General features: G+C 42.9%; 5 protein-coding genes across 6 annotated transcripts; 3 read left to right on the forward strand and 2 right to left on the reverse strand.

The window, feature by feature from the left end:
* Window positions 1-10,156: 10,156 nt before the first annotated feature.
* Window positions 10,157-44,248, forward strand: MYLK3 (myosin light chain kinase 3). The gene is made up of 13 exons (XM_054296109.1): window positions 10,157-10,239; window positions 27,161-27,251; window positions 28,492-28,918; window positions 30,997-31,550; window positions 32,725-32,830; window positions 33,854-33,947; window positions 34,236-34,345; window positions 34,968-35,109; window positions 36,197-36,267; window positions 37,688-37,816; window positions 38,646-38,798; window positions 41,524-41,656; window positions 42,568-44,248. Exons 1-13 carry the CDS (start codon window positions 10,231-10,233, stop codon window positions 42,637-42,639), a joined length of 2,091 nt encoding a protein of 696 aa, XP_054152084.1. The 5' UTR covers window positions 10,157-10,230; the 3' UTR covers window positions 42,640-44,248.
* Window positions 44,249-44,894: 646 nt separating this feature from the next.
* Window positions 44,895-50,477, reverse strand: ORC6 (origin recognition complex subunit 6). Of its 2 annotated transcripts, XM_054296151.1 has the most exons (7): window positions 50,413-50,477; window positions 49,872-50,001; window positions 48,931-49,094; window positions 47,782-47,871; window positions 46,878-46,990; window positions 45,565-45,636; window positions 44,895-45,202 (listed from the first exon to the last, which is right to left on the reverse strand). In XM_054296151.1, exons 1-7 carry the CDS (start codon window positions 50,475-50,477, stop codon window positions 45,036-45,038), a joined length of 801 nt encoding a protein of 266 aa, XP_054152126.1. In that variant the 3' UTR covers window positions 44,895-45,035. The 2 variants fall into 2 exon arrangements, with proteins under 2 accessions (XP_054152126.1, XP_054152127.1); XM_054296152.1 differs by lacking the exon at window positions 47,782-47,871 and having other exon boundaries at window positions 50,413-50,474.
* A 140-nt stretch (window positions 50,478-50,617) lies between these two features.
* Window positions 50,618-74,950, forward strand: VPS35 (VPS35 retromer complex component). The gene is made up of 17 exons (XM_054296149.1): window positions 50,618-50,675; window positions 57,448-57,546; window positions 58,912-59,008; window positions 59,530-59,653; window positions 60,798-60,980; window positions 61,285-61,498; window positions 62,226-62,309; window positions 62,743-62,852; window positions 65,873-65,969; window positions 66,060-66,208; window positions 66,684-66,891; window positions 67,393-67,548; window positions 69,528-69,650; window positions 70,534-70,713; window positions 71,874-72,113; window positions 72,769-72,912; window positions 74,057-74,950. The coding sequence occupies exons 1-17, from the start codon at window positions 50,673-50,675 to the stop codon at window positions 74,234-74,236; spliced, it is 2,391 nt and encodes a 796-aa protein (XP_054152124.1). The 5' UTR covers window positions 50,618-50,672; the 3' UTR covers window positions 74,237-74,950.
* A 1,857-nt stretch (window positions 74,951-76,807) lies between these two features.
* LOC128951013 (histamine H3 receptor-like) lies at window positions 76,808-80,820 on the reverse strand. Its single transcript, XM_054296150.1, has 3 exons — window positions 80,595-80,820; window positions 80,361-80,527; window positions 76,808-78,238 (listed from the first exon to the last, which is right to left on the reverse strand). The coding sequence occupies exons 1-3, from the start codon at window positions 80,818-80,820 to the stop codon at window positions 77,351-77,353; spliced, it is 1,281 nt and encodes a 426-aa protein (XP_054152125.1). The 3' UTR covers window positions 76,808-77,350.
* Window positions 80,821-98,165: 17,345 nt separating this feature from the next.
* On the forward strand, window positions 98,166-110,458 carry SHCBP1 (SHC binding and spindle associated 1). The gene is made up of 13 exons (XM_054269619.1): window positions 98,166-98,697; window positions 99,215-99,403; window positions 99,930-100,045; window positions 100,641-100,849; window positions 101,636-101,728; window positions 102,463-102,696; window positions 102,803-102,968; window positions 104,238-104,358; window positions 107,238-107,369; window positions 108,261-108,379; window positions 109,125-109,211; window positions 109,631-109,772; window positions 110,023-110,458. The coding sequence occupies exons 1-13, from the start codon at window positions 98,166-98,168 to the stop codon at window positions 110,340-110,342; spliced, it is 2,460 nt and encodes an 819-aa protein (XP_054125594.1). The 3' UTR covers window positions 110,343-110,458.
* Window positions 110,459-141,608: the final 31,150 nt, after the last annotated feature.

Genomic DNA, 141,608 nt, shown 5'->3' on the forward strand with positions numbered 1-141,608 from the left:
GAGAGAGATGGTGTGGAAATGTGCTTAAGCCACTAAAACACATTTGTCTTTATTGCAGTAAATGAGAAATTGCCAATACAAGACCTACTTCTGTGCATCATTGAACTTGTGCTTCCCAGAGCTGTAGCCTGTCACAGATACCAGTAGTGAGGACAGATGAGTCAGTTAAGGATAGAGAATTCATTTGCATGGTAAGTTACAAGTCCCAGTGACAAAAGGGAAGTTCTGACTTGAGGGTATGGTCAGGCTGGAATGAGGTGTGCTGTGTTAGGGAGGGACAGGGGGAGCTGCCAAGGCAGTCTCTTTGGTGCTCTGACTGCTTTCCTCCAGGTTCCTGTCTCTTTCTTCTCCTGTACATGGAATTGGTTACTGTCACAGGACCAAAGTTTATGTTGTTGGATGTGACAAAACTGTAAGTTAATTTCTACATTTAGAGTGGTGCCTTTTCTAATCAGTACTTTTGAAAAACAGGTTTGTACCTCTCAAATGTGCAAGGCCATTTATTCTCCTTCATTGGTGGAGGTTCTCCTAAAACAGTGGTTGAGTTCTATTTCTGCATTTCTTCTCTTTGCATTCCCCAGGTCTCTTCTGTCATCCCTTTCCCACATATCCTCATGCTACTTTTCTTCCCCTGATGGCTTCCAGTTTCTCTGAGAAAGCTGTGATGGAAGCAGGTGGCCTTGAAAACACTCTAGGCAGGGAGTGGGTCTTTGCCAGGGGATCTGGCAAAGCAAGAAACCTGACTTTGTCTTCCCACCAACCAGGAACAAACCATTCTTTCCTGTATAGACAGGACATTGCAGCCTCTTCCAAAAGCCCTGCTAACTGTGGTGTGCCAAGACAGATTTCTTGGAACATATTCAGTAACTGAACTGCAAAGTGTCTGCTTTGTTCAAAGGAGGCATCAGCATGATGGATCTCAAGAGCTCTTTCTTTTGTGTGTTAGAGATGATCCGTGGATGAAACACTGACAAATCACTGGAGATTATAATTGTAAATTGCATTTGTTCTCCATCTATGAAAGTAAAATAAAGCCAGTGACAGCTGAATGATGAAAGAGTAAAATTCTGTGTACTGCAGCTCTGACTTGCTTGGAAACGGCATAGTTTCTGAGAAGCAAGAAAAAATATGGTAAGGCTTCAGGAAGTTGCTTATGTGAAGGTTTTCTTGTGACTAGTTTCAGTGTAAGATTTTAGGCTCTGCCTTTGTCATTGTGGTTCAGGCTGACTTCATTTATTTCACTGCATTTTTTGTGGCCTGCAACCTCACATGGAAAAATACTCTTTCAGAAAAAGTGAGTTAGGCTGCAGTTTTTTAATGAAAGAAAGAAGATAAAGTGCAGTACCACTGCACCTCTGTACAAGTTGACTTGTCTGACTGGATAAACTGTTTGTTGTGAACCAAATAGTTTAGGATTGTATTGGGAACTGTCTGTTTGTAAACCACCTTTTAACAAGTTCTGCTTTCTGCCGCTTATCCATTTTTTCCCCTGAAGATCTGTCCTTCCAGTGTTTATAGCTTTGTGTAATAGCATGTCTGACCATCAAGTGGGCTCACAGTTCAAATTTTGCCTTGAGATCTCTCTGCATTTGCCCTGCTCTGCTCCTAGATGGCAGCCTTATTCCAAACAGCTCCCTGGTGTTCAGCATTCTCACCATGGAGACCAGCAAACGGGAGTGTTCAGTTTGCAGTGAGGGCAACCTGAAAGATCGTTTTTCTTTAGAACATCACTCCTACCTAGCAAGGGAAATGAAGATCCTGCTAATGGGAGTTACTGGCTGTCTGCACTGAAACATTGCTTCATCAGTTCTGGAGCTGTGAGGATTGGTGGAGTTGGATAATTTGTCAGGACCAGAGAATTCTGAACTTTAAATTGGCAATCAAATAGAAAATGGTTTAAGGAAACTTGTCACCTCCCCTGGAAGTCCCCTGAAAGCTTTCTTTGGTGAAATTTTACAAACTTCTTTTAATGGTCCAGTTACTTTTGTTCTGATACTGCTATGGTTGAGTAAAAAAAGTTGAAATTGGGACAAAGTATTGGGGAATACTTTGCAAATTATCATTGTCCTGTAGCTGGGCAGGATTTATTGAGAAAGAGACTAAAAATGAGATACTGGCTTTGAATATCAGTTCCCAAAGAAGGTTGGTTTTATATAGTGCTTTTTGATTTTTTTTTCCTTTTGTAGTTTTTCTAGGTTTTGGGATGTGTTAGAGTGAAACAGTGATCATGTAGGCTATTAGCAGCTCTGTGTCTGTTCCTTGTATCTTGGACTGTACTATGAAGGATGTTTAGCATCTCACTGCCTAACAGGACATGGTGCTTGGCTTCTGATAACCTTTAAGGTATTGACAACCTGTGATTTAAGCAGAAAGCTGTGTTAAGGCACAGTTTAGGTTGGGCCTGTTTGAGAGGGATCCCTGTGTGTGCATGCACAGGTGCAGATGTGCTGTAACCTCTGGTGTCTGTGCCAGGGCTTTTGTTTGCTTGGGGAGTGTTCCAAGCAAACCTCCTGGTACTCTGCACCTCCAGGGCTTAGATTTGCATCATGGGCCACTCTTGGGAAGCAGGATGGACAGGGCTCTTACAGGGGAACTGGCCTGGAAGGTTGGTCAGCTGTCACTGGGTGTTTGGTCTGCAGGACCTGGACTCCTTGTGGCTGCTGCTGAGCTCTCAGTTCCAACTGTTCCACCCCACAGCTCTCCTGTGCCTGGCTTTGAGGTTGTTATGGCAATACAGAGAGCCAGTGTTAACAGCCAGTGCCATCAGGTGAGTCTGAAAGCAATTTGTCCTTCAAAGTATTGACTGTGCTGTCAGTGTTTTTGTGGTAGGTTTCTCATTAATTTCACTGTGGGTTCTGGAAAATAACCTCTGGCAAATCTAACTGCAGCATTCCAAGGCATTGCTTTCCCCAGTTATTTGCCTATGCTTTAAGGAGGTTGCCACTTTGGTTGCAGTGGTAGTGGGACAGCTCTAAAAACAATAGAATAATTTTATTTCCTCTTTTTTCAGGTTACCACTTTCAAAACAGGTTACAGAATTTTAAGTCTAGTTGTCCCAATGTTATAAATGATTAAGCAGGTGTTTTGGTTGAGATGAAAATCAGTTTTTCTGCATTATTGCAGATCATGATTTCCACAGATATTGTGAGGTCATAATGAAATGAAAATATCTGTGAATCAATATAATAAAGTATTTGGGTTTTTTTCCCTGCACTTATTTCATAAGGCACTTATTTCTGGCACTGCCAGCTGTTAGTTGGGATGTGCCATCCAAGTAAGAGGCTAGGAATTGATTAGGCAGGAGGCACTGAGACTGGATAAATACCTGTATTTCTTTTTTTCTGCAGAAGAAAACCTAAACCTGCTTTCACCAATGTTGTTTAAAATTTCAAGCCCAGAATATCGTTCTCATGAATCATGTGGTGTCATCATGCAGCATTTCCCCAGGAAAAGGACAGGTACCTCTTCTTCATCTTCCCTTCAGTCCCCCTCATAAGTTGCTTTTTTTGGTGGTTCTTAACTTTGTACATCAAACCTGAGCTCTGCCTTTGGTTTTCTACTAAGTGTTATTTCTCTCAATTATAACTTACTAATTTTGTTAATTACAGTTAAGAATTAAATACTATTTTTAATCCTGGACAGCATTGAGGACCATAAAATGCTGTTAAGAACAGTGAGTGTTCCAGATACCAGGAGCACAAATATTAATAGTCTGGAAGCTTACCAAGTTTCTGTGGTTTGTTTTGTCTTGGAACAAACAACTTATGAATATTTAATGGAAAATACAATGCTAATAAAGAGAAATCTTCAGACTGGGTCAGAGTTGCTTTATTTGGAGAAGTTGTGGAGCAAAAGGGGTGTGGCCATGTGAGCAGGTGTAGTGGTGGGAGGTTGGAGGGGTGGAGTTGGAGTCTCTGCTGTGGAGGTGCTCTGGCCCCAGCTCCTGGTTCTCAGCAACACCAAAGTGTGTCAGGGTCAGTGAACTTGCTGGGGCAAGAGCTGACCCAGGAGTTCTGGTTTTCAGTAAAATGCATAAATGATTTTACTAGCACAGCAGGTGTAGTGTATTGACAGTAGTGTTTATTGCTGGAATTGAATTCTTCAGCAAATAAAGAATTCTGATGTGTTAAGGATATTTTTAAGGAATGGCATACAGCCTATTAACAGCAGAGTTCAGGGATATTTAGATTTAGACTTGTCATAACCTGCATGAGTATGCAGTAGGTGTGAAATCTGTCTGTGAAACCACACAGTGTCCTGGTACAGGTTTGGTTGTACAGACAGTCAGAGGGAAGGCAGGAGTGTAAGGAACTCTGGAAGGGAACAGCTGTTCATTTTGCATGAGCCTCTCAGCTGGGAACCATTAAAACGGGAACGTTGGGGTGTAATTCAGGTGAATGAAGTTAGAATAAAGCTCAATTTGTTTAAGTTCACTGAGGAACTGTGGACTGAGGCTTAAGGTAAAAGTGCCTTTTTTTGTACCTTTCTGAAACAGTGGAGGATAAAAACTGTTTCCTGTCATCTTAGAAAACCAACAAAGATCTGTTCTTTAGGACAGAGCAATTCCAAAGAAGGAAAAGTGGTGCAGTAGGTTAGGAAATGCCTAAGACAGAGCTATCTTGAGTCTTTGCCAAGTACTGATTCAGAGCCTGATCCTGAGATAGTTTTACCTCTGATTGTGTTACAAACAAGAAACTAAATTAGAAACTATAAAAAAAAAGTGGTTTTTAATTGCACAACTAGAATTCCCTGCTAAACTGTGTGGACAAATCTATATTACGATTAGGAGATGAGCATTAGAATTTACTTTTTAAGATTTTTTTATAGTGGCAGGTCTGGACATCCAATGAAAGGTTTTCAAAAAGTTTTCACATTTAAAACAAAGTGAAAACTTTGTTTAGCTGAATGATCACAATTACTATTTCTAACACTTACAAAGAGGAATGTTTTGAAAATAGTACCTCAAAGCAGTGTATAATGGGCTGAGGGGATATTGAGCAAGAAGACTAATTTAGAGAAATACTAATAGCTGCATTCTGAAATACAGCCTGGGTGCTCTGATGGGGAAAAGTGTCCCACAGCGTTAGGATTACTCATGAGTCTGGTCATCTCCAGATCTACTTCTCTTTCATTGTTGCTCACACCCATTTTAAGAAGATTGGGAGTCTCATCCAAAATATTCAGCTTACATTTCTTGGCGCTGAGCGAATTCCAAACGTGGCAGCTGTGGTGCTGTTGCTTCCAAGAGTGGCAGGGCAGGCTCTGGCACACAGTTACTTAGCAACAGGGAAGCTCACGTTTGCTTACAGCTCCTGCGTGTGCATCTAAATGTAGTTGTGGAAAAAAATAAAAGGTTAAAGGACTTTGGAAGGGGAAACAGACACTTGAACAATTTGTACTGTTCAGTGGTTGAGACTGATGGCAATAGTACATAGGACAATTAGTCTCAAAATATTTTGTCTTTTAAAATCTTTATTAGACTGTGAATATGTTGCAAAAATTTGAAATCCAAATGAACAGAACCCTACTCCTACCAACTACAGAAAGATCAAAAATAAAAATACAGGAAATGGTAAAGAGCAGGGGGACATTCTGTTTTGAATGCCTGTATTGCAGATGCATTCTTTGGAAACAAGAGGTTTCATTATTTGAACATTGGGAATCTGAGGAAGTCATAAAAATTATGTTTTGTGAGACTAACAGATGGTTTGAGACTATATTAGATTAATTAATACTGATTGTTGATTGTTGCTTCTCAGTTCACCAGTGCTTTTTTTGCTGATCAAGCTGTGAAATCTTAATGGGTTTTTGACAGCTTGCACTCTGTGACTGCAGCAATACTCAAAAGCACAATGACTTAAAAGGCCACTGTCAGCCTGTTCTTGGGTTGTATTGTGACTGCAGTAATCTCAGTTTCTGGGGTTTCAGGCTTGCAGTTTTCCTTTTTAGCCAGCACTGGAGCTGCAGTGGGGTTTCCTTATATAGCAAAGGCAGGAAGGTGATTGCAGCTCACTCACACATGAGGGGGAGGCAGGGACCAGAGAGAGCATGCCAGGAATGGACAGGGTAGGAGAAAGACAAGCTGGATTTGGCTAGGGAATGGAGAAAGGTCTGATGGTGGGAATTAACAGTGAGTGTGGTCAGGCTGTTGGGGAGAATGACCTGGAAACCTGAAGGATGTCACTGAAGGAGCAGTGCATTGCTTCAGCAGTGGGAGCTGGAGGGGAGCAGGGCAGTTGGAGAACAAGGAGAGTAACTGGAGAGGTGCTGCACTTGCAGAGGAGTAAGGATACTGCTATTCCAGCTGCTCCCAGAGTTGGGCAGTTCCTTTATATCTAGAAATTCAGTGGTTGGAAAAAGGAATTCTCCAGAGGCGGTGTTCTTTTGTTCCTGTGCTTGGTCTTCCCCATCTGTGCCCTGGTTAGGGGACAGTGATTTGAAAGACGGGGGAAAAAAGTCATCAATCCATGCTGCCAAAGTTAAAATCCAGCTAAAATATTTACCTTTGAATTTTATATTCAGTCTAGAGGATTGTATGATTCTGATTTCCACATGTATATTCATGTGCTTCATGTGTACTTTATGGGGTTTACTCATTTAATGATGTCTCTTCTAGTTAATGGACCATTAAATGAGAGGCTGTAATTACCACCTCTGTGGCTGCCTCAGAGTGGACAAGAGGATATGTGTTAATTCTTTATAAAAATGACAGGATGCAGAATAGGAGCTTGATAAAAATCTCTCATCCCATGCAAGTGTCAGCCTGCTCATCCCATGTTGGGAAACGAGCCTGGTCTGCTCCTCTCCCTCCTGAAGCTTTTTAGAAGGCAGGGAGAAGAATGATGTCAGATAATTTTGTTTCCAGTTACCTCCCCATGTTTTAAACTAACAGGCTGTTGAACATGAAATCTGTGCTGCAGCAACTTCTACCTTTTGTAAAGGTAAAATGAGCAAAGTTTGTTTTTCCTTTTGCTGTTCATTCCTTCAGTAGTGGAGACTAGAAGGTTCCAGATGCTGTCAGGTTGACCTATGTACCAAGGCTTGGGATTTCACAGAAGGAGGAGATTGCTACCCAAAAATTGGCCCCCACCCTTACAGAGAAGGCCTCAATCTCTTCTCCTTTGGACCTTTCTTCTGACCACCAAAGCCAGGTTGGCTGTGTAATGTGGTAGCTCTCAATGCAAAATCCTCTACATCACCCACCCATGTTTGCCAGGAGACAAAGTACGTACAGAGTCACTTTATCTCTTAATTTGGTTTTTTATGGTGGTTGTAGCTATTTTCAAGTCTTCCCTTGGTAAGTTGCCTTTTGTGAGTTTATTCAGCTGCAGACATTATATGCACTTGCTGTGGCAGCTGGAACAAAAGCAGAATATTGACAGAATTAAAATTTGCTGGCAGCTGTATTTGTGCTTTGCAGGCAGGATTCGTTGTAGTGCAAATCTTTGTGGGCTAATGAAGTTAAAGCAGGGCTTTAGATAGTATTCTTTTCAACAAAAACAGCTTGCCTAAAGCTGTCTCTGCTAGTGTTTTCCTTCTGAAACAATGACAGGGAATGCTGCAGGTTTAAAAATGGAATATAATTTATGAGGCATCAAGCCTTGGGCATGAGTCCTTGTGTAACTGGAATTTAAAATCTGAAATGAATATTAATGAGGTGGGGAGGGTTGCAGACCTGTCCTTTAATACTAATCCATTGTGAGAGGAGCAGCTCTAGCAATGAGCTGACACTGGCACAGAGACAACCAGGCATTGACTGCTCTTAGAAAATGCCTCATCACTCAAAGTCTTCACAGGCTCCTGAATACTTGTCCTGATCAGATACAGAAGGGCACCTGAACATTCCTGGTGTCAGTTCCCTGCTGATCCTGTGTGCATTTCCCTGGGGACACTCCTGTGCTGGCTTTCAGCTCCAGCCCGAGGTGTGGATGGAAGCGTAATGGAAGGGTAAGTCAGCAGGGCACTCTGGACGTGCCTGTGGAAGAGAACTGGGAACCTTCAGGCTGATGTTTAGGGCACAGTTATGGTGACTTAGACTGGGTCACATCAGTGTTAAAAGCTCCCTGCCTCTGATTATTAATCACAACAAAGTTTGTAAATACTTAAGTCATTTCATAACTCTTAAGTGTGTGTAGAAGAAATGTGCCAAGTGACTAAAGCTTCCCCTCATTTTCAGGAAAGAAGGTACTTGTATTAATACTTTGTATTAACCATTTGATCTAAATAATGTTGTTCAGATTATAAATTCCCTGAAAACGGGGTGCTTGTGGACCAGTGCACCTCCTCTTAATTCACAGAGGCTGATGCTGGGGAGATGAGAGAAGTCACCTCAAAAATGCTGAGTCCCTTCATTTTACTCTGTAGTTAGGGCAGGAATTGGCAAATCTGTCAGCAGCTGGCTGGAGAAGCCAGTTAAAATAAACCTCTCTACCTCTTGTCTTGGTCTGTGCTCCAAATGCACTGATGTGCTGCATCCTCTCTAGTTTGAGAGAGGAGTTTTGGGGTGTAAGTATAACAGATTTGAAGAGTTCCTCTAAAAGCTGAAGTACTAACCTTGATCTTGATTTCATTTGTTGGATGTTACATGCATGAGTTTTGGTCAAGTTCTGCATTTATTCTATAGGTAATTGGTGTCTTGTGACACCTTCAAAGCCTATACTCAAAGTGATCGCTTTCCTTGCCTCTAGTTCAAGGGCAAGGCACCAAGATCTGTATTTCCTGATATGTCAAATCCATTAGACTTTACCCAGGTACTGAAGATAACATAGTCCTGTGTCCATTGTCACAGAAATATACATTTAACTTTGTGAAAAGTGGAGTGTTTCCTTGTTGGGGATTGCAAGTTACATAGTTGCTACTAAATCGATGCCTTTTAATACTCACAGAATCACACAGTCCAGAACTGACATTGTGAGATTGGAGATTAAACTGAGGGAAAGAGAAGCTCCAAATTAATTATTTTTCAGAACCTAAATGGAAAAAAAATGCAGTCAGTGAAACTCATAATAATAATTATATTCTTAATATTAATGAATGCAAATACTGCAGGAAGGTGTTGTTTTACACTATGGTTCTGTATTTAGATCTGCTAATGGAAGGTTGCAGGCTGAGCATTGCTCATTCCAGAGTTCTTGCCAAAGTTTCTAAAGGATTCTCTTTGTCATGCAAGCTTTCCCCTGTGGCATGGTGCTTGCATGCTGTACATGCCTCTGCTGCCACATGAAGTAATAGTGTCTCTTTACTAAATCTAGAGTAACTACATGGTTATTTGTGCTATTGGAAGAAGTCACAAATATATAAAAATACTTCTTTCCCTCCCTTGGGTCTAAGGTCATTGTTAAGCCCTGCACCTCTTGAGCAGTTCCAGTATTTGTTCTTTTCTTAGGTACTGGAATGGGGGTCTTTAATTCCCACAATCAGTTACATGGTAGTAAAAAAGCTGAAGGCCATGTTCAAGAGCTTGGTGTCCATGGGGATGGTCTCCCGTTCCTCTGAGAGTGGCTGGGTGCTGTTCCCAGTGCCAGGAATGCTGCTGGAGGTGCTGCCACAAGGCCAGCAGCATCCCTGCCCTGTCCCTGTGGGATGGCTCAGCAGGGGCAGGGCTTTCACCAGTATTCCTGTGCCACTGCATGCACCAAGCTCATGTGTCTTAAAAATCCTGGGGCAGTTTGGACCTAGAATTTATAGTTTACTCCTGCCCTTTAAAAGGCAGGATGGTAACAATAGGTCTTAAAGCTGTGAAAATATTCTATGAGCTAGGAAAGGTTTAACTCTGTTTTACAGGTGGAAAAGCCAAGGCACAGAGATGGAGTTCGGCATTACTCAGGGGTCTGGGAGATGAGACTGGTCTCATCTCTGGAGGTTTAAGTCCAGCATGTGAGGCAGCCTCAGGTTCCTATGTCCCTTTAGCAGTAGTTACACTACTAACATCTCTAGAGCTGTGCTTAAGTCACCCCAGGCAACCCTTGTTCTGTACTTGTTTGTTAAATAGCCTGAAAAACATTCCCTGCCAGGCATGGCCATCTCCTCCCTGGCCTTTGCCCTGCAAGAGTTCCTCACTCACCTGATTCTGGTTTTGTCTGTACTTATATTGGTTTAATTTCATTTTTTAACAGCATATTTGTTACTTTGCTGTACAAACCCAGCTGGAAACACACCACTTGTTGTTGCTGTGAGAGGGGCAGCCAGCTCTGTACCCCCACATCTGGACCTGACATCTCTTAGATCATAATGCTAAAGGTACAGTATCTTGCCTCCATCACTGGCCTGACTGTTTCAGGGCAGGGTGCCTGTGCACACAACACACTCCTGTTGGGATTGAAGCAGTGAAGATGTGGCCCATGCCAGCCCTGCTCCTGCTGCCTGAGGTTCCTGTCCACCTGCTCAAAGGCAGGGCCATAGTGAGAGGCTGTCATTTGTGTGCCCATGCCTGATGGATTCATCTTAATGCTAGATCACTTGCAGCTTGTAATCAGAGATAATTCTATTACAGCTTGTTGGCTGAGTGAAAGAGGAAAACAAAGATTAAAACTGAAAGCAGATTTCCTTCTACTTCTCTAGAACTAATTTCCTTCTTAGGTCATCCAGCATCTTAGTATCTGTTGTGTTTGTGTGTTTGTCCTCCATGGACACAAACTTACAGGTAAGAACTCTATTTTAAAAAAAGCATATCTTACACAGGGCAAAATAAAAAGGAATTCATTGGCTGAGAATCAAATGCATGAGGAGCATCATTTGGGTGCATTGTGGCTGCATATTAAACTGTGTAGGTAGAAATTAAAGATCCTGGATCTAAGGGGTTCATAAATATGCCTACATGGCCTTCATGGCAACATACACTTGTGCAAGTAAGTGAGGTGTTTAGAGACTGAAGGGAATGGCTCTGTGTGCATGTAGAGATAGTGCTTAAGGCATAATAGGTGTGTGAATTCTGAGGGAGGATGAACCCTTCTGAATGGTCATTTTGAGTCCATTCATTGTTCCCTCTATTCCTGTGCTTAAGAAATTGAGCATGCAAGAAATTCCCACGTGTTAGATTTGTGTTGTGTTGAAGGCAATATCCTGCAGCAGTTATCAGTGTCACTGAAAAATAGAATAGCACTTGGATAAATTACAGTCTTGTCACTGCTTGGCTGAAGCCAACATGCTGTCCTTAAGTTACAACTAGAGCAACGTAAAATTGGATTAAAATAAGTGAAGGAACAAAGAAATGCAGAGAAGGGACTGCTCAGTGGCTCCAGAGGTCTGGCTGTCATCTTGTATTGTTTCTGTGCCCTGGAGTATCTGTTATCAGTGATTCAGGAAGTGAACTGCTGGGATATGGATAGAACTTAGTACTGTGATAAGGCAGTGAAATGACTGAAATGCCTGGTGTAGTGTCAGATAAGATGAAATGCCTGGTTTATCACACAAGCAGAATTCTAGCAAGATCCAGGGAGGCTGTGCAGCTTTATTCAGTGAAAGGCTGCAGGCTACCAGGGTGACCACCAGACAAGACAAACAGAATGGGGACTTTGTATCAAGAATCTGCCCTGCACAGATCCCTGCGTTTGAGCGTGGGAGGATTTTGTGTTTCAGATTACATAAAGAGATTTACGGTAAGGGACTCCTTAGTGCTGTATTGTGAGCCTGGTTTGAAACTGAAAACTTTCTGGATGGCACAGAATTGGTTTCTGTGCCTTTTGTAACGTGCTGTGTGTGTTTGACATTCTTGGCCAGCTTGTGCAGCCTGTTGGCTTGCAAAACACCTGCCAGCCTCAAGGAGGTGTTTCTGAAATGATGACTGCAAGCTTTGCCTTTGTGAATAAATTTACTTTTCATGGGAGCCTTGGCACATTCAAACTTTCGTTCTGACTGGAATATTTGTTGTATAGGATGGCACACTGACATTCAGATTATGTGGAGGTTGGTTGTTAGTGCTTTTTGCTTTGCTTGCCATAGCTCTGTGAGTTTTATACAGTGACTCTGTTGGGCAGGATGACCCTGAGGTGATTTCATGAGCAGCCAAGTTCTGCATGAGCCCATCTGACCTGTGGTAGAAGCAGTGCAATCACCTTGAGTGGTGGCACTCAGTGCCTCAGAGGGTGCTCTGGGGTCATCCTGGAAAGCTGTGAGATCAGAACCCCACAGTGCACAGGTCTGAGGAGCAAAGCAGAAGAGAGCTCTCCCCAGAGCTGGAGCCCTGATGGACAGAGCACAGACCCTGTGAGCACAGAGCTGTGGAGACACCACTGGTGAAGGGAGGATGGGAATCTGCTTTTCTACCTTTGTAAGCTACCCATTAAAACCCACTGTGCTTCAAGCTGCCTCTGAGCTTCAGTTTCAGTTGCTACCGTGGCAGAAAGTCTAGGAAAAGTATTTGTTTTCAGCAGCCTGTTTGCATTTACCTACTTTTTGAGCTGCTGAAAAGAGTAGTAGCAGAAAATGTACTTAAGCAACTTTAAAAAGAATTCCATAGGCATATAATAATGTTCAAGAAATTAAAAAAAATTAATTGTAGGAGTTGCATTTTAATTCGAATGCATCAGATTGTTGTGGGTTTTTTGAAACTGTTCTCTTTCAAAATTTTGAAGAAAGGATTTCCTCATGTATTTTGTTCAACAATAGCTGTAATGGCTTTTCTTTAACAGCCTGTATTCATAATCATCTTTGTTTTTTAAAGAGCCAATGATGTAAATGAACTAAATCAACAGTAATAAACTGAATTCTGGCTCAGTTGAAGAACGGACAAAATTTTTACTAATTTCAATAATTAGTATATTGTTCCAAAGCTTTAAATTCCTCTAATGTAACAACATGTAATGGATTTAATAGGCAAGAGTATGATGATTTTTTTTTTAATCATATATTGCATAAGAAACAGGCTCAGTTGACCAGACAGATTTCATATCCTAGTGACTGCATGTTTTGTTGTCTATTTATGGCAACATAGCAGAAAAATGTTTTGGTCTGTTCATTTGAATATGCTGCTCATCTGTTGTTCTTGTTGAAGAGGTAATGATGTGTTTAAGTTGTTCATTTTCAGCTTTTTGTTAAAGGTAATAAACAGCCTGAAATATGTGAGATTTTCTCTTGCTTTTTTTCTGAAGGAGTGCAAATGAAAGATATTTTCAGGACTACAGAAGGTGGCCCTAGAACCATAAAAACAAAAGAGCTAGGTTTTTTTTGACTAGTCATGTCTTGGGGCAAATAAGTCAGTACTGCAGTTATCTGTCTCCATGGCATTCTGTGGCTTGGCTCTGTGCAGATCAGAGTTAGTGTTTTGCAATGAAGACTATAATGAGATTCAGAATATCTTGTTTCTCTGTAATTGATCTGTTGGGTGACTGAATAATTCTTTCATATTCATTACTTCAATTTCCTATTCTGTGAAATTAGTGATAATGGTGCTTCTCTTCTGGAAACACATTGAGGTCCACAGGTAAAAGTTATCTTAGCTTTATTTTGATTTATTGGTTTTCCTTGTCCTCGGTGCACTAACAGTCAAAACCAACTTTGTTTTGGATGTCTCGCATTGGATTACATCACTCTGGCCAGTTTACCAAACTCATTATGTTTATCTCTTGGAAAATCATCCTTTGTTTTGTTCACAAAGCTAGTACTCAAATTCATGGAGCATTGCAAAGGGAAGGATGCTTTTGGAGGCTGGGACTGGCAGAGAACACATAAGGATGAATAGTCTTGGACCACATGTGCAATTCTTAGTAAAGCTGGTGAGAACTGCTCTAATGTGTAAGTTTAATGTTAACCCTAGGGAGAGCTCTCTTTTCCCAGTGTCAGCCTGCAGGTCAGGTTTGAGCCTGTCCCAGCAGGATCTGGTGGGTGTGTGTAAGTTCTGAGGTCAGTGGTTGCAGGGGGAATCTGTTGTTTGTGTGTTTGTGGGCTGGAGCCTCCTGTGCAGTACCTGGGGTACTGTGCTGTGCCTGCTGCTCTCAAACCAGGGGCTGGCTCGGCTGGCTGGGCTCTTGTGGAAGGACTCTAACCCCAGGCAGCTCTGCAACAGTGCCCTGCATGTTCTTACAGATTGATTGGAAATCTGTTATTGCTCAGAGGTTCAGTGGAGGGGGGAGCTGGTGCTCAAGCAATAAGATGAGGCATTTTTTCTCTGAAGTTAATTGGACTCTTAGGAAAGGCAGTGACAGGAGTGCTCTAATGTGTGCCTGAAGATCAAGGCACCTGTACTTCCTTCAGGCTTTTGCTTTCTGGAGCTGAACAGCTTTGATGTTCACCTAGATCAGTCCTTTTAACCTTAGTGCTGCTGCTGTCTTTGTTCTGATTTGCTGGACCTGATTTATTTTCTATCCTCTTTGAGGTCACAGCCACTTAGTGAGATATTTGAAGTCATCTAGTAATTCCCATAAGTTAATCTTGATGCTCCTCTCCTCATTCATGTTTGTTACTGGGGGTAGGTGTCTCACTCTGTGGGGTTTTTCTGGAGGGCTAACATCTTGCTGCTTTTGCTGCTCAGAGATAATTTTCTGAGTCCTGTGTAGAGTTACTTGGAACTCTTCAGATGCTGTTGGTTCACATCCTGAGCTTCCTGTTCTTGCACTGCACAACAATTACCTTTAATTTCTTTAAGCAGTTGTCTCCTGTTTTGTGAGTTGATGCTGGGACTGCAGAGCTGCAGATGGAGATCAGGCCTTGGCACCTTCAGTTCAGGCTCCTGCTCACCTGGGAGTCACTCTTGTCTCTCCCCAGCAGGGCAGCTCTGGGATGCAGGCTCTGGACAGTCCAGGTACTGCAGGGCCCAAAAAGCCCTCCTGATTCTTGGCAGTCTGTGTGCACACTGCTGTGGAGAACTCACAGACACAGACAGACTGAAAGAAATGAATGGAATTGGTAAACCATTCTGAAGGATTGGGATTTTTAGAAAAATACACGATTGACAAATTTCTGAGCATCTCAATTGTTAACACTGTCTCCCCAGGCTTTGTGGGGGCTCAAGAGGAAGATGTCATGTGCTCCAATTTCAATTTTGCACCATAGTGGTCTGCAGTCTAAATATATTCTATTGAGTATCCTTTCAGACAGTTCATATCCCAGAAACTAAAGCAGTAAACTATATATAGTCTGTGACATTACAAACCAGGTTTGTTTTCACCTTCTCCATGGCTGAATTGAGATAGCAGGAGCTAACAGGTCCTCCTGCTGTTGTCTTCTATATTTGTGCTCACCTTTCACTCTCTCATTGCTGTCCTTGTTTTGTTGTTCAGGCTTGAGCAGCCCATGTTCTGCTCACCTACCTTAGGCGTATTTCTGATTTCAGGTGCTGAATGCTTCCCTTCAGAGACCTGATTCCTTCCAGCACTGTCATTGCATGGTCACTGATAAGGTCTGGGGCTGGGCAGAGTTGAAAAGAAATGCCTTTTTCTATCAATAATTCTGTTCTGGATAATTTCTTGGTGGGTTCCTGTTCCCAGTTTCAGCTGAAGTCCCCAGGAAGTGGGGGAAGCTTCAGGGTTCTGGTTAATTCTCAGCACCCCTTTAGGAATCAGCACAGCTTGGTTTGCATCTCCCTTGACCTGTCTTGCTATAAAAAGAAAACAGAAAATTGCCACAGATTTGATGACTGACTGACCTTCTTGTGTCTTGTTCTTTATGCAGAATTATCAGGTTTAGGGCCAGAACACATTGTCACAAGCTACCAAATGTCTGTGGGTCACCCCACTGTGTGAGGCACTTGTCACCTTGGCCAGGAGGGATGGCCTGTCTTTGCAAGGCAGGTAGGAAGCTGCCAGTCATTGCTGTGGGACACTGAGCTTGTTTTGGGGCACTTTTATCTGTTTTATGGTCAGTGCAGAATCCACTCTTCACTGGATTGATTCAGTTTACACAAATTTTATCAAAATTTTTCTGTTTCTCCTTTTGTGGTGAAACAAGAGCATAAGACCCCTGTATTTCAGCATTTTCAGGGATATTATGTAGAGACTCTTGCCAGCTGTAATTTGCTTACCTCTGCAGAACATGACAGCAGTATTTTTCAGCATCCAGCCTCATGTTTTAACTCCTCTCCTAATTTCTTGCACTGAAAAGGTCTTGATGCACTGTTACTGGATTTCTAGCTGGCACTGCCCTACTGCCCATTGGTGGCAAATACTCCTGGTATCAGCTAATATGAAATCCAGACCATTTATATCCTGGGTCTTTTATCAGCACTGTTATTGCTTGCTTTCCTCTGAGTGATTTTGCCTTTGTGGTGCCAGGCCTTGGGGCTGTTTTTGTACTCCAGCACTAATAATCAGTGTGTCTGTTTACACTACAGCTGTCTCTGCAATGCAGCTGGAGATTAATTTGTCACTGGTCTAACAGCAGAATTCCAAAATCAATGATTTATTTGTTTTAATTCAGGAACCTCCTATGAGTGCAGAGAAATGTCTGTGTGGTTGAGGAAAATGAATGCTCTGGTGTCTGTTGGCTGCCGATTTAAGGTAGCAAGGAGGTTCAGAAGCAAAACTCCCTGAGTCCTGATAGAAGCCCTGCAGGGAAGCACTGGAGGGTATTTGCTGTTTTGGGAGTGGAAATGGCTGTACCAAATGTGCTCTGGATTTCTGCTCTTACTAGATACTTGTGCTGAGATACTAACCCCAGATGGGAAGATGGATCTCTGTGCTCAATCATACCACTGGAGCCCTCATTCCAGGCTTCTCATTCACACCCAACTGTTCTTAAGCTATCTGCTTCAGAGAGATAAACTTAAAAAACTGTCTTCTCATTCCTTACTTGATTCCTGTTGTTAATTGCCTTCTGCAATTCCACTAGCATGTGGTATAATGTTCCTTTAGGGAAGCTTTTCTGTAGATTACATGCTTTTGTTTGTTTCCTGTATACTTCTTCCAACCTGATAAAAACCATTTTAAGTTTAGCTGGAGATGTTTTTCACAGCTGAGATGGATGCGGCAATTTCTCTGCTTTTTGCCAAACATTGAAACATTCACCTCAAGGACAGCAAGGGGCTTCTATGTGAGCTTTGATTACTGAGAAGAGTTTGCAAAACCACCACTTTTTGTACACAAACTCTTTTATTCTCAATCTTTTTCAAAGCAATTTGTGTTGAGACTGGTGGTTATTAAGCCTGAAGTGATGGTTATTCCTGTATTTGTGAATGATGTCAAAGCAAAATAGCAGAGATCTAAATCAGCAGGTGAATATAGCACATAACAGACTTCATTATAGGCCAGATAAGTATTTACTTGTTCTAAAATTTTGTTAACATGGTATTTTGGGTTTTAGTGAGGAATAGCAATATCAAAGAGTTTTTACTTAAAATTCTCCTACTGTTAAATTCCTGCAAAGAGCATTATTAGCAAGCAGCAGTGAATGCAGTGCTTGGTGTTTGTTGTGCCACAGCTGGGAGCTGTCAGGTGGGAAGGTGGGTGAGAGAAAAAATCAGGGACTGAGACCCCAGCTTGCACAGACCTGACATGATGGCAGGAACTGTAAACTCCACTGGGAGGAGTTGCATGGGTATGTGGCAGTACCAAGGGATGCTGAGTCCAGTTGGATGGTTTTGAAGGCTGCCTGTGAACACTTCTGTCTCTTAATTCCAGTGCAGTCCAGCATGATTTGAGGTGCTTGTGTGTTTTACCTGTCACAGACCTAAACCACTGCAATGTAAAATTGTGCTGAGGTGGTCATACGGAATGTAAGTGGAGAAGCAAATCAAATAGTACGATGTGTTCTGACAATTATCAGTCATGGTGGGGTGAAAGGTGGAGTTGGAAATGATGGTAACAAATTAACAAGTACAGCTCTGAGAGTGCATTTTTGTTGTATCTTTTCAGACTTGAAGCTAAAAAGATCTGAAGTAGGAAGAGAGCAGAAGTGCAGAAAGTGCAGTTAGGGGATTTGCATCTTCTCAAACAAAAGCATGTTGCTGGCAAAGTAGAGGCTTTTCTGAGGGATTTGATTTGAAGCCAGTCAAATTTCAAGTCAGCAAGAACAATTGTGCTGGTTTTAATGTGTTTTGGAGCAAACTCTGTATTATGTAAGTTTGTTTTTCAAAAAGTTGACTGTCTAGAAATAACCCTTTCTTATGCAACAGGTCTGTTCCTTGTGTGTGTATCCTGAGAGCCCTATCTCATCACTTCAGTAAGGAGAGTTTGCCTTTACTGGTTTTATTCCTGTTGGCATTACTGCACAGCCAGGGTCACTCTCCTGTTGTGGCAGATCCCAGTGACACAGAATTTCTTGTACCTGAGCAAAGTGCATTGACAGTTTTGGCTTTTGGCAGGTGTCAGGTGGGCCTCAGGGCTCTCTGCTGAGCTCCCAGTGGTACTGAGAGAGCATCCAGTAAGTAAGAGGCTTCTTGACTCTGAGGGAAGCTTTTGTGGCTGACCCTTAAAGTCTGCAGGCTTTATGAGGAACTGACTGCATTAGATATAAAACCACTGAAATTCAGGGGAAGCAGGAACAACATGATAACTTTGTTCAGTTTCCAGAGGAGAGGTCTTTGTTGGAGGGTGTGGAGGAGTGGGAGGGTGAATCCTTACCATCACACTGAGGAAACATTCTCAGTTACCACTCTTCTGCTCCATAGTTTAATAGCTGCTTAAAAATAAAGTGAATTGAAAGGATGAAAATTTCAAGTAATGAGCTTTCTAATGTAGTTTCTGTGAGTAACAGACTTGGTGGTGAGGAGTAAGCTCTGAGGTCAAGTGAGTGAATGTGCATAGACAGCAGGTGCCCTGTTGGCATCCTGAGAGGCAGAGTAACCTGGTGGAAGGACTGTGGGCACATGGTAAACAGTGTTATCTAGAAATCTCATCACTTTGATGTAAATGAAATGTCATAATTGATCTGTTCAGCTCTGCTGTCAGCTGCCTGGCTGAGATGCATTACAATAGTGCACATGGTATCAGGTTCAGTAACCTATCCCTGGCTCTGCTGCTGCCTGCAGACATCCTTAGATTCAGTTGTCTGGAAAATAATGAAATGGAAGTGGGGAAGGAAGGCAGGACTTGCAAGGGTATTTCCTAATTGACTGTGTTAGCAGTTTTCTCTCATTCAACACCTAGAAACCCCAAATTTCCATGGTGATTGTTGGGAGTACCTGGCCCCAGAGCCATGTTGTGACAGAGGCAATATTGAGTTGTTGTTGCCAGGGTCACCTGGGGATACCAACAGTGTTCCACAGATCCTTTTACTGGGCAGGTGGATTTCAACCAACAGTGATGCATTAAATGTGGAGTTCTTGGCCTTCCAAAGCAGCTGTGGTCCAGTTCCCAGGGTGAGGATCTGGACTTTCCCCTGGTCCCAGCAGGAAAGCCAGCCATGGGCTGGGTGGATTTATCCAGGCTGATGGGCATATCTTGCCTTTGGAAGTTACTCCTCTGAATTAGAGCCGCTGCCTCCTTTGTGTTTGCTGTTGTTAGATTTGGTCTGTTGCTGCAGCATTACCCTGTGGATATAATAAATTTACCTTTTGTGCCATTCATGAGAAACTAGGTTTAGTATTTCAAAAATTTACCCTAAAAAGGTTCAGTTACCCTTTCATTTGCTGGAGAGAAAAGTGGGAAATGTATGTTAATGAGCTGCAGCAATTAGATGTAGATTAAGTAGGTTTTCATTACAACTTGAAAAAGCTGACATCTGGTTTCTAAATATGTGAAAGATATTTGTAAAAAAATTTACTTTTTTTCTTGCCTGAGCAGTGTTTATCAGATGTAGCCAGACTGCTTTGAGCTTATTTGCTTTGGTTTTCCCTTTTGTGATCTCCTGATTTTTTGCCACATTGCATTTTCCATCTCCTTGGAACTCTATTGCACTGCAAACTTTTCCCAAAGCCTCCAAGTTCTGTATTAACCTTTGGCTTTTTATAGGCCATATAAAAAGTTATTTTTTCACTTTCTTATGTATTATCAGCCATCTCCAGTTTTACAATGTTGTTGGAAGCAATGCAACAATCTAATGAGATGATCTGTTTGAGCAGCTGGTTTTAACCTCTGTGACATTTCTCATTTGGGGTATCAGTCTCTGCTGTCACTTCAGTACATGGTGTAGATTTTTTTTTTTAAGATTTTGTTTTCTGTTCACTCCATCTTTGAGGATTTTTTCCTTCCTTTCAGTCAGACCTAGCAAGGAAGAATTGTAACTAAACTGCCATATGATAGATTTTCTCTGTTGCATCTGAGTTTTTCTCTTGTTTCGCGACATCTCTCTCCCAGCTGGGAATGTGTGTGAGAGGTGTGAGCCAAAGAGGAATAAACTCTTCTCCCCCTTGAGAATAGAAATCTCCGTGGCACCATTGCTTCAAGGTCACTTGCAGTTGTGTTTCTCCAGCATGTGTGTTCTTTTCTCTGCCTTCCTGAGATACCTGATACCTTGGAGGTGTTTTAAAGGGATCAGAAAAGTTCATTTCAGTCCAGCAGACAATGGAATCAAGGCAGTTGCCTGCACACTCAGATCCCAATGCTCATTTTTTGTTACCTGGAAGAAATGAGCAGGAACCCACAGGAGACCAATTGTCATCAGAAACTTTGTTCAGGTTACACCCAGACAATGATGGAGTCTTGTGGATCACCAGTTTGGGCAGTGCCTGAACATAACTGTGCTCTCTGGCATTTGTTGTTCACACAGCACTCTGTAAATTTGGGGGCTGAAGATGAAGCACCCTGAGTTGTGGTATCTAAGTGCAAAATGTCCTTGTAAGCAACAGGTCCTCACAAAGCAAAAGTGACTTTGATAGGCTGTGGCACTTGTCACAATGTGCTTTTTTGTGGTCTCAGGCATTTTAGGATTTTCCCCTTATTTTTGGTAACTATTGAAAGGCTTGGGACTAGCAATGGAAATAAATACTCTCTGCAGGCTGCTCAAGCAAGATCTGAACACTGGGCACTGAATCAATGTTCTGAACAACAATTGCCTGCTTTTGTAATTCAAAGCAAAAGGAATAAAAGGGGTTTTGCCAGTATTTGAGCATATTATCATCCTGAAGGCAAGACAAACTCTTAGACTTGCCAGAGCCATTTTTTTCTGGTTATGTGTTTGTCAGCAGTGCAAAAGGAGAGAGTAGATGAGAAAATGAAGAGAATAAAGAATAGTTGATCTTAACTTTGTGACAGATGTTTAAAACTTTTTACTTTGGTCCAAATGAGGTTTCCTTCTCTGTCCTTCATCCGTCTGTAATTTTGCAGCTGCTTATGGAGGCCCAGTTTGATGTAAGCAGTATAATAGGTTAAACAGCTGTATCAGAGTAGGAGGCAGTTATGGCTGTATCTTCCCTGTTCCTCAGACAACACTAGCAAGGAATGTTTGCTGCATATTTTTAGCAAAAATTCTCCATAGAGCATTCTTTCAAACATCTCTCAGTGCACTGTGTGAGCGGTTGGGTGGTGAAATCTGTTCCATGTGGCTGGAATACACTGCATGTGGCTGAATCCAGAGGAGAAAGGGATGGGATTTTATTTTTTTTTTTTGAAGCCCCACGTTTTGCTTTACACAGCATTTACCACAGTAAGTGAGGAAGATTAAATCAGCAATTACATGAAAAATAACACTAGATAATAACAACTAGGCAGCAATCATGCTTTTTGCTCTCAGTTGTTAAATAACTAAGAGAGTAGCTCAAGGTTTGGCAGGACTCCTGTTTGCCCCCAAGCACAGCCAGTTGTGTTCCTGGTTGTACCTGCATTGTTTCCTGGCCCTGTGCTGTGCCTGGAATAACACACTCTTGGTGGCAGCTTGAGTTCTGTGAGTGCAGCTGGGGATGACTTTCTGTGGCTGAGCTTCCTTGTTGAAGTATCTCCTCTAAGTTGTCTGAATTTAAATACAACACTCTCATGACTCTACCCCTTTGTTCTTGTTCCTAACAGGACAACATTCAGCAGGTACTCTTGATTTAGTGAGTTATGTTGGTTGTTTTTATCTTTGTCATCAAGCATGTTTGTGGCTTGAAAGAATTAATTCTTTGGAGGCATTTGGCTAAAAGCTCTTGATTCTTTATCTGCAGTAGTAGAGTTGCAAGGCATTTATTGCCCATGTCCTAAACCTTCAAGACAGAGCTGAATATTTTACTGTGTTGTATGGGATATCACAAAACTTACACCATTCTATCCCAGACCACTGGGAAAACCCCAGTGACTTTAAAATACCTTTTTGTTTAGAAGAAGTGACATGGCACAAAGTGCCAGGTTTTCTTCTCAAGTCATTGCTTGGTATTCAAACTCTTCTGTGAAGGTGATGAACAGTCCAAGGCTCACAGCTTTGGCTGTGTTTGGTAAAGCTGGTTATTTGCCTCTAAATGTCACAGAAACACCAGGTTGGCTATAATTACATGATGGCCTTGGTAGATGTAACACTTCTTTTAAAGTGTAAATAAAAATTCTCATCTTACAGAAGTGGCAAGGATCCAATATTTTCTTGAGAGGGGAACTTTAATGCTGCTACTACTCTGTGGGAAGGGTTTTAATGTCTAGAATGTTCTGTGTCATACAGGAAATTCACTTTTAAGAGTGACATTTTCTTTCCATATTCACATTACAAGAAATGAGGAAGGGACTGGAGGCAGAGGGGTGCTGGGGATCCCAAAGGCTTTGCTGTGGTTCCATTGTTTCCCTCCCTGCTCAGCACTCAGCAGTGCAGAGGGACCCAGGAGAGCCAGACACAGTCGTGTGACAGGGTCACATCTGGCATGGGACAAACTGCTCTCTCTTGATGCCACAGTTCATCCTCTGTGGCAGAGAGCTGACTCCCCTTCTGTGTGCTGCTGTAAGGGTACATTCATTAATGTTTCTAAAGCATTCAGAGCTGTGGCAGTGGAGCCTGTGCAGTGCGAAGTGACTTTTTCTGTTCTCTGTGACTGTAATTTGTATAGTAAATATGCTGTGATTCAGAAGTGAAAAGCAAATCAATAACAAATCCTTTAAGATTTATGATTTAATAATTTAATTGCCAATAGTTAGACTAATTCTGCTGTGCCTTTGTTATGATTTCTTTTTCTTGGTTCATTTTTATAACCTGGGAGAAAGATTTAATTTTAGAAGTTTCAGTTGACAAAGACATGCTGGTGCTAGATATGTATTTCAGGTCATTGTCATTGTACTCTATTTTTAAATTCAAGTGCCAGCCAGCTGAAAGAGCACCCTGTGTCTATGCTGGGCGTTCTGCATCCGTGCTACAGAGCTGAATTCTTCCAAGCTTCAGCACAAGGCCAGCCAGTTCACTTTTATTTTTTCTCCTGTTTAATGAAGGGAAATGTTCTAGCACCTTTTCATTATCACAGAACTAAAACTGGTCATGAAAACAATCCCCCTCCCTCCAGAGGCCTGCACAGGCATTGGCCATTGTTAAGATGCTTTCCTATCAACAGCCACTCAAGAAAGAATTTTAAATGGTTTTGTGACGTCAAGAAGGCACAAGAAAACACAGTCTGGTGCCAAATTGCCTCCATCATTGAAAGCACCCAGTAAGAAATAGATAACACAGAAATAAATCTTTTGTGCAGTAGCTATCTCACGAAATGCTCTAGTGACTCCAGTAAGTGAGCTTGTCTGGTTTAGGAATAGCTGAAGAAAATGAACTTTCAGAGCCTCATTTTCTAATTTATGATTAATGCAAAGGCAGCCTAATCTGTCAGACTTCCTGCTGTCTGGACACAATGTCTGTGGGGAGCTTGGACCTCGCGCAGGGACACGCCCTGACCCAGTTTCAGCCTCCAAAAGTGAACAGTCTGAGTACGGTGGACAAAAAACTCTATCTCTTGAATGAAAAGATGGACAGACTGCTGCATTTCCAAGAAGACCTGACAGGCAAACTGCAGCAAGTGGACAGAGGCATTGCTGCTGTAGGAAATGGCATTAACAAGCTCACAGCATCCCAGGCAGCTCCTGGTGGCACAGCTGCAGTGCAGGAAGGCCCGAAGGAACCGGACAGCGCTGCCCAGGCTGATGTGCAGAGCATGTACTCAGAAGTGTTGAATTTGATGAAAGCTGCCCAGCTAGATGCCTCCAAGCATAAGGAGAGGCTGGCAAAGATAGAGAAAAGGGTTGATACCCTGGATAAAGTTATTACATTTGTGGGAGAAGTATTAAAAAATTCTAAAGTAGTGGATTTCATTCTCAAAGGCATTGTGCCCTGGAAGAAGGGGAGTCTGCTGGAAATCCCTCTTGAGGTTGGTTTAGTTTTACTGTTCTTCATTTCACTTTATGACATAGCAGGTCTTTAGGCTCTCCTGTCAATCACTTGCATGATGTTTAATTCAAGTTTTCCTTTCTGTATTGCTGGCACAGGTTACTGCTGGGACCTTTGAATTGCAGGGCTCTTAAGGCAGGGAGCAAGCTCAAAACAGTATCTAAGGTTCCTGAAGGGTGCTGGGCAGTCCTGGAATGGCTGTGAGGAGGAGATTGCTACTGGAAAGGAAAATTCAGCTTTTACCAGTGCTGAAAGCTCAGCAGTGTCACCCAAATTAGTGACTGAATTGAGGCCCCAGTGAAAAGTACATACTAGAAGCTTTTGGGTTTTTTGAGACAAGCTTCTATTTCCTTGTTTGTTCACAAATTCGGAACACAGCACCCACTCTTGAGACCTGTGCTGATTTGTAGTCATGTTACTGTGCAGATTTACACATCCTTAGAGATCTTAGTTGTCTTTAGCTACATTTCTGTGATGCAGCCGTGACTTCATTAGCTCCATTGACATCATTCACTCCTGAAATCAAGTAGTTCTTGTGTTTGCAAGTTCCCAGACATCAATTCCCAAGCATTTTTTAATTATTGAGGACAGTGGGTGAGGAACAGGCAAGAGCAGTACTTAGTTGATATGATGTTTGAAAATAGATCAGCCTTGTTTTTGAACAGTTCCAGGCATGTGGAATTAGTTCTAGGTAATGGGAGTTTCCAGTTTTCACTGTGGCTTCTACCCCACCATGGGAAGGGGAGAGAGGAAAACTGCAAGAGCTGGAATATGTTTATTCATTCCAGATCTCCATGTATGTGGAGATGTGATTACAGTAAGAGAATTTAGCTCAAATGACAATGTCCATTGATATCTAATTAAAATATTTTTCACCAAAGCTGTAAAATCCTTTGATGAGGAAGTACATCTAACCCTTTAGAAGAACAGGGCAGTATTTGATGGCAATGTACCTTTCCAAGCTTTCAGTGCTCTCCTGGTCTCCCTTTTTAAGTGCCAGAGGCTGATAAGTGAGCTGGCCTGTTAGGAGACAGGAGAATTTATAAAGTGCTTCCATTAGTGTTGAGAACAATAAATCATGCATTAGTTATCAACCTTAAATTGGGATAGAGATAAAGCTCAGTTCCAGCTTCAGTTCTACAGGTTTTTGGAGAAATGGGAAAGTCTGATATGTTTTGGGTAAAGCTGTGTTATTACAGTCACTGCAAAATGCCTGGAGACAGATACTGTCCTTTGCTTGATTTTGTGGCTAGGCAGGTGCAGATTGAGGTGGAATGACCTGCTGGTGACAAGCTGGTGGACTGGGAGGGGCTGGAGGTCTGTGTCCCAGGCTCCAAGCTGTGCCTTGGCTGGAGAACAGTCAGGGTGTAGTGGGCGAGCACCTCTATGGCAAACTCCCATTTTGCAGTATGACCATCATTGTCCTCCTTCTTTGTTTCTGGTCACGAACACTTTTTGAAATTGGAGCATGAGGTCAGTTATAAAACCTTAAGTCCATCCTTTGATCACAGACTGCTGAGTGATATCTGAACTGTCTCGAGTTAGTGAGGCTGTGGTGAACGTGACCTGGCTGGGAAATGTGCAGAGAGCACAGGTGAACAAATTACCTTGTGCTGAACCATGTGCTAACTTGGGGCTGCATTTTGCAGCCTGTTCTGTGACAGCAGCACAGACCTGTCCAAAGAGCTGCACAGTTACAGGGGGAGCACAGAAAAAGACCTTGCTGCCTGCTTGTTCCTGTTTTCCAGCCTTTGCTGTTTGTCCCAGGGCTCTGCTTATCACGGGCTGGGCTCTGAGTGGGGAGGTCCTGTTTGCATTTCTGGGTGAAGCTGTTTGTGACAGCATTCCAGGCATGCCTTGGGAATGCTTATGGAAGAAGTTTCGAGAGGTTGGAGTCGACAAAGACTATGAATTGAGCTTCCTAGGTTCCAAACCTCTAACTTCTTACTTAAAAACCAGAAAAAAAACCACCAGCATTAAACTGTCACTTACCCAAGGCTTTCTTTGCATGTAGGATTGTGCCAGAATAATGTTCACCCTGGTCATTGTTGCAGGTTTGCTTAGAGCTGTAATAAAAAGGGTAATGATTTTTTCCTACTTTTGCTCTTTGGGTGTTTTGGTTTTTTGGAATGGGAGGTGGGGAGGCTCTGTTCAGTCTGAGGGTTGGTGCATGAAATCCTTAACTGCTTTTACTAACAGGTGAAGGGCTGATGTGCAGCTGTAATCAGTTACCTGCAGAAATACTTTGTGTTGCTTATTTGCTTGTACAAATCAGGATAGGAGGCTAGATCATCACTAGATTTTTAACTGTATGTCAACCACAGGAAATATTATGCCTTTCCCTAATTTTGCTTTTTGCTACACAGAAGTCAGTTGTAATTTGGTTTCACATACATTGCTGTGTGAGGTCTTTAGTGGTCCTGTTACAAAATATCCCTCCTCTCAAATTAATTGGGGGGAAAACACTGCTTAAAGATAAAAATCTACTTCTGTTTTTAATCATTGTAAAGGTGACATGTGAAATATCAAGTGCATACACAAGAGTTGATCTAAAACTAGAGGTTCTTTTTTTTGGTATCCACCTCTTATCAGGTCAAATAATGAATTTTTAGGTCCCTTGAGACAAATATGTTTTGACAAATATATTCAGAAACATTACTTTTAATTCTGTCACCAGCTACAAAGCAACAGAAATACAGCATCATTTCTTTTTTTACTGTCTCATGTTTCACATGTCATACTTTTTAATCAGTGTGAGTAGAGATGACAGGAGGCAAAAACCCTGACAGTGAAAATTTTGGAAAGCAGTGAGCTAATGTATTAATCTGTTATGATGTTTTAAAAGGATGCCTGCCTGCAAAGACAGAGAGAGACTGGAGGAAAGAAGTAAACAGTGCACTGACTAATAATTCACAAGAGGTGCAACTCTCAATTTTTCAGAGTCTGAATGCCTACATAGCTGCAAGAACCTCGTGGGAAATAGACACTCTTGGCTGTAACTGTAATTTCTGTGTTCCCTTGTCATTTTTAGGCCAAGGATAAGTCTGAGGAGAGTGGTGCAAAACCTAAGCATGTGCTTAGTAACAGAGGAACCCAGACTGAAAGCAAGAAGCCTCTGGAAGGTATGTATCACTCCAGGCATGCTGCAAGCTTTGACTCCAGAATGTGCAGCAGACAAATTGGAAATTAATAGCCTGCTATTTCTCACTACCTGAATTACTCAGATGTAACTGAGTAACTTTGCCCCTCAGTACTGGGAGAATGGAATTGTTCTCACCACCTTCACACGATGATTTATCCCCAGGATCATGCACCACCAAAAGCTAGAAGATACAGAAATTAAAAGGAGCACTTTTGTTTAGCTGAAGAGCTGGGTTTTTTTGAGTTGGGTTTCAGTGAACTGAATTCAGAGAGCAGAGCTTGTTTGGAGATACTGTGAAGATAGTGGCCCTATACATAGCAAACCCAACAAGTTCTTTTCCATTAATATCTCTGGAGCAGCCCTCCCTCTTCCCCCTCTCTGAAAAAAGGATGTGTTGACACTAGAATATCTTTTTTTGATCAGCAAGTTTCCCTGGTGTGTCAGGGCCAGATTCCTATTTAGGGTGCATCTGTCAGGGCACTGCCCTGTTGCATCCACTGTCAGTGCCTGTGGAGCTGCAGCAGGGGTGAAGGTGATGTTGAGCAGGCCCTGTCATGCTGCTGTCTTCACAAATTGTCAGTGAATCCTTTGCCTTATGGGCAGTCCCCGTTTTAGCTTCATGGCTTTGGAAGTGACAAAAACAAAGCAAATGGTCACAATTCTGACCCAAAAGCTGCACAGAGTTGTGAGCAAACCTTGCTTGCTGGTGGTCTGGGCATGCTGAATGCTAATAATCACAGCCATTGTCATAGGGAGGTGATGGAGAACCTTTTAATGGAGAACGTTTTGTGCAGACTGCAAGTAGGCTCTGTCTCGTGCCTCAGTGTCCCTTGCAGTCCTCCTGGGTTTGTCCCTACCCCCCTAACTGGGGAGAGGGGTGTGGATCAAGAGGGTCCTGCAGGATCTGCAGTGCCTTAAAATACCTGTTATATTTGCCCACAAAGTGATTTCAGATTTTAGATGCAATGAACTTGAGCCTTGCAGCTTTTTTGTTTGCTTTAAGGAATCCAAGTCCAGCAGGTGAATCTCTGGTTTTAAGCCATGAGCATGAGTAGTATCTCCAGCCTGATGGTGTAAGGATTTTAAACCTTCTGGGAGATTCATGCTATCTTTTCAAGTGTAACTCTGCAGGTTATTTTGAGAGGTGTGTTGCTTTATTCCTCCTCTGTTTCGCCATGACTTTTGCCAAGGATAGTTTATTAATGGATTCTTTTATTCAGAGACAAAAAGTGTGAAAAAGCTGGATGAAAACAAGGGAGCATGTGAGAAGGTGAACACTTCCAGTGCTGTAGCCCACAAAGCTGACTCCAAACCCCAGCTCAAAGACAGGACAGCCCAGCAGCAAGGGGCAGAAAGTGCTGGCAAAACACAGAGCTCTAAGAGCTGTCCGCAGCAAAAGGACATCGATGTCAAAGCTGTGAATCAACACAATGGTCTTCCCTTCGTACATCAAGATCCTGCGGGCAACCAGAATGCTCCTGCTGAAGGCCAGAAGGGGGACAGAGCCCCAGGCCCTGCTGAGTGCCCCAGGCAGCTCGTTCACCAGAAGCCTGGCAAGAGTGAAAGCAAAGCTGCAGCGTCCCGGGAGGCTGCGCCCTCCACGTCCAGGGCCATATCTGACACGGGCTGTGAAGTGACACACACCAGGTAAAATGGCCTTGCTGGTGGCTTTCTGGGGGACCTGGAACCTTTCCATGGGTTACAAGGGAGAAAAGGAAAGCCAGGCCATTAAAGGAGGCAGCTCCTACGTGATGGGAGAGGAGGAGGGACCCTACAGGGGTTAAGGCAGGAGGCTCAGGGGGCCCTGGGTGAAGTTCTGTGCAGCCCAGGGCTCAGGTGGGACAGAGGGGTTTGAGGTGGCAGCACTGACACAGAAAGGTGACCACCACAGAGGAGCTCAGGTAGTTATAAACCACTCACTCAGGTAGTTATAAACCACTCACTCAAACCACTCACTCCCTCCCAGCTCCTTGGTTTCTATAGCCATGGGGGTGAAAGGAATTCGAGATATTTATTAGTGTATGACGAAACCAAAGAATTTGTGTTTGTTCTCCTTAGTGTTTTCAGTGTTTTGGTCACCTAAAGATTGTTCATTTATTCTTCTCTATCAGGCTAATATTTTCCTCATATAGGTGTTTCATATAGGTATAGTCCATTTTCCTTTGGCTTATTTATCTGGGATTTTATTTTAATCCCTTTTATTTAAAATTTAAAAAACCCACATGACAAAAACCAACAAAACCCCACAACCAAAAGGCTCCTCCAACTAAACCTCAACAAATGGAACTTCTGTGGCAGATTTTAACTGCCAGTGCCTCTCTGTCTGGGTGGGTGGCTGTAAAGTGGTTTATATGTGTGTGGGGGGGTGACAGACACTCATCCATACACACCCACAAATGTGTGTATGACTTTGGGTGGGGAATTTCTCCATTGTTCCTGGGTACAAACGTGGTGTCTGAGCCCCAGGTTTGGTTTGGGGATGAGGGAGGCCAGCAGGCAAGTGGAAGGCAGAAGCTGGAGTAAACCCCAGGGGCAGCTGCAGCCCAGCATTGTCATGGTTTGGAGTGAGAAGTCACATGAGGGTGGTAAACACCTCTCTGAAATGGATGCAGCTCTAATGAAGTTTGTAAGCCCACACAGAGGCATCAGAGGAACATTGTGTTCCCCTGCCTGGAGAAGTGCCCGAGAGTCCCACTGAGCTCAGGCCTGTCTAGATAGCAGAGGAAGTGTTTGCTCAGAGCTGCCTTCAGCTGCTCTCCCAGCTCACACCACAGCAGCACCAGGGTGTTAAAGTTGTAGAAAATCAGACATTTCACACTCTTGTTTTAAGAAAGCAGAAACATTTTCTTTTAGAACATCTTTTGTAATGAGGTTGCTCCAGTGGAAGAGGCAATTACCTTTGTGAAAATGAGGTCTGTTCTCTCCCAGACATCAGAAGCTGGCTTCATTTGCCATTGTATAAAATCTCCTTTATAACTTCACAAGTTTCAATTCAGCCTTGGTCAAATCAGACTGCTCATGACAGTTGGAGCTGTAACAGTTGACTCAAACATTATCACTCAAATATCTTTGATGGAGTTTAGGAGCACAGAGAATTGGTTCTGACCTGTAGTCTTTTTAGGCAACACAAGAGGGAAAAAAAAATTGTTAAACTTTTCCAGTAGTTAAAATGCCAAGGAAAATAGTATTGCTGGAGTGAGAGAGTTTATCAAAACTAGATTTTTAAGAGAAGGCTGTGGAAAGAATACTATCCCATCAGAAGACCCAAACCCAGATGGCTGAGTGTGCAGGTCAGCCAGCTGGAAGAGGACACAAGCCATCAGATTTGTAGAGCCATGTGAGCAGGCAGCCATTTAGCTAATCAGCCTGTAATTTGTGCAGGCAATCACTATCTGAGTGGTGTTTTGTTAGACAAACTGTAATAATTGCAAAAAGTGGGTAAGTTTTCAAATGTGGGATTAACTCTCTGCAGGGTGAGACATTTTGTTCAGCTGAAGGGCAGACATGTAGAGAGAGGAGGACACAGAGAAGGAGCCAGCATGATTTTTGGTGCTCTCCCCTTAGTGTTTGTGGATCATTCCCAGCAGGATTGGTACAGTTAGGTTTTATCCATACTATAGAAATGTATGGGTTTGGAAATGCACAGATTTTTCTTCCCCCACAAAGTTACAAAAACCAGGCTGGCCACCTGCATCAATATCAAATGTCTCCTGTTTGCTCTGCAGGATATCCATCAGTGTACATATGACTGACATGAAAGAAAAGACTGAGATGGCCAAGGAGGGAAATGTAAGTGACAGCAGAGGTAAAAGTTCCAAAGTGAAATCCACACCAGCAGACTTGAAAGGAGTCAAACAGCAGCCTGACAAATTAAAACTTCAACAGAGTACTAAAAACATCAGCTCCAAGCCAGATTCAGAAGTTAAAGGGGACAATAAGCAAAATGAACTTGCACCTCAAACAGGGAAGCAAAAGCCATTCCTGAGCAAGCCCAAACCAGGTGAAAAAGCTGAAGAGAAATCAGAATTAAAATGTGAGCCCATAACCTCACAGAATACCTCTGCAAAGGAGCCTGTGAAAGATGCAGGGGTAAAAGTAAAAATCCATCAAGAAACAGCAAAAGCAGAAAAATGCCCAGCAGACACCAAGTCTGAGACGAGGGGATCTGAGACTGCAGGGGGAAGCAGACATGATGCTCAGCAGGGTACAGGACAGGCACCAGAGAAAGCCAAGTCTCTGGCAGCTGGCAGAGCTCTTCCCACTCAAGGAGAAATCATTGGTAAGTTGCTCACAGCTACTCTTGAAACTTGTACATTGAGGATTTTTGCCATTCCTGCCTGTTGTACAGACAGCAAGAGCAGGAGCAGTGCTCAGTAGAACTCTCATGTCTTACACTTCAAGGGCTTTTTGCATTGGGTACCTTTGACTATGTGAATAACAATTCACAGATTCTTTTAATAGTAACTTTCCTTTTAAAGTGTGTTTTCGGGAAAAATAATTTAAAGTAAAATACATGAAGTGTATGTGTGATGAGAAGTACGAGAATTTTGAAAAAATCAATTTTCTTTAGATGCAGCATTTGTTCCTTCAGATAGAGGGTGCAAACCAAGCACACTTCTGCAGCTGTGGAGATCCAGAGCACAGAAAGTACTGCATGAAATGTTTCTTGTTGTGGCCTGCAGTGTTATTGGCCATGGAACTCTTGGTTCCTGGGGGAACACTTGGTTGCTTTGTCTCAGGGAATGCTCTGTCCTGGCAGCACATGTGTGTGTATGTTCCAGAGTGTACAGACATGGGCAGATGACCTGACTGCTCTGGCTTTCTGAACAGGGACTGGAGATGAGTTGGATACATGTTAAATTGCAGCCTGAAATACCTGGAGATTAATTATAAAATTGCTTTCAATGGGGGACATAAAAAATGGGTTTAATGAAGCTTTACCCTGGAAAACCTTGGACATTAAGTGATCACAGTTAACTAATTTAGCTTACCACAAACAGACTAAACTTAGTAGTTGTAATGCTAATAATTGCACCTTTAATTTGGAAACTGTCTGCAAAATTCTTGCTGCTAAGAGGAGCCCAATGATTTTATCAATCACTGTCTTCATTCCTCAGTGCTGTGTATTTTTGCTGGTTTATCTGGCTGTCATGTAACAATTAAAAGATAAGTGTAATTTTTTTCAAACTTCCAGATAGTATTTTCTGGTGGCCCTGCCTGTTAATGCATAAACTAAAATGTTGGTCTCCTGAAGGTGTCCAGTGGGTTAAAAAAACAGAGTGGAGGTTCGGGAGGTGGGATGCAGATCTCAGCTCTGGGACTGTGATCCTTGTCTGTACAAGGGATTTAGCAGTGAAAGCCCCTCACAGCCGTGGGGTGCAATCCCTGGTGTGAGGAGGTGGAGCCGGGCAGTGGGAGTGCAGCAGTGTCAGAGCAGCCTGTGTCCCCTGCAGATGACAGCCCCTCTCCTCCAGCCCCGTTCGAGCACCGCGTCGTGAGCGTCCGGCAAGCCGAGGTGACCGCCAGCTACTCCGTGTGCCGCCACCAGGTGCTGGGGGGGTAAGTGTGCCTGTCCCCGTGCTCTGGGGGCCCTGCAGCTGCCCCAAGGGCTGGGTGGGAGGGACACACCAGCTCTCTGCAGCCACAGGGGGTGGGTTCATCCTGGAGCCCTCTGGGTGATCACAACTGCTCCTGCATCAAGGATGTCCCTTAGATGGATGGTTTCTGCCCCAGCCCCATGTTCAGGTGCCTCACTGCCATCCTGCTGACTGTTCTTTTCATTTGTTTTAATAATCCTGGCCTCAGTGTTGTGGGAAGAACCTGTATCCTTAAGGCACACAAGATTCAGAACATTTGAAAGTCAACAAAGCCCATTAGGCCAGGCAGCTTCCAAATTTTGTTTTTCTGTGCTGAGCTGCACATTAAAGAAAACTAAGGAAGAGTTATAATTATTTTGACCTTATGTTTAGTACTCATAGGAAGTCTGCAGCTGCTTCAGCTTTTGTATTCTGTATCCTTACTTATGTGACAAGAAGGCTTGATTTACACATTGATCCACATACAAATATGGCTTAATAAGTATAAGCAATGTGATGCAACAGCAGGGAAGATGGTGGTGAGGAATCATCCCAAGGGGCATTAACATATCTGCATGACATGGGGGAGAATTTACAGCATGCCAGAAATGCAGGCTGTGGAGTGGCTACAGTTACTGGTCTTATGGTCATTTAAAAAGTTCTGGGATCAGGACAGAAATATCCTTGTTAATAGACCCACTAACATATCCCTGAAGGACAGCAAGGGGGTCCAGTTACAGAAGGGAGCCAGAGCATGGCCAGGCCATCATACCTCAGCAGGACCAGTGGGGTTTAATATTTTAATGTAAGCACTGAACAACTGGCTGGAAAGATAAACCTAATCCTTCATAAGCTGAGAGAAAGAGGAGCTCCATGCTGCTGGCCACCCGACCCCGTTCACTTTGTCCTGGGCTATTTTTGCTTATGATAAGAATAGTTCCAGGAGAGGTTTCTGTGCTGAGCTGCTTTCCCATCTTTCCCATCATCTTTTCCTTGGCATCCACAGGGGGCGTTTTGGGCAGGTCCACAAGTGCACGGAAATATTGACGGGGCTCAACCTGGCAGCCAAAATCATCAAAGTGAAAGGAGCCAAAGAGAAGGTAACCCCACTGCTGGGAGCTCTGCCCCTGCCCTCCCTGCCAGGGCCAGCACCACTGCCCCCAGCTGCCCATGAGGGGCAGCTCATCCCTGGGTACCATCAAATACTGCAAAATCTTGGGCTTGTTGTGACTCTTCATCATCTCCTGTATTCATGATTAAACCCTCAGTCCCCTTGAAATCTGTGCTGTAGCTGTTGTTGGGCTTTATAAATAATAGTTCTGTTTTGGTATGGTGGAATTCAAGGAGTGTATTTTGCTCATTTTTTGTTACTTTGTTATTTTTTTCAGGAGGAAGTAAAAAATGAAATTAACATCATGAACCAGTTAAATCACGTGAATCTGATCCAGCTTTATGATGCTTTTGAAGCAAAAAATAATATCACTTTGATAATGGAATAGTAAGTTTAAAGGATCTCAGGAATTGTCAGATGTCTGGGTTTTCTCAGGTCACTAAAGCAAATAGGGAGGGATAATTCTGAGCTGTTAAGAAGTGAGTGGTTTCCCAGCCTAAGTGAGAGTTAATCTCACTTTCAGAAGGAAAAAACAATGCTTTAAAAGTAATTTCTTCAGGTTAAAAGCTTTTCAGAGCTTTATCTCTGAGTAATTTTCTCTTCTGTGCAGAATTAAGTTCAGTGAAACAGCTTTCAGTTTGAGAAGCTGCATTTAGTAAATTTTGTAGGTTGAAGACTTATTTTCCCATGACTAGTAAGATGAGAGAACAACAGACACTGTAGTACTCCCAGTAGGTTCTCCAGGTCCCATAGGATCCCCAGGTCGTGTGGGTTTGGGTTTGACATGTATGCCCCAAATACTAGTGCCAACTTTCCCATTTCTGAATTTAGATTGATACTTAATTTCAAGAGAAATAAGTCTCTTGAAGTCACTGAGGCTGCTGATACACACTTTATTTTGGATGTTTTGTTAGGACCCTCAACTACAGAGCCTAATTCCCAACGTGGAAATAAATAGGGCTAATGCAAGATTTTAGGGTTTTTAATGCTTTTCTGTGTGAAATTTTAGTCTTGATGGTGGGGAATTATTTGACCGGATCACAGACGAAAATTACCACCTGACAGAGCTGGATGCCATCCTGTTCACCAAGCAGATCTGTGAAGGAGTCCACTACTTGCACCAGCATTACATTCTCCACTTAGATCTGAAGGTCAGTTGTTTGTGCTCTCTGTGCTTTAGTGTCACAGACATGTTTTATGAAAAATCCTTTCCTTAGGATTTTTTCTCCTGAGAAGCTGAGAAGCCTCAGGAACAAAATGTAAACAATGATTATCTGCTGCTGTGGAATGCAACAGGTGCATCTGTGATTGGTCTCATGTGATTGTTTCTAACTAATGGCCAATCACAGTCAGCTGTCTGGGCTGTCACAAGTCTTTGTTATCATTCTTCTTTTTCTATTCTTAGCTGGCCTTCTGATGAAATCCTTTCTTATATCCTTTTAGTATAGTTTTAATATAATACATATAATAAAATAATAAATCAAGCCTTCTGAAACATGGAGTCAACATTCTCATCTCTTCCCTCATCCTAAGACCCCTGTGAACACCACCACACTTTAGTGGTGCTGCTTTAGGCACCACAGAGTTTCTGATCACTGAGGAGTAATTTCTCATTTCATGGACTCATGTCATAAAGGAATAGAATTAATGGCTGCAAGGAATGGAGCCTTAGAGATTGATTAATTTTTTTCCAGTGTCTGTTCAGTAGCTTGCTTGGAATCATCAGGATTCTGGGCTTTTGCCTTTCTTAAATCAGAAGCTTTTCATTCTCTGTAGCATTAAACAATTCCCTTTTATCATGGATTTTAAAAAAACCCAGCCAAAACCTCCTTGGCTGGAAATGCCCACAGTCTTCCCTCTATTTCCCCTACCCTTTTTAACAGTGTACAAATACCTGTTCAATCATCTTCTATAGTTTGTACCTTTTCCCTGCCTGGAACCAACCTGCAGCAAAACTGCAATGTTTTCCTAATAGTCCCTTTATAATGGATATTGTTAAACAGAAATACAAACTGTTTTTTCCCTGCCTGTTTATAGAGCACCTTACACAAATGACATTAAACCAGGCTGGCTCATAGACAGTTCTGCAGCTGGACCCCATCACCCCCCATCTCCACCTTGAATTGGAAAAAAAAAAAGGGTGCATTGTAGCTTTTTATGGAGGGAATTTTATACTATTTTTTTGCTAGATATCTCTCTCAAACATTTAACTCAAAATACCCTCTTCTCTTTTTGTAGCCTGAAAACATCCTATGTGTAAATCACACAGGAAACCAGATTAAAATTATTGACTTTGGATTAGCAAGGAGGTAAGAAAGTTCAGTTATGAATTATATTAAAAAACAAAACCAAATCAAACTCACCAAACCAAACCTCTGACATATTTCTGGTAGTTCTTTGGTGGGGGTTTGTGTTTTGATGGCTCTGTAATAATTCTGTGTGAATGAGTTAAGCATTTTGCTTTTGCAGGCATGAGTTTTCTGCTGTGTGCATTAATTATCTAATTACTTTTTCAAATAACATTTCTCTTCAATAAAGCTTTACTACTGCTCTAATTATCTCAAAATTATTCCCCATATAGAGCTTTTACTCTAGGGACCGTGAAGGCTCCCAGAGACTTCTTGACTGCAGGGTTTCATGGTGCAAGTTCTAATTGTAGAAATTATCTGCTAAACTCTTCAAGTAGTTAAGTTGATTGAAGGTAATAAAAAGAAAAAAAAACATATTTGAGCCATCCCATGTGAAACAGGAAACCCTCAGAAAAATAGGAAATTTTATCCATTCTTTTATTTTGCTTGTATGAATTTAAAGAAAAGCAGTGACAGCATAGTCAAATTGCCCTAGAATAAAAAGGAATTATCTCTACTATTATTAAGACAATAAGAACAATACTATTTCTCTAATTATTTTCTAAATACTTTGAGATTTTTCTTCAGCTAAAAGCTGGTTCATTCATGCATATATATATTTATGTGTTTGTATAGAAGTGTCTGTTCAAGGACTTTGTTTCCATAAAATACTTGTTGAAGAAAAAAAAAAAAAGTACATTGAGTTTGGGGTTTTGTTTGGTTGGTTGGTTAATTGGAAGGGTAGTTTTGCAACAAGATCACCCAGGAAAATGGGATTTCCAGGCAGTGCTGTAGTGGTTTGTTCTGTCAGAACACAGATGTGGCTCCAGCTGCCATCAGTGGCAATTGTTACTGCTTCAGTTTTGTAACCTTTCCCTGTTTAGCAGTAGCAAAAAGAACAGGGTCATTTCCCCCTATATGGGGTCACTGTTGCTTGTTCCCAAGCCCAAATAATCCTCTTCAGTCCCACCTCAGTTATATTGAGTTATATCTGTGGTGCAGATGTTCACCCTGAGCTGTAGCTGGGGACATCCCACTAATCCAGTGCCCTCCAAATCTTGTATAGTCAAAACTTCTTTGTTTGTTTTATGGGTTTTGGACAACATCTGAAAAGCATCCTGTGGTGTCTGGCTACCACTCTTAGGTAAAGCTGCTGCCACTCTCTGGGGGAGCCCTTTGCAGGGTTCAGTGTCCTTGTTCTTCCTAGTGGCTTTGCTCTGGCAGAGGGACAATGATGGAATATTCCCTGAGGTCACCCCAGAGCTGCCCTGGCTGCCAGCACTCAGCTCTGCTTCCCTGCCAGGCTCCCAAAAGCTGTGCCTTGCTGTTCCCTGGGGGATGAGCTCCCAGCTCCTGACTCATGGCTCTTCTCCTGGTACAGGTACAAACCCTGTGAGAAGCTGAAGGTGAATTTTGGGACTCCGGAGTTCCTGGCTCCCGAAGTGGTGAACTACGACTTTGTGTCCTTCCCCACGGACATGTGGAGTGTGGGTGTGATCACATACATGCTGTGAGTGCCCAGGGCCCTGTCAGGTCTTTTTTTTTACTCTGAAAAGTTGCCCAAAATATGTGAGAATTTTAGTTTTGTGTTTTATGAGGACTTGAATTAATTTTAAAATTTGTATTCTAATCATTTTATAGTCTTACACTTGGTGTGTATCTGCTCAGGAGAATTAATATGATCTGTGTTGGGCCATGGGTCTGAGAAATGACCTGCCATGAATAGGGCTGAAACTTTTCCCTGACATCTAGATGGCAACCATGGACAGCTTGTCTGTCCAAAGTCTCTGCCTTCTGATGAGCTTGTTTTGCATCCCAGAATCTTTCACAGACATTTTCTGTGAACTGGATAAATTTCTGGTTAAAATTTGTATGTTAGCCAAAACCCAACTGAATGAAGTAATAAATGATGGAAGCAATAAAGATGGGCTTAGAGACTAACTGTAAAAAGTAATTTATTGTTCAGAATTGTGTTTAATTCAAGCCACATAAGGATATGGCCCCCAGTTTGGGAAAGCTCTTGAGTCCCTCTAGCTTTCCTAGCTGGGAAGGCACTGAAGGATGTCCCTAAATCCTCACTGAATCCACTACTTGGGGACCTATTAATGGTGCTCCCTGACCTGAGTGAACTGCTAGGGGGTAACACTAAATTACAGCACCTAATCTCCCCAAACTATTGCCTTATCCTGGCAGGGACTGAGAATTGGAACCCTCCATAGCTGAGAGCTTTTTCCCTCCATAGGATAACAACAGCTACAAAGCAGAGGAGTCATAGAAGGAAAACCACACCTTGCATATGATAACTGCTCTTCTCCCCCACCCCATCTTTCTTTTTTAAGGCTTAGTGGCCTGTCCCCGTTCCTGGGAGAGACTGATGCTGAGACAATGAATTATGTAGTCAATTGCAGCTGGGATTTTGATGCAGAAGCATTTGAACAGCTCTCAGAGGATGCCAAAGACTTTATTTCCAGACTGCTTGTGAAGGAGAAAAGGTACCTGGGTCTGATTGTGAGCAGTGGCACCAGTGATATTAAATTCTTACCAGCCAGTTGTTTGGATTGCAGCCAACAATGAGAAGTTGCTATGTGACATTTCTGTGTGCTGGCTCTGGGCTTGCTGGGCAGTTCCTCAGTGATTTGGAAGCCCCTGTTGTAAAGGAAAGTGTCTGTGTACCCTGGCTGAGGAAAGTTGGTTTTTACAATAGCATCAGTGCAGGCAAGACACAGGAAATCTGGAAGGATTTGCAGTATAGGAATCTGTCTCAAAAGGTTTTGCTTCTCTGAGCAAAAACTATTTCTATTGTTAGTTTGGACTGTCACAAGCCTTGACAGAAATTGCAAAAATGCCTCTTGAATGCCATGGAGGATAAATGGAAGCTGCAGCTGTGAAAATGTGCATTGTTCTCTTCTAAAGTGGTTTACAGGCTTTTGGGAGATACTAGGGAGCATTTGGGACTTAACTCTGCTTGTGGCTTCTCATTCTTGGCTCCACTGAGATCCAAAGTGATTGCAGATATGAAACAATACAGAGAATGAGGATCATATTGATGTCAGACCATGGCTGGGGGTTGGCTGGGAGAACAGAAATTTTTCTCTTGCTGAGTAGTGATACAAAACTAATCAAATCAGGAAATGATGCATACAGTAAAACAGATTGTGTGTTTGAGGGGAATTCAAAGGAGTGCTTAGAATATTAACAGCTTCCAGATCATTACCTAAATCAGACAAATCAGTTCTACTGCTAATTTTATTTTGAACAATAGGTTGCTATGAAAAACAAACAATTAAGTGAAATTTAGCGTATTGCCAGCAGGAGAGATCTAAGGATTTTTTCTCAGATTGTAATGATGATTTGCTGTGAGACTGTAAACTTTGGAGTCTTCAATTCTTCTGTGCAATGGGATTAAGGTGTCCAGAGGCACCCTCTCAAAGTCTGGTTAGGAGCTGTGAATGAAGTGAGTATGTGAGAGAAGTGTTGTCAGTGAGTGGCAGAGCAGTGATCAGCTGGCCCTGCTGTTCACAAGGTGAGGCAGCCCCTGCTCTCCTGCAGCCCAGGCACCTTTGCCCTGCTGGGACCCTGGCTCTGGCCTTGGGCAGGACCTGCAGCCCCCTCCCTCCCTGACTGCTGAAATCAGGCTGGGCGGGCAGGAATTGTCTTTTCATCAGCTCAGACAGAGCTCAGGAGTTAGACATAGGCTTTTGATTTGAAAAAAGGCAAATGAAACTTTGTTCTCAACAGCTCTACCTTAAGATTTCCTCTATTACCATATACTTCCCAAATCTTCTAGGATAGGCTGTGGCATTTGGACCCATTGTTGGATGTCAGGATATTAAAGTATGCTTAACTTGATCCAAGTTTAGGGTGAATAGACAATAGTGCTTTTTAAATATGATGCACAGAATATGCTTTTTAACTACGAGGCACAGCTAGTGCTGTCAGGACTGACAGATAACACCACAAATGTTACTTTTCTGTTAGCAAAGTTCTGAATTTGCATAACAAAGTGATACATTAACCTAAGCCCAGCTCAAGCGAGGCACGGCCGAGGCAGCAGCAGTCAGTCCTTCATCCCGCTCACCCCTCCTGCTGGAGAGCGCAGGATGCTGGCAGGATCCGGGCACCCGTGTTCGTTCATTCGGGGCAGTTCCTGTATCCCTAACTGGCCTGGCTTAGGGCAAATTTGGGAGAAAACCCCCAAAATGGGGCCCTTCCAGAAAGCAAACCTACACGGCCCCTTCCCCCAGCCGGTTTGGGAAGGATTCCTCAGAGAGAAGTGGAAAGAACCTGTTTATTTAACAGGAACAGCACCCCCCAGCACACAAAATGAACAATACCGGATGGCATCACTCTGTCACCATTTTAAAAAAGATGACAAATTCAGAAAGTCTCTCTTGGGGTGGTTGCTCTGTTGTCAGTCCCTCTGGCACTGGGGTAGCTGCTGCAGCCACAGGGTGCAAAGTCTCGGTGTTTCCCAGGTCCCAGTCCAGAGCAGGTTCGAGTAGGTCCCAGAAAAGGGAAAGGAGAAACAGTCCAGGAAAAAAATTGGACTGTTTAGCTACTAACTAATGAGCAGAAGCGAAAAGCGAGAGCAAAGCAGAAGCAGGAGCAAGAGCAAAGTGAAAAGCCAAGGAAAAAGCAAAAGCAGCACCATGTACTGTCCCTTCTCTGTGTCCTGCCAGTCGTGAGGGAGCAGCTGATAAGAAACAAGAACAAAACTTTCACTCTTCAGAGCCAGTCTTGGAGGCACAGAACATAATATCCAGCATAAACAGAACACACGGATGGGGATACAAGCATCAGAACGTCACCCTAGGACACTAACAAAGTGGAGCCCGGGGCCCTGAGGAGGGGAGCAGAGGGCCGAGCTCTCACGGAGATCTCGGGGAGCAGAGGGCCGGGTGTCACACAGATCTCGGGGAGCAGAGGGCCAGGTCTCACAGAGATCTCGGGGAGCAGAGGGCCGGGCTCTCACGGAGATCTCGGGGAGCAGAGTGCCGGGTCTCACGGGGCTCTCGGGGTCCTGAGGAGGGGAGCAGAGGGCCGGCCGGGCTCTCACGGAGCTCTCGGGGAGCAGAGGGTCGGCTGTCACGGAGATCTCGGGGAGCAGAGGGCCGGGTGTCACGGAGATCTCGGGCAGCAGAGGGCCGGCTCTCACGGGGTTCTCGGGCAGCAGAGGGCCGGCCGGGCTCTCACGGAGCTCTGTCCCTCTGCCCGCAGCTGCCGGATGAGCGCCACGCAGTGCCTGAAGCACCAGTGGCTCTCGGACCTCCCTGCCAAGGCCCAGCAGTGCAAGCTCCGCCTCAAGTCCCAGCTGCTGCTGCAGAGCTACATGGCCCACAGGAAATGGAAGGTAAATAATTCTGCTTCCACAGGGAAATCACACCGCACGCACAGCCATTCCCTCCGGTGTGGTGGCTCACTGGTGCCCACAGGTTCCTTGGCTGTGAGTACCAGTTATGAGGTCTGTTTTTACCTGTAAGTGTTTGGTCCTGCTTCTATTTCTCGTAAGTTTGGTTTCAATTTTCACGCTGATTGGTGTTTAGAAGTTTTTTACATCTTTCTTTCTACATGTTCAGAGGCTTCAGATGCTACTTTATGTTAAAATTTGTCTTTACACTTTTCCATTGCTAGCAGCTGCATTGATCTGTTGTCACTAAGGAGCAGGGATGTAACTTAAGGCAGTTTGTGCCTCCCACTGCAAAATGGGAGTGTGGGAGAGAGGAAACAAACCTAGGCTTAAACCCATCGAGAGAACTCTGCAGGATCTTACTGATAACCACAGGCTCCTTCTGAACTAAGTTTTTATGAAGTGATAGGTAATAATTTGTGTTTGAGTCTCTATTTGATTGTAGATAATTGATCCTAAAAGGTGAACACAGTGATCTTGTTAGAAGGAAGCCTGTGGAATTGTGAGGCAAACTCAGGACCATTTCCTTCTCTTCTGTCACTGGGGAATTGCATTTCCTTGCCAAGGAAATGCAACTTACATTTCTTTCAGTCCTGCACTGCAAGTGCTTGCTGGTAAACTTCTGCACTTGCATTGTAAAGATGACACAATCTAAAGACCTATCCCTGTACAATTTACAATTCATAATAACACTGCAGAACCTCACAGTGCTGTGCAGGAACCACTGCAACCCACACAAGCTTGGGGTCACTACAGAGAAATGGGTTTACCAGGAAGAGAGATCCCTGGCAGCTGCAGAAAAGTTCCTTTGCCTTGGTTTCACTCACACTCAGACTGTTCTGTTCTGTTCACAGAAACACTTTTATGTGGTGGCTGCTGCTAACAGGCTGAAGAGGTTTCAGAGTATGTCTGTCAAGCTTGCATGAGCTTGTGTGAACCTCCTCCACTCCTGGAGATGGACATGAGGCCATGGAAGGAGGACTCAGTGTCTCCAAACATTTCTATCCCTGTTTTATAACTTAAGGTTTTGGGACTGTCTTCCTCAATTATTTTGTGTGTTAGTGCTGTGGTTCCAGAAGAACCTTAAGGAAGAAACACAGGAATTCTAAAAGCAGAAGCTTTTTTTTTTGTTTGCTTTTACAAGTTTTTAGTTGTTCAATAGAGTGGTGGAAAAACATGGCTGTTACTGGGGCTGACTTCTTGCTGAAGGCTTTGACTCTGTAGAGTATTGTTGGTGTGTTTATAGCAGAAAACCCCTGGCAGTTTTCTGGTCTCTCACACCAAGCATGGGATCTCTAAAGACTTTTTCCTGACTGATGTTTGTGAGTTAGCAGCTTTAGAGAACTGCTACACAGTGGCACAAAATGTCCCTCAGGTGTTTGTTACTTAAACGAAAGACACAGACATTGTTTTCTTCTATATTTCTTTCCAAAAGGTAATTTTCCCACAACATGAAGATGCTTCAGTGCAACTCCAGCTTGGGTGGTTTTGGTTTGTTGTTTTGGTTTTTTATTATTCGATTCTCTCCTTTAAAAAATAATCACTGCATAGTTAGTAACTGTGAGGAACCCTGGTTTGAGGTAACTTAAGTCAGTCCATTGCTGCTGTTTCTTAGGGCAAGTTGAATTGATTGAACTTCTGGAAGGAGATGTGTGAAACTGCCATGCATACAAATCACCTAATGATTGTTGGGTCTATGCAAAAAGACCTCATGTTGTACAGAAAAGAGGAGAGTTCCAGAGATTTTATGTTTTTAAAACTTGTAAGTGCTTTTCATTGTCCATGACTGCAGCACTTAAATTGCTAAGTTCTAGTTTGAGGATTTGTTTCTCCTCTCTGGCAATTTTAATGCAGTATGAGAAGCTGGTGTGGTGTGACATGCAAAACAGGTTTCATTTCTGATAGGTTCAGTGACAAGGAAACTAACTGTGTGTTGCCAGACTCTGCCTTTAGTCCAGTTAGGAGGTTGAAGCCCTTTTTTCCCCCCTCATTTAGCTCTTGAACAATAAACTGCTTCTTCACAATATTAACTTATTTTGGATTTTAAACTCTTTTCTTATGCATAGAGTGAGAGCCACTTAGAATCTCTCAGATAAAAGTACAATATTATTTATTAAACCTGTGGTTTCCTGTTCTGGATTTTGCAAAACTCAGTGTGAACTGGATGGGCTCTTAGGAAAAATGGAAACTAGTATTACTAAAAGTAGCTTTCCAGCAAAGGTGCCTGTGAAGTTCCTTTGAACTTTATGGACTTTGACACCCCTTGAATTTGCAGAAGTGTTGGTTGCTAATGATGTTTCTAAGATTGCCTTACTCTGGTCTAGCTATTTTTTCCACTCAAGTGCTTCTCACTTTGCATAGTCCTGACTTTATTTGCAGCATTTCCAGAATTGGGACAGAGAACAATCTTGATAATTTATCACCTTCTATGAAGGCCCACTTTTGTTCATGTTTTCCTTCCACAGTGTTTCTGCATGCTGAATGTCATTGTATTCATTGCTCTGTATATTTCTGAATTAATACTAATAAATTTCATGGAAGTGGAACAAGAATATTCATCAGCATTGGTTTAAGCCCTGCTGCCAAACAAACCTGAAAGTATTTCTGGGTGGGTCCAAAGATACAGGCCAGGCAGAAAACATGCAAGAGAAATGGAACAAAGGCCTCTTCTCTAAGCATAGGACTGTGAGACACAAAAAATCTGTTGCCCACTCAACATCCTTTTCCTCTGGATATCTTCTTTCTTAAGGCACAGACATCTCCATGTTTCTTATTTTGCATTCCAAGTACCTGTGCCAAGATGATGTCATAATACAAAGCTTTTCTTTCCAGTACTTTTGTTGTTTCTTGGAATATTTGGGACCCCTTACAAAAGCACAAGAGATTTCATTCCTATACACAAGAAAATAAATCCAATTCATTGACTGAACAACATTTATTTAAAAACCCAAAAAAACCCTGAAAAATAAGGCTTTATTTTTCTGCTGGCTTTGCAGTTTAACAAGGCACTGTTAGTCCCCTTCCTCTTGTTTCACTGACTGCTTCCAGCCAGGGGCCCAAGGGCCTGTAACTTATAACTTATTTACACTGGAAGTAGCATTAGAATGTTATCTGCTTCTTGCAGCAAGAGAAGGAAGCTATTCTACCCCTAATGCCTGTGAGCAGTCACACACACTTCCTGTAAAATCCCACCACTCCATGGTGTCATTTATTAAAAATAACATTCTTAAATACTTAAAACCTAAATAAAATCAGCTGTCTGCCAGGCAGCCATCATTCACATGCTACTGGATCTCTTGTTAGAGCAGAGGGAGAGTTAAAATCAAGAGCAAGCAGCAGTTACATTACTGGGTGGCATTACAGAGTCACTACTCCTTGTCTCTTGTGCCTTAGCAGCATTTTCCAGGATTTTCTTTTTCCATTCCTCATAGTCCTGATTTGTTTCAGTCTTTGGCTGTTTACATGGCAGTTCCTCATCCTCTTCAGAGCCTGTGAGGAAACAAGAGAGCCCATGAGAGGCCATCATGGGCAGCATGCTGCTGGGGATAGCAGGCAGTGAGCAGATGGACAGACAGCAGGAAGGATAGCACAGCTGTCCCTGTGCTGTCTGATCCTGTGGGTGCTGCTCCCCTCACCTGCAGGGACAGTCACCTGTGTGTCTGCACAGAGCAGCTGTCCTCCATTCCACTGGCACTATCCAGGATAAACCCCTGTGTCCTGCTGCCAGCTCTCTGTGCTCCCACAGAGGTCTGAGAGCACCATGGCCCATCACACAACTCCAACAGGGGCAGCAGGAAAGCTCAGAACCACTCCAGTGAGGTGATTGTCACTCACAGCTAAACACAACTCACCATCCTCCTGCTCACACTGCTGCAGGGTGCTCTGCAAGCTCTCAGGTGTCTCTGCAGCCACTGGAACAGCCTCTAAAAAACAAGTAAGTTGCTTTGATTTGAATGGTGTTTGGGGCTCCAAGGGTGGCTTAAATGTGAATCTTTGACAGCAGTGCCACCTTCCACAAGTACTGTTGTCCAGTCAGAGCAGTTCCCTGGCTCTGACTGATGCTCAAGCTCTACAAGAGGTGCCAGCACTTCAAGTATGGCATGGACTGACTGGCTGCTTTAATTAGCAGGCTGCTAATTAGCAGCAAACTGCTGCTGCATTGGTAACCACAATGATCCACCATGTTCATTGCCCCAAACCACACTGCTACCCTTCCAGGTCACTCAGGCAGGATTACCAATTATTTCTTTCCCTTCTATTCCATTCCCACTATTTTCATAGATACCCACAACAGGCAGGAGGCTGTGCAGGTATACAGATGCACACTCTTCCCTGAATTCTTCTGGAAATTCCCAGCTGTCTTTAGTTGCTTTAGTGTTTGGGTAATGTTTGGGTTTTTACAGGGCACATGCCTATGAGAAAGTAGCAGCTTTTGGGGTAGATTCAGGCAGCATGTTGCAGGAAACATCAGGGTACGAAGATACAGTGAGAGAGGATAACTTTCAGTGGGAAAGTAAAAAATGAAAGCCTAGGAAAAGAAAAAGGAGAAAGAGGAGGCAGCAGAAATACAAGGACATTAGAGCACATACTGTATTTCTCCCCCACAAAAGGGAGCAGAGAGAGCTGCAGGCTCAACAATGGGCAGAAATATTCCTGACATGTGCCCAGTGTATGAGGAGGGGTGGTGCCAGGGAATGGCTGAGTTGGAAGCAGAGCAGCAAGGCTTCTGCTTGTTAATCTTGCAGTGGGGGAAAGGAAAGCACAGGAGTGAGTCAGCCTGAGAAGATGTTTGTGGTAATTTGTGTGCTAGGTTGCCATGTTAACAGGATGCAGAAACCAGGCAAGAGGGAGGAATCCAAGATAGGTCAGGTAGTACGGGAGAAGCAAGGAATAAATTGCAGCAACAGAGACTGGAAAGAGCAGTGAGCATTTGAGAAGAGAGGGAAATATTATTTTTGTCCTTGCCACTTTTTCCCTATTTTTGTTCTTGCTAAGCTATGGCAACTTCTCCAGAAGCAAGGACTGGGAGTGGAACTGGGCTGCAGGAAACACATTGGAATGGAATGGATGGGCAGATTTGGCTGGAGGGGGACAGCTGAAAGTGATCAGCCTGCAATCACCAGTGGAACAGGATGGGGCACTGAGGCCAAAGCCAAAAACTTACTGCTGAGCTGCTGGCTTATCTTCTCCAGCTGACTGCACAGCCGGTCAAATATTGCTTTTTTCACTCCAGATGTAGCCACCATTTTAGTTTTGTCCACTTTTAGCTTCAAACACCTACAAGAGAAAGTTATCTCTGTACAAAGCAACACACCAGCAACTATCACTTAGGTGAGGTGATAATTACTGTACCCACACTGCCTGTGAGAATGAGGAAGGCAGGCCTGACGTTTTGTCCCACCTATCCTTGTGTTACTCAGAAACAAATCTGGTTAAAAACCAGACCCCTGCACTACTCAGTCAATACAGCTCAATTGAAACTCAGGTGAATTCAACTTACATAACATAAGGAATTGTTTTAGGAAAAGGTACAGGGAAACCAGGACAAAATGCCACTATAACAAAAGCTGAATGTGTCAAGAGAGCCCTTGTGAGGAGCTGTGCAACTACACAGCACCTGTACTCTGAATAAGACTGTCACAAGGTGTAATGCTGAGGGAGGAACATCTTTGCATACCAGCAAATTCTTCCCAAGTGCTGGCTGAGTCACACACCTCTCTTGGCTGACATGGGCCTACAGCTCTCAGAGCCATCTCCCAAATGCTGCAGCACCCTCAGGATGGGATGGTGTAGCTTTTGGGGCTTTTCCTTCTTCAGAATGGCTGCTTCTTGGTGCTCAGAAGCCCTTCTTGCACCTTGAGCAGCATTTCACCAGAAGCCATGTAAGTTTTTGCTTTGTGCAGTGCACACTGAAGACTTCACGATGAGGAAAGGCCTGGTTTGCTCCAGCTTTGCAGGAGCAGGGCAGCAGGACATGCTAAGCAAGACCCTGAGTGAATGAGCTGCTGCACTGGCTGGTGTGTCAGCAGGTATTTCATTTCACCAGAAGGTCTCTGGGCTGCACTCACCTGCATGCAGTGCACAGAGCAGCTGTTACAAACAGGGGCTTGGAGAAATCCAGGTCTGCTCGCTGTGCTTCCGAGAGGCTGCACTCGTACCTGGGAACAGCAAGGGACACTTGGGCATTTGCCTCACATGAAGCTCTCAAATCCCTCTCTCACTCAGAACAGGTCTGCTGGGCCACCTGGGCCTCTGCAACCCACTCAAGCAGAAACAGCTGCTACTGGCTGAGAGGAGCAAACAGGTGAGGGAAAGAAGGGGGTTGGGATGGCCTCCTCTTCTGGAATTAGAGATGTTTTAAACTGGGGATCTGGAGCAAGGCAAGTCACTAAAATCTACTTCTTGTGCTCCTGATCCACACAGCACTTTTAGCTCTCCCTAACATCTTAAAATTTACAGTGAGATGCTTTCCATAAATCCATCCTACAATAGAAGGCAGCATTACAGTTTCTTTGTTCTCTGGAATGTTACAGACAGAAAGGCTTATAAATGGAAAATGACAAAGTGGATATGCAGCACTGAAAAATGTCATTTTTTATTGTCCACCTGCCCCAGGCTACTTTTTCCCAGTTTGTATTAAGTGCCACCAAGCAGGCAGAGCCTTTGTGCACTGACCTGACAGCATTAAACATGTGCTATCAAGGGGACAGCACTGAGCTCTTCAGGGACTGCTCTGCTCAAAGCAGATCTTACAGAATGGGAAATTTTAGTTAACTCTGCTGAATCTCCACTGAAGTGTTCTAGCTATTGGTTTTACAGTAGAGTGATGTGTATTTTAAGAGATGTCTATCCCCAAAAGGGAGGATTTATTTCTACTGAGCATTACTTCTGAACTGTGCAATGATCAGCAGTTAAATGGATGACAATGTGATGCTATGGGCAAATACAGAGATTTAGAGTCCTATATTTTTTACACTATTCCCAGCTGAAAAATTCCTAGTTGGACAATCAGTTGCTGAGATTCACAGACTAAATCTTTCTAACAGATATTCTAACAAGTGGCCCAGCTCATGGCTGGATTTTCAGTGCTGAGAACTCACCTCAGTGCTCCAATCAGTAGGAGATATCTGGCCCTTCCAAACATCAAGCTCTTCACACAGCTGAAGAGCTAAGAACCCTGCTTGTGGTTCCCAGTGTGCCCACAAGAGCTTCCTCACCTCTGCAGGATCTCTGAAGCCATGGTCACTGCCTCTGAGCAGCAGAACTGCACAGCCAAGTCTCGCATCCCCAGCCTTTGGTTCACCCCTAGCAAACACTCCAAAGACTTCATGGAGCTCTGGTAGGTGGTCTTGTTCAAACCAGAGAGTTTGACACAATAGCTCTGTCAAGAAGACAAAGACAAGCCCCAAGAATTAGCAAGAATCCTTTCTGACATCTTAATCAGGCAACCAACACAACCATTAAGTTCAGTAGCTACGTTAAACTAATTTGTGCAATGAATAATGTATGTCTTGACTGCACACAGAAAGATTAACCACTCAGGAATGCCACACCTTTTAATGCAGTGATATTTTTAGGCTGTTTCACTGGAAATAAGGTTTGACATTTCCATACATGACATGGCCCCTTCATCACAAGGTAATTAGTGAAAAAACTACCAAAGCCTGGGTTGAAGACATGAGCAACACTTTCATGGAGTCAAGTCCAATTAAATTCTCCTCTGCTGTAAATGGACAACCATGAATAGGTTATACCAGGCATTATTTTGATAGCTCAGTGCTGCTCACCTGGCAGCTTTACAGATGGAGGTTTACAGGTACCCCTATAGTAAGAGATTTCTTGGACCAACTGCTTTCTTCCCATAATAAAAGAGACAGATCTTAAATTTAGCATCCTTGTTGGTAATCTATTTGTTACTACAAGAGTTCAAATTCAGTTGATGCTATACCAAAGCAAGCTCAGTTAGTGAAGGGACTATGATAGTGATCTCAATTTTCACTGTTTCAAACCGAACAGTGAAAGGTCTACCACAGCAAACTGCGGAATTTAGGGGCAAGCTAGTTATTATTTCCCATTCCTGCTCCCAGCACACACTAGAGAACAGCGGTTTTGTGGAGTCAGGCAGAATGCAGCAGCCTGCCCAGTCACACTGCCTTACTTTGTCAACCGGTTGTTTCATGAAAGCCGCCGCCAGGTCCAGGCACATCACAGCGCTGCTCGTCGCCGTCATTTGAGCCATTAACCCCGTGCACTTCACCTGTGAGAGCCGCAGATACTCCTCAGCTTTTCTGCAAAACACCCAGAACGCAAAGCCCTCGTCAGGAACACAGCTACGAGGCACAATGCCCCGCAGGAGCCGAGCCAAGGTTCGGCAGTCGGGCTGCAGCACGGCCTGAGAGCCCGGGGTGCTGAGGGGCACGGCCGCCCTGCCCTGATGCTGGGCAGCAGCCGCAGCTCTGCAGGGCAGGGCCGGCAATGCTTCACCCAGCCCGCGGCTCCGGGGCTTCCAGCGCATCCACCAGAGCCAAGGCGGGCGCTGCTGCGGTGCCGGGCACGGCGCGGGAGAGCGGGTCGAGCGGGCCCGGCGGGACCCACTGGCCCGAGCGGGATGAGCGCGGAGGGGGCTGCGGGCAGGGCAGGGCAGGGCAGGGCAGGGCAGGGCAGGGCAGCGCGGGGCAGCGCGGGGCGAGCGGCGGTACCTGAGCAGGGCGGGCTCGGCCAGGCCCAGCCGGGCCGCCATGGCCCGCACAGCCCCGCGCTCCATCGCTCGCCGCGCCTGCCGCGCTCGTAGCCCATTGGCCGTAGGCGCCGCCAATCACCACCCCCTCCGCCAATGGGCGCGCAGCGCGGCTCGTCCTCGGAGCGGGCCAATGGGCGGCACGCGGCGGCGGGGCGGGGCGGTGCGCGCGGCGCAGTCACATGACGGGGCGGCGCTGGCGGGGGCGGCGGCGGCGCGACCATGGTGAGGGTGAGGGGCAGCGGCCGGGGGGCGCGGGGTGCCCGCTGCGGGTCGGGCTGCGCTGGGACCGAGGGGCCGGCGGCCGAGGGACGCGGCCGGGACAGCGCCCTGAGCCGCCGCGCAGGGCCGGCGGCGCGGCGGGCCCGGCCGGTTGCGGGGCTGCAGCGGGCGCGGAGGCCGCACGGTCCGGCCCGGGCGGGGCTGGGGTGCGGGCCGGGCCCGCCGTGCCCGCGGTAACGCTGCCCGCGGCCCGGGCCCGGTCACCGCCTCGCTGGGCTCGGCCCCTTTGCTCGTAGGGGCACGGGGAAAGGCGGTGTTTTTACCGCGGAATCGCGGCCGTGCAGCGGTCAGTTCGGTCGGTTCGCTCTCTCCGGCCGTGCTGCCCCCCCCCGTGTTAATCCCGGGTTTGTGTCATTGCCGGTTCTGTGCACGTGTGCCGTGCTTGTCCGCCTTGCAGCCTGCGCTCCTGAGCCTCCCGAGCCTGCAGAACGGCTGTCGTGGGGTGCCCGAGTAAAGTTCCTTTCTTTTCCGGCAGAAGCGGTGGCTGTGCATTGGTGGGCGCCGCTCCGTAGCGCTCTTTGCCGCAGATGTTGGCGTTTGCTAGGCAGGGGGGCAGCCAGGTGAGGCTCGGCCTCCTCTGCCCGGCACTCAGCAGTCGGACAGGAGGGCACAGTCTGAACGTGTGCCGGGGGAGGTTCAGGCTGGACATTTGGAGGAATTTATTCCCAAGGTGGGTGATGAGACATTGGAATGGACTGCCCATGAAGGTAGTGGGGTCGCGGTCCCTGGAGGTGTTTAAGGAAAGACTGGACACTGGACGTGGCACTCAGTGCCTTGGTCTGGCTGACAGGGTGATGTTTGATCTTTCCAACTTCATTCATCCTGTGAAACCTGAAATTTCCCCGTGGAAATAATGCATACTGAGAAATACTTTTCAGTCCTCAATGAAAATAAGGGGACAGTCAAGTTTCCTAGTAAAACAGAAGTATCTTTCATGCACCTTCAGTGGTATGTAATATTCAATGAAACTTTTAAGCAGCACATGCTGTAACCACCACAATGTGTAATTAGCCTAAGTGTGACATGTGAACAGTACTAACAGTATATAGATAGTGTGGCAGCAAATAACTTTATAAACAGGGAATTGCTCAGTTCTTAGGCTTTTGGAGCAGAACTTTGTTTTTAAGTTATATGTATGTTGAGCTCTGTGTCTTTGGGGCTGGGCAAAGCCTGTACTGTTACTTGAAAGAGGAATGTTAAATACTAAATTGGGTGAATGAGAAGTGCTCAATCTATATAGCCACCAGTCTCTGTCCCCCACACAAATATTTTGTGCTGGTCAATTATTCAGCAGTGCAACTGCTTTCCTTTGCCTGTCATTTCCATGGGAACTGGCCAGACACTTGTCTGGTCTTGTGGCTTCTTTCTAAGAATAGTTGTTGTCAGGTGATTGAGAAAAAATAAAGTTACAGATGTTGAACATGGGATAGTCACAGGTGTTAAACATGGGATAATTCCCTCTACCAAATTAGGTTCCCCTGTGATTTCCTGTGGCTGAGCTTGACTTAAACCTTGAAGCTGAATGCTTAAGTACCTTTAACATGACTTGTTTTAAGAGGGCTCTGGCTGCTTTTGATCATACCCTGAATAAAAAGTCCATCTCTTTAATACTTAATGGTGTCTTGTGGCTTCCTGTAGCAGTAAGTACCAGTTTCAACACGTGAAAAATGCTTTCATCTCTGTGATTTATCTCTGAGCTGCTATACTGTGAGATTAGATAGAAGTTCTGGAGCCTGCAGTGTTGCAGGGAAATGCTTCCTGTATGGTATAAAATGCTTATGCTTTGGGTTTTGGTTTTTTGGGTGATTCCCTCAGTCTGTTAGCCAGCAGTGCTCTGTGTGCTGTGGGCTAGCAGTGTCCTGGTCTGCTGCTGCAGCTCAGCCCTCCTCTCCCTTTGGGCAGCCCCATCTGAGGTGTCCCAGCAGTGCTGTGGTGGCAGGTGACAATAACGATGGCAGGAGGCAGGAAGGCCTCCCTGGGTTGGTGTCATTTGTTGTGTTATTCAGTGGGTGAGCAAACAGAAGGAACTGCCATAGGAACAGGCTGTGAGCACATCAGTTACCTAAAGAAAAGGACTGCTGGAGGTTGGGTGAAAATGCACTTTAGAATGGAATGGAAGCACAACCTTTCACTCATTATTATTTATACTCTGCATGCAGCTTGGGGCACCTGTGTGTCAGAACAGGAGCTTTTAGGCTTGACAAGCTCTCTGGAACTCTGCTGTCTTTCAGTACCATGTCATTCTTGAGTACTCCAAGATTTTTAAGTGAAATAAGTCAGCACATTGGTTATTATTTTGGGCCCTCTCTGGAGTGCAGCTCAGTGTCAAATAAGGAACTACAAATGAATCTCATGGAACTGAGTGGTAGAAAATGAGTAAGTCTTACACAATAGGTGCAATGTTTGCTTTGTATGTTCAGGAGGAATTGCTGTTATGAGGATAGTCATGATCCAGAATAATGTTTATGGCTGCAGTAATACACTTCCCTAATAGTTATCTGCAGGATAACTTGTATTAACTATTCTGGTCAGCTGGTTTCAAGCTGTTTTGGGTTTAAAAAATTGTTTTCCATGGCAACTTACAGTTTTGTTTACTAGCCTTTATTTAAAAAAAAAACAAAAAAACAAACCAAAGAAACAAAACCTAAAAGGAATTAAAAATACACCAAAAAAACCCACCCAAAAGCTAGCTTTCCTCACCCCCTTCCAAATTCATCTGCTGAGTTTTGACTTCCACAGCTTGCATGTGGTCACTTATGCTGGCCCTGTGTTCACAGCTGTGTCTTGTGCAGAGGCTGCTGGTGCACCTGGGGGTGAGAGCTCTGTCCCTTCTCCACTGCTCACCTGCTGCCTCATTGCTTCAGAGCAAAAAATGAGCAAAGCAAAGCTCTTCTCATCAACTTTCTGTGTTTTCTACAACATGTGCAGTGTTTCTAGTGTGGGTATAGCTCAGACACATCTAAAGTCTAAATAGCTGCATAATTGAAGCTATAAATGGCTCCTCTTGTGCTCAGGCAGGGTTTGTACCTTACTGTACATGTAGCTGACCAGGCAGGATGTTCTGTGCTGCTGCTTTTGCCCAGGTCAGTGTCTTCCACTTCCAAACTGATGTTCAGGATTGTTTTTGTAGATGGACCTAGGACTCCACAGATGCTTTTTTGATAAAGTAACACTTGAAAATATCATCTTATGTTACTAGGCTGGTAATTTAAGTGTAAGATACAGAACATAAACAGCTTTATTCAACATGGACTCTGACAGAGCTGTGTTCTGATTCATTGTGTGTCCTGCTGGATCTCACTGGTTGGCTTTTGCTGTATGTTCTTTCCTTCATTTGCCTTTTGTCACCACATCCTCAAACTTCAGGCATGTGTTAGTAGCATATGTGTATCTTGATGTGATCTTGTGTATCATGATAATAACCAGGTTATGTTTGGGAACCCCTGCAGTTCTAAAGCTGAAAGTAGCTTGCCTTCTGAAGTTGGAAGAAAAGGGTAAGCTGATGCATAGTCAGACTTGGAAAAATAAAAGTTGGAACTTGTTCACTAGTGCTGCTGTTAAGATATTTTCTATGCCTACAGAAATAAAGCTGGTACAAGCAACCCCTCAAGTGACACCTCTGCTCCTGTGGTGTGCTTTTGACAGCAGTGTAGGTGATTGTGCTACGCCTGCCACTGGAAAATGCTTGCAGTTGTCTTTTCTTCAGACATGGAGTAGAGTGCCCTTGTAGTAATTTAGTCTGGTAACCTTCTCAGTCTTCAAATCAACACACATACAAATTGAGTTTTCCTCCTTCTTAATTCTCTGTATCTTCGAGAGGTACAGAAGAAATAAATTAATATCTTGTGTCAATATGGAAATGCTTCTGTTGATGAATTCAGTACTTAGTCCCAGTGTTGAGTACAGTGTGGGACCTGGCTGTTCAAATTTAGAGCAGAAGTGAAAGTATTCTCTGTCTTCTGTTAATGCAGACAGAGCTTGATGTAAAGCTGACACCATAAATGAATGAAACTCCAATTTCCCCCCAGCTGCTGCTAAACTACAGTGGCTAAAGTTCTCTAAGAAGATACAAATGTTTCTGCTAGGTTCATAGCTGGTATAATGAAAAGGATAGTTCTGAACTTGTAGCCATGATTCTATGTTGTTTGCACACCAGAAGTAAGGAAACCAATGCATGTGGACTCAGCCAAATACTTCCTGGGCTTGTAGCAAATATGTGTTTGTTTCAGTAATGCTTTGGCTTGGTGTTGCTGTTAAAAAGCCTTGTTTTCACAGCCCTGCTTGCAGTGTTTTATGTGGCTTTAGGCTGAACCAGGTAAATGGTAATCCATTAATCAGCTGGGTTTGTCTCACAGCTTTTTAGAAGGTTTAAATGCTCTCCCAGCACTGTGTGTCCCCATGAACAGCTGGGGTGGAGGAGCAGGGCTGGTGGCTGTGTGAGCTTAATGCCCATCAGGACGGGGGGCCTGGGAAGGTGTGGTCAGTGTTGGCATTGCTGCACTGTTCCTGGCTGTGCTTTAACAGAGATCTGATGTGGTCAGAGCTTATGGCATTCAGCTCTGTAGTGATTTATTTCCTCTAAAGCACTGGTATGGATTCAGGGGACTGTAGAGTGTAACCAGTGTTCTGGCATAGACATAATTCAGCAAGTCTGCAGTGTGATGTTCTGATATTGATTACTGCACACTAGTCCCTGCACTGTCATTTTGTGTTCCTTAAAAGTCTGATCTGCCATTGAATAATTAAAGCTTAGCAATTACAGCAAACTTTTGCTGGCAGAACACGCTTGTTTCACAGTTTGAGGTTGTCTAAGGGCTTGTAGCTATTGAATTGCCTGGGAAATAAGATCATCTAACCACGGTTGCTGCTTTTTCCTTATGCCTAAATAATTTTTGGAAGGCCTGCACATTGATTAATTATATATAGAGAGAGCTTTGTGAGAGGTGGAGTCACTCTAATTAGCAGAGATGGCATTTTCATTGACTAAATACATTTCTTAATTAGTTATTGTGCATAGCTGGAGTATTACTGAGGCACACTGACTCACAGAAGTGTTGGTTGGAAGGAACCTTTTTCTCATATAACCTCCTTGAAGCAGGTCTGTCACCAGTGTTGGATCAGATCAGCCTTGGTTTTGTCCAGCTGGGTGATTGAGGAGTTTCAGGAGCAGAGTTTCATTAGGGCATCATCAAGGCAGGAACAGCATTGCAGAGCACTCTGTTTTCTGTATGGGGAAAAGGATAGTGGGGAGATTTCAACTGCAGAAAAAGAACCCATTTAAATATGGGAAATAACAAGGATGTGAAATGCTCTATCACCATTAAATTGGTGTTAAACTAAAACTTCCCTGCTGTAATTAAGGCCTCAGTTTTAATCTCAACAGATACTTCTGGGGACTCCTCATATGGGACATGTGGGAGTTGGTACTGAAGACAGAGTTTTTAAAAACATTGGGGTGATGTAATTCGTGGCCTTCCAGCTTGTTTCTGAAATGCAGTTAAAAGGAGCAGACCAGGGACCTTCTGAGCACAGTGGATGAAGGGAACAAGTATAAATAGCTGAGAATTTATTGAAGGTGAAGCCTCAGAGAACCTGCTGTGCAAATGACTGTGCTTGGTATTTGTCAGGACTAGAGAAGACGTAGCTGAAATACAGCATCAGTGCTGTTGTCTCCAGCAGTATTTCAGAGAGGCCACCTGAAAACAAGCTGCAGGGTTGAGAGAAGTGGAGATGCTGTAATGGGGTGTTGAAGGCTGATCCTGAACCAGAGGTGGATGGCAGTGGTTCCTTGTGAAGCCTTAGGAGGAAGGCTGGGTGCAGGTGGGGACAGCAGGTGGGGTTCTGATCTGAGTTTGGACATCTTAGCAAAAATAACTAAAAGATGCTTGTATAGAAACTGATCTTGTTATTTTGGTAGAGGGAGGGTAGCAGCTGCAGTAGGAGAAGGCCTGTTATAGCTGGATTGAGGGGGAATATAAGGATGTAAGCAATGGATTTATTTAATATTTTAAGAGAATGCAGTATGAACCTTGGAAGTCAGAAGATAGTGGGATTTTCAGTTGAAGGCATAGAATGTGCCTCTCTGAGGGGAAACAAGAGTGTCACTCTGCCAATGTGACTGGGACAAGGACACATGAAGAGTTGTTGTTTCTCTTCAGCTTTCTGATCCAATCTGCAAGTAGCTTCTACCTTCAGGAATGCACTAACTGTACTTTATCCTTTGCTTATCAGACTCTTGTCCTGAATGGAATGGTAGCTCAGATAGCAGCTGAGAACTTGTGACTTGTGAGCACAGAGAGCATCTGTGCAGCTGCAGTGTGTGCTCTGGGCACTGCTTTGAGGCTCTGTGGGCAGGAGTAACAGCAGTGCTTCCTCTCAGCACAGTCTCTGCATTCTCTTGGAGCTTTTCTTCCCAGATACTTGCACTGGGTTCTTGGCCTCTAAATGTTGAAAAGGCAAAGCTGGCCCTGCTCTGCCCCTGTGGCTTTGCTGTCCCAGAAGCAGTGGTGCTTGAGGATACCTGTAACTCCCCTCAGGTTTTTGCAGGGCACTTGAACTTTCTCCATTACATGTCACACAACTACTTCTGACAAGCCTTGAGTGGTCACACTGCAGTGTCACTTGCAGTGCATTCTAAAGTGTGGGAATCCAGTTTTAGTCAGGTCATAAGCAGCTTCACTGAATTCTGTTTTGTTTGGTTTCTGTTTTCCTCCAGCCAACAACACAGCAATCTCCTCAGGATGAACAGGAAAAGCTCCTGGATGAAGCCATTCAGGCTGTGAAGGTGCAGTCATTCCAGATGAAGAGATGCTTGGTAAGAATGTGACTTTAAAAGGCAATGAAGCTTCTTGTCTGCTAGGAATAAAACAGTAAATCAATACCAGCCTCTAGTACTGTGAGCAAAATTAACCCTTTATGTTTCTTTGTGCCAGAGGTTTTGCCAATAAATGAGGCAGCTGCTCATTGAGAGTGAGCCTTGGGTATTCTTTGAATGTGTTCCTGGTTTTGCTCCAGTGTTTGACAAGATAAGTTAAAGATGTACCTTTATAATTTACATGCTTGCATTTAAATAAACCCAAGATGAACTTTATGATGAGATTATTGTTTATGTCCACCATTCTGTTGTGTTTTTTTCATGTGGCCTTTTCTTGGTGTGACTGTCAGACAGAGAGGCTGCTGATGAATTACCTGCTGCATAGGATCAATTTTGTACTGATTAACTGTAAACATACATGCGAATTCTTCTGTGACTGGAAAACACCATGGGCTGGTGTTGTGCTGAGATTTTTGTCTGGGAATTGTAGCCAATTCAGGCAGATTATGTAATCACACGGAGCTTTCTCGGGTTTGAGAAGCCTCAGCTTTTATTTGGGGAAACTACTTAAAGTTGCAATGAAAACTTAAATATTCCCATATGTTTTCATGTGGTTAGCCAAGCTAACTTTGTTTGCAGCCAAATGACAGTAGCAAGAAGTGTAACACCTCTTCCAGTTTTGTGCTCAGTGGAATGCTTTGGAAGTCTTCAAGTGGCTGCAGCTGTGCTTTTCACTGCTATCTGTGATTAAGTGGCAGTATAAATGCACTAAGTGGATCACACTAGCAATTCTTTTTGTTCTCCCTCAAAACTTGCTGCTGCTGCTTATGATGGGTTGCTCAAGTCTGTAAAAGTGGTAGATGAGAGGTTTGTGTTGTATGCTTTAATGCCAGGTGATTAAATGCACCAGAAGTGTGAGTTAGATGCAGACTAGTAAGGGGTGGCTTTCAGTGAGGTGATTTTTGTGGGTGAGAAGAAGGAGAAGGTGATGATGGCAGTGTGTGTTGTCTGTCTCCTAGAGCTTTCTAGGAGATCTGTGAGATCTGAGCAAAACAGACCAGATTTGGAGGAGGGGAACACGTTCTGTTTTGCTTGCTCGATAGAATCTGAGTGTTGGGAGGAGATTGCTGCATAAGCAGAATGATTTTAGATTTTTCTGCCATTAGCATTGTGATTTTTTTTTTTTTTTACTGTAGCTCTGTCTTCAGATGCATCTTCTTATCACCTCAGGTAAAATGTTCACTTAGCATGGGTGGTGTAGTATAAGCTGGATATTAAACCACTTGAGATTTTTTTTTCATAGATAAAAAATCTGTAGTTGCCTAGTGTCATTTCTAACAGACTTTTCTCTTTCCTCCTCTGAAGGACAAGAACAAGCTCATGGATGCTCTCAAACATGCTTCCAACATGCTTGGGGAGCTGCGGACTTCGATGTTATCTCCAAAGAGCTATTATGAGCTCTGTATCCTTTCAGGAGCAAACTAATAGTTGAAATGTATTTGCAATGGGGTATTCATCTGCTTTTTTGGTACAATGGTATCTTGTGTCAGGTACTTATTAGCACTTTTCTCCTCAGAATTCAATTATGTGTATGTATTGTAGGAGAATATGCACTTTGCTCACTGTTTAAGTTCAGTTTTTCCTCTGGTATAAAACAGGTCTTTATACTCTTTCATATCTTCCTCTGGGAAGTTTCAGGAGTCTAGTTCTAAAAACAATATCAGCTCTGTAAAACAATTCATATATTCCTAGTTTTATTCCCTTTTCTAATATGCTAAAAATTGCTCAGAGGTTTGAGGTTAATTTTGCACATTTATCCCAATGATTACTGTTCAGAAGTACATGATTACTGAAGCAGAAGTATGCCTGCTTGGGCATATTTGTATTTGGTACAGCATCTTTCTTCCTGGGTGGGAATGAGCAAATTACTGTGAAAATACATTGTAGACATTCTCACTTAGAATCCTTAACTATGAGGAAAAGACATGGCAATTTCTGATGAGCTACACTACTTGGAAGTCTACCTGACAGATGAATTTGCCAAAGGCAGGAAAGTGGCAGACCTTTATGAGCTAGTACAATATGCTGGAAATATCATTCCAAGACTGTAAGTGTGTGTATGTTGGTGTGTGACTTTGTTTGCTTTTTTTTTTTTTAAATGGTGAATAGTTGTCCAGCTCTGGGTTCAGACAGTGATTGCCTTCTCAATCAGTTTACAATGGTCAATGCTGTTTCTGCCTGTCTCGAGTCAATTACTGTGAAACTTCTGAGATAGGCCCAGAGTGCAGGTGCAGAAGGTCAGTTCTTCCTGCCAGTGTGTTAATTTTGCCCATGACCAAGATGAGAGCACCTGCATCTTGCAATGAAGTTGGCTTTTGGGTCAAGAGCTGGTCAGTGGAAGATAACCAAGTACCATGCTCTGATCAGAGAGATTGACTGTGCCCTCATTAACTGTTTCAGTTATCTGAGGATCTAGATCTTGCCTTCTCCCACACAGTAGTTGCTTCATAACCTTCTGTCTTTTTAGGGAATAGGAAGTGTGATAAGGAAGGTGAAAGTTTGTGACTTCACTCTTAGAGTCTTTGTGTTTCTGGTTTTTTTTTTTGGCCAAGTGTTAGCTTGCCAGAAATGATACTTGAAAGCCTGTGAGTTTTATATTTAAATATGTTACTGTTGGACTGCAGTGCATCTTTGACATAGTCACTTTTGGGATTCAGGTTTTGCTTGGTATTCAAGTTTTTAATTCCTGACCTTATGTTCATGCCAGGGAGAGGCTCTGGACACATCAGGCTGCATCTTCATGCAATTTCTGGGGTTTGGCTGATGGTTACCACAGTGTCTTCACCTCTGTGTGTAAGCATCAGAGTTGTCTTCCTGCCTGCTTGTAGCCTCTGGTTCTCCCTGGTGAAACCTGTGGTGGTTATTTATCTATATGTGTCAGAGCTGTTTTCCAGCTCAGTGGGATGCTGGAAGTATAAATGAGCTGGTCTGAGAGCATTCAGAACTTTGTGAGCATTTACACATTCAGTGTCTCAAGCATTGTAATGAGGTCTAGTGGCTGTTCTCTGTAGCAGAGGAAGATAGGAGTTGAAAGCTGATTAAATACCCAAAATTATGGGACACAGGTGATAATTTTATTGCTTTTTTTGTGTTTTGGTTATCCTGCCATCATGGACAAATGGAACTATTATTGCCTTCCAGTGTGATGTTGTTACTTTATGCTTTATTGTGTGACTCTGTGCCTTTTGCAGGTATCTGCTGATAACAGTAGGTGTTGTCTACGTCAAGTCATTTCCACAGTCCAGGAAGGATATTTTGAAAGACCTGGTGGAGATGTGCCGTGGAGTGCAGCATCCTCTTAGAGGCCTGTTCCTCAGGAACTATCTCCTGCAGTGTACCAGGAATATCTTACCAGATGAAGGCGAGCAAGCAGAGTAAGGAGGATGGGCTATAGCTCCATAAAATTACTGTTAATAGATCTTATTTAAATTTTCTGTGTAATTGACTTCAGATTTGAGAGAAGTAAATATGCTCGAATTCCGTAGACTTCCACAGACAGGTGTTTATCCATTAAGAATTCCCTTCTAGCATTAAGGTTCCTCACAAGTGAGGACATGAACCTTTCTTACGAACCCAGAAATCCCACCCTCTAGCCTTATTAAAACTTGTATGTCCACCAGTGGCTGGAAGGATGAATACCTCTGACAAGCTTTTCTGTTCTTAACCTCTTGTCTGCAGTGAAGAAACCACTGGAGACATCAGTGACTCCATGGATTTTGTGCTGCTGAACTTTGCTGAGATGAACAAGCTGTGGGTGCGGATGCAGCACCAGGGCCACAGTCGGGACAGGGAGAAGAGGGAGCGCGAGAGGCAGGAGCTGAGGATCCTGGTGGGGACAAACCTGGTCCGCCTCAGCCAGCTGGAGGGGGTCAATGTGGAGAGATACAAGCAGGTGGGATGGCTCTCCATTCTTTCTGACTTCTGCCAGCTTGTTCCAGACTAAATGAGTTTGGACTTGCAGATGAGCAGCTGGAAGTGTTATAGCTTTGCTAAAAGTTCAGTAATCCCAGTGCTTCTCAAACTCTTCACCCGAGGAGAAGTTGTGATTTTTCATACATACAGTGTGTTCTCAGGCCAGGGACATGATTCACACATTCTCCTGCAATTCTGTAACAGTGACAAGAAATTCTAACCTTTCCTTCCTGATTGCAATTTCATTGCAGAATAATGGGTTGGTCTAAGGGCTGTGTACACATCTGGTGTTCTGGGATAGATTTCACAAGTTGTGAGGCTGTGCTTCCCAAAGCATTCAAGAGAACTGTTACTGTGTGAAATGACAGTGAAGGAAATGTATTATTTAAAAGTCTGTCCCTTGTAAGTTCTGCCATGGTGCTGCTGAGACCCTGGGTGTGTGCCTGCAAAGTCAGTGGCACTCACTTATGAAATCAAAGCTTGCATAATGTATGAAAGGGACAGACTTCTGAGATCAGTTGTTTTGTGGTTTTTTCTCTGAAGGATGGAACTGCAGAAAAATGTGATTTATTACCAGAAAGTCTTGATGTAGAGAATCAGCTGAGAACTGTTAGAAATTCTGCTCTGCTTGGATTAAACATATGTGTGAATATAAACTCAGAAGGTAATTGTAAAATCACTGCAAGACCTTTTCTCCCCTATTCCAGATTGTTCTGCCTGGAATACTGGAGCAAGTTGTGAACTGTAGAGATGCTTTAGCTCAGGAGTACCTCATGGAGTGCATCATACAGGTGAGCTGCTTGAGTTCGGTTGCATTGATGGGACACAGGGACACTTCTGTACACTTATTCAGATTCAGGCAGCTCTCCCATCTTCCTCATGGACTGGAAAACTTCATCACTGGGACTTGCACACAGTAGCTTGTCCTGTATTTTTTACCCAGATGGGCAGAGTGGAGATTTTGTGCTCCTTCTGTTGCAGTAGCTGTAAGCATCGGAGCAGTAGTGCCTGTGTTATGAGTTGTAATAGAGAGGTGGGCCCTCAGTTACCCATTTGTTTCATATCTCTTGCTTCATGCATTTACCCAGTCAAGGTCAGCTTCGTAGGCCAGAGTGTATTTACTGTGTGACTATCTGCTTTACAATTATTCTGTTGCATTTTTCTTCTGTGTAACAATGGGCAAATTCAGTTTATAACTTGATGACTATTGATCTAAAACTTCAGGTTTTCCCAGATGAATTTCACCTCCAAACCCTGAACCCATTTCTCAGAGCCTGTGCTGAGCTGCACCAAAATGTGAATGTGAAAAATATAATTATTGCTTTAATTGACAGGTGAGTGACCAAGGGGGTGGAACTTGACTCAAAATTAAGTTTGTGTTGTGCACAAGCAGATGATAATTCTTCTATCATTTGAATATGTTTATTTTTGATACCACTTCACTGTTTCCATATCTTTCAGCTGTAATTAAAGCTGTGAAGAATATTATTTCTGTTACTTCTACTCTCTGGACTCTGCTTTTACAGCTTCCAATGAAACCTGCTTTATGGACTGATTAAAACTTGTAAACAGATTAAGCCAGGAACAGCCCATTTAGTATTGAGCAGTTTGATGCTTCAGAACTGAAGTGACAGCAGTGCCCTGCTTTGACAGCCATATCTCTCATAGGTACCTCTTGAAATCTTGAAGATCCCAATGGCTAAATCATCTGTCAGGAACACTTCACCTTGCAGGATCAGAGATCAGAGAACATAACAGTGTTCTTCAGAACAGAGCTCATAGGAGATGGAACTGCCTTCTTAATTCTTAGCTTGCCAATAGCATCTACACTGTTCTCTTAAAAGCATGTTTTTCCTGTGGAGGTACTGCTTAAAACTGCTTGCACTGAGTTCAGATTTGGGGCAGAAATCATAGAATCCTTAGGTTGGAAAAGATCTTTAAGGTCAAACTGAAGTTTTAATTTGTATCCTGAAAGGAAACAGAAATTTTCAGTGATCACCTGCACTTTCTTACTGCAGAAAGGAAGTGCCCTTGCCTGGCTTGTCTCAGGCTGTAGAGAAGCCTTATCCTTTGCATTTGCACCCAAACATGAACATCTGATCCATGTACCAATCAATGAATGGAGTTCAGCTAGGACAGGGATCTTGGGTCCCCCTGGCATTCAGCTTTGGGTGGGGTTCCTGTATCCTCTCTAATGCCTGGAGGGGACTTGAGTGTATTGGGCATGACTGGTACAAGTTAGGATCTTGAATTTTTTACTCACCAAGTCTGTAGTTTGTCTTCTCCAGAGTCTTTCAGATTTATATGTTCTTATGTTTATAAGACTTTGGTTTTATTGGAGTACCTTTCAGTGCTTGTGCATTTGTCAGAGACACTGTGCTTCCTTTGCTGCCTTCATACAGAGATGGTCACAGGAGTTCTTTGGTTTCCCATGCTTGGATGCTGTGGCTGAGATTTTTCATAATTCTGTTAGCTTAAAAAAAAAACCCCACAACTGGAAACCCCAAATCCCAAGGAATGTTGCCTGTAACTGATTTCTGAGACTATCTTGATTACTTTTTGAAGAGGTCATGGGATATTTTGCTAGACTCTTAAACTGGAGCATGGCAGTGTTGTTCTTGTGAGAAAACTTTCCTTGTGTAGCTTTTGCTCTCCTGTTGAACTTTGGTATCACCTCCACAGTAAGTTTTTTGTGTTGTGTTACAAACACCAGTAAGTGAGAGCAGTGACCCTCTATCCTCCCAGCCTTACCACTGCTGGGGTTTGCTGGGCCACTGAAGGCTTCCAGAGCTCTCTTTGGGCTGTAGGACAAGGGCAGAAAGGTGGCAGCACGATGGTTATCTTTGCAGTATTGCAGCTTGGGATTTTGACTGTAATGTCACTGCCAGTGTTGGAGCATTTGAGTGGATCTGTCCTTGGAATCCATGTGTGCAGGGAGGATGTTGCTCTTGTGTTTGTGTTGGAGCTGGTAGCAGCAGTGGGCAGCAGCTTCAGTTTTGTGTAGTTGAGATGTGAAGCTGCCCTGTGTAGGTTGTGCTTCTTGGCATTTCTCATCTTTGTTTCAGCTGGCATTGGGTAATTACATCTGAACATCAATGACTGCTGAAGGAGCTTGTGAAAATTTTATCCTTATTCCTGTGGGGCTTTCCTGCTAAAGGAATCTCTGCAAGAGGTCTTGCTGCTTTGGGATCTTTGTTGCCTTACTAAAACATTAATGACTTTTAATTATGCTGCCATCTGCCTGCAGCTTGCTCATACCTTGTAGCATTGCTGGCTTTACACTGAGCTGTTGCCAAGGAAAGCTGCCTTGTGCCTCTAAGAAAAGGCAGTGATTGTTCCTGGCTTTAGGAAGTCTGTTCCTTATCACCCTAATCAAATATAAGAATAGTTCAATGTCTTATTTTTCCTGGCAGTGAAGTTTTTTAGCCTCCTGGGCTTTTCTTATGTGCCTCTTTATTTTAGATTCAGAATCAAAATTGAGAAACCCTGTAGAAAGAATTTTAAAAAAAATTAATTCAATGCCTTTTCCTAAATATTTTTGTAGTTCATTTTCTAATTCAGAGTATAATAACCTCAATAATTAGAAAGTCAAGATAGTGCCGAGGTTCTTAAGCTTCAACTCTGGTAAGGTATTGGTCTTCTGATAGTGGTGCTTTCTATCCTGTATCTCATTTTTGCAGAAATGGTTCTTGGCATGACTTTCTCTTACAGATAAAAATCCCTCTCACCATCTCCTGAATGCTTGATGGATGGCAATTTCTTGCTCTCACCCCCCAAAAACCAATATTCTTCACTTCTCCATTCTTCTTAAGTTCACTTTGTATTTTGCTCTCTGCAAATAGTGTAAGTAAGTTCCAGCCATGTTGGTTGGTCTTTAGTGACAAAGATTAGTTAAGGCAGCATATTCCTTCTGTGTGTTTTTTTCTGGAGGCTGTTTTGTGGAGGATGCTATTGGGTGTCTAATTTCAGTAATATCACTGAATGAGTAAATGCAGGATATTTACTCTTCCATCAGCCTACTCTGTACCTCTTTATCTGCTGGAAAAAATAGATCACTTGCTTCCAGCTGAAGAACATCAATTAGGAAATGTCCTTCCTGTTCCTTCTTCACCTTTCCTTTTCTGTCAGCACTCTTTTTCAGGTCTGATAGTTACCAGGCTCAGTTGCTCATAAGGCTTCTGACTTCCATCAATTTCCTTTTTGCTTGTAATAGAGCTTCCAAAAATACCTAAAGGACATGGTTTTTTCTTTCTTCCAAATATACCTAAAGGACATGCCAGTCCCTCTTTCTGCTCTGTATTTGAGGAGTGGAAAAGCTGTCCTGACCAAGCTGCTTTCCTTGCTCTGTCACCAGGTTAGCTTTATTTGCACATCGTGAAGATGGACCTGGGATCCCAGCAGATATCAAACTGTTTGATATCTTTTCACAGCAGGTTGCTACTGTTATACAGGTATGTTGGGTATCCCTGCATGCAGTTTTGGGGGTGGTTTTTGCAAAGTTCTGTGCTTTAGTTTCAGTTTCGTGCTGTCTTGAATTTCAGTCTCGGCAGGATATGCCCTCAGAGGATGTGGTGTCTTTGCAAGTTTCTCTCATTAACCTGGCCATGAAATGCTACCCAGACCGTGTGGACTATGTTGACAAGGTCTTGGAGACTACTGTGGAAATATTCAACAAACTTAATCTGGAACAGTGAGTGTCTCTTGTATTTTCTCTGGCTTGCCAATTAATGCCCTAAAATCAGGCCTTCTGCATTTGGTGAGATAGCAGGCCATGCTCTGGATGTGGAAGGTCACTGCTTTTGGACTGAGCTGCAGCAGCCCTGATAAACTCCCGGCTAACCAGGACTTGCTCCACATGAATAAATTGTGCTGTACATCCACACAATGTGTGTAGGCATCCCTTACAGCACTCTAGAGTTCTGCTATTGCTGCCTTTGCAGCCACACTCTGCTTTTGCTGGCAGCAACTTAAAACATGCATTTGTTACTGTATGTCCCAAAGAGCAAGATCTGACTTATTTTGGTACTCTTTTCCTTTCTCCCTAGCACCAAGTTGCTTGGTAGTTGTTGTGTACCTCAGAATTGATACTCTGAAGCAGATTTTAAACCTGCCTACCTGTGTGAACCATTGACTAATTGTAATTTTTTGCATATATTTTCTTCTAGTATTGCAACAAGCAGTGCTGTTTCAAAGGAGCTGACTAGACTTTTGAAAATCCCAGTTGATACTTACAACAATATCCTGACAGTTCTGAAACTAAAACATTTTCACCCACTCTTTGAATACTTTGATTACGAGTCCAGGAAGAGCATGAGTTGTTACGTGCTTAGCAATGTGTTGGATTATAACACAGAAATTGTGTCTCAAGAACAGGTATGATGTAGTTAATTTGACAATCTGGGTATTTAAGTGATTGTTCAAGGACCTGAAAACACATTTAGTGACTTCATGCAGGGCATGCTTTGTTTCCTAGCCTGCATGCCCCTGCCTCCCCTGGCACAGGCCTTATCCCACTTGGTAATTCTTCCTCCTGTGTTCTTAAATGTCTCTTACCTAATCTCATCCTAGAGGCTACTTCTGATTTACCACACCTCAGCCTAGACAGTAATGTTAGGTGTGAAAAAAGATCCTGAATCCCTTTAAAACTGGGTCTGCTATCTAAAGAAGGCTGCATAGCTTTTGGAATCTGAATTCCCTCTGCACTGCTGTGCTGCCCTGTCCCACTTGTGCTGAGAGGGACCCTTCTCTTCAGAGTCTAAGGCACATGTGTCTGAAGCATCACCACTATGAGTGGCTGTAAAGATGTTCCCAATTGCTGGCAATTTATGCTTATGGTCTACTGTAGTTTAAACAGAGCTTCTATTGCCTTTACAGGTTGATGCTATCATGAATTTGGTATCCACACTGATCCAGGATCAGCCAGATCAGCCTGCTGAAGATCCTGACCCTGAGGACTTTGCAGATGAGCAGAGTCTTGTGGGGAGATTCATTCACCTGCTGCGTTCTGATGACCCTGACCAGCAGTACCTGGTTGGTGACTGGTGCTTCTCAATGTTTGTGCTCTCTGAACTGTCTCAGTTCTTGCATTATTGACTGTACAAGGCTTGAAGCTGGGAGCTGGGCCATCACTGCTCTGGCACTACAAACTCAGCAGAGAACATTATGTATGACACCTTTAGTGGTAGGCTGATATGTTATTTATTCAGAAAAAGCAGATGAGGACTTAAGCATTTGTTGATGGAAAGTTTTCATCCCCTGAGGTAGCAACGATCTGTGTTGTTTTGTGGAACTCTTAATGTTCTGACAACTTCATATAATGATCTGTTGAAAACACAGCAAGTGCTATTTGGAGTACTGTGCTATTTTGATACCAAGGGAATGCAAAAAACCTCAGAAAATACAGCTTAGCATGTTTAGCCTTAGGTGTTTTAATTTCTGTACGGATGGGGTCTTCATACAGCATGTAGTGTCCTGCTGCTTGGTTCCACATGCTTTTCCTCTCTGCTTGGTCCATCTGTAGCAGCAGATTTGACATGTCCTTGAAATCTGTGCATTGTGGTACTTGTAATGGTTTGAGTTGAGGTAGTTCTGTTGTTAATCTGCTATATCTGGCTTTAGGGAGGTCACTTAAACTTCAAATCAACTATCTTGAGAAGTGTGTGTTAGAGGGCCAGGGATATTCTGTCTATGCCAGAGAAGCTGTGCTGGAGCTGGATCTGCTGCAGATGGAAGTGAGCTTGTGTCAGTCAGGCTTGCTTAGGGACTACTGTGAAGTTACAGTTTGTGCCTGAAATAAATGTCACACTGTATAAACAGTGAGAATAGAGCAACAGAATAAAGTGCAAGCTTTGCATAACACAACTAGCATTGATTTAGCTTGACTTTAAGGTCTGGTATAAAAAACTCTTGCTTGAAGTGTAATGAAACTGGTGCAGTTACAGGAACTGGAGTCAGTTGTGTTTCAGGATCTTATCACTGGAGTCAAGCAGAAAGGTTTTGGGGTTTTTTTCTTATAGGGAGCAAAGCTTCTCTCAAAGGAATGCTGGCACCAAGGAAATTAATATTTCTACCCCAAAAGAATGTACATAGCTAGAGATGTTGAAGCTGTTTCTGCAAAGATTCTGAGTGTCAGTCTGTCTTTTTCATCTAGCAGTGCTTTGCTTTAATCACATTGACCCCCTTTAAATGCCATCAAAGGACTTGTCACATTATCTTTTAGGTACAATTCTATGAGCTACTTAACACCTTTTACTAGTAATGCTTAATAGCTCCCTCAGCATCACAAATGCTTGCATCAAATTTTTCTACAATACAGCAGCAGCAGGAAAAATCCAAGGTTATAGGATTTTCACAGTGTCTCACTTTAAATTATGCATTCTGTATGGAAGAGATATGAAATGCAAATTCAAACAGCCTAGTCCAAGTGTATTAGCCAGAGTGGCTAACCAGTGTGTAATGGGTTGTGGTGGTGTTCACAGGGGTCCCAGGAGGAGGGAAGAGATGAGAATCTTGACTCCATGTTTCAGAAGGCTGATTGATTATTTTATGATATATATATATATATTATATTAAAAGAAAATTATATACTAAAACTATACTAAAAGAATAGAAGAAAGGATTTCATCAGAAGGCTAGCAAGGAATAGAAAGGAATGGAATGATAATAAAATCTTGTGACTGACCAGAGAGTCTGAGACATCTGGACTGTGACTGGCCATTAATTAAAAACAACCACATGAGACCAATCAAAGATGCACCTGTTGCATTCCACAGCAGCAGATAATCAGTGTTTACATTTTGTTCCTGAGGCTTCTCAGGAGAAAAAATTGCTTGAATTGAGAAAAAAGGATTTTTCATAAAATAAGTCTGTGACAATGGGTGATTAGACTTCTGTATATTCAGGTTATGAAATCTACATCTAATCTAAGAACAGGTTAAGGGTGGGGCACTGGGCTTCCCTTGAGTGCATGTCTCAGTGAAGGATTCTCTGAGCTCAGTGTTCTGTTGCAGATCCTCAACACTGCCCGGAAGCACTTTGGGGCCGGGGGGAACCAGCGCATCCGCTTCACGCTGCCGCCCCTGGTGTTCGCTGCCTACCAGCTCGCCTTTCGCTACAAGGACAACTCCAAAGTGGTAAGGGCACCTCTAGCTGCCTCTTGTGTGCTTGCTTGGCTTTATTTTCTGGAAAATGCATTTTGGCTGGTTGCATAAGTATGCTCAGACTTGATACAGAAGGCTGGTTTTGTTTGAGTTTCTTCTTAAGCATTCAAACCTCTTTAATGAAAATTTTTATCAGGTCATAGTAAACTACTTTAGTGCTTGAGAGGTGAAGAAGCAGAAATTGGCAAGTTGTGTTTGTTCATTAAGGTGACAGATCATGTGCCTTTACTGGAGATCAGAACTAATGGCATGAAACTGATTTAAGTCTGGATATTGAAATTCATCAATTTGTAAATTGTAGCTACATTATTGCAATGTTTCTAAACTTAAAAAAAGCACTTGCTTTAACTTATACAGTAGTAGTGAAAGTGTACATTAAAATAATGACTGATCCATTTTGGCTCCTAAATGATTTCTGATTGAGATACTTACCTTAAATATGTATTTCCTTTATTGTAGGCGTTATATTATGAGGAAATAAGTTTAAATGTTAAAATATTCTTTAAAATGAAGGTTTTAAAATTCTCTTCCACTTCTAATTTCTCTGGACTGAGCAGAATTTTTCTCCCCTTGGCTAACTAGGCTTTTGCTCAGTTATGTGCTAAGCATAGCTGTCCTAACTGCAGTTCAGTGCAGGCTTCTGAAGAAAGCTCTTATGAGCTGGTGGGAAAAATGGGTGTGAAATTTTTGTAAATGAAAGAAATACTTTGTGCAGACCCACTGAAGCCAATACTGGAAGCTGGAGTGACTGGAGTGGCATCAGACTGGAGCACTTAACAGATCTTAGAACAATTGAGATTCCCTTTTCCTTGTAGCAATGCTCTTGTTCAAGCTTGTACTTGCTTTTCTTGTCTAGGATGACAAATGGGAAAAGAAGTGCCAGAAGATCTTCTCATTTGCTCATCAGACCATCAGTGCTCTGATCAAAGCAGAGCTGGCAGAGCTGCCTCTCCGACTCTTCCTGCAGGGAGCACTGGCTGCAGGAGAGATTGGCTTTGAGAATCATGAAACTGTGGCCTATGAGTTCATGTCCCAGGTGAGTGTCCCGCTGGTAGAGCTGGTGTCCTGTGCTGCCTTTCGTTTGATTTGGGCAGGTTTGCTGAACACTGAACCATCTGGTGTGATTCAAACACCTGAAATGATGGACAGCCAGTGCTACTAGGTAGAAACTCCTCATTTCATTCTTGCTTCCCAGGCTGCTGTGGAATTAAGCTCCATTGCTACTGATTTGAATACTCAGTCTGACAACAGTGGTATGTTGCAATGCTGCCTCCTGCTCGTGTAGTTGGCTCACTGGAGGAGTGTAGTTTCTCAGCATAAAATGCTCCTTCACTGCTTCTGTCTCCAGCTCCTGATACCCAGCTGGTGTTGCCTGACCACAAGCACTCTTTGGAGGTTTCCTAAAATCTGCAGTGTTCACAACTGCTGTGCTGGGCTTTGCCAATTAAAATCCTTCTACTGAAACCTATTATAAACTACTCTGAAAATCTATTTGAACTTGTAACTTGGTCTTAAGCCTTACTTGTTGCAAAAACCTTCCCCTCCTAGCCACCACATAAAGAACCAATGTGTTCCATGTTATCCATGTTGTAGCTTTGTCCTAATCTTTCCTCTGATACTGCTACTAAATGCATGTTTTTAAAGAGAGTTGCTGGTAAGCTGGGTTTGCTCACTGTGTTGTATCAGTTGCTGTTGTAGCACAGTTCTGACCATGAGAGCAGCATGGCAATTATGTACTTTTCATTAGAGATACAGTTCAAGATTTGTCTATTCTCTGAAGATTCTTCATCCATGTAGCAGCAGTGCAAGTGCTTTTCTTACCTGCTCTGTCATCACTGACCTGCTGTCAGCTTCTGCTCAGCTGTTTTGTGTGTTTCAAAGAACCAGATTTTCTTCAAGGATCGTTTCTGCTGCTGAATAGGTGCTTGAATGAGGAAAAACTCAGTCTTCAAATTTTGTGGGAGCACACTTATTTGCTATGACCACTTGAATACTCTTTCTTGTAAGACTTTTTCTGGTCTTTGGATTTACTGGATTTACTTGATTTTTACTTTTACGCTCTACGTGAAAGTTTTTTTTCCTGCCTGAAGCTTTTAACAAATGCAAAACTGGACAGTTTCTTGCTCTGTGAGTAGCAGGTGTGATTTTTTTTTTCCTGATGTGTTCTGATTGAGTCTTGCTTTCTCCCTTGTCTAGGCCTTCTCTCTATATGAAGATGAAATCAGTGACTCAAAAGCACAGCTGGCTGCAATCACCTTGATAATTGGAACATTTGAGAGGATGAAATGCTTCAGTGAGGAGAACCACGAGCCTTTGAGGACTCAGTGTGCACTGGCAGCCTCCAAGCTCCTGAAGAAGCCAGACCAGTGCCGAGCTGTGAGCACTTGTGCCCATCTGTTCTGGTCTGGCCGGAACACTGACAAGAATGGGGAGGAGGTGAGAACAAAGGGACAGCAGTGGGACACATCCTGCCTCACTGCTTCCTTCTGTAGGCACTTCTAAAGTAGAGACATTGATGTAGGTTTGGTTGGAATTTATTCTAATATATGAAACTGCATAAATAAAAACATGGAGAAAACTCTAATTTAAGGGTGGAAGTACCAGGCAAGCTTTGGAGTGTCAGCTAGTTAAAGGCTACTTGACTGGGCTGCACTTTGCTTGTATTTATTGTACTATCTGTTTCTCTGTGAACTACTAAACTTCCAAATTACAGATACAAGCTGTTGAAGTAAAGGTTAAAAAATCCTCTGTGTTCTTCAGGGTTTGTCACATAAGCTGTTGTCATTTTAAAGAGCAGTGTTTGAAACATTTTTCAAAGTATGCATTATGGTAGGTGCTAAGAAATTGAATTAATTGATCTCATAATTGAAGGCTTTCAACAACTGTTCATGTTGCTGTGTGATTTAACAAAATCTAATGTTGGTGGCAGTCAGGTAGGGTAAGCTTTCAGTGACAGCTTGCTCTTTGCAGTTTGTGTGGTTTTGTGTTTCTGTGACAGAGCTCCAGGAAATGCTGTGTGTGCCAAGGGAGGAGATACTGGAGCTCCCTAAGGCTCTTTTATTTCTTGTAACTTTGGTGTTTTTCCTTCTAGCTTCATGGAGGAAAAAGAGTGATGGAATGCCTAAAGAAGGCTCTGAAGATAGCAAATCAGTGCATGGACCCTTCTCTGCAAGTCCAGCTTTTCATAGAAATTCTGAATAGATATATCTATTTTTATGAAAAGGAAAATGAGGCGGTGAGTGGAAATCCATTCTCTGTTGCATCTTTTTTAAAGAAGGTTTCTTTAAGCTCTTCATTGACACTTACACCACAAATTCTCTTCAGCTTGCCCTGTAGCCTCATGAGAGGCACAAGTTCTTGTGAGAAGAGAGGAGTCAATTCTTGATGTGCTAGTAAAAGTATTGGATTAAACTTTGTTCTTCTCACATTAGAGGGAAATGTTTGCAGTTTAGTTATGAATTTAAACATTGTGAGACTTGTATACCTAAAATATTTTAGATTAAAACTTACTGGAACTTAGATGAGAAACTAGTAGGATTCTAGCTTTAGAGATACCAAACTTGATGGGTACATAAGGGAAAGAAAATTCTTTACAGGTGTTCATGGTCACTGCTGACTCTGCCAGGTTGGTGTAAGCTTTAATTTCACAAAATAGATATGACACCGTATGTACTCAGCTTGAATTGTGTGTGAGTATAATCTGAGTTAGTTACCTGATCCATTTTCTGTTAGCAGATAGAGTTATGCAGTTTGAAAAACCTGCTTGGTCAAGTAGAGATCAGTGTCTTCTCTGATGTTATTGATTGAGACCAGACATTAACGAATACCCTGCAGTTCTGAGAGAATTCCTGAAGAAATTTGAGCGATTTGCTGAGTTTCCAATAACTGAACTGGCTTCCCAGTGTAGGGGTACTCTAGTATAGATGGTGTATGTGATGGAGATGAAAACAAAGCTTTGAATTTCAAAGCACTTGGCAGGTGTAAAAATCCTCTGGATACTCTGGTGGCCTGCAGTGCATTTTGTGTAGTGCTGAACTTCAGCCTGTAGGCAGCCATGGTTGTTCTCTAAGAATAACTTTAAATCTGATATTACCATCCTGAGTGACTTCTATAAGAAACAATTATCTCACAGTGCATATACAGTCTGATTGTGTGTGCCATTTGTTTGAAGCTTTTTTAATTTGTATTAAATACACTGGAAAGAAAGGCTGTTGGAATAGGTACCAGGAGTGAATGCCCAGCAGTTTGTCTGCATAGAGTCTTATCAGCATTTTGAAAGATTGTCCAAATACAGATAGCTTAAAGACAAGTCTGTTCAAACTAATGTCTGTGCACTTGTACACAGAGGGTGTTGATGCCTTCTGTTTTATGTTCTGTAGGTGACAATTCAGGTTTTGAATCAGCTTATACAGAAGATCAGAGAAGATCTCCCAAACCTTGAGTCTACTGAAGAAACAGAACAAATTAACAAACACTTTCACAACACACTGGAGCACTTGCGTCTGAGGAGGGAATCACCAGAATCTGAGGGGCCAATTTATGAAGGTCTTGTTCTTTAGAAAGACACTCACTGTACCTGTTTTCATTTACATACCATGGTTTTTTTTAAGATAGGTTCCTAGGTTGTGCCTTTCAGAAATGTCAAGTTAACATTCACGTGTTCAGTCTGGCACTTCAAAACACTTGTGTTGAGTACTCTAACAAATTTGGAAGGTTGGACCAGCAACTACAGGTTTCATCAGTTAGCATGGCTGAAACTTTCTTTGAAATCCATGTGACATGGTAGGGCTCTTCAGTTCTGATTTCTCTTCTGTCTGTTCACTGTTGCTTCTGTAGCACTAGAGCTCTAAACTGGCAGTGACTGTCAGCTGAAACTGTGTCTGATCCTTACAGAGCATCAGATTTTTGGGATTATTGTATGTCAAATTCTGCTTGTGCTTTTCTTTTAATGCCGAGTTAAGACTAAGTGTAATATTTTTCCCTAAAACTAGAATATATTAATGCATGTTTGGAGAGTTTTAAAGTACCATGTTCAAAAACAGAAGTTATATTTTGCATATTAAGGCTCTGTGACATTCAGTGAGGGCCAGTACTGTGCACAGGGCATATTTATCAAGATAATTTTGTTCCAAATAGTATAAAAAAATAGAGAAATTACAATCTATATAGATATGTATAACCTTCATTACTGTAAATTTAGGGGAAAATGCATTACACAAGTTTATTCAGTATCATGATTTTGCACCGGTGAAACAATAAAGTTGCTATTAACACCTGTTGTTTCATGTCTCTTCAGAGCCCACTGTTGAACCCAAGCTAATGTTGAACCTTCTGATGAAAGTGAAAGAACTTTGGTTTTGTAGGGACAGAAGAATGAAGGCATAGTTACCCTGGCTGAGCTGGGCAGCTGCTGGCATTTCTCACGTGGGAGTTGGTGATACAAAGCCAGTGTTTCTGCACGTGGTGCTGAGATGATGTGTGCTCACATTTCACAATGTTTTTATGACATGCTTGCAGTGAGGAAGAATCCTACTGGATTCTGTGCCAGAGAGTGACAATTGAATGCCAGTGCTGTAGGGAACTGAGCAGCAGAGCACAGCCAATGGCAGCTGCTGCTCTGCTGCTCCTGTCCATGGGTTAATGCCAATGCTGGAAGTTCTGACCTGGCTGGTTTGCCTTGACTGAATGTGGTGTCCTAAAGAAAACTGATTGAATTGCATTACTCCTTGAGTGAACACTGTTTTCTGAAAATGTGTCCTGGCTTGACTGGATGTTAAATGAGATTTTGGTGGTCAGTAATTTAGTGCTACCTGTTTTCTGAGAAAGGCAGATACAATCCTAGGAATCAATTGCAGAGTAGACAACAATTAGATCATTAATATACTGATGAATAAGTCTGGCTTGGAAGGGAGGAGGAATGAATGGGGAGATAATTTAAAGGCTTTACTTCCCCAGGTTTATAATGATGCTGATTCAAAACTTTTCATGTTGCTCTGTATCTGTTGAAAGTGTTCCTCATAGCAGAACTGTTAAGGTGTTTTGTTATAGCACATCCATAGCAGAGTGTGGTAATTATGTTCATGTGGATGTGTTCATAGTGTGGGGATATGCCCTCCTAGGTTACAGTATTTGCTAACAATGTCTGTCTAGTCCTCAGTGTCAGTCCTTGTAACTTAGGAAGTGTCTTTGAATTACCAGTTTTGCAGTTTCAGCTGCAGTCACCCAAATGTTGTAGACTGGTGCTTTTTCACCCTCTCCCACTTGTTAGGGCTACACAGTTAGGACTCTTCCACAGCTCTTAATTACTTTTATTGAAAGTTTATGAAGTAAATAATTTTACTGCCGTTAAACTTTTAAGATCAATTGTATTCCCATGCATTTTGACTATGGCAATGGACAATTGGAGCTGTTCAGTAACTATCACTTGTCAGCAAAGGAAAGCATCTGTTAGGCTGTGCAGTAAACGCTGGTGATGGTGGAACAAACTTGTCTCATTAGTGATGCTCAGTGTGATACCTTGTGGGACAAACCTACTCCAGACTCAGAATCAGCTGTGTGAGCTGCTCCTGTGGCACAGGCACAATGGCAGAGACTCCTGGGCAGTAGCAAGGCTGTAAATTGGAACAGACTTGGAGTCATGGCAGTCACGATGCATAACGTGGGAAATAGCTCAACACTTGAAGTGATACTTTCTTGATTACTTGTGACTTGATGGATGGAAAGATTCAATGGGTGAGGTAGGGGAAAACAACACTTTTTTTATTTTTAAATCTAGCCAGAAGTAGTAAAGGTCCAGCTGTAAATGTTTTAAAAATTACTGAAAGGGAAGTTTACCTAAAGCTCTGTCATGAATCTCATAGACTACTTAGGCTTACCGCAAAGCACAGGGTAATACCCTCAGCCCTGTAAGGAGTGGAGTTTTGACCTCAGTAGATTCCTGCCCATGCAGGATCCTGGTGGGGGGCAGGAAGTCACTGCTGAGGGAGGAACTCCTAATGAAACTCTTCCAGTGTGTAAGTCACCAATTCTTGTATCTCCTATTAAAAAGCTCAAAACCCTTTTTACTTCTGTTCCTGGACTTTGTTCTACTAAATATTCCACTTTCTTCTATTTCCATCACCTTTTCCCTTACCTGCTGCAGTTGCTCAGCTTCTCTGGTAACACCATTGTTGTGCTGCCTCCTGTCCCATGCTTTTCCTGTATTTTTATCTTTGGTCATGCCTTATTTGACTTGCCACTGAGTGGAGGCAGGGAAAGCATCCTTGACAACTGAGATTCTTGATATCTTGAAGTGGGTTTGGGACAAGATATAACACATCTAAGATTAATGCTTTATGAAATTCCAGCAATATTTACAGTTATTAAAAGTGACAGCCTGAACTCTAACTATTAGCCATGAAAGTTATTTTTTGTTTTCAGCACTTCAGCAGTAGTCCACCATTATCAGAAAATACACTGTTGGTGTAATTTCCCAAAGAGCTTTGAAAAATGACCTTTCTTTTCATTGCTGTGATTTTCCCAGCTACATGGATGACTGTATTTCTACATATTCATAAATATCTACACTTGTGCCTACTTACCAGTATTCCATAAATATTTGCAGTTATTGCAATACTTGCTTTTTGGTGTTCCCAGCAAATATAATATGTACTAATTTTAAGCCTTCCTACTTGTCACATCAAAATGTCAGGATGAATTTTGGCTTTCCGTGGACACAGGAGTTTTATGAAGGCTTTCCTAAAGCTCATGTGACACAGAGGGTAGAGAACAGGGTTGATGGCTGAGTTGACCCACAGGAGCCAGAATGAGATCTCATAGAGGGAGTAGGGCACACAGTGCCCGTGGCAGGCTGCCCTGATGATCATCAGCAGTGTGTATGGAGCCCAGCACAGGCCAAACACACAGACAATCACTGCTAAGGACTTGGCTACTCTTTTATCCCGGGACAGTCTGAATCTGTTTGCCATGATGTTAGCAACGTCCACTTTGCTGCTGGGCTGGCAAAGGCTTTGCGTTGCTTGGCAGAAGCCATTCCTGGGAGGCCTGGTCTGCACACCCACCTGCAGGGGTGGGAGCTCAAGGCTGGCACTCAGGTTGGGTGGGTGATTGCCCAGCTCAGCTGAGGCCTGAGGCCTTGGAGCCTTCCCTGGGGGAAGAAGGCTGCTTGCTCTCTGCTCATGTTTGTCTCTCTGAGCTGGCTTTACAAAAAACACAGAGTGTGCCCTTTTTTCCCCCTGGAAATTCATTTCACAGTCCTCTTGACCGAGTGAGAGGTTTTCATTTCGGAGCAGTGTGCGTTTCCTGATGTTGAGGTAAATACTTAAGTTAAAGTACATAACAGTGATGAAAGGTGTAAAGAATTCAACAGTAGAGGCAATCATTAGGAAATACCAGTTGTAGAAGAATTCTGCATGACATTCTCCTTCAGGGAGGATGCTCTTTTGGGCAATGTGCTCCCAGCTGAGGATGGCTGGCCCATAGAGGAGAAAAGCAGCAATCCATACGGTCATCATCTTCAGCACTGCATTTCTGGTCATCCCTTGCTGAGCCCTGTAGCTGACCTGAGGGACAAAAGTCACACACATTACACTTCTCCCATGTGGCTGCTTTGGAGCATGGCCCTCTCTGTCACTTGTGAGGGTTGGTGAGAGACTGGCTTGGGGGTGAGGGTTTTTAGACCAAGTTTACTGGTATCACAGAGGAGTTACTTCTGAAATATAGCTTCCAAGAAGCCTTATCAAGGTGATTGGATAAGTTCTGAGAAGTGCATCAGATCTTAAAAGCTTGGAAACCAAGTCTCCTTCAAAGCAAATAACCACTGCTCTTCCCAGAACTGGCTGTCACCAGTTTCATATTTAATTGCATTAGCTGTGATACCTGTTTACAGAATGGTTAAAAACCTTTATTGGACCCTTTATATGGAATTCTTAAATTATTTGAAATATGTAAAAGGGTTTGAATTCACAGAATATCAGTCTCTCTGTTTTGTAGAGAGACTCTTTCTTAATGTGAAAATCACACAATTTACTGTACAACACCTTCTTCTGTTTGATGTACTTAATTTCATTCTTTCATGAAGTACTTTAAGAATTCCTGTTTGCAATTAAGGTGTATAGATGGAGTGTTATGGTCTGCAAAGAGCTTTACAGAAGAACAACTGATTTCAGTTATTTAGAAAATAGAGAAGCTAAGGTGCAGAAAGAATGTGTCACTAATACTGAGCCAGTAAGCCATATCAGCAATGGAATTCATCAGTCAAGATCTCTGTTTCTGATTCCCTGGAATGTTTGTCCCTGAGGACAAATACTCATGTGGTGTCTTGGAATCCACCCTTCACATCTCCAGGTGCAGCCACACAGCATTTGGAATGTGAAATTCTTAAATTCTGTACAGGGCTCATGTTTACTGCCCCCATCTGTGGGCCTTCATCTCCACAGCCAGTGCTGTTCTGCTAGAGGAGCCACAGAGCTGAGGAAACCTGAGTGTGTCTGAACTTGGTCTGATTTTGCAGTCCTTAATGAAGCTATGAATGATTTCAGGAGTGGTCTTGGAGGGAGTTACTATTTTCATTGAGATGGAGAAGAATTTGGAACTTCAGATAGTCCTGCTTATATGTTCTCATACTGCCCTAACCCAACAGTCATTTTCTGTACTCTTGCTTGGGGAGGGATTTTTATATGAGGGATTAATTAGAAGTATTTTAAAGTGGATGATTATTTTCATTTATTATGACCAGTTTTCATTTCTGTTTCTGAAACCATCTGGTTTATATATTTATACTGTGTGCATAGTCATGAGAGATTGGTTTATGGAAGAAGAATTCAAGGCTAATTCAGAACCTAGAAAATAAAGGAATTCTGAGTGTTGACTGTTAAAGAATTAATCTGTTCATTTCTCCCTCTTCAAAAAGAAGTTGGTAAAACCGCTGAATTGTTTCTGCAGTCTCTCTGTATTTTTGGTGATTTAAATGAGCAACAAACTTAAATGAACACTTGAAGAAACTGCGGGTGGAACTAACCAAGAAGTGTGTGTAGAAGTGTGAAACCTATTAACAGGTAAAATGTGTTATTTTGACACCATCCAAAATACTTTGAGGCATTATGGTCTAGGTGTAAATTAAGTGCAAACTCTAATCTTCCTTTTTTAATAGGTGGCATGCTGCAGACACGACTTGAGCTATTTCTGTGGCCATTATATAGAAATGACATTTGCATCCTGTGCAAGATGTTAATTTCCAATCTGCCACTTTTGACCCATCACAGCCATACACATCCAATTCCCCTGAGAGTCTGACACCCACTGCAAGCAGGTCTCTGCCTGTGGGCTGTCAATGGGGCACGGAGGGAGCAGCTGGGCTTCAGCCGGGTAATACCTTAAAGCTTATTCAAGATGCAGCTGGGGAGGAAATAGGTTCCCACCTTGTTCCCTCTGCAGACACAGCCTGTGCCTGTTCCTAAAGCAGAGCACCCCTTCCACTGTAAAAGTGAGAAGAAATGCATTTTCTGGCAAAGCCGATCACTCCCAGAACTATTTCCAGGAGTGAGAGAAGCTCGCCCCTGTCTCATGCGCTGTTCGAGAGAGGCTCAAGGGCGCTGGAAGCCAGGTGCCCTAAGCAATCCCCGTGCCTGCAAGGGCAGCCGCGGAGACCCTGCCTGCCCGCTGCAGCCCCTGCCCAGCCCTTACCGCTCTGGTGACACAGATGAACCTGTCGAAGCTGATCAGGACGATGTTGAAGACGGAGGCGGTGCACACCAGGTAGTCCACCACCAGCCACAGCTTGCACAAGCCCCTGCCGAGCCTCCACTCGCCCATCAGCACGTAGGGGATGTAGAGGGGGATGCAGAAGCCGCCTGCGGACAGAGCTCGGCGGTGACACGGGCGGAGCCACCCCCTGCCCCGCGGCGCCCCGGCACTCACCCACCAGCAGGTCGGCCACGGCCAGGTTCAGGAAGAAGAAGTTTCCCTGCGTGCGGAGGCTCCGGTCCACCACGAAGGCCAGAATGACCAGGGCATTGCCCAGCACCGTGGCCAGCACCAGCAGCCCCATGAGCGCGGCCAGCAGCGCGGCCGTGCCGGCGGGGAAGGGCCCGCCCGTCGCACAGGCGCTGCCGGACAGGTTGAACCACGGCCCGTCCCGGCCCATGGTGCCGGCGGAGAGCCCGCGGCACTGCCCGGACCCGAGCTCGGTATCGGCTGCGGCACCGCCCCGCTCAGCCCCGCCGGGCGGAGCGAGGGGCCGGGCGGTGCAGCCCTGCCCTGCCCTGCCCAGCCCGGCCCAACGCGTCAGCTTGCCGGGGACGGCGCCGCTTCGACAAAACTTCCCAGAGTGCCGTGACGGCGCTGGGGAGAGGGGAATGCACCAGAAACCCCAGCCCGCGGCTGAAGTCTGGGGCTCTGGGGCTGGGCGGGAGCGCCCCGTGACGCTCCCAGCGCCTCTCCCAGTCTGTCCCAGCCCGTTCGCAGCCGCTGCTGGGGCAGGCTCGGTTGTCTGCCCCGTTCCCCACACGATTGTCTCCCGGTCCCCAAGCCCTCGGCGCTCCCCGGTGGTCTCTGCTCTGCCATCCCGGGCTGGCTGTGCGCTCTCGCCCTCAGGGCACCCCTCCTCTGCCTCAGCCTTTCCCTCCGGGACAGCGCCAACAAGGGCTCGCTGCCCTGCCTAGCTACTCCTTCCCACAACATTGCAGCAATGAGGTATTTCTGAGACGTCTCTTTTCAAAGCTGGCAGTAGCCTTGGAGAGTGTGTAAGTGCATTGTAGTGGTGATGTCAAGGAGCCAGTGTTACGGAGGGCAGCTCAGTGCCAAAAACCAAACCCAGGAGCAGCCAGGAAAGGGCCCGGGCCTCCCTCAGCCCCTGGCACGATGGCTGAGGTGGCCTGGGAGCAGGAGAGGGACACAGTGACCCCTGAAAGAGCTGCTCAGGCTGCTGAGCTTTGGTGACTTTGAAGGGTAATTCAGAAGAGGAAATGCAGCTTTATCTCTGCTCGTCTGATTTGGCCCACTGGATCTTCATCTGCCTTAAAATACATGGCCATTGAGGGATGGGCTTTGCTTCCCTTTCCATGAGAGTTCTGGGGAGGCTGAGAGCACTTTGGGGTTTGCTGCCTTCGGTAGGGCCCCTTTATCACTAAAAGGCAACAGAACTTACTCAAAACCAATGCATAATCTTCCTTTAATTCAGCCATTTAGCCAATGTTTCACAGGTGGCAAACTCCTCTTTTATAAAAGATTTGCATAAATCAGCAGTTTGGAATAAGTTTAGAAGCAATCACAGCAGCTTTCTAAAGAGAGCTATTCCAATGGGCATCAGGTGAGACAACAAGAGCAGCTGAATTACTTCTCTATTATTTGTCTGGGGTGAAGCATGTGTTCTCAGGGTAACAGTGGACTGGCCTTTTCCTCAGAGGGAAGATAAAGCCTTTGTCAATGCTAGAAGTACAAATTCCAGGCCAGTTAATCTCTGTAAATCAGGAGCTCCACTGAGGATAGTCTGCAATTTAAACTGCTTATGATACAGCCAGTCCAGAGACAGAAATGGCATCTGCATATCTGATATGCATGAGGAAAATACTCCTTTTTTACATGTCCCCATATCATTTTCTCCCTAAAGCAAATAAGTGAAGCCATGCAAAACAAAAGTGAAAGGAACAATGGAGCTTGTGATTATTATTAACTCCCAGTTTGGGGACTCATTTTCTCTACTCTTTGAGCCCTATTGGCAGTTTTCCATTCACTTCAGTTTGGACAAGATAAAGCTTGTGATATTGACTGCTCTCTGATCGTGTTGTGGTATATAAGAGATAAAGAGTCAGCCAAGAGACTCAAAAGAAAAAAAAATAAATATCTCAAGCACCAGGAAAGCATGGAAGAATTTATTCTTTCATGAATAATTGCTATATTCTTTAACTCCTCTAATGTAAAGTAATTTTACAGCTGCTCAGTGAGTTTGCAGCAGGTAAACTTGTGTTCTTTATGTGAAGTAGCTTTTGTAGTGCTTTTCCTCCTGGCAGATTTTGAGATTCTCTTTAAGTCCCATAATTGCCTTTACTGCCTTTAAAAGCTCCTTTATTATAGCTGCTTTGGCAGGGGATGATGTCTTAACAAAACTCTGTTCCTAAAAACATGGACTATCAGTCCATAACTGCATTTTGGAGACTTACTGCTGAAGACTGTGCTAGTGATACGAGTGTGCATTAGGTGGGCAGCACTCTCAGAACAACAGGTCTTAAAATCCAGACTCTAAGCATTTTCTTGCTCTAAGATATGTAAATTATTAGAGTAAGTAAAGAGGAATGACAATTGCCCAAGAAAATGAAAGATGTAGTGTTGTTTTTCAAGGCACATCAATACCGATGTGTTCTGAAATTTTAACTTTTTTCCCCCTGTAATTCCTGATAATTGTTTTCACTTCCAAAGACATCCTTCAGTAATTACTGGGAGCTGTCTGAATCATGCCATTTTCCATGACTCCAGCATATGTGGGTGAGTATTTCCAGAGCAATGACAGAAAAACAGAATGATTTTCCCACATGGCAGACAGATAGTTCTGTTTTCCCAGAACAGCCCAAAATCAGCTTCCAAAAATACTTGGGAAACCACATGGAGAGGGGGTACACTCCAGCTGCCTGTAGAGCCTGTTGGGCCAGAGGGTGCTGAAGGCCCCCTTGGTATCTTCTTCCAGTTAAGTAAGGTAATAAATGTATTTACATTGGGTCTTTGCCTGCATCTGAACCCAAAGCTAAGTTATTGTGCCTTTTCCAAATAGCACAGTGTACATAATGTTCTTCTTGTTGTTCTTTGCAGAGATACTTCCACATGGGGGGCAGTTTTCTTGGTGTGCCACATGCTCTCTGGTACCAAAGCTTTACTGAAGCTGAAGGGCAATTGTTGCACACTTCAACAGGGGGATGCCATAGCTGGAACCTTCACTTATTTAAAAGGAACTGTGCATAGTAGTTTTGCAAATCTTGTCAAAATATGTACTTGTTAAGCCCTGGTTTATGTTTAGAGGTTGTTGTCAACTATCCTTTTGCTATGAGTGATTGGTATTTTGGCCAAGAAAAAAGGAATGGTTTTTAGACTCTCTGAGTAAATGCCTGTAAGGCTTTATCACTTGGGAAATCAAATGTTGCTGTTGGAGCTGATCCTAGTTAAATGAATGGGGAAAACTAAATTCTGCCATGAGCATTTCCTATTAGCCTTATACCCTTTGCCAGCCAGGGGTTTGCTTGCCTGCTGATTCCCTTCATTTTTTAAAATGTTCTGTAGAAGTCTTCCTGCATTTGATGCAGTTCACATTTTCTTCCTGTTCCCACACATGCAGAGAAAAATCAACTCTTTGATCAGTGCCAGTGGAAGGGCATCTGCTTCAGAGTTCAGTGTTACCTACCATTTAGCAAGGAGGAACTTTCCTTTCTTCAGTAGGGAAACATCCACTGCAGCCTGTCCTGCGGGGGATGAGGCTGTGGCCTCTGGTGTGGGTGTCAGCAGCAGCAGCAGTGCTGTGGTTATCCCAGCCTGGTTTTAAGGCACTTGCAATGGAATGGCTCTGGCACACAGAAAGCAGACTGCAGCACTTTGTTCTTGCTGAGAGGCATCACTGCCTGCTCAGACATCAACAAACTGGTTTCCATCCTCTTCTAGTGGGACTTGCTGCTGAAGGAAAGCCTCTTGTGCTGACATGTGACAAACAGGCAGAGGCAGGGAGGGGACAGGGGCCAGGCTGGGGTGAGGGGGGCCTGCTCTGTGTTGTGCAGCTCAGGGGAGACCACGATTGCCATGTCCCACTCTGTGGGAATCCATCCAAACATCACGAGCCTGAGGTCCCCTTGATGTCTGGCTTTATTGTTTTAATAACAATTTGTCAAGAAGTAAGAGTTGTGAGTTTGATGAATACAGATGAGAGATTTGAAATATGATTTAACTAATGAACTTGGATTATTAGGCTGCAGTAAATAGAAACAGTCATCTCATAGGCAATTGCTTAAGGTTACACCAGAATTTCATTAGAACTGAGCAGCATGGTAGCAAAATACAAACACTACAAGTACTTTTATTTCCTTTTCCTGAATGAATTCTGGATTCATTCAGCAGTTTCACCTGTTATTCCTGGTAGCCTGTATTACCAGTTCAGCAGTCTGGCATGTTTGGCACTGGTGTGCTTCCCATCCTGGATACTTCATGGATCAGTATTTCACTTAGGCAATTTCACTTATGTAGCCAGCATCAAAGAATGTCATCCTGATTTTGTCTTTTGGCTGCAAGTATATTACAGAGAACCAAATGTTCTCTGATTACACTCAGTGAGGGCTGGACAGACTTCCAAAAATATCTCTTAGGATTGTATTGGTGATGAGAGCATTGCAAAAATCAGAGGTACCCAGACTGTGGCTTATTTCACATTTTTAGTTCCTTCTTCCCTAATCCTTGGAAAAGTTCCTTTTCCCCCTGGCTTGTCACCTCTTTCATTTGCACTGATAATGACCAGATAGATAATCCTGCTAATCTGGCAATTCTAGTCAGAGAGATACTCAAGTTCTGGGCAAATAGTGTTTCTGGCAGGTGAATGTATTTGCTCAACAGCTTCTCCACCAGTAGATGGCATTCCCCAGGAATAAGCTGGAGCACGGCTGCTTCCTGTGTCTCCAGCCAGGAAGGTATTTCCATGGCAAGCTGATAATAAGCACAGACTCACAATATTCTCCCCAGAATCTCTAAACATGCATTTTATCTCTGTCAGAACTCACTGGGCATAGTGGATACTGAAATTGCATGTAAATTCTGACTATAAATTTATCCATTGAGGGTAATTACACAATCTGCAACTTCATTCCCAAGAATTCCCTGTACTGTAAATCCTTGGAGACTAGGAGGGTGTTCTGGGGAAGTTCCATTTCATTCTGGGGAAGTAATCAATATATGATTGCTTTGTTTTCATGCAAATCATGATATGATTGCTTTTCCCAGCAAAGCTTTCTGTGGGAGACAGGATTTAAGTGACTGAGCCTGATCTGGTTTGGATGTTCCTGTATTAGCCCTTGGTTTTCAAAATCTCAGCCTTGATCATAACCAGGGCCAGATGACAAGTTCTTACATCAAAGGGAAACATAATTAGGGCTTTGCTATTGAGAGCAACCTCCATCCAGCAGAACAATGTAAGATTAAATAATAAATGAACATCAATTCTGAAAACATTCATAAGTGACTAAACTGAGATACCTGATGTGTTGGAGGAAAGGATATCAGAATCAGAAGAGCTCAGAAGAGAGTATCAGCATTAGCCATTGGTGTTGGGAGGCAGGGCACAGACCTGGCCTAGTGTCAGACCATTCAAAGCTGACAAGGCAGCACCTGAGTTACACAGGTGAAATTTGGTTACATTGCAGTGTGTCTGGGGCTCATGTTTCCTTCTGTGATGTGGCAGAGGTACAACCATTTTGCCCTCTCTTCATTCATGCATTCAGGATGGAAGCTGAAAGACTGAGCAGAAAGCTGAGATTGAGTTCCCCAGATGTCCAGAGGTGCTGCAGTGGCAGCAATTGCAGGGAGAGTGGGGGAAGAGGGAATTGCAGCCTGGCTGTTTGGACACCTGCTTTGGTTTTTGATGGATAACCCCTGGCCTGTTTTTTATTCCCCTGGAGAATGCTCTAATTGTAGAATTCCAGCATATACACATCCCTTGCAAAGAAGACTTTGCCATCTAAAATTGAGAAAAGAAGTCATTAAAACCTGTTTCTTTGAGAGTTTCCTTCTGGCTAGCTTCTGTGGCTTCCCTCTCAGTGTGCTGAATATTTGTGGCCCTTTTATTAAAATGCCACACACACCCAAAGCAGCTCACCCTGTGTAGTGGTGGGAATATCACATGGGAGAGAAGCATCTGAGAGACATCAGAGTACATAGGAGGTGTTAAATCATAAATGTGGTTGTACAGGTTTCTAGGTGTAAGCAGACTTGTCTTGAGGGGAAAAAACACAAATTTCTGAAAGGGTGCTGTTCAACAGAGCTACAAGCTGGTATCTATGGAAACTTAACTGCTCTGGAGAGAGAGCTGAGGAATGGCAGCATAATTAGCATTAAATATCTCTTAATGACAAACTTTTGAGTTGACTGTCTCACAGGAGACTTTCAAACTGAGAAAGAAATGCTTGATCATAAGGATACTCTTCTAGTTCAGAACAGCAGAGAAGTCTGTAATTTAGCAGCCCACAAAGGGCTCTCTGAAGCCATGGGCTGGCTGTGTGGGAGGAGATAAAGATCACATCAGAGGTGAAGCCTGCAAAACTCAGCCCATGAAATGCATAAAATAAGAAGGCTCAGTTCACAGTGTGCTGTGAACCAGAGACTGGCACAGGGTGACAATTAGAGAATGAACTGTCAGATCATGAAGGCTTCATTAACAGATGGTAACTGACAGCACAATAATGGGGGACTTTAATGGGTAATAACATTTCTTCTAGGTACATCTGTAATGATAGAAGTGCCCTTTTCCTGCTAATACCAGGACGTGGTAATTATCATCAGGGGGATTGTCTTGCCCTCAGATTTGCACTGTATTTTACAGTCATTGAACCACCCTTCAATGCCACTTTAGGGTTGGGAATTTCATCCTCTTTTATCTTCCTTCAGCTGTTAATATTAACACTTTGATTTAACTTGTGATTTCATGTATACCTCCTTTCATGTTACAAGTGACCTCATCTTGTTTATGAAAAAAATTAATGTTTTCTCCCTAAGCATTTAAAAAAAGTTTTGACCTTTCAATCAGGAAATTCAAGGATTTCAATGTATGTGTATTTGTTATGTCTGACTCATTAAAAAATAGCTTCTGACATTGCTCTGCATTTTTGTAGCTTTCAAATCATCACCTCAACAACCTGTGTACACTGTCTATGAGTCAAACCCCAGATTTCAGTGGAATATTTGTTTGGTCCTGACCATGAAATATTTAAAAGGTGGTCAGAAGAAAAAAGTGATCTGGGATTTATAGAAATCAATAAGACTCTTCTGCATTTTTTTTTCACACAGCTTCACATCCCAGTCTAAATTTTCAGTGAATTTCATGTCTTTTCATTTGTTGCTCTGCAGGGGTGTTGGTGTAAATTTCCAGATTCCACTGAGATGATGCAGTAGGTGCCTCCCAGGGTTAATCAAGACACCAGTGTTTGGGGTCTGTGCTTCCCAAAGCCTATCCAGAGTGACCTTGCCTTTGAACACTGCAGCCTGAATTAGATGCCTGAAGTTACTGTCAGTACTCACCCATCCATGTCTGTCTGATGGGATACAGTGCAGATCCATCAGATTAATTTTTCATCTTGCTTGTAAGAAGGATGATAAAAAAATCTGCTGTATTAAAATTTGATACTTATCCTTTGATGACGAGTTCAGTTTTATTATTTGTACAAAGAATGTAATTGAAATGGAGTGGAAACACAGGTGCTGCACTTCTAGCTACGTGGTGAGCTTGTCATCTCATCATAGAGATTAATGAGTTTTCTTCCACCAGATCAACCTTCAGATTTTCTCTGAGGCAGCAATAGCTTTATTTATTCCACGGGCAGGGGGAAGAATTTTTGTGAAAATTTCAAGGTGAAAAGGGTATAACATTTCTCTGCTACTCAGAGGTGTTACACCCTACATTGATCATGGCTGATCCACGCTGGTTTTTATGAGAGGTGACACTATGGTAAATGAGAAAATATGTTACAATTGCTAATGATAGATGTTATTGGCATTTTTCTCTTCATCACCTGTGTAGGTTTTCAAGGCCTCCTTACAGTTAGAATCAAGCTCTGATGCATCTGCTCAGGCTGGGACCACCCTTTTGAGCTGAGCCTTAATGGGAACACCTAAACAATCAGAGCTTATTGGCTCAGAAGGATTTACTCCGTAAGAAAAAGCTCCCATTGCCTTCCTGTGAAATACAACATCATCTGTGGAAGTTGCCTGTGTGTCTCTTCTGCACCTTTTGGTTTGTTGTGTTTTGTTGGGTTTTTCCCCCGCTAGGATTCTCTTCTTCACTCATCACACAGAGGTTGTGGCTGCACAAGAACTTTTCATAGAAGCAGAGACGCACAATATCTGGGATTTTTGGCAACCATTTGGTCAGTGGTATAAAACCAATCAGAAGGTGTCATCTTAAAGTATTTTTCTACATAGTCAGCTGTGACATGAAACTAAGAAAAATAAGGGTTGTTTTGTTCCGTGTTGTGTTGTGCTTGTTTTGCTCTCCCTGTGTTTAAGTTGCATTGTTGTGTTCCCTCACGCTAAAATGGCTCTGCCCAGGCTCTCCCTCCCCTTCCCGCTCTGTGTCAATCTCCCTGTCCCCATGGTTGCCCGTGGATCCATTTATGCTCCTCCCCGGTTACCCCGGCACCCCAAGGTCTCCTTCCCTCTGCTCCGCCCCCGGGCCCTGCCAGTCACTCCCTGCTCACTCCCTTTCTTCCAGAAACTTCTCTCCAGGGCTGGGAGTGATTGGCTCAGGGACTGGGGCCCCTCCTTTCAGCTGTACCCATTGGTTTCCCTGTGCGTCAGTCTCATGTACCCCACTCCCCCCTGGATTCCCATTCGTCCCTGCACCGGTTCCACCCCCACCTCCCACTCCCTTTATAAGCCCATGTGCCAGCGCTTGTGTTCTCTTCGTTTGTTGGCTCTCCCGGGTTTCATTAAGCGCGGACTTGCCCCAAAGGGCGAGCGCTCTTTATTTCTTGTTCATGGCAGTATGTCTCGGTCTCGTCCTTTACCTGGCAGCCCCAGCGCTGGGTGTGCCTGAGGCGCGGTCCCCAAGCCCGGCTGTCGGGACAGTGCCCCCCGTGCTGCTGCTGGCCGGCCGGCCTGGGTGAACAACAGCAAGGCCGTCACCGCTGCAGTTCCCTATGGTCATAGTCTTTGCTTTAACTAACTCACAATTTGAAATGTGCTGACAGCTGCTTCATTTTCTTGTTCAAAATGTCACACAGACTTAGCTCCTAAGCCATGTCAGGAGGGATGCTCCCTGAACAGCCTGTGTTTTCTCTCAGCTGCAGAGGCAGCAGAACAGCACATTGATCACACATCCTGAGCAGTCTCCACTCCTGTTCCAGTTTGCTAACAAGGCTACCTAAAACCAGCAGAGCTGCTTCCTGCTTTAAATGAAGCAGCTGATTTTTCCAGATGCTGCTTCTGTGGGCTCTGTGTCTCCATCTGCTTTGGTTGCAACAAAACCTTCCTGTTTTGAAGGATCTGCCTCTATCCCCAGATGAACTTATCTGACCAGGGTCCCTCTTGAAAACCAACAAATGGTGCACAGAAATAATTTGGGCAAGGTTTCCTGTTTCTGAGCTGATATTTGCACTTTTAAATTCTGTAGTACTTGAAGTCCATGGCTTTGCAGTAACTGCTAAGGATGTTAAACCTGCAACAAGGGCCATGCTGAGCAGCTGCTTTGGAGTGATGCCTGTATAACTTAGATCAAAGTTACAGGGTGCTGGTATAGCTTGAGTTATAAGATGTGTATGTAACCTGATGTCAGTATAACCTAAATCATGACTTTTTATATGTCTATATAATCTGATACCTATCTAACCTAAATCATGGCTTTTTATACTCATACAACCAGATATAAATAACTTTTTATGCAATGTAATGGCTACTATATGGTTAAGTAGTTGCTGAATAGACAAAAAAAGAAGAAAAAACTCATCAGGTATCCACCTGCTTTAGAGATAGAAAAGTACTACTAATAAGTACTAATTAGTACTAATAATAGAGATAGATAAGTACTACAGAACTAATGAAAAATGGCAAGTGCAAAGCCAATTAGCCACAAAACACTCAGCAATGGCACTGCAATAAACAAATTCCTGCTCTGTAGACATTGTTCTATGGGGATTTATTTCCTGCCTAGCTTTCGGGCATTAGGAGGGAAATGCTTTAGAAGAGAGCAGTGGTGTCAGGCTATCTTCTTACTTTAGAGTAAGATATATGATATTACATCATATAATATTTTGTTATTTATGTCCATGGCCTCAGAAAGTTTAAATTAATAAAGTAATGAGTAAAGTATAAAAACTTACCATACACCTACAGTATTTAGGCTAACCTGACTTCCCTAGAAGTCAGTCCCTTTTCTAGTCACAGGTAAAATACTTGCTGTATTTTCCCTTCTAGTACCTAGGAGAGGGGTTTTGTATCACTTGGGCTTTTTTTTGGGTGCAGCTATAACCTGCTCTGTTACTGATTTCATGTTGTCTTTTCCTAGACTGAGGTTTCTCTGTGCATGTTTATATGCACATATACAGACACACCTGAAATGCATTTTCTGTCCTCTCTTAAAACTCATGGCTTTTGCTTGGATTGCTGCTACTGCTTTGGTCTTTCAGCCCCAACTTTTATGCTTTATCCTTGAGTTTTGTCTGGAGGACTTTTTGGTTTCCATGCAGTACAACAGCTCAATAAGTGGCATTGCAGTGTGATTCACACTGAAAATAACAGCCTTGGTCCTGGCCTTTTATTAAGAGCTACTGCTTTTTATCACTGCCAAATATGTATCAATTCTGGCAAGGACTGAATTGACAAGTTGTTTTTACCAGGCTAACTGGACAAGTGATGAGTACAGAAACTCCTTTCAGTTTTTCCAGTGAAATATCTGGGACATTTCATTTTGATCTATTATAAAATTTGAAAAGCCAGGCCTTGTGTTGGTATTATCAGAGTTCTGGAAAGAGCAATGTTTGATTAACTCAAGGAAATAGCTGCAGATAGGGATGGATATAGAGGCATATAGAAGGTAAATGTATGTAAATATGGGATATTCCATTTGGGACCATGTTTGTTGGATACAGTTAGAGAAAACCACTTGCTGTTATCTTCCTCTTATCAGTAGTAGAGCTCTGAACAAAAACATTGTCTCTCCCAGCCCCTCTCAGCCCTATCTTCTCAGAGGTGAAAGATCTGCCTCAGTACTGCTGTTAACTCCTGGACAGCAACACCTTTTTGTGCTAGGGGGAATGAGGACTGTGCCACTTCTTGGCAGCTGTGGAGAGGAGTCTGTGCTGCCTTGGCAGAAGCAGCCCCTCTCACTGGGCACATTGGTTAGAAGCACATTGATGATAAATTCCTGTGGAGGCTTTTCAGGGCATCAGCTGGTTTGCAGTGCCTGCTCCCTCCTCCAGGCTGCAGCAGGAAAGCAGGAGCTGGTGTGTCACACAGGGAGCTGTGCTGGGGATGATTGCTGCCCCTGCCAACATGGGAACCTCACATTTCTGTACTTGGAAGGGAAATACTGGATGGAAGGAGTCTGGCATGAAAAAGTCAGTGACAAGCACAGCACATGCTGGGGTGTGGTTACAGGGGCTGCAGGATGCTTGATACCAAGAGAAGGATGTTAGCAAAAGATGCTTTTTGTGGACAAGATTTGGAATGCTGGAGTTTCATCTGTCTAGCAGGAGGCTGCATATTTAGTGAGTTACAGCTGAGATAGGAGACAGGCATGAACAAAGTCAGCCTTTATTTGTCAGCATGTCAAGGAGACACAAGAAATAGTTTTCATCCCTGGGAATACCACACTGGCAGGCACTTCCCACCCAGCTGGGCACATCCATGCTTCCCCCCTGTGCCACCAGCTCCTGGAGCAGGTGCTGAGGGCACCACAGCAATCCTGCCTGGGAGTGGGGGAGTTAGGACACCCTCTACTGCCTGTGCTTTAATGCAGCTTTAGTTGGATTTTTATTGCTTGCTTCCACCAAGCTTTGTTCTAACCATAGGTGGGGCCACTGGTGTTTGGAATCACTGGGTCCCATATTCTATTGTTTTATAAACCACAGACCTTAGCATGTACCCCAGTACCTGCTTTATTGAGCAGAAAACCTGTATTTTTGTCTGAAACACTTTTTTTCTTGAAAGACCTTCAACATATTTTTTAAATGCCCGAGTATCTTCAGAATTCTGTTAGAACAAGAATTGGCTTTGTCATTTAAGTGTGTATGTAGTTATGGGTGGTGTCATTATTGGATCATGCAGTAGGATCATTGTGATTATGCACAAATTGCTAAGCAGATTGCAGAAAACTGAATCAACACCAGAAAAGCAAATCCACAATTCCAGTGTAGTCTGCATTCTCTCTTGTGGTTCTCCTGCCCAGGCTGGAGTGTGTGTGTCTTCACTGCAGGGAGCACAGTGACACAGCTCCACCCTCCCAAATGCCATCTGCTCATAAACCCCCTGACAAGGGTTTGTCAGAAATCACTTCAGGCTAATTCATCTCTCCCCTGACACACTTTAGTAGCTAATTTTTAAGACCTAAATCTGTTATTACTACACATTAGTTGTCAAGATAACAGCACAGCTGTCCTCTGGAAAAAAGAACCTAAAGTACTTGAACTATCACAAAAATACAGGAGAATTGCCTTTAAATGGCCATGTTCAAAATTTTAACTGAGATAAAAGGAAGTGTAGATCAAAACAACACATCCCATCTCCAGCAGCTGCATTCTGTTGCATCATTAGTAAATTTAATTTTGTTTGGTTTACAGTGAATGAAGAGGTGCAATGATCAGGCAGAATCACTAGTGCAAGTGATTTTCATTCTCTTCAATCATGCCTTCTTCCTGACATAATTGTGCCTAACAATTTGTTGCATTCTGCATCTGGTGTTATTATGATTTCATCTTTACATTTAATGACTGCATCTTAGCTGTTCTTCCAAAGATGTGGCAGCAGCTCTGGAGGGGCAGGAAGTTGAGGAGTCAGTAATGGCAGTGAAAATTTTGACAGTAATAAGGCAAAACCCAGCATTCACTCTGTTATACAGTGCTAAATGCCTGATACATGAATCTCGCAGCATTAGTCATAAAGCTGAAGCCTGTTTACAGTTTCTGGTTTTGCCCAAAGCCTCGATTTATTCCCATCAGTTCTTAATTTCAATTTTAACATCTGTTGGAAAAATCTGCCTGCCTATTGTTTCTCTCCAAACAAAGAGAACATTTTGTTATGGGCTGTGTTCCTATTGTACTCTGCAGTCAGTTGAGGAACACCTTGCAGGAGCCTTGGTTTATGCCCTTGCTGCTCCTGATGACTTTAATACATCTCAAAAAAAGTTTCCTGGCTCTTTTAAGGCCTTTTCCCAGAGATATGAGTATCTGAAGAAGGGCCCTTCCCAGTCCCAAGGGAACACGATCAATAGTTTCTGTTGCAGGTGAGTCTTAGTCAGGCACTCTGCATGAACTTGAATTTCCATTATTATGTAGAGTCTTAGGTAAATCCATGTCTAGATTGGAAGTTCCCTCAGGTGAGAGCACGGCTGTGGTGCAGATGTGTCTCAATATGTGTAAAATAATGGGAAGGGAAGGGAAGGGAAGGTTCCGGGAAGGTTCCGGGAAGGGAAGGGAGGATAACCCCCCACTTATCTTAGATCAGTTTTCAGCTGCACCCAGTTCTACTGAAGCATTCTCACAGAATGGGTAAGGTTGGAAGGGACCACTGGAAGTCATTAATCCAATCTCCCTGCTCAAAGCAGGCTCTCCTAGAATGATCCATTGTTTGCTCTCCAGTGGATCTTGAAAACAGAATGCAGTATCCTCTTCAATGAGCAAAAGGGATCAAATCTCTTTTACCACCTCCTTGATAGGAGGACACAAGAATTTTGGAAGCAGTAAAGTGAATTGCAAGAGAAGAATTGTCTATTAACATGAAAATCCAAATAAGCAATGCGGTTATTGGGGTTTTAAAAATATAAAGTGGCTGTTAGAACAAAGTCACCCAGTGTCTTCCTGAAGAAGCTAATATTGAGAAGATTCTGAAAAGAATTAGAACAGGTTTGAAAAATTCAATTGCTTTTCTGGTAAGAATGAATGCAATTAGGTTTACAGTGGTTTAAGTTTATACTGCTACAAAAGAAAATTTTAAAGACTGAAGAGATTCCTGTCAAAAACCACCACTTATTTAACCCAATCTATAATAAGCCAACTAATTAACAGCAATGTGACACCACTACAGTTATGTGACACCATTCATGCCCTGCAATAAAAGTGGTTTGCAAATGCATTACTGAAACATATGCAGTAAAAAATATTATCTGCATTTTGCAGTGCAGAAATGGAGGCTTAGAAAGACTCCAGAGATTGCCATGGCAACAAAGAAAATGCGTGCCAAAACAAGAAAGGTATAAGGAATGTTATACTGGCTTATGTGGTGGTCTCCTTCTAAATTTTTTTTGTGCATCCTTGTTTCTTTCCCATCGCTGGCTCATCTCTGCTGGCTTGGCTCAGCTGCTTATTCCCCACATTCCATAGATATTTTCTGATTTGCAAGCCTTGTATTAACTAATAATTTTTTTCATTGCATGTAATTAAATAATTTGTTGTAGTTTAAGATTGCCATGTGCTAAGACATGGTTAAGAAGTTACTATTTTAAGACATTTTAAAGCACAAATAGTTTCTGCTCTCAAATGAGATTTGGTTATGTCCACAAAAGAGAATTAGTGCCAGCAGCAAATTAAAATGGAAGAGATTTTTTTTGTTTTATTTTGGATAAGGACACTGGCTAAAACACTCTGCTATTTTTCTTCAGGCTTTTAACTCTGGATCAGATTTTCAGTTGGCATGAGCAGACATTGCCCAGGGAGATCAGTGGCACAGTGAAGGTCTGGCTGAGAGTGACCCAGTGAGTTTGTTATCCCATGTACTCCTGTGGATGGGTGGGTTTTTCACAAGCCCACACAGGGAAGGCAGGGATATCCTGGCCCTGCTGGCTGCAAGCTCCTACCTGGAATAACTGGAGCCACCAGAGCTGCCCTGTGGAGAGCTGAGGCTCCTCTTACCCAGATGGGTGTGTTGGCACCAGGCTTTGAGCCATCCCTGATGCCTTTGTGGCACCTGCATTGGAATACTGTGATCTGTCTGGGGACACCCAGATGAGCCAAAACCCACATGTGGGGTTTGTTTTACCTTTGTGTTTCTTCAGTTAAAATTACTGAAATACCAAAAGACAATTAATTATCTTTTAGTAGTAAACCACTAGTTCCTCTCTGCATTTCCCTAGGTTTATGTAGCTGCACTTGTGTTAATTTCTGTAAAGCAATTAACGACCTTCTGTGATTTTCAAACTCCATTTGCTATGTCAAGTTTTGAAGTATTTCAGATTTCAAAAGACAGAGTTCTGCATATGAGCACCCTTCACTGTTTCAGTATTTCAAGGGAAACAGGAGGTGAAAAAAATCTGTTTGGGGCCTAAGATAAGGCTGGGGGTTTTAGAAACATCTCAGTGATCCATCTCATTCACAGGAGCAACAGCAGTGAGATTTCATTCAAACGTGTGAGAGCTGAGAGCAGAGAGTGAGGGGAGTGAGGGCAAGGACTTTCTCTTCCTCCTCTCAAACTCAGGAGTGTCATTGTTCCATGTGAAATACTGCCAGGCCTCTGGACTTCACACAGACCATGGTCACTCTTACACAGGGAAAAAAATAAGCTTGGGAAAGAGAGCAAGAAAGAGTAGCTGAGGTAAAAGGAAAGTGTGCTGTGCAAAAGGAGACTGTGAGTTGCCAGATGAGGTTCAGGAAAGCACTAATTCATGCTCAGTCATAAAATTGGATGGATAAACATTGCAGGGAGAAAAATAGCTGAGTTCAGGGAAATAACTGATGGTCTGCACTCTGCATGCACATGCAAGCTGGAAAGTGGAAGGTTTCCAACAATAAGAGCACTGTTTCTATTTCCAGTATGAGGGGAAGGAAACCGACTGCAGAGGAGTTTGTTGGCCACATGGAGCTCAGGATGTCCATGACACTTGCAGCAGCAATCACTGGCTCTGGAAATCACGGCCAGGGCTGTGTTTCTTTGAAGTAAACCAGCTCTTTACAAGGACTGGGGGAAATTAACCAAACAGTGTGTAAGTCTCATATAACGGGACACAATCTGCCCCCAGCTATTTTGTAAACAAAAGAAATAGGGATAAATGGCTTGTCCTGATCTCAACATTGTGCCAATGTTTCACCTTAGTGAGGAAGAACTGATATTCCCACTGAGGAGTCCCTGAATTCATTGTACCTATTTAGGAGGAAAATAATCGAAACATCTAAATATGGGAACCTCCACAGCCATAACTTTATGGTTATATAGTTATCCACAGACATCCCTAAGTCTTTCTCCCCAGGAATAGTCTCAGTCCATTCTCTGCCCAGCCTGCATCTGTGCAGAACTTTGCACTTGGCTTCGTTCAGATGCATGAGGTTGGCCAAGGGGCGCCTTTCAACCGGTGAAAATCCCACGGGGATGGCATTCCTTCCCTCCAATTAAGTACTTAAAACGTGCCAATTTAAAGACACTTTATTTACAAACACACCCTGCTCTGAAAGCCTGACCTTGCCAGTAAGCTTTTGGGAGGGATTCAGATGTTTAACTGTAATTTTTAACAAATTGTGATAGATAACAACTATATGTCCATGGTTAAACACCCATGCCCATGGTATAATGGTAAATTCTGACAATATTCAACAGAAACCTTTTGGGGACTAAACTGTGAAAAACGCCAATCACTTGTTTTTAAAATTTTAAAAGTTTAATAGTAATAAAATGGTTATAAAAATAGTAATACAATTAGAGTAATAATAATTTGGACAAATTGAATTAGGACAATATGAGGCAATAGACACAAACAGTTATGGATGTCCGGGTACCTTTTTCTGGGCAACACGAGCCCGAAAAAGGACCCACGTTAACAATAGATTAACCCTTACAAACAATAGCCTGTTGCATATTCATACACTTCAGACATGATGCATAAATTCTGTTCAAATACAGGATTCTATCTGGTCATGGTAAACTTCTTCCTCTGAATCCTAACAGCGCCTTCAAGGCGGGAAGAAGTTCGTTTCTTCTGATAAGAGGGCAATAAATTCTTCTTTGATAGATTTAAGTGTCCTGTGGCTGCTATTTTGCTGCAAGTCTTTTCTTTAAAAAAATATCTTGCATAGCCTAGTTTCTATTTTAACATTTTTTTAGAACTCAAAACTATATTTAACACACTACTTAAGAGAATTAATACAGCATTGGTGTTTGGGAAGGGGGCACGGTGACAGCATTGGTGTTTGGGGAGCGGGCACGGAGCGGTTCCATCGCCTGTCGGAAATCCACGGCAGCCCTCTCGTGGCCGCTGCTGTTCCGGAGCAATTGCCTTGGCTTTAATGCCCGCCGCCCTCCCTGTCACAGCCGGGAACGCGCGGAGTGGCCTCGGGAGCAGCGCTGGGGATGACACAGGCCGGTGTGTCACATCCTGATCAGGCGCTTGCTGTGTAAGAACCGGCCAGGGCTGGAAGCAAAGCGGGGCTGCCCGGCGCTCCAGAGAATGCCATTCTGTTAGCTGTGGGCTGGGGTTCGTTTATTGTTGTTGATTTTTTTCTTTTTTTCTTTTTTTTTTTTTTTTTTTTCCTTTTTGACGGTGCTGATTGTTGGGTGCTTTTACATTTTTTGCGGCTTGGCCGCTCCTTCTCTCCGGGGGCTGTGCGTCCGCTCTCGGCAGGGATGGCAGCCTGCCCGGCCGCCAGGCTGAGCGCGGAGCGCCCGTTGCCGGCCGGGCCGGGGCGTTCGTGGGCTCGGCCGTGCCGGACGGGGGAGGCTCCGGAGCGAGCGCCGCCAGCGCGGGGCCAGCGGCGGCTGCGGAGCGCCCTGCGCGCCAACGGCCGCAGCTGCCGACGGCCAATCAGAGCGGGGTGCTGCCTGACGGCGGCCAATCAGAGCGGGGCGGTGCCTGCCGACGGCCAATCAGAGCGGGGCGCTGCCGCCGCGAGCCAATGCGGACGCGGCGCTGGCGCCGGCAGTTGCCCGGGCGGTTTGAAGCCGAGCGGACGGAATGGCGGAGCCGGGATCGCAGGGGAATGGCCTGGATTCGCCGGCTGCCGCCGGCGCCGCTGCCGCTCCCGCTGCCGCTCCCTGCCCCGCTCCTGGCCCTGGCCCCGGCCCCGTCCCGCGGGAGCGCCCCGAGCAGGCCGAGGGTACGCGCTGCGTGTGCCTGCGGGCAGGGAGGGCGCGGGAAGCCGGCAGGGCAGGGCAGCCGGTAGGGTAGGGCAGCCAGCGCCCCGCGGTCGGGCGGTGCCCTAGGGATGCAGCGGCGTGGAGGGGGCAGGAGGGCCGGGCAGGTCTGGCCGGGCTGCTCCGCCGGGGTTCGGGTCCCCGCGGGCCGCGCCCGGGCAGGGTAACGCCCGCTTGGCCGGACGTTCCTCGCACCGGCCGGACCGCGGCCGCACCCCGGCTCGGGCCGTGGGCACCGCGCTGGAAACGAGGGCTCTGGAAATGAGCTCTACAAATCAACTCGAGAATGTGGTGGAGGTTTTTTTCCCTGTTAATGGTGAAGTTCTGGTGCGTTTCTCAGTGCCTACCACGGCGCTGCAATGGGCAGCCAGGAACGTGTGTGGGTGTGAAACGCTTCCCCCAAGGGTCTGTTCGGGCGTGCTGTAGAAGGCAGGTTCAGGACAGACCTTGGGCAGAGCAGATCTTTGGGAACAGAGTGGTGAGTGGGTGAGTGGTTGTGTGACAGTTTGCGGGGTTTGCTTTATTCCCGCTCCTCTTCCCAGATCCGCAGCGGGGAGATGCCGACAGTGACTGCAGCGCTGACTCCTGGAGTGACTACGGCAGCCGGGACAAGCCAGGGACTACTTTGGGAAGGACTGTGCCAGACGGGAACGTGCTTTTCCCGGATATTTTTTACACGGATCATCTTTTGTTTTATGAGCGATTCAGCGCTTACCAGGATTACATCTTGGGTAAGCAATTTTTTCATACAAAAGTAAGTAGTGTTAGTTTTCTTCTTTAGTGTTAGTAAGTAGTGACTTTAAAACAATTCAGTTTCAATGAAGTCAATTGTATATATTAAGCTGTGAGACACTTTTAATAAAGGGGACTGGAAAAGCTACAGTGTCCTGCCTGCTTATGCTGTAACCTCAACTGCTCTAGGTGGTGGACCAGGAGGCAACAATTTTGATATAAGTAACTAAAATGTGAATGATGGGAAGGCAGAACTGTTAGTAAGTAGTGGATCCTGTGCCTTATTTTAGCTTGTCTTCTTGAATTGGTTTTGTGTATTGTAAATCTGTTTAAGATAAGGTAGTGGCTATGTGTTTAATGTCATTGTATTTTAGTACTATTCTGTGATCATGAGCATAACAGAATGAAGTCCAACTTTAGAAGTGGTAGAGGAACATTTCAATTGCGTTGACTTTCATTCTGCAGTGATCTGGAGGAGTTTCCTTCCATTCCTCGCATAAATGTGGTGTCTTCACTTTGTTGTAGCTGACTGCAAAGCCTCTGAGGTGAAGCAGTTCATAGCTGAGTACCTGGAGAAAGTTCTGGAGCCCTCAGGCTGGCAGGCCATCTGGCGCACCAACGTCTTCGACGTGCTCGTGGCGGTGAGTGCCTCGCTGCTGCTTGGGCATTTGTCTGCCCTGAACACAACTGACCTCTCTAACAGACCTGTCTGAGTCTCTCCATGTCCAGGTCTTGGATGTTCAAACTGGCAGTTCCATCGTTGATGAGGGAAAAACTTTTTGGCCTCTCAGCTCTTTTCTGCCCAATTAGTGACAAAATGGCTTTCACTGGCCCAAGCTGTCTTTCTGGATTGTTTGTATCCTGTGAGCACTTTGAAAAATGACCCTCAAAGGAGTCCCAAAGGACTGTGAAGTATTGATTTGAGTTTGAGGATATTGCTTTTGGCCTTTTTTAAAAACAGCAGCACAAAAAAAAAAAGAATGGGGAAAATCAACTTACTGGCCTTGTTATGAGCATTATGAGGGATTTGAATGAAATTTTGCATATGGAAAATGCTCTCTAGCTGTGGAGTTATGAGAAGCTTGACACTTCAGCTGAGGAGATGGCCTTGGCTGTAAGGTGCCACTTGTGTGGGGTCGGTGGGGACCAGCATGGCCCTGACTGAGGCACATCCCGTTCCCCTCCCTGAGCTGGCTCTGCAGTTCTGAGGGATTTCGGGGCTCTTTGTTCCCACAGGTGGTGGATGTGAATTTCCCAGCCCTGAAGGCAGTTGTGCAGCTCAGTGAGCCATTCCTGTGTGAGTCCCAGGACAGCAGCTTCACCCTGGAGTGCATGCAGGAGCTCCTGGAGCTGAAGGAACATCAGGTCCTGCTGCAGGAGCTGTTTGTTGTGTATGATGAGTCAGGAGGGTTTGACCAGACAGCACTAGCCATAGAGCATGTCAGGTAGGACAACTGCACCCTGCTGCTACCCAGTGGGCTCTGTCCTGAATTCTTGGGCCATGCTGGCAGCTCCACAAGCCAAGCTTTCCAAAGTCAATCTGATGACTGGTGCTCTGAGGAGAATGCTTTCCCTCTCTTTTTCACCCCAGAGTTCTTTGCACTGTATCACCTGTAGACTAATACACTGTTCTTTCTCTTCATTAACATTTTTTCTGGATTTTCTCTTTTTCTTATCCCATTGTTCTTTCTGCATTTTGCCTCTTCCCCTAAATTTGCTCTTTGTTCTTTAGGTGTCTCTTCACATATTCTATTTTTTCCTTCTTTATCATCTGTCTCTTTTCCATTTCCTTTTCTTTCAGGCACTACATGCTGTTTGAAACCTCTCTACAAATAGGCTGTGGGACTAGACAAAAAAAGCTAAAACAGGAGGAATGACTTACATTGTCAGAAGGAGAGCTTAGCTGAAGGGTGATTGGCCAAAACCAAACAACCAGAAAGCCTCAGAATCTGAAGAGTGTCAGTCTTGCTTTTCAAAACCAGGGTTTAGCTGTACACTCCCTTTTGAGGAAGCAGAACACAGGTTATTATGAATTTTGAGCTTAGACACACAAAGTAAAACTCTTTATGCAGATAAGCAACAGGCAGGAAGGACGACTGTGTGTGTACTGAGCAGCCTAAGGTACAGTAATGTGAATTTCTAGAGAGAGGTGAATTCTCAGCTTGGTGACACTGTGTTTCCAGTGCTGTTGACTCTGCTCTCCTGTGTGATTTAACACTTTGTTTCCCAAGGTTCTTCTACCGCTGCATCTGGAGGACCTGGGATGAGGAGGAGGAGGATGAGTTTGATTACTTTGTGAGATGTGTTGAGCCCCGACTGAGACTGTGAGTGCTACACCTTGACTGTTCTTAGGGCAGAACCACTGCAAGTGTCATGTGGGAACAGGGACTCACAATTAGGTGTAAAAAGCCCCTATGGATTTGTAAGCCAAAGCAAGTTTAACAGCATTCACTGTCTGCTGGTCAAAATCTTGTATGGAAAGAGATCACAACTGAGGCTGCCACTTGATTTCTGAGCCTTGGTGTTCCATCAGATGGTGCCCCAAACCCAGCAATAGTCATCCTCCCACTCATAGGAGTTTAATCCTTATAAAAGCTGGCATGGGATGCTCCACTTGAACCTCTGGGCATAAAATAAAAACCACAGCAGAGCTGAATGTAAACAAAACCTTGTAAATTGATTATTATCCAGGAGGAATGTGTGTGAATCTTTCTGTTATTCTAGTAAAGGCTTAGGTATTACCTTCTGAATTGTTACTCTCTTTTAATGGCTGTGCTTATGCCTTTTTTTTTAGGGTGAGTTTCTGATAGTAGACAATAGTAGATAGTAGACAGCTCTTTCAAGGTGGGTGAGCAGCTGTTTAGAAAGTAAACTGTTTGTGTCTGTTCAGATTTTTTTTCTTTTGCTGTTTCAAATAAAATGGAGCAGTGTTGATGTAGACTGCAGAGAACCTTGACTCAAGTAACCGATGCAGAATCCTCAGGTTCTCTCCAGCCTCATGTTTGGTGTGTGAGGATTGTGCATGTGCCCTGTGCTGACCCCTTGCTCTGAACTGCAGGCACTATGACATCCTGGAGCACCGGGTGCCTTCTGGGCTGGTAGCTGATCACCAGAACTTGTTATCTCAATGTGAAGAGCTCTATGAGAAGTTTTTAAATGTGAGGAACAGCATATCAAGCAGTGATTCAGACTCAGAAGCAGAAAACGTTTCCATGGTGGAAGGACTAAAATTGTATGAGCAAGTGGAGCACATAAAACAAAGGCTAAAAGTGATTGAGAATCCCCTGCTGAGGTAAGTGGTGGGTTTGTGCAGGGAGGAGGCTCCTGAGGGGAGTCACAGAACTCAGATGAGGTGGGGACTGAAGGAGGAGCTGTTGGCTCTGTTGCTTTTGTTGCAGGTATGTGTTTGGTTACCAAAAATATGGCAGCCTCCAGGCTAAAGGACTGAGGTCAACGGGTGCCAAGGTCATTCATGTTGTGCCCTGGAACATGAAAGCAGATCTGCTCCAGCAGCTGACAAGAGACCAACTTTGCCCAGAATCTTGTGGAGCCTTAGAAATACAGGTGAAGTAGCAGGAATTTCTGTCTGCTAATAGTTTTCTCTCTCAAGAAACAATGTGGAAGGATAAGTTAATTTACCACGTGCAAGATACTACAGTGGTGGGATTGTTTGGTCAGTTAAAAAAAAATCACTATAATTTAAACAATAAGTGGTAAAATTTGTATGATTCAAATAATTTTTTTAATTCATTTGTGCCTGTTGAGTACTCTATACAAGCAGCTTCCTGTGTGTAGGAGATGAGGTGAACCTCTAATAACTACAATGAAACACTGTAAGGCATGACACTAGTTTTGAAATGCCCATGTCTCTTGATGCTGCTGATAATGATCTAGGGTTTGAAGGAGGAAGCACACATTTCTTGCTTTGGTACTGTGTAGGAAATACATTTATTTTAGGAGAAGCCGTGTTTAGTTTTAGTGAATTCAGACAAGACTTGCTACTTCAGCAGTTTAGAAAAGGCTGAATTCCTTGGACCCAAGTGAAATGATTTGCTGTGTTCTGATCACATTAAGGAATTACAGATTGCCAGAATGGAGCCGTGGGGAAGGTCCTGGAGTAACTATTAGGCTATAAATCTGATTTTCTGACTTGGCAACTGAAAAAGTGCTCTTATTATGCTTACCCTGGAATTTGCTGGGAAGCAATAAATGTGTAGTTTTTATTTATTATTTGTTATCCTTCAGTATGGAATCCCTCAGTAATGTTTGTTAAGGATATCACCCTACCCTCTTTATCAAGGAACAGGATCATGTGGGCACTATTTACCACTGTGGTATCTGAACTCTGTTTGGGGGTGACTCGCACCAGGAGCAAACACAGCAGTATTCAGACTAACTCTGATCTACTTGCTGAATTGTTTGCTTTTTATTTTCTTTACCTTCTATTTCTTTCTTGTGTTCTATTTCTGCCTATCAATTTCTTCATGGCAAATTCATGTCAAATCACTTAGGCACAATTGAACTATTGGCCTGGAACCAAGTCCATAGTGAAGTTTGCTTTGGGTTGCATGTGCTCTTTTATTTGTGTGTTCCCCAGTTTTTTCCTGGGGGAATGGATGTGACACAAACATCCAAGTCATGTGTTAAGACTGGTTTTGTCTGCAGAGCTACAATTCTTGAATTCAAAGTAGAAATTTTGTATTATTAATGCCATTGAAAGGGTTTCTTTAAAGCAAAAGCAGCAACATTTAATAGAAAGCAAGCTCTACAGGCATAAATGCATCCATTTTTCCACATTCTTTGGGAGCTGATTGGTTTTTTTGTCTTTTGCAGTTTCACCGTGATCCCCTGGCAGCTGTAAGTGCCTGCTATGAAGGAGACAGAGTCATCATCTGTCCGGGCCATTATTTTGTGGATGGCATGTTCTCCATTGCTGATTCAATAGAGCTAGAAGGTAGCAGGTTTGCTAGTCTAAAGGTCCTTAACAAGCAAATGGAATGTCTTAAACTGGCTCTGTGTAAGGATTTACTCTTTGCAGAATTTACCAGGAGGTTTTTTCTTCAAAGTATTCCTGTTTCTTCTGCAGAGCTGTGCCTAAAGCAGGGTGGAGTGAGCTGTTTAATTGGCTTCAGTGCAGATAAACGGCAGATTTTGCTGATTAATAGCAAATTCATAATTTCCTCCTATTTGTCTGTATAAATGGTGATTATATAGGTAATAGAGAGGATTCAACAGAAACATAAGGGACTTGTTGGTTGCAATAGTGGAAACAGAGAAGTAATTCTGAGAGGCTTCTACTAACTTAGGAGTGCTTGAGAAATGTCCTTGTTGTTCTCTGAGTGTCTGGATGTGCCTCAGGGGCAGCCTGAGCCGCAGGGAGTGCAGGGGCAGGAGGTGCAGTTGGGATTTACTGATCCTTGCTGATTTACTGAGGGGGAGCAGGGGCTGCCAGCCTGGCTCTGCACTGAGTGAAGCACGTGGGTGGAGAAGGCAACTTTTGATTAACACATTTTTTTTTTTCTGCAGAAACAGAAACAACAGATGTGATTTTAGGATTTTTCTTGCAAAATATTTGTGTTTTAAATACTTCTGCTTTGCCTAGGATATGTTGCTGTCTCTCCCTCATCATTCTTGATTTCTCAGTGTATCCCTTTGCTTTAGGCAGGCACACACTCTTGCAGTGCTACAGTCTGTTTATCACTGGGCTTCTGCAGCTGTTCAGATACTTATTTAGTTGCATTTTCATCTTGTCAAAGCTTCTTAATGAGAAGAAGGCTGAGGGTTTAATTTCCTGCTGTTCTGGACTTTATTTTTCTTGCCCTTCTTGTTTTATGAGTCATTTTCATTCTTGCCCATCTCCTGTGTGTTTGATTTATGCAGACACACATTGTGATAACCAGTGCACCTGCAGGACAAGGGACATGGATAAAGTGCTTTATTTATCTCAAGAATGACATTGTTCTGAAATGTGTGTGGTGCTATTTATTGCTTTTCTAGCTTTGAGGAAACTGAAATACAAATGGTGCAGTAGCACACATTAAGGATGAGCTGCTCCATTTTAAGAAGCAAGGCATATAAATATGTATTTTTAGTTCAAACCATGCTCTGAATAACAAGTGCTTGTCAGGTATTTTATCTTCTTATAAGGACTCCTGTTAGATAGGGAATTATACCAGTAGGAGCAGCCAGGAACATTTGAAGTAGGAGCATCAAGACAAACTCTGCTGGCACTAATCTGAGCAGCTGGCTGCTTTGGTGGCTTTTTTGGGATGGAGGGGTGACTCATGAAAGATATGTCACTTTGCTTAGTGGAGCTTTTATTTTTTCCCAGCTACTGTGCAGTCAGTAGTGAGGTTGAAAGTATGGAGATTAGTAAATCAGGGATGAATAAAACCTCCCAGGAACTAAATAAGGTTAAAGCAGTAGCAGCTGCAGGAAGTGATAACTTCCATGCCAGACAAGAAGGTGTTGCAGAGGCACCAAAGAACTTCCCTTCTGCTTGTGCCATGGCTGGGAACCTGCAGCATCAGCTGTGACAGTGACAGTGGGTGACAGAGGCCTTGGGCTGCTCTGGAGCCCCTCAGGCAGGGGCACAGCCCTGCTGGGCAGTGAGCAGCCCTGGGCAGCAGGTGAATCTTCATTCCAGAGCTGCTGCTTCACAGGTGAGGCGTCAAGCAAGCTAAAGGCACTGTTAGAGAACTGCAGGCACTCTGCAGATAGTCATTCCTAAAACTCCTGCTTTGGATAACAACCTCTTTCTGTAGTGGTGAGAAGTTAAACTTTTGCTGTCCTGTGCTGCTCTCTTTTTACATGCTGGAACTGCCCCATGCCACCTCCTCTTCAGGGGTGACCATAAATCAGTGGCAGTGGGAACAGATTTCTGGGTAATATCATGTGTTGAAGTATCAATCACTTAACTTGGCATTAAATGGCCTGTCTTTAAAACTTTCTGCCAACTCTTGTTCAAAGCTTTTTATTTTCATTTTGTTTTTAACCGTTCTATTGCATGTGGCACTATTTATTTCTGTACTTGGTTAGAAGCTGGCATCCTGCTTGGGCACTTCTTATCTGTGTGTGCTTTCAGCAAATGATAGTGCTGCTGTAATGGATGTGGCATTATTGCTTTCCTTATCATGATTCTTGTCAGTGACAAGCAATAAAAGCTTTACATGCTCATAAATTTTCCTGTAAGTGCTTAAATGCTGACAACTGTGGATGGTTTAGTAAATCAATGTTGGCATGTGCTTGTGAAAGCTGCTTTTTAAACTGAATTAATCTGGAAGCCTGTGCAACACCGGAGCACTGAATTTTCCCCCAAATTCCATGTAAATAGGGAAGCTGAATGAAGCATGCTAACAATATCAATCCCTCTGCACTTTTTCTCCTCATGTTGTGGTGTGACTGCTTTTTCCCTCTGTGTTCTTGGGAAGCTCTGCCTGCTGTGGTGAACTTCTGTCCTTTGAGAGCAGACTGGAGATGCCCGTGTGTCCTCAGTTCCTGCATCCCCCTGCTCTGTTGGTAACTTTTGGGAGTGAGAACTTTGGCATGGGCAAAAGTGAGCTCAGTTACCCATTTGTTCAACTTTCTCAGATAACTTTTGCATTTTGTTGTGTGTCATTCAAGCAAGGTAACTTTTGAGTTTAGTTTGGAGTTCCTGTACCTTGGCACAGAGGGGATGCAAGGTGTAGCCTGGCCACTTGTTGAAAACCCTATTCAAGGCATTAAAACATCAAGCTTTAAACTTCTGTCATTGATTTAAATGTCTGTTATGTCCTGAGCACCTCATTGTCACCAGATGTTCTCTGAGCTTGCAGCTCTCGCCTCTGCCCTTAGGCTATGGCCTGCCCGATGATGTCGTGATAGAAAAACAAGGGAAGGGAGACAACTTCTTTGACTGTACAGGAGCCAACGTAAAGATCTCCAATCTGAAGTTGGTGCAGCATGATGCTGTGGAGGGGATTTTAAGTAAGTGTAAAAGCATCTTGATTTTTTTGTGACTCTTTAATAATTAGTGTTAGAGTTAAAGCTGGGACCCAGTGTTGCATTTTGCAATATTTTGTTAAAGAGGAGCCCTACAGGTATACATATCAAGTCTTCCTCCCTCTTTTTTTTAAACTTGCTTATGATGTGGAAATCAAAATAATTTCTGTTTGTACTTTCAAGCTCTTGTGGTTCTTACACTTTATTCTTCTACTGGGTTAAGATCATTAATTTTATCTTGTTGTGCTGTTAAGGCAGCCTGACTCTGAGTGCAGCACAGCCTGTGTCAGGCTGCCTGAAATGGAAACAATTGTGTGCACAGAAGAGCCCCCATGGCAATGCTCAGCTGTAGCTGACCCAGCCACTGCTCCAGTGAGGAGCAGCACAGGCTGCAGGAGTGCTGTAGAACTTTTTTTGCAGCGCCTTCAAACTGACACTTGGCTAAGTCTGAGTTGTATCCAAGTTTATTGGCTGTGGCCTTGTCTTTGCAGAAGATGCTAGCTAATATTTCTTCTCAACAGACATTTGGGTTTTAAACATGTTAAAATGTTTATTAGCACTTGTATGCATGTATTTAATATCTTTTGAGTCCAAAAGTCTCTTAGGAATGTAATGAAAAGAATTATTGCTGTCATCAATAAAGAAGTCAACCTGTAAGACAGCTCTCCAACCAGGGCTCCCTTGTAGCAGTGTCCCTGCTTAGAGCAGAAAAGCAGCACGAGTTCAAACCACACATGAGCAAATCACTGAATTGAACCTGAAGTGGATAAAATGAAAATATCACCCTGCAAAGCTGCTGCAAGGCTGTGTGTCTGTAGGAGGGGTTTGTCTTTGCAGAACTGGTTCATTCAGCAGTAATTGTTTCTCTGTGTGTAGATGTGCATCATGGGAAAACAACACTGGAGAATTGTGTATTACAATGTGAAACCACTGGAATAACAGTGAGGACATCAGCTGAGCTACTGATGAGGAACTCAGATCTCTATGGGGCAAAGGTACACACTCATTCTTAACTTTGGCTTATTTCCCAATTTAAAATAAAGGTTTCTCTTTGGAAATAATGCAGTCAGTCGCAGGGTGGCCTGTGTTGCTCTGGAGAGAACCTTTGCAAATTCATTTTGGGCAGGTACATGTTACTGAATCAAGATTGGTCTCAGGGGTCTTGTAGCCTCTTATCAAGTCCAGTGAAGTGTCTCAGGCTGATTTGTGTGTGATGATAGCAAAGTGATGCAGTAACAGGGGACACCTGTGAAATAACCATTGCTGCACGGCTGGTGCATGTCCTGCAGTACTTCTGTAGTGATTCTCTGTAGAGACTCTGGTCTCTTTGCCCATAGCTAGTTTTCTCATTTCTGTTTCTGCAAGTGAAATGCTCTTTTTGGACACCTGTGATTCTTACAGAGGGATGATAAACACAAAAATGGACTCTGATACTCTTTGGGTATTTTGAAGAATGATGGAGCTTGAGGTATTGAGAAGGAGACTAAAGCACAAGCAAGTTCAGCAAGGCTGTTCAGCTGCTCCTGAGCAGGCCTTCATGGACTGCTGCCCCATGCTGTGGGGCCTCAGCCCTGAGCAATGCTGTTTGAGATGGGGAACAAAGCTGTGAAGCTGGAGGGGTGACACAGTTTTGCATTGTGCAAACTGGTAGGTGAACACAAAGATTTGCCATGGAGTGGTGGAGTTCAATGGAAAATGTGCCTAAACTCCTTGTGAACTGCTACCAACTGTGTCTTGTAGGGTGCTGGTGTGGAGATCTACCCAGGAAGTGTGTGCACCCTCCTGCACAATGGGATCCACCACTGCAAGGAGGGAATACTGGTCAAGGTGAGTCCCAGTCACAAGGTACTGGTTTGCCAAAAGCTAATTAATCACTGCTGCAATTAGTGCTAGTAGGTTTGGGTTGGCTCAGACCCTGCTGTGCTATGCTGGAACTCATTACCTGTCACACGTGATGCTGGCCTTGCACTTGCCTTGATCCTTGCTGGATGAACTAGTTCTGCAAAGACAAACCCCTCCTACAGACACACAGCTTTGCAGTATGATATTTTCATTTTTATCCATTCCAGCAATTACCTGATTTTATTTCTTATCTGCCAGGAGGAGAAAATGCCTTTCACTATGTCTCCTGTGTAGGCAAATAATCCTGCACTAGCTAATACAGAGAACTGATTCTACCTAAAACGAAAAGATTTTTATGTCCCTATTGCTGGACATGACATGTTAGATTTCTTTTTGTTCTGTAGAACTTTTTGGATGAAGTTTATGAGGCTCCCAGGATAACCATGGTTAACAATATGATCCACAATAATGAAGGATATGGTGTGGTCCTGGTTAGACCAGCAATGCCCTCTGAAATGAAGGATGCTTCAGCACAGGAAACAGCAGGTACTTTTCTTTTCTTAGAAGAAACTCCTGAAACTACCAAGTCTAGGTTTTTTGATTGCATGCTTCATATACCCAGATTTTTGGATTGCATACTTCCTAACTTTGAAATTTGTGGCTGTCATGAAGTACATGAAGTACCAAAGAGTGCGATGAGTTGACAATGTTATGATTGAAGAAAATTAATTCCAGGATTTTTTGATGGTGTGGCTGCTTTGCATGACTGTTGATGACATTCTGTTTCCTGCCTTAGGGTGCACACAACCTACCCAGGCAGGTGCTGAGGCGGCCTGTGCAGAGGGCTCCAGGCAAGAACAACCTGGATGTGTAACTGATGAGTTGGAGCTTTATAAGCGAGCTCAGACTTCTGAACAAGCTGAAAACAACTCTGAAATTGCAAATGTACTTGGGGCTACTTCTGCAAAGAAGAGACAGATACACAGGAAAAGACTGAGTGAACTGGGATTTACAGAAGCTGATGACAACTTAATGTCACAGGAAATGTTTGTTTCTGTTGATGGCAATCAGTTCAAATGGAATGGGAAGGGAAGTTTTGGTATCTTTTTTTTCTGACTATCTTGACTCCTGCTGCCATTGCAGTAGGATTTGTACAGTTATTAGTTAGGTCACATGCCAAGAGTTGTGTTATGGTGTTATGCTTTTATTACCCAAGTGTAATCCCTATTAAAGGACTGGGGCTTAAAACTCACTTGGTTCTTCTGTCCATCTTCTCCACACCTTAAATCTCCCGGGTGAGCTGCCTTTGTGATGCACATGTAGTACTTCTTTCCCTTGCATTTCATTTTAAGCCTGGCTGAGCTCTAGACTACGTCTTGTCTCTGTTTTTAAAATCAATTTTATTACCAAAGAGTCAGGTTGGAGGGCCCACAGTGTGTCATCTGGTCTTACCTCCCTGCTCCAGCAGGGCCATCCCAGAGCTCATGGCACAGAGTTGTGTCCAGGATTGTTGGGGAATGTCCCCAGTGAGGGAGACCCCACACCTTCCATGGGCAGCCTGGTCAGTGCTCGGTCACTGCACAGCAAAGTTCTCCCTTATGTTCAAGTGGAACTTTCTGGCCATCATTTCCAGCCTGTTCCTCTTGTTCCATTGCTGAGAGCCTGGTCTGTGCTCTGACACCTCCCTTTGGACACTGACAGGGATGGGGTTTCTTCTCAGTCATCTCTTCTGGAGGCTGAGCAGCCCCAGCTTCCTCAGCCTTCCCTCAGCAGAGCTGCTCCTGTCCCCTCACCATCTGTGGCACCCTCAGCTGGCTCTGCTCAGGAGCTCCAGGTCTCTCTGGTACTGGGGAGCCCAGAGCTGGACACAGCGCCCCAGTGCTCCTCACCAGGGCTGAGCAGAGGGGCAGGGTCACCTCCCTGAGCTGCTCAGTGCTCTTCTCAAAGCCCCCAGGATCCCATTGGCCTTACAGGTACCCAGTTTGTGGTGATGGGGAGTGGGGCTGGGCTGAGCCTCATCCCCAATGGGCACAGCTGTGAGCAGCAGTGACAGCAATGAGCCATGGAGTGCCCAGGGGCACTGAGCAACCACCAAAGGGAGCAGAGGGCACACAGGGGCAGGGCATTGACAGTGAGGGGCACACAGGGGCAGGGCATTGACAGTGAGTGGCACACAGGGGCAGGGCATTGACAGTGAGGGGCACACAGGGGCAGGACATTGACAGTGAGAGGCACACAGGGGCAGGGCATTGACAGTGAGTGGCACACAGGGGCAATGCATTGAGAGTGAGGGGCACACAGGTGCAGGGCATTAACAATGAAGGCACACAGGTGCAATGCATCAACAGGAGGGGATAAAAGGCTGCGCTAAAGAACAAGAAGGGCAGATGCTTGCAGCCTTCTGAGGTGACCTGGTGTTACTGTGTGTGGGCAGATGCCTGAAGCCTTCTGATGAGGTAAGGTGTTACTGTGTTTGGGGGAATGTTTAAAGCCTTGTAGAACTGTATGGTGATGCTGTGTATTGTGGCAGTCTCAACTCTGACGTGTGCCGTGGCACTCATGGTCACAAGGACCCCCAGCTGCTTTCTTGTGCCTGTTTGTAGCTGCTCATGCCTGCCTGTGGTTGGGCCGTGCTGTGTGTAGGTGCTTGGCAGACTGCACTTGAGTCACTCCCACAGTAGAATCCATTTGTATAATTGTTGGTAAATCATTGGGTGGTCTTAACCCACCCTAATAAGGCCTTTATTGCTCAGTACAAAATTAAAGCCTGGAAGCAGCAGTATGACCGAGTACCACTTTACTTGAGAGTTCCCAAACAGTCTTTTAGAGCTTTTCTTCAAAGGCTTGTTTTAAAGTTTGCCCTTTTGTTCAGCTGCTTTTCTCCAAGTTTGGTGTGCTCGTTTAATGGTGTGTTGAGTAGTGTGAACTATGTTTTTCACAGGCATTTTTCACATTAGCACATTCTTGGTCTTCACAAAGTCACCTGTGCATCTGTTTATAAGGAATATCAGTTCATGGACAAGCAACTGCAGTTTGGGAGAGAAAATACATCAGGTTAAAGCTGGTGTTTGGCTGGCACAGTGCCTTTGAAATGGCTGGTGCTCATACAATGTGCTGTGGTAAAAAAGCAGTATTTGAGATGGGGTCCAGGATTGTGGCAACATGCTGAGATTGTGCAAGATCTGAGTAACAAACATACTACAGTTCTATGGGCCAGCTGCTGTTTTGAATTACAGAGCAGCCTGGGAGATTGTGCCATCTTTTCCCTACTTCTGGGTGGTGTTTTGGGGGCAGACAGAACTGCTGATTAGTCTCGTCTTTTTAAGTATGGAAAGAATCTCTTCTTGTTTTGACCTGTTTGAAATATAGGGAGAAGCGCAGCGGTGACGGCCTTGCTGTTGTTCGCCCAGGCCGGCCGGCCAGCAGCAGTACGGGGGGCACTGTCCCGACAGCCGGGCTTGGGGACAGCGCCTCAGGCACACCCAGCGCTGGGGCTGCGGGGGCTGACACATGAAGGACGAGACCGGGAAAGGCTGCCATGAACAGGAAATAACGAGTGCTCTCCGTTTGGGGCAAGTCCGAGTTCAGGGAAATCTAGGGGAGCCAACAAAGAAGGAGAACGGAGGCTGGCACATGGGTTTATAAAGGGAGTGGGAGGTGGGGGTGGAACCGGTACAGGGACGAATGGGAATCCAGGGGGGAGTGGGGTACATGAGACTGACGCACAGGGAAACCAATGGGTACAGCTGAAAGGAGGGGCCCCAGTCCCTGAGCCAATCACTCCCAGCCCTGGAGAGAAGTTTCTGGAAGAAAGGGAGTGAGCAGGGAGTGACTGGCAGGGCCCGGGGGCGGAGCAGAGGGAAGGAGACCTTGGGGTGCCGGGGTAACCGGGGAGGAGCATAAATGGATCCACGGGCAACCATGGGGACAGGGAGATTGACACAGAGCGGGAAGGGGAGGGAGAGCCTGGGCAGAGCCATTTTAGCGTGAGGGAACACAACAATGCAACTTAAACACAGGGAGAGCAAAACAAGTAAAGGGAGAGCAAAACAAACACAACACAACAGCGAAACAGCAGAAACCTGTTGGCCTTAAGATGGGATTGAGGTGGCAGGAGGTGTGAGAACCTTTGTCTTGCATCCCACCACTTTTCTGGTCTTTGAGGTCATTCCCTTCTGCCCCCTGATTTGCTGGAAACAAGCTGTAAACTACAACTGCCTCGAGTGTCCCCTGTTCAGATGTGTCTGTCTTGTGCTCCTTTTCCATTCCTGGGGCAGGTGGCATAGATGATCATGTTTTTCTCTTTGACACTGTATGGTGTTGTAATAACAGATTGCTTTTCAGTTGTGAAGCTTTGCATTTTCTTTTGGCCATGAAAATACAAGCTTGTATTTGTCTCATGGCAGATATGTGTTTGATGATTTTAATTAGAATAATTAAATGCAGAGAGAGCAGCTGAATTAGCCAGATTTAAGTTGCTATTTAAGTGTATCCATTTATGCATGGACAATTCATTATGGTCAGGGTTATTCTGCCTTTTTGGCCATGTATACCAGGCCAGCCCTTGCTCTTTCATGAATAGTGAAATAAATTAATCTCTTGGACTTTTCAAATTGCAATTTCTTTCAAAGCAATGAAGAAATTGCCAAAACCCCCGCACAGATGGGCATTGGTTTTGTTTTTTCCATTAGCTATATGAGGTACTTGCATTTTTACTTCTAATGAAAAATCAATTCTATCATTTCAATGTTAGGTAACTTTGATAATTTTTACTCTTTAAGGATGATACTCTGCAGTTTTCAATTTAAACATCATCTATGTTTATGTTCTTTCCCTGACTGAGAGTAATTTCAACAAGCCAATAATTATTTTGATAGTGCAATTTTAGAATTTTCTTTGATTCTATTGCTGTATTAGTGGGAAAACTTGTCTGAGACTTCTCTAATGTTATGGGGAAATTATAGTAAAGGCACAGAGGAAATCCTCACTCTGATAAATGTGTACTGTAGCACATAAAAAGCTGTGCTAGGAACCTTGATGAGACCAATTGATATGTATAAGATGCCTCTGTTATGGTGAAATCCACCATTTCCATTCCCAGCCTAATTCCAGGACTAGCTAATGTGGAAAGCACTTTCCAAATCCATCTTGAATTGGGTTTCATGTGATCTTTGGGTATTTAGAATATAATTCTATTATGGGTTGGAGAGCTATTTTAACTTGAACTGTATCTTACAGGAACATACTGCCTTACTTTTCCTATTGCAGTAATGCTGTTTCAACAAAACTTTGTATAAAATTGTTCTGTTTTCCTCCCTGCTGGCTGTTGGTCTTTATCAGAAGCAGCAGTCTGGCCTTAACCAGGTTGCTTTTTGAAGATGTGATTGCAATAGAATTAACTGCCTGAACTGTTTAAGAACACAGGTCTTGGACAACACCAGTATAATGTTTTAGGAGCTACTTCTGAAGTACAGAATGAATGATTGTGGTATTTCTACAACAACTCTACAAATAATCGGGAAAAACTCATCCAGTGATGTAAGGAAGAGAAGATCATTAATAGTCAGTAAGCTTCTAACCTGGGAAGTGTGTCAGTAAGTGAGGGAAAAAGAACAGTGCAATAAAAAGCCTTAGAAACCAGGTATGCCACCAAATGTCCAGAGACATAAAATAGCAGGGTGAGCTTTCTTGAAGACAAAATGTTTAAAAGGGAACTTATCTGACTGCACTAAGAGAGTTTGATTTAAATTTATACTAAATCCATTCCTGTAATGTCAGATTATGCGGAGAGTTAAAAATAAAGCTTAGCCTGCTATGAATAATTCCCTATTCTAAATTCTGAAATGCTTCAGCCAAAAATGGGAAGAAATGCGCACAGAACAACTGACATGTATTACCAGAATGCTGTACACGCTTTTACTTTGTGCTGCTCATGCCTTTCTTTTGGGACACCTCATTTTCAAATGAGTTAACAAGGGGCTTAGAATTACCACAGACTAGCATCATAACTTCTCTTGCTTCAGTGTTTTTAAATCCAAAAGAAAATAGTGTTTGGGAGTGTATTAATGACATCCTGTGGGTAAGGGGGTGAAATGCTGTGCTCTCATTAGATGTGCTGCTTTGTAACATGCAGTATTTTAAATCTGTTACAAATGGTGAAAAGAGGTTAATGCTGCATTTCAGGTGTAGGGAAATAGCTGTAACTTGCCTATTTTGTGATTTATTAGACTTTAGCAGAGGAGGTCTAGAGTGTTTGAGTATAGTCCATTTAACAAGAAATTCAACATTTTTAAAGGGGAAACAAATTATCCATAGAGGGCTTCAACTTTCAGATTATCTCTCCAGACAAACAGGCATAGCTGACTGACTGTTAGACATTCTGAGGACATTTTTATGGTTCCTTTCCAGATTTTAGATGTCCCTCTAATAGGACTTTTATTTCCTCTGAACTCTTTGATTGTATAAAAATATTTGTAATTTTGGAAAATATTTACTCAGTAAGAGAAACAATACCTAGATGTTTTACTAGTGAATTTAGTGCTGTCTGATATGCTTGACTGACAGCCCTAGGGACAGAATGCTCCATTTGGTGTCCCAGAGCAGACACACTATGGAGTAACAATGTGCCAGAACGGTTAAAAATTCAGAGTGAAAATTCAGTCTCTTGCTGTATTCATGGAGGTATTGCCATGTATTCCATCTGTTCTGCTAATGCAGGCAGTAAAGCACACATCTCCCCTGTGATATAGTGACTTTAGTGAGGCAGAGATCTGTCTGCATGTAAAATACAATTACATAAACAATTCATATAGTCTGGGTCTAAGATTTCTGCCAGGCACTTACTGCAGCTGGTTATTATAGAAACAGGCAAAGGAGGCTGGTTTGAATTTGTTGCTTCGCTCTGTGTGTGGCTTTCCATTTTCTTGTGGTTTGTTTCAGATGGGAAACAAGCCAATGTAATGTCTGTACACAAACATTTTAAAGCCAGTCCCATGGGGAGTGCAGCACTTTTCCCTTGTGTAAATCACTTTTTTGTGGGAGTGCTCTGCCCCAGGCCTCTCAGTTTCTCAGTATTTTTGTGTGTAAGACCATATTGTCAGAAGCACTGGTTCTGTTTGCGCTCCTTCCCTCCTGGAACACATCTATTAGTTGTTTTCTTAAAAAAACCCCTGCACTAGATCAAGGTGAACACACCAGGAAAAGTGGGTGGACATAACAAGTGCCTGTAAAGCTCCACAGTTTCATATATCATGACACAGCTGGGGCTTTGAGATTGGGGCACAGAGGAGAAAGTCACAGCAGCTTCATTGGCTGAAATAGTACAGCCTTGGAGGAAGGCAGCGAGTATAGGGTAAGTATAGGGTACTCAGCTACCGAAAAAACAGTTCACAGGAAGAGAAAGAACTTCAGAAGTGACTTTGCAAAGCTGTTCTGGGCTTTCCACCAAAGCAGAGGTGATTTTGGACAGGTAAATGGGTCAGTCTCTGTAGCCTGAGCAGCTCCATAAAACATGGAGCACACAATGAGTGCAGGTGTCCTTGTGTGCAGGGGAGCTTGGCAGCAGCTGAAAGCGGCCACATCCCTGTGGCCCAGGGACCTCATGGCTCTCTTTGGAGAGGATTTACTGTAACTGACCCAGCCATACCTTCTTTATCCTTTGTGACTCTGCTCCTCACCTGCTAGAAGTGAAAAACCCTGATAGACGCTGCCAAAAAAAATTCATGTAGATATCTCACCTGCATACAATACAAAGTAGTTCAGTTGTGTAATTTAAAGCTGCATTTACTACACATCCAGTCATATGTGATCTGTCTGGTATGTCAAGATTCTGTGGAAAGTTTTAATTTCTTTCCATCTCTAACAAGTCCCTCCTGTGCATACAACAGGGAGTAGATGCTGCAGAAACTTTGAGGTCTATATGGTCTTACCTTAACTTTCTCCTTCAGTTAATCATAGTATTTAATCATAGTACATTAGATTGATGTAAAATTATTATAGTTGTCTGGTTAGAAAAAAAATCCATCATGGAAATACAGAATGTTAGCCCAAAGGAGATTATTCTGTAGTATTTGTGCCCCAGCAGATGTTTCTTTTTGATAAGTGCTGCAATCAGTGCGAAGAATAGGGAGTTATATCCTTTCATGCTGAAATGTGCATGGAAATCTTTTCCATTTTATTAAAAAAAAAAAAGGTTTGTGGGTTTAAAAAAATCCAGCTCTACCCTGTGATTCAGAAGACTGGCAGGTGAAAGCTGCCTCCTGATGACCTTACTCATTCAGAAAAAGAACAGGAGTAATTTTCTTCTTGAATAGAAAATCTAACATATGCCTAAAATCCATCTTGTGATTATGATAAATTAGCAGTCCTTCTGTGAGCAGCTCCTTTGTTCAGGAGATGGGTGCGTGGACTGTAGGAGCTGGTGAGTGCAGCTCAGGCTGGAGCTGCCCCAGCCATGGAGGAGAGGGAGCCTGGCAGGGGCTCTGCAGCAGTGGCTCAGCTCCATGGCCCTGGGGCAGGGACACACAACAATTCTCAGCAGTAATTTGGTGTGCAGGACACAATCTACCTAACAAAACCCCAAATCTGTGCCTCTGGATGTTGCTCACCATCTCTATTCCAGATCGTCCATTTGGTTTTGTTTTGGTGGGGTTTTTTGACCAAGCTGGGCGGATAGAAAATTCTCATGTTTTCTGTCAAATTGCAGAGAAAAGCTCTCTACAGAATCTTGAGGTGTTACTGTTACTCTTTAGCCATACTGACAGTAAACCAATTATTCCTTCTTTAATCTCTATGCACTGGACAGTTTGTAGTTTTGATGAAGTATTTTGCTTCTTATCAAATCTCAATTTGGGTTTTCTAGCAGAGTCCTGTGAAGAATTCTGTCACAGGCCTTTAGTGAGCCTGAACAGGTCCTGCCAGGTGGTTTTTGTGTGGTTGCTCTGATAAAATTCACATTGCCTGATGGTGGCCTGCAGGGAGCATGGCTCATCCCTGCTGCTTGTGTCTGTCAGAAATTCTCATCCTAATTTTGGGGTTTGTTACTAAACCTTTTTATTGGAAATGTGACAAGTTTGAAAAAGAAGAAATGTTTCCTTCCAGTTGCACATGAGCAGGTGCTGTATCACTGGTGTGTGGCTGTCCTGGATGTGCTGTCACACTGAGGTAACTTTAACCATGGCATTTGTTTTGATGCATTATCAACTCTGTGCCAGTCAAATTCAATACCTGTATTCCTGCCGAATTGATCATCAAATGTTCTTTTTTTTGAAGAAAGAAGTGGTTGAAAAGCAATTTTTAAGAAATACTTTTGTTAGTTCTAAAAGCTAAGAGACTTCCTCAGATACTGAAGCATAGAAAGAAGATATAAAGAATGAAATTATTTTGGGAGTGAAAATCTGTTCCAAAGCTGGGCCAAATCTTCATGTAGAAATTGGATTAGATAAACAAGTGTGTGTATTAAGGAAACATTGACAAAGGTTCCAGTGCTTAGATGTGCTTGAATAACCCTTCTTTTTTCTTTGGGTAATTCCTGAGGATTCATGTCTGGGAAGGTTAAGAACCAACCTTGCTCCTTTTCCCCTAGCCTTGGGTCCATTCATGCCTTTCATGCTTTTATCCAGAAATGTCTTTGGAGGGTTTAAATAGCTGTAACCCAAGCTCTATGAGTCACTGGAGGAGAAATGGGGATGAGCAAATGAATACTTAAAAAAACTTGTAGTAGCAAGGATATTAAAATTGCATTAATTTCACAGGCATTGGTTGCTGTGCTTGCAACAGCTACTGAGATACTCATCAACCTAGTCTGTAAAGACTAATCAGAATGGATCCATCCTTTGCATCCATCTGCTTTTTGTGGGCACAGTTTATCTTACAGAAAATTGGTTGGTTTTTATATAGTAAATTGTAAAAATTCTATTCATCTGCCTCCTTGTGCTGGAAATCTTTTTCTTGACCATGACTTTCAATCAAAATTTCTGAATTTTGGAGAAGGGTTTTCATCACAACAGATTAAAACCCTTTTCCAAAATTCAGAAATGTGTTTTTGAAAGTCCTGTGGTTTAATAATATTTGTGCACTCATACTTTGGGGATTTTTTTCCCTTAGAATGTAGTGAAAAATGTTTTGCTCTAATATAAGAATTTGTCATGTTTTCATCCTCATATAACATATCTCTTTCATTTGTTGTGTTTGGATATGTTTAGAAACAAAATTAAGATTGAACAGTAGTTAAGAAATTTCAAATTTATTGCTCTCTGTACAGCCACATTTTCTAGTACATACAACTGTGGTCACTCTTAGGCAGAAGGACACCCAAGGATTACTTTGTGCTGTAGTTTGAGCTATTGAATGAGACAGTAGACATGAAATGCATGAGAGAGGGTAAAAAGAAAAAAAAAAGTGGGCTCTTTTTCACTACATTCTAAGGAAAAAATGTGGGTATTTTAGCACAGAAGTATTTTTAGTTGCCAATTTTTATTGTCAAACAGCACAATGCATTAAATGATGACAGCGATACATGGTGATGCCACTGGTAATGTTTAATATGAGGTTTTTCTTGCACTGGATACTCAAAGCCTCTTTCTGTGGCCAGTTAATCTGCATTAGCTGTGCTTAAGGAAAGAGGATCAGTCAAAGAACTGTCTATTTTAATTGTAATCAGTTTAGGAAAGCTTAGGGAACCATACAGGGGAGACCTCCATCATAATTTGAGCTGCAGATGTACAAAGGAAACACAAGCTAACACCAAAAAATCAGAGAGAACTGACCTTTTCTGAAGGAAGATATAAAGTAAACAGGGTTTATAATGAGCAGCCTTGGGTTAGAGCTCTGATACCCAGGCAGGCACAGCAGATAACAGGAGATTCATGGAGGGCTGACACTGCCCAGGGTCTCCTGCTCATCTGGGTCCTTCAGGACAGTGGCAGTGGCAAACATTCCCACCCCTGGAGCTGCTGTGCTGCTGTTCCAGCCATTGGGAGCCCCTGCACAGCTCTCTGGGTGGCTCTGCAATGTGCCAGGGGTGGCACAGGAGGAATTTGTGCCACTGCACCACCACAGAGAGCAGCTTACAGTGGCGCAGATCCTCCTCAGCCTCTTCCTGCCCTGGGCTCCTGGAAGCTGCTTTCCCTCTCCCTGACCCTGTGTGCATCACCATGGAGCTCTGTGCTGCCAGGGGGGTCTGTGCCCCTCCAGGTGTGCTCTGCAAAGAGGAAAGGCTTTGATTCCCTCTGCTCTGTGCCAGGAGTGGTCCTGGGCTCCACTGTGCCTCCAGGTGTGCTCTGCAAAGGGAGAAGGCTTTGATTTTCTCTGCTCTGTGCCAGGAGCTCATCCTGGGCTCCATTGCACCTCCAGCTCCTGGCCCAGCACCAACTGCTCTCCTGTGTCACAAAGGTTTTGGTAGCTGCCGTTTGCAGCTCAGAGCTGTGAGAATGCTGGATTAGGCAGGAGCTCAGTGCCAGGAATGTCTGGGCTGGAATGGTTTTGCACATGCATTCTTTTCTGTGCCTTGACCCACTGGTTATAAATTTGAACTGGAGAAATATTTTATTTTTTTTTAATATAAGACACTCCAGTTCAGCAGGTAATTTCTATTTGTCTTATGTATTTTTGTCTCCAGGCTACTCTAATATTACCTTTTACTTATACTATTTTTCTTACTGCTGAACATAACCATGAGCCTCTGTTAAAGGTACTACAACCATTTTCTTCAGTTAGCAAAGGACATAATTGTCTGCAGGAAGATTTAAGCTTGTTCTTTAAAGCTTAAGTGTTCTCCTAAACTGCTGTGTGCCTGATAGCAATCAGAAATGGATATTCACTCCATCGATTCACCACCTTCAGGAGGATAAGCTCTCTCTCATTGCAGAGGAAGACTATTTATGAAGCAATTTAAGAAAAGATATAGATAAAGAGCAAGACCATAAAGCTGGGATTTCTTCAGTTACTTTGGTAAAGCAGCCAACATTATATTCTTTCATTTTAACTGATCTAAAACATTTCCTTCTGTACTGCTGTAGAAAATGCACATACCACTCAGTCAAGAATCTTTTTGCAATCCCCTCAGCAGCAGCAATGCTGTTCTTCTTCACTGGAGCTCTGAAAAACCAGGATTTATTACTAACTAAGTGTTTGCAAATCCATGCACTCTCTTGTTGAAACTTTCTACTTGTTTAAATGCTATTTATATTTCCATAATTCTAGACCTGCGTTTTTACGATTTTTAATTTTTTTAGTATTGTATACTATTTGATTGCTTCCCTCAGTAGAAGCCAACCCAGTCTTTTCTTGTTGTCTTTGATGGGACCCCTCTTGCTTAATCAGGACATTCAGCTGGAAACACTACCCACATGCATTGGGCATGTCAAAAGCTTTCCTAGAATTTCTCAGAGCCATAAAAGCCACTGATGTCTGAAAGTCCATCTCTTGATTTCCAGGTGCTTAAAATTTCAGTTGCCTGTGGCACACCTGAGCCACCCCAAACCCACCCAGCTCCTGTATCCCTGCCCTGGGGACACACCTGAGCCTCCCCAGCCCCACCCAAGCTGAAGGAGCTCCTCACCCCAGGGCTCCTCCCCTCAGGTGCTGGTCACCCCATGGCAAAAAGAAAAGCTGCCTCATTTTCTATTTCTATGTACCTTTTTTTCCTGGGAAATGGCTGTCTCAGAGGTCACCTGAGGGCACTCCAGTGGCACTGACACTTCAGCTTGAGTCTGGAGTCAGCAGATTTTATCTGCAGGGAACAATTCCCTACATTACCAGAGGTTTTTGTCGTGTTTTTCAACAAATGTAAATAAATGAAACACAGCATCATGAGAAAGGAATAGATCCTCTGGTATAAATCTGTCCTAATTGAGAGGTGTGTGTTGGGGATTGTGGGAGCAGCAGCATTTACTTTGGGTTTAAATTAGGTAATTAAGAAGGATGTGTGTGTGATGATGTGGTTGGCAGTCAGAGAAAGGAGTTGGAAACAAAGGATTGTTTATTTCTTGTCTTTAGAACTTTGTATTCAGCTTTGACTACTTTTACTAGTGAGCCCTAAGGTAGAATGGTTGCATTTTCTGTAACCATTAAACTTCTCTTCTGAGGTGCCTTGAGACATTCAAATAAATGCAGCAGCAGTTTGGTGCATAAGCAGCATGGTTTGGTGTTCCTTGGAAATGTTTCCCATGGCTTTGGACACTGGTTTGGGATGTTTCCAGAAAAGGCAAAGATGCTTGAAGAAGTGACTCTGGTGTGGTGTGGGCACAGCTCAGAGGCTGAGTGAAGATGCACAACTCCCCCTCACCAGCAGTTTCCAGTTCTCCTATCACACTTTAAGCTAGAGATCTGTTCCAAAGGCTGCTGCCATTAGTGAAAGCACATTAAACACAGCAGCCAGGGAGCTACACCTGCAGTGCAAATATAGAAATGCAAAGTTTCTGCAAAACACAGATCAGGTTGATAGGCTGAGAAAAATGTAATGATTCCTGAGCAGTCTGACCATTTATTTTTCACCTTTTCAGACTATTTTTTATATTAGGGAACTTCCAGTTGATACTGTGAGGTTTTTTCAGTATCCAAGTGTAAACTTCTATGTCTTTTATAGATCAATATTACACAAATGTGTGGCTGGTACAGTTAAAAATCATTCTAATAAATAATAACTCTTAGAGTTATTCAATGAGATGAAATCACAATATTGCTAATTTTCCCAGCTGGCATAAACCTGCAATTCAGATGAAGTATTTTCCCAAATATGAACACTGCATTTCAGTGTCTGTTATTTTCTTGCTCATGTGTTTGGTAAATAATACCCTTTTATGACTAAATTACGTTTCTGTTTTTATAAAGAGGAAAACTGTGGGTTTGATATGCCACAAACATTTCCCATAAGACACCCATGACTATATTTTTGTGGTTGGCTCAGTGAATAATTGTTTGGCCGGTGCTGGGATTTTTGTTTGGAGCTGAGGTTTGGGATCCACAACCACTAGAAGGCACTCTGGTATAAAAGTTCCCTTCAGCTGCGATTTCTCTCCGGAGCGATGCGTGGGCTCGGATTTGGGCTGATCCCCGCAGGATGTCGGGGTCGCTGTCCCAGCGCTCCGGGGCGCACGGAGGGGACAAAACCACCCCAGGGCTCTGCAGGGACGCTGGCACTGCTGCAGGGACTGTGCCACCCCTGCTCTGCTCCAGCGCAGCATCTCAGGCTGGATGCGCAGCTGGATGCACATCTGGATGCACAGCTGGACATGGGAACGGGATCGGGCCACTGCAGTGACCCTGAATCACTTGGTGTGGGCAGTGGTGGCTCTTGGAGATGGCCTCTGCTCAGTCATGCTATGAGATGTTTCCATTCAGTGTGCAGTTTGGAAAACAGTGGTTTTCAAGTTGAAACACCGTTAAAATATGTGATATGATATACGACAGAACTCTTTCTCTTTTCTCTCTCTTTCTATCCCTCTCTTTTCCCTTTTCTTTTTTCTCCCTTCTTCTTCTTCTCCATTCCCTTGCCTGTTGTATATCAGGTTAAAACACCCCAGACTTCTGGAATTCAATACTGGAACAATTTCAGTCTCAATACTTTTGAAAGGTGTTCTGTGAAATCATACACAGCACCTTTGATAGTTGCCAATAGTTACTGAATAGATATGCAGGACTATACATCCTGCATGTAGGATATATAGTGCATATATATAAAGTATATATAAAGGCAGCTATGTGGGGAGGAAGCACCTAACTAGTGAAATTCAGTGTATGTCAGAATGAAAATTGATGGTCAGTATAGCTAAATGTTGGATGTCAAATTCTGAAGTGTCAGAAATGTTTTTAATCTCATTTAAATACTATATTATTTGGAAAAATATGTTTATTTTTCCTTTTTTTCATTAAAAGTTGGCATTTTGACGAAGAAAATACAATTAGCAAAATGTGAAGAATTTACTAGATTGTAGTAGAAAATCAGATCTTGAACTTGAGCTACTTGTGCCTTTCATCAGTCCTGCTTTTCTTCTTTTTCCTCATAAGTGATCTTTTCCTGAAGATTTTTTTTTTCCTTCCCCTACACCCTCACCTTCCCCTTCCTGAGTCTCGCTAAAGCCCTGTCAGGGAGGACAGAGGGAAAAATCTCTTCTAAAAGATTTACTACTCATATTCCTTTTTCTTACTCCTTTTATTAAGTATCTGAATCATGATTAGTTGTTGAGGCTGGCCCATTGGTCCCTCTGAGGTTATCCTTTCCTGGACCTGTGTGAAGAGACAAACCTCACTGCTGTCAATTTCAATAACATAATTTTGCATATTAGGAGTCTTCAAAAATGTTAATTCTATGCTAATTTTTTTTATTTAATGCAGACTAGTTTCAGAGAAAGTTAATGTCTCTGCTCTGGGGTAATATGTCACATTTCACTGCTTTTTGACGTAAATTCTTATGAGTTGTAGGAAAAGAGATTTGCAAAGATATAGCATAAGGTGCTCTTTATAGGAGTCAGTCTAGAAAGGCAGATCTCTCTGTGATTATCAATTAATTACACATAATACTAGTTTATGTGGTCTGGTTCCAAGTACATTATCCACAACCAATTCTGTTGCTGTCATTTCCATTTAATTCCCAGGAACACTTACTGAGACGGAATAAAGTTAAAATCAACACTTTTGTGGAAATGTAGGACTGCTTAGAACATAATAACATTTCAAATTAAAACCTCACAGGATATGCTTTTTTCCCCAAAAATCCAAAGTGCAGAATATGGTTGCCATTAAATCCAAAGAATAAAATAGTTTAGTCAAGAGAGAAAAAAATGCTTTTATGCCAGCTTGGGGAATCCAAGTGGTGGAATTCTTGGGCAAGTCTTTTCTAGTTTTTATTTTTATTCAGGGATTGCAGGCAGGCAGCTGAGCACCTGCTGCATGGGGGCATTTGGTGGATTTCCAGCATTAGTGCAGCCAGAGATGAGGTGACTTTGTCAGGTCAGATCCTGGGATGGGGCCTTGTCCAAGGAATCTGAACTTGGTTCAAGCCCTTCTTTCTTGCCCTAAGAACGAGTGAATTCTCCCTGGAGGGGAGATGGTTCTGCCATTTAGTGCTAAGAAATAAATCCTTAAACCATGGTTATTTGGGACTAAATCGTATCTAGAGGAATGCTACACATGGTGGTTTTTTTTCTTTAATCACAAAAACCTGTTGATTCTCAGTAATTTGTATGTCAGCTGAGACCATCACGTGAAGACTGTTTACATTTTTCTGAAATGATCAGGATTCTAGCAGCACTTTTCAGCCAAGTAGATGTTGAAGGTGTTTTGCTTGACCTGAAACACTGGAACTCTGCCCCACTTCCCCAAAGAGAAAGGCAGGAATTGTTCCCTTCTGTTACTGGTAGCAAATGATGGGGATATCCCCAGATTTAAAAGGAAAATATTTAGGCACATACATTGCATTTTCTTTTTTCCTTTTTCATGTATTCACTCCATGTAGTCTCCACTCATTTCACCTCTTCACTCCATGTATTCTGCAGAACAAGTTCTAAGTTGCTTCAGGAACATGGTACTTTTTTTTTTGTTTATATTTTTACCTCCAAATTTAAGAAAAAAAAATTTCTTCCAATCCCCAAATTACTGCTTTCCATAGAGAATTTTTTCAGCCATTCAAGATAATCTGTGATTTTGAGACTGAATTCTTTTGAGCAATGCTTATTTCTGATCAGTAACTTGAAACAGCAAAGAATCTTTCTCCTGCCTCCTAAACCTGTTGTGATTGTGTGCTGTGCCAGCTGAGGAGCACGTATTTGTTAGGAATTTCTGCAGGAAGAGCTGCAGTCCTGCTAAGCCTCCAAGCCAGACCATGCAATCCCCATGATTTGTTCAAGCAGAACCATTCTGCTGCTCTGGCAGTTTATATTCCACCTCTTGAGAGGTGCATAATAGCTGATATCCAGGAATAAATGTAACAGGTCTGTGCTTACAGTGCAGATGGCATTGGTGAGAAATACCTGGGCTTTCAAATTCCTCAAAATTGGATCTTTATTCAAGTGCACTGGTATTATTAAAATTTGTGCCTGAATGTCTTCATCTCTCTGGGCCATGGTTACAAGGACACTGAAATGTGATGTTTTATAAGGAATGCTCATGGTCTGGAAATTTGGAAATTATTTTCCTTTGAGGAACAGATCTGCCTAGTGTAACTATATAAAATAATTTATATAAATACCATCACTGTCATGTAGAATTTGCATAAATATTCTTTGAATCTTGCTGTATCTAATTTTGTGTGGAAAGCTCCAATTAAAGGTTCTGGTAAAAACCCTTGGGCTTACCCTGGGTACAAAATTAGCCCAAATTCTGGCTCTTACTCTGGTTTTACACAATTCCCTGATATCTTTAAACCTAATCTTTCCCATCTCCTTTAAGTACCATACTACAAGTGTTTCTGCTATTGTTTTTTGAGTGTTTTTCTGACAGAAGAAGAAAACCCCAAGCACTCTTAGAAAGTCAAACTGTTGTTGCAAATAAAATCTTGGGAAGGAATATAACAATCCTTCAAGTCTGAAGACAAAACTTTGAGTTACTGTGATTAAGATAAGGACACAATCTTTTTATAAATCAGCTTGTTCTTTAATTTTGTAATGGATCTGCTATATGATGAGTAACTGGAAGTAAGAACACACACTTGCTTCTCTCCGTTGTTTCTGTGACGTAATGATCATACACATTTTCCTGCTTTTTCTTAGGTTAGGCCAGAGGTTTTATCCCCACTCTTTTATCTTTAGAGGGATGTTATATGATCTTCAGCATAATATGATGACAGAGACTTATTTATTATATATCTTGTAATTCTTATTCAGACCTACTGGCCTCCATGGACAATTTGAAATGTGAATGCAAGGTAAAAAATGTTATTTTTCTGAGCATAGATTACTGATGGTGCCAGACTTCATGGTGACCAGTTGCAAGCCCTGTTTGCATCCTCTTCTGTCATGGCTCTTATTTTTAAAGTAAATTATTATTTTATTTTAAAAAGCTGTCTTTACAGCAAGATAACCACATTCTCTTCCTCTTTGTCCACACTTTTTTCCCCTGCTAAGAGGTCAAGCCTTGCAGAAGAAAAATTGGCACATGAAGCATCCCATTGACCTTTACACCAAACTCAACTCCCTCATGCACTTAATCTGTTCTATTGATGGACAGCCGTGGGTACCGGCAGAAGATGCCCATCATTTCTTCTTTCTTCCTGGCAGAGAGAATGAATCATATTGCTGGGATAATGAACCATTTAATGACTTGTGTGTTGATTTATCAGCTGTGCTGGAGAGGCCAGTGTAAGAGAACAAAGCCATAAGTCACGGAGTGGCTGCACATGGCCCACGAGGCTGCTTGGCTCCCTCACTGGGAATTGCTGGGTTCATCAAGCCATCATTAGGCTCTGAAAGCAAGGAAGTGCCTCCTTTTCATTCTGGTGTGGTAGTTCTTCACCATAAGAATCAATTTTTTTCCAGGTTTTGAAATATTTTATAGTGATAAAAATGGCATTTTTGACTTCCATAGTGAGGAAGTTTCATCCTGGGCTAAAGAAATATATTAGTAGTGAGCACAGGGAAACCTTCCTGGTGTGTTCTGGACAGGCAATAATCAATAATTGTTCTCTGAGTGAGGGTGTTCAACCATTTTTGTCTCTTATCATGCAATTGTTTCATCTCATTTCCAAGCTTGCTTTGCACTGTCACATGAAATATTGTTAAAAAACCTCTTACAGATGAGTTACAGAAAACCTGATATCCAGGTGCTCTTGTTCACTGTTACTAAGGAAAATAAAGTTTAACTTGGTTTGTTTTGGAAAAATAAATCAATGTTGCCTGCTATATAATTGTATTTTATCTTCAGGAGCTTATTGATTGCAGCGGGGAGTTTTGTTTGTCTCACTCTTGGTGCTGCTGCCTTTTTTTTTGTTCTGTTTTGGGTTTTGAGGTTTGTAGAGCTCAAATTAAACTGCTGAATGATTTCCCCAAGTCCCCTTTTGGAAGATCATTTCTTTATTTCCCATTTTTTTTTCAGTGTTCTGGCCCTACCTTTGTCTTCCTTGGATTCTCAGAACTCACAACTAGATTTCTTGGCAAAATAAATATTTTAGGATGAAATCCATTTGGCCTAACAAATTTAAAAACATGAAACTGGTCCATGTGCTGTAACCTTGTCTGTTCTTACTATCTGACTTTTTTCTCTGAAGGCTTCCATGAAATAAATGCTTCAGCTGAGTTCCTGAAAACATTGATCAGATTCTGCTCAGATTTAGAATTTCTCCATCACAGCTGTTTCACTCTGCAGAGCATTTTGCAAAAACAAGTTAACTCTTGGCCTTTCCTCAAAGCTGTTTAGCACTTCTGAATGAACTCCTGTGCTTGCCAAGGCAAGTAATTCCATGTGTTTGCTGTTGTCCTTGCACTGTTTGCCTGTTGGTAAGGAGAAATGTGCTGGAGGTTCAGAGCTCCTCCAGTGCCTCCAGTCCTGAGGTGTTTTCCTGAGTTCTGTCAGCTGGCAGGCCACGTATTTCCCAGAATTTTGTCAAATTATCTCACTGCTGTGAGAAAATTATGCTTAGGATGTGATATTAGGATCCAAAATGAGCTGCAAGATTTTTTTTTTTTTTTAAATTTTGGCTAAAGTAATGAGGACTCCTTTTTAATGATTGTTTTTTTTTAATCTTTAATCTAAAAGAACTTCACTAGTCATTGCTGTGGTCCAGGTAATTTACTGTTACACTTTTGGAGTTTTTCAGAAGGTGTTTCTATACTGCAGATCACAGTGAACTTGGGGTAAACCAGAGCAAACTTAGAGGATGTAAACAGAATAGAATATGTCCATGCTTTGATATTCACTACACTTTGCTAAATACTAACTTTGATGATTGAAAAAAATCTCTTTTTGTGCAGAGATAGTACATACATCTTCATTTCAGCTATTCTGTGCACATGAACTAACTTCACAATACTCCAGGAAATGACACCTGTTCATTTTCTGTTCTATATATAACATATATATAATAAAGCTGCAGGATCTGTGCTCTGAATTGTGCACACAGCTGGATGAAATGATCATGAATCAGGCCCAAAATCTATCACCTTTCTGCCATGCACTGTGTAATTATTTGCATGCATATGAGGTTATTCTTTTCTCCTATTTCCCAGGATGTTCTGTTCTTTCTTGTGTCAGTTTTTACTGCCTTCCCCCCACCTTGGAACATGCTAAAAATGTCTGTGAATGAGATAAACCAGCAAGGAGAGCCACATAAAGGGCTGTTGTTAAATAAATAGAAATGACAGAGGAAGAGAGAGATTATTTTCCTGTCCTGTTTTGGGAGCCTCTAGAGATCAGTATAAGTGAACATTTCAAATGCACTGAACACGCACCTGTGCCTAAGCTGTAGAGCAAAATCAATAGGCAGCAGATGAAAATTATTGTGTTTGTTTCCATAAAAATAACTCCTGGCTGTTTCAGAGTGTCAGTGATGGCTGTTATTATCTGGCATGTAAAGCTCATTCAGAAAAGGGGTTTTCAAAGAAATTTGGTGAGAGTGAGACATTTACTTGCATTTATCTCTGTGTGTGAGTATGTTGATTATCAATAATCAGTTTCTGCACCCTTCCAGTGTGTCTGACCCATTCCAGCCTCTTCTGCAAGTGCTTAAATCTCCTTATTTATTCACCAGCTGCAGTCAGGGTAATATATAGTGCTGCCAGGTCTGTGCAGGGAAATTCCTCAGATAAATTTTGTTCTTTGGTATTCACACAAGTCCTGCACTGTGTAATCTCATGCTTCTGAGAATAACTAATGGTTTATGTTTTCTTTGTGCTGATTGTTTTGAGCTGTCCCCAGTACCTGAACTGTGAGTTGGGCGATGGCCATAGCTCATTTCCTGAGTCAGAGACCTCCACCCAGGTGTTGTCCAGCTGTGAGTCAAGTGCAAGGGTCTCTAGCAGGAGTTTCTTCAAGTGGAAGCTGAAAAGTGATATGAATTCAGAGTAAGCCAAAAGTGGTAAAGTTTGGCTGTGTGAAGTTGCAGCTTTTATTAAGCTGACTCCCAATTTTCATCCATTTTGAGGGAGCATTCTGAGTAAAGTTCAGTACAGGTTGTTCAAAGTCAGTCTTGGGTGATTTCTTGTTATCTCTGTCAACATTGCAGTTCATTGTGCTGTCATTTCAGCAGATTGGCATTGTTTGAAAACTCCATGCTATGAATTTTCATTTAGCTCCTACTGGCAAAGGCTGTGGTGTTTGATTATTGTTTGCTGTGTGTGTGCTAAATTTGTGTTATTTACCAGAACCTCAGAGAACCGTTGTGCTCTTTGTGCACTGAGCAAAGGAATTTTGTGGAAACCAGGGGCCCAGGAGTCTAGACTAGAGTACATACATAGAATATTGCCACTGGCTATACATTAAAAACAAACAAAGAAAAACAACCCAATAAACAAAAAACCCAAAATCCAACAACAACAAAAAAGGAGGAACAACTGCCAGAATTAATTCTATCAAAGGAAAAATCTCTCAAATTAGTAGCACGGGACTGCCTTCTAGTTACATGGATCTCAGAACTATGACTGTAGGGCAGTTGAAATTGAAGGGACTTTAAGTTGAAGAGCTAAGTAGCAATGATGAGGGATTTTTTTTTCCAGAAGGAGAACAGAAATTGATATTCATTCTTCCTAAGTTTCAGCAAACTCCTGGATTTCCCATTCAATATGCAAAAGCAAACAACATATAGCAGAGCTCGGAATTGCAATTTACTGCACAGTATATTCAAGTTGTAGCACCTTTTATGTTACCTGATAAAAGCTGTGAATATTCCATTCCATTAGAGGGGCAGTATGGCACTTTCCCCAAACCTCCATTTCTTTTCAGCTGCTCTGGCTGCAGAGAACACAGTGGTGGGAATACAGATGGAGCCAGCAGCAGTGCCTGCATGCACAGCAGCACAAGGCATGAGCATATGTGTGTTTTTCTGTTCCTTGCTCACTGTAAATAGTGTACAAAGAACATAATCCATCAGATATGGTTGCTGATTACTGCTCAGCCTGCTTGGCACAACCCCACTGCACTAGATTTCTTGTCTGAGGGCAGATTAAAGGTATTAATAACAACCTGATTGCAGAGGATTTGTAGCAAAGCAGCTTTGAAATCAAATGATATAAAGGGTAGTGCCTATGACAAAGTGTAGATGTGCTGTGAATCCCAACATGCAGCTCATAAAAAAGCTGTTGAAATTCCAAAGTGGGCAGACTCCCACACAGACAGGAGCTTGCAGCATCCAATCAGTTTAAGAGCTCTGCACAAATATATTATTCTGCAGGTTGAAAGGCTGGGTCTATTACAAGCAGTAAGGCTTTTCAGATGCAGTGTTTTACAGGGTTTCAGTAATGAAATGGCTCACTTTAATCTTAACCAAGGAACTGCCAGCCTTTATAACAACACAATATTCCTAAAAAGTGCTCAGCAGTCTAATGAGAACAGCCCCCATTTGAGCAGTGCTGATGTTGTGTTCCAGGGAATATTCACAGTGTCTTGATCTATAAAGCTCAAAATTTGGAAGCTGCAAGTGATAAATGAGGCTCACTTGCCTCTCTTCATTCTAGAAATGCATCTGAAAGTTTCACCTGCATCACTAGCAGGTTGAACATTTTGAGGATTAAGGGGTTATGGACAGTCTCTGGCATGAGCTAAAATGTATTTGGGAACATTTCTGCTGTTTGAAAAATAAATGTGGTACAGCAAGAATGACAACAGGTTCTGATTTGAGAATCTAATGTCAGATGTGCTACTTTGAGGCATGTTATTTCAATAGGGTACCTAGGAAATTAAAATATTTTGGGGGGGGTTAGATCATCATTAGTACTTCAATCTCAGGGCAAAATCTTAAAATCTTAGCCCTTTTCGCCTTATTTTGTGCACTGCGCTTTAATAAATGAAAATGCAGAAACACCCATGAAGATGCTTGTTTTAACTGCAATAAATACAAGGAGAGCAGCCTATTATTTAGCTGAACCTTGTTTTTGCACTGCTAGTAGTTCTTTTTTTCAGGTCTTGAAAATACATTGCTTCTGTCAGTATTGGGATACATGCTGCACATGGATCCTGTGGGGTTTCTGGATTTTTCTTTTTTTCTGCCCTGCTGTCTGAGTTCATCTCAGAATGACAGAGCACACAATTCACTAACCCAGCATGATTGTTTGAAAAGAACATGTTTAAAAAGGCAGTGGCAGTCCTGTGAAACTGGGGAGAAAGTTCTACTCAATGGTATAATGTTAAAGAATAAATTTTGTGTCAAATTTTAGAAAAAAGATGCCATTTTTCCACTAAAGGTTTATTCCTTCTGATGTTTAGTTTTCTGTGGCACATCCAAGATGCTGAATTTTCACTAGAGCCAGTTAGAGTTGTGCATATGGAGTAAATATTTATTATTGAAGTGAAATACCAATGTCAGATAATTTTTGGTCATTAAGGCTATATATTTGGGAGGGAGCCCTCACAAAACAATGGATCAGAAAACCCCTACAGAATGTTATTTGTTCAGGGATACCTTAATTAGGTTGTTGAAAGCTGGGACATCAATGGCACAGATTTCTGGTCAGAAATCCTTGTGGCAAGTCTGCCCTCCTGTGTGGGTGATGAGAGAATTTTGGATCATGTAAGGGCAGCCTTGGCCCTTGGGAGTTGAATGGAAACCAATGGCCAATGCTTGCAGAAAGCACCCTGGCTGTGGGTCACTGTCCCCAGTTAAAGGGACTGGCAGGCTGGGTGGTAGAGCTGCCTCTCAGCTGGCAGCAGACAGTAAATGCAATTTGGAAGCCTAGAACAGCTTCAGGTGTTTAAGCAATACCTGTTGTGATTTTTTTGTTTGCTTACTTTGTCTTGGTTTTAAATTGTTTTAAATTTCAAGCTATTTCTGGCTATAAAGGCTCTGCAAGTGCAGTTAGGAAGATGCAGAATGGGTCACTCTACCTTTAGTTCCATGCAGGAATGCCAATATCGAATGTAATACTTTGCTATAGGTCAGAAAAGCTCCAAAATGTACTTTGCTGTTAATATATTAGTGCATACAATGGCTGTGGAGTGGGTCTGTCTGTGTGGTCAGGGGCAGTGTGGCATCCCTGAGTTCCCAGCAGTTGGTCATAAGGACTTTTTCAGAGTTTCTGGTCATTTCCATGAGTAATATTGTTTTGTTCAAGTTCCATCAGGAGCTATGGGAGTCAGTGGTGCTGGATGTTTGATTTTAATTGCAGAGATGTTAATGTTGGCCTTTCATTCCTGACCTGGGATATCCATAATCCCTGGGATGCTGATGGCTTCTCCTCGTGCCTCTTTCTGATCACCCCCAATGGTGCTGGAAATGGTTTCAACTGGAATAAATGAGTTGGGTGAGAGGGAGAGGGGCTGAGTTCACATCCTGCTTCTCTCCTCTGCCCCATTTTTCTCTAAATTAATTATTTTTCTTCCTAAATTGACTCTACTCACCAGATGATGGTGATGATCATCAGTAGCTTAAACATGGCCAGGGCTCTGAGGATTTTGTGATTCTTTGGGTCAGTTGCCTGTTAATTATTGAACCACTTGTAGCTGAAGAAGTGTAGATCTGCAGTAGATAGCATATTTGGGGTAAAATCCTGATTCAGCAGAACTCCAAGAAATCTGGGAAGTTGAAAAAAGCATTGCAAGCTTTGGTATCTGCTGCCTGTGGCACTTTTGAGGGAGAAATCTTACTGTGAAGTTCAAAAGCAATTCCATTGATTTGCATCCTACCTGCCATGGCAGGGCAGGCCTGGGCTGGGAAGGAATGACTGCACTCCATCAAATGTTAGTTAGATGTGGCATGCCTGAAAACAAATTAAAAAGTGAAGTGGTGGTGAATAAAATCATAGTCTTTGCTGTATTTGGCCTTGTGAACAAATAAAATCCCAAGAACTCTTTGAGAAGCATAGTGAAATATTGACTATGTGAATCCTTTAGAAGTGAAATAAATATTTCCAATCCAATAAAATTCGAAAAGAGATCTTAAAAAATCAAAAATTGTTTATGTACCTTTTAAATAGAGTGGATGGGTGAACAGGGGATCTAAATTTCATGTAATTCATTCCTTAAATGCCTGTTCCTTGAAAATACCCAACATAATGTAGATTAAGGCAAAGCCAATAAATGTTTTTAACTTTTCCAGGTACCTAAGGATTTTTATGTCTTCTGAAACATTAACATCACCACTGGATAAATGGCTAGGTGTTCCTTTATATTAAGGAAAAACTACATCATTGAAAGGGACAGACAGGTGGGAAATGTGCTTAATCTCCATTTTCAGTGGTGCTAAAGTGCTGTTGTTGCCTCAACACCAATACTGGTACTGAATGAAATGCATGGAAATATTGTGTTATTCAGCAGGGGGGTGTGCTGGGGTAACTGAGCTGCTCTGGGTGAATGTGAATTAGCAGTGGCTGGATGTGCCATTGCAGAGCAGGGAGGAAATAACTTCCTTTCTCATCATTGGTTTGCTTGTGCCCTTGAAAACATGTGAGCCTTGAGGAATGAGAGCTGCAGACAGGAAGAGCTATGGATACCCAGGGAGCTGAGGGGAACATGGCAGCCTGATGTAAAAATTTAATGAGCTTGCTTTTGACACTGTGATTTGTTTTAGCAAATTTTTCTAGGGAGCAAGGCCAGGAGCCATATGTAAATGAGCTTTTCTTGAGATTGTGCTTGGCGGACAGCTGCAGGGAGTGTTAGGGTGATGAAATGATGCTGCACATAATGGGGTTAATGAAGATTACAAGTTACTTCCTTCAGGGAAGTGTGCTCTGTTCATTTTTTTTCTTTTGTTTTAAGCAAGCTTATCCTGAAAGTCAGAAGTTTAAGTGTTTCAAATGTTGTGAAGTCTAAGTGGAGTTTGAGGCAATGCACCACAAATTGCAGGTGGCTAATTAGCCATTGTGATCTCACTGAGTGCCTGCACTTCTCCCTGCGTGCACTTTTCACTTCACAATCTTGGAATTCAGAGGAGCTCTGGAGCTTCTCCCTGGGCCTGTTCACACCTCTGCAACAGTTAAATACAATGCTTAGAAAAAAACAATACCAAAAATTGTTCAGCTGTTATTTAGACATGGAAAGAATTCTGCAATTGAAATGATTTGACTATTTAGATTAATAAACAGCTGTGGAAAAAAAAGAAACCAAATTAAAAATAACCTTCTGATATGTTTATTTAGTCAGGAAAGGAAGCACACAGATGTGAGAAAAGCCTTAGTCTAAAGGTAAGTACTTCATGTACTTCCTATCAGAGAAGACTTAAAAAGCTGTTACCTCATGAAAATGAAATTTTCTGGATGCTTCTCTGTCATACAGTAAAGTGAGATTTTTTGAGAAGAGCCAAAGGCAGAAATCTTCAGTGCTTTATAGAAGTTTTAAAGGAAAACCAGGAGGCAGTGGCATATATGGCTTTTTGCCACACTGGGAGAACTGTGGCATGGATTCTCAGTTATCCAAGTTCTTGAGTCCAGATAATTTTAAATTTTATTTAATGTATCAGGGAAGGGGAAGAACTCCTGGAGCCCCTGGTGGGTGACAAATGGAGCAGGAGTCAGCAATGCTCCCTTGCAGCAAAAAGGGCCAGCAGTGTCCTGGGGGGCATTGGAGGAGCTGTCAGCAGGCTGAAGGACACAATAATTTGGATCTCTAAGCAAGGTTCTGTTCTTAAGGCTCCTTAGTTTCAACCTGTTTTCTATTACAGCATGTTTCGTTTGCAAATCTGTGCTTTTCTACTGCCCTGAGCCACTTTTTCTCTGTTCTGCCCTCTCAGCCTATGCTTTTCATTTCATTTTTCTTATCTGCTTTTCTGCTCCATTTCATAATTTACCTTGTTCATCCTTATCATAACTCAAATTTAGCTATTGGCAGCAGAAGTATTCTGACCCTTTCTTGCAGCTGGCTTATCCAATGTTGTTATTGTTTCTGTTAGAGAGGTTGAGTATTTCTAATACAGTTCCGTTGATTTATTTAATAAAGAATCACAAAAGCAGGTTCCTTGGAGCACAGCAGGAATCAAGCTGGTTATAATGCCAAGCATTTACTCTGGAGTGCTACTTACAGTCTACCAAAAGTTCATTTTAGAGCATTTCCAGTGAAGAAAGGACATTTCCTAGATATGTTCTTAAGGCTCCTTAGTTTCAGTCTGTTTTCTCTTACAGCATGTTTCATTTGCAAATCCATGCTTTTCTGCGGCCCTGAAAAAAAATGTGCCTCTTTATTGGGTGCTAAAAGTTCTTGTTGAAGTTGCCTCTTTTTCTTCTTTGCTACTTTTTTGTAGCTTCTTCAGCAGAAAGGCACACTTCCACAAATACCTGCTCAAACCCCATTATTGGCTGTGGATGTATCCCAGTGTGGTAATCCATGTCCGTGTTGTTAGTTTAGTGTTAGTTCTCCTTTAAAAAGATGTAGATCATAATGTCTAGATGTTGGAATAATTTTAGGGAATAGTATATGATGCATAAATCTTCAGTCATTCTCCAATCCAGGCTGGAAATGTCTGTGAGTGTGAGGGAAAGAAATTTCTAACTGGCACATGCAGCTATTTCAGAATGTCAGTTGACTGTTATTATGCCGGACTAGGCAAAAAAGATAAGAAATATAATTTACTGGGACTGTTGCCTCTTAGTATATTTGGACTAAAATGATATATTTTGTAGTATAAGATGTAAAATTTAGTCCCAAGAAGTCTTCTGCTTTATCAAAATAAAGTTTATTGCTGTCTTCCAGTTTGACAGAACACAATAATATGTTTTATTATATGTACTTGTAATCCTTTGATTGAAAGAAACCTTTATTCCAACCTCATCCTTTTTGATGTCATGTGAAGATGATTTCTGTTAGAGTACATTATTATTTTGTGCTATTGGCTTTTGTCTCTATTGTTTTCCTATTCATTGAAGAATGTTTTGTGATAAGGATTCTTGATGGATGCCAAGATCTGAGAGGGGTGTTCAAATGGGGACCTAAGACTTTTTTGTTGACAGACAGAATAATAAATAAAAGCCCATATTTTTGTCTAATCTAGCTGCACTATTGATATAAGTAAACTTGGAAAGGGTTCTGTGCTAGTATTGGTTTCTGTGGTGTAATGAACATGCATGAAATTTCATCAGCACATTTTCTTACCTTTTAATACTTTTATAAAAATCACAGAATATGACCTACTCAGGGCAGGAGAGAATATTTCCTTACAGCATTACCTCACCTTCCATAAGTACATTTAACATTGCTTTTGCCAAACAATATCACACACAAACTTTTCATTACTGTGAGGACCAGCCCTGTATTTTTTTATACATTTGTTGGGCTTGTGAAGCACTACCCCCTTTGTGTGGAAAAGATTAATAGTTTATTATACATGACAAACTGGGGAATGTGGCTGTGCTGCTGTGCACTGTTTTTATCATGTAGAAAGTCTGGTGCAGACAGAATTTGAAACTTTAATCACAGCTTTGTGCCTTGGTGACTGTGTTATCATTTCTCTGACTTTACTGTGGGGGAAATTTACTTAACTGCCTCTCCTATTCCTGTCTTGCACTCTTTTTCTTGGTATAACTCTTGCCAGTTGTACAGAGTTTAATGTAGTTCCCTTCACCAATTTGTACTGCCATAGAATTGATGCCATCAGTAAATACTAAGTTTTCATGTAGATAATCTATTTCTGCACTTTGCAAAAGGTGAGACAGATAATTTGTAGATGAGTTCAGAGAATCTGATTAGTGCTGGAGATCCCGTATGCCTCGTGGGCAAGAGCTGGATATCAATAAGCTGAATATCAATTTAAACTTTGCACTGTAAGGCAGTACCTCATCTTTCCTGTAGAATAAAAGTTGCACTCTGTTTCTACCAGTTGATTCTAGAAAGATTTAGTGTTAATTATCGTGTCTTGTTTAGAAATTTTCATTTTTGACTCTACCCTATGTAAAAGTAGTGAAGAAATATGTAGATTCCTCTTTGATAATAAGAAGAAAAGATAAATATTATTACACATAGTTTAATTTAAAGTGACATTATCAGTATAATACGTGTATTTAATTTTGTTTCTAATTCTCTTAACCATTCACCCCATATTTACAGAAATCCACTTCTCATTTAGGTTGCCATTTAAAAATTACAATGTTCTATAGAACACATCTATGAAATGACCTTTCTTCATGGAAATGCTCTAAAATGAACTTTTGGTAGACTGTAAGTAGCACTCCAGAGACAGGTTCTTTAATGTACTGGTTATTGCTTTCAAATGACTCTTAATTGCCTAAATTAATAATGAATTTTTTTTCTTTTGGTTCTTGTAAGGGACAAATGAATTTGAATCACTCTCTAAAGAATTGGATCACTGGACATCTTCTGATTACTTTTTATGTTCATGATGAAATTTAAAGAAAAAAAAAACCCAGTAAGGTCACTTTCAGAGTGTTTTCTGTTAGTGAGAAAATCAAAGGAAAGTGACACAAACTCCACTTGACCATTCTTAGGAAAGAAGAGAGACTGCAAGAACAGAGGAACTTATGTCAGCTCTGAATGGCACAAATGTCTGCAAAGGCAGTGGGGCACCTTCTATCTTGCTTAATGAAAAATATCTTTTTATTCACCTGAAAATATTGGTGTAATAACGCTGTTGTAAAAACTGAGGCCAATATAAAAAGATCACTGACCTGATCTGAAAACAGAGGAAAGGATAAGCCTATTTTGTGAGACCTATTTATATCTTTTAGGAATGTTCAAATATAAAATTTTCCCATGTTTTTAGTCCTCTCTGCAAACTTTATCCACTAATATGAAAATCTGCATTATGGGATGTACATGAGTTTTCTGTACTCCATCTGGCAGCTCAGAAGAGAGACAGAAAATTAGTCAGGAACTTTATTAATCACTTGGGAATCAGCTGAGTATGTAATTAGCCCAGAAAAGCTTTTTAAAATGTTGCCTATAAGGTATGGTAAATCAATTCCAGCTCAATAAATCAGGCTTGTTTGCAAACTTGAACTTCCAAAAATAGCACATTCAGAATGCTGATAAACCAGCAGCAACTTGATAAAAAGCTCTTTTCTGCTGTGTTATCAGTGGCTGGGTCCTTAGTGGCAGCACTCAAATTAAAAGGGAAGTGTGGGAAATGAAAAGATGGAGAAATTGCATTTTGGGCAGCCTCAGGTGCTGCTGTCAGGGGAGGGGACATTCAGGGTTGTGTTTGTGACTTGGCTCTCATGGCACACGCAGGATGTGCCTCTTCAGACACTGCCTGCCAGTGACAGAAAAACCTGAAATTATCTCCTGTCCTGTTTAATTATGTCTAGGGGAGTAATTGCAGTGAAACAAATGGAGCAGGGGGGAGCCAAGTAAATACCTGCAGTCATTGCATGGGGTGGTTTATTTGAGGGTTTCCCCTCTATTGCATTATGGCTGCTACTTTAATATTAATGTTAAATACTATTCTTAAACCAGATGTACCTTTAATTATTAATTCAAGGAAAATTAACTAAGGTAGGAAGACTGAGTAGAATCTGGTGGCCTGTTTCTTAAAATTTCCTGGGTAAAGAAGCTCAAAATGGGTCTAAGTTGCCTTTTTTGTTTGGTTGGTTTGATTTGGTTTTTTAAAATATAAATGTACAGTACATTAGGAAAGTAATGGCTTCATTCTGAGTTTATTGTTTTGAGGAGAATTCAGCCTAATTTTGTGTAGAGTTTTCCCTGGAAGAATGCATGAGTTGATATTTTAACTCTAATGTTCCTCTCATAATATCTTCTCTGTTTTGTTTTTTTAAAGCCTGGCTGGCAGTTTCAGCAATCCCAATGCAGTGTGTTTTCATGAGACAGGGATGCAGGGGTTTGGTCTGTACACTTATAATTTCCTGTTAGGAGCCATTTACCAGCCCTACTTTACACTGATCCATGGCAGGAATACTACATGGAATTATGGCAAACAGCTGCTGTGGAGGTGCTCAGGGTACTCCAGCTTTGCTGCCAAGAGAAGCCTGCATTTTGCAAAGACTTAGAGAATTTATTAATCAAAAAAGTAATATCACAAGATTGTTATATTTAGAGAGTTGCCTTTTAATTGCTTAAATTTTAACAGGTGGATTTCAGGCTATCTTGAAATGCCTGTATAACTGGAGGTGAAAATTCTCTGCTAGCATGGCAGAGTATTTATCACACTCCTCCCAAACTTCCTTTCTTAATGTTTGGGATTTCTACAAGTAGAAGAGAAATCTAAAAGATGACACAAATATTTGGATATGGCTGGGTCTTCAGCGGGCTTTCAGTGCTGTGCATGAATTTTCATGCTTTTAATCTACATGTATGTACTGGGCTCTTTCTATGCAAGCCATGAGATGCTGAAAAAGTTTTATTATACATACAAGGAAACTTGTAGAAACAGGTGAAATTTTTGTGTCACTGTCATATAAAACTGAGGAGATTGACGAGTATTACATGTTGCAGAAATTTGCATAGCACAGTAGGTCAGAGATAATTTCTCTTCTCTTCTTCCTATTATTTGGACTCATTGGGCCACAGTTCAAATGGCTGTCTGTGATTGGAGAGTGAGAGCCCAAAGTGACACTTTTTCTCTGATCCTTACCAAATCTGAATTCATTTCAGTATGAGGAGAGACATTTCCCAGAGCAAGATTTTTGATATGCTGTAGAAGATTAATCTCACTTTCAAAAGAAATGTGCGTTTGTTATCTTAAAGGAACATGCTGCCACAGCTGGGATTCATGTAATACTTTAGTTTGCTTAGTATTGCTTTCATAATTAAGACCTGGTAATTTGTTGCATATTGATAGCAGGGATGGACCCTGAAAAAGGCTTGCAGCTCCCTGCAGTTTTGATCCCAGAATGGTTTGGGTTGGAAGGGATCTTAAAGCTCATCCAGCCCCAAGGGCAGGGACACCTTCCACTGTCCCAGGTTCCTCCAAGCCCTGTCCATCTTGGCCTTGGACACTTCCAGGGATCCAGGAGCAGCCACAGCTTCTCTGGGCACCTGTGCCAGGGCCTGCCCACCCTCACAGGGCAGAATTTCTTCCTGAAATCTGTGTTTACCATCACCCCCTGTCCCACCAGTGAGTCCTCACAGGAAAATGTTCATTTTCTACTGTTGCAAAAGCAGCAGAGAAGCTGCTTGGTGTGGAGTGCTCTCAGAACACAGGTGTAGCTTTATATGCTCAGGAGGCAGCAGAGAGTTCAGAGAACTTCATTGCTTTTCATGTGTTTGGCAATTCTTTATAAAAAGAGATCAGATCACCAGCAATTATAGCATGATGTGTTAGAAATCCCTTCACATAAAAGTTAGGTTGTGCAACAATTTAACTGGGAACTTTTGGGTCCAAAAGATATTGACAATCTAAAGAAC

This window comes from Melozone crissalis, unplaced genomic scaffold, assembly GCF_028551555.1.
Source record: "Melozone crissalis strain CALT ecotype California unplaced genomic scaffold, PUWL_Pcris_2 ptg000007l_1, whole genome shotgun sequence".
NCBI lineage: Eukaryota > Metazoa > Chordata > Aves > Passeriformes > Passerellidae > Melozone > Melozone crissalis.

Excerpts from the sequence above, each read along its gene's own strand:
- MYLK3 (XM_054296109.1), top strand. Across the intron at positions 34,346-34,967 it reads ATCACTTTGATAATGGAATA|TCTTGATGGTGGGGAATTAT; the intron begins GTAAGTTTAAAG and ends GTGAAATTTTAG. Across the intron at positions 35,110-36,196 it reads TTCTCCACTTAGATCTGAAG|CCTGAAAACATCCTATGTGT; the intron begins GTCAGTTGTTTG and ends CTCTTTTTGTAG.
- ORC6 (XM_054296151.1), bottom strand. The coding sequence starts at position 50,477 with ATGGAGCGCGGGGCTGTGCGGGCCATGGCGGCCCGGCTGGGCCTGGCC. Across the intron at positions 49,095-49,871 it reads TGAAACAACCGGTTGACAAA|AGCTATTGTGTCAAACTCTC; the intron begins GTAAGGCAGTGT and ends TCTTCTTGACAG. Across the intron at positions 45,637-46,877 it reads GATAAGCCAGCAGCTCAGCA|AGGCTGTTCCAGTGGCTGCA; the intron begins GTAAGTTTTTGG and ends CTTGTTTTTTAG.
- VPS35 (XM_054296149.1), top strand. Across the intron at positions 59,654-60,797 it reads GGAAATATCATTCCAAGACT|GTATCTGCTGATAACAGTAG; the intron begins GTAAGTGTGTGT and ends TGCCTTTTGCAG. Across the intron at positions 60,981-61,284 it reads GATGAAGGCGAGCAAGCAGA|TGAAGAAACCACTGGAGACA; the intron begins GTAAGGAGGATG and ends TCTTGTCTGCAG.
- LOC128951013 (XM_054296150.1), bottom strand. The coding sequence starts at position 80,820 with ATGGGCCGGGACGGGCCGTGGTTCAACCTGTCCGGCAGCGCCTGTGCG. Across the intron at positions 80,528-80,594 it reads CGTGGCCGACCTGCTGGTGG|GCGGCTTCTGCATCCCCCTC; the intron begins GTGAGTGCCGGG and ends CTCTGTCCGCAG. Across the intron at positions 78,239-80,360 it reads TCATCTGTGTCACCAGAGCG|GTCAGCTACAGGGCTCAGCA; the intron begins GTAAGGGCTGGG and ends TTTGTCCCTCAG.
- SHCBP1 (XM_054269619.1), top strand. The coding sequence starts at position 98,166 with ATGGCAGCCTGCCCGGCCGCCAGGCTGAGCGCGGAGCGCCCGTTGCCG. Across the intron at positions 98,698-99,214 it reads CCGGCAGGGCAGGGCAGCCG|ATCCGCAGCGGGGAGATGCC; the intron begins GTAGGGTAGGGC and ends TCCTCTTCCCAG. Across the intron at positions 100,850-101,635 it reads CTAGCCATAGAGCATGTCAG|GTTCTTCTACCGCTGCATCT; the intron begins GTAGGACAACTG and ends TTGTTTCCCAAG.